The 106,365-nt window shown below is 28.4% G+C and overlaps 1 protein-coding gene, 1 long non-coding RNA gene and 1 pseudogene across 3 annotated transcripts in view; 2 read left to right on the top strand and 1 right to left on the bottom strand.

The window, feature by feature from the left end:
* Positions 1-1,050: 1,050 nt before the first annotated feature.
* On the top strand, positions 1,051-42,950 carry LOC122268315 (muscle calcium channel subunit alpha-1-like). Its single transcript, XM_087158595.1, has 5 exons — positions 1,051-1,201; positions 5,191-5,297; positions 33,978-34,127; positions 38,097-38,290; positions 42,843-42,950. The coding sequence occupies exons 1-5, from the start codon at positions 1,197-1,199 to the stop codon at positions 42,948-42,950; spliced, it is 564 nt and encodes a 187-aa protein (XP_087014721.1). The 5' UTR covers positions 1,051-1,196.
* Positions 42,951-45,501: 2,551 nt separating this feature from the next.
* On the top strand, positions 45,502-68,371 carry LOC147812708 (recombining binding protein suppressor of hairless-like; annotated as a pseudogene). The gene is made up of 7 exons (XR_015432304.1): positions 45,502-45,613; positions 47,216-47,263; positions 48,455-48,477; positions 50,924-51,094; positions 53,283-53,395; positions 55,316-55,428; positions 68,210-68,371. The product of XR_015432304.1 is annotated as a recombining binding protein suppressor of hairless-like (transcript).
* A 32,701-nt stretch (positions 68,372-101,072) lies between these two features.
* LOC147812707 (uncharacterized) overlaps positions 101,073-106,365 on the bottom strand; it is a 13,740-nt gene continuing 8,447 nt past the window's right edge. Inside the window, exon 3 of the long non-coding RNA XR_015432249.1 lies at positions 101,073-101,201. This is a non-coding gene — a long non-coding RNA (uncharacterized LOC147812707). The remainder of the gene's footprint in view (positions 101,202-106,365) is intronic.

Genomic DNA, 106,365 nt, shown 5'->3' with positions numbered 1-106,365 from the left:
GTAGCCCGACGACCTGCGCGCGAAGTCGAGCACTTTGCGGTAGCACAGTTTAACGAGGACCAATACCGCCCACCCTCGGTCCCTACGCAGACTGATCCAAGTGGGTCACCCACCCGCACACTGACCGCAGCCAGTGATGCTTGACTTCGGTGATCTGCTGGGAACCGTGTCTTAACGATCAGTACACTGCCGGACATCGTTTAATTTCTAAAACTATGGATGGGTGATCGTGTAAAGCTAAGGGTGGGGGCGCTAGTGGTAAAGTTGCTCTTTCAAGACTTCCGGGTTACTGCTTCCGATATATTTTTACGCCGCAGAATGAAAAATCGCGCCATCATATTATTGCATCATATCTTTTTCAGTATTTCACATGTACCGAGTTCCTTCTTTCAGCCTTTAAACTTCAGCATAATCATATTAATATTATAATTATTAGAATATTTTCTAATTAGGCTAACTTAAAAAGATATTTTTAAAGATATTTTTGGCGACATTTCATTGAAATGCAGCCAAATAAGCGATAAAATACAAAACATGGCAAACCTTAAGAATTATTCACAATGAGATATTAACTTTCCAAAATTTGTTTTGGCCTTACGACCTCTGAGAATCAATACATTTCTGAAAGCTCTTATGAATGGTTCAATTATGTTTAGATTTGAACCCAAATTACAATAACAAAACTGCATAGAATATTTGGCTTGTTCACACATCGCCTTGTAGACATAACATAAGCGGAGGGATACACCGGAAATTTTCTAAATTTCTTCCGGTTTAAGGACGCTTGTTATTGTTTACATTAGACCACCCATCCATATGGCACTGAAAACTACATTAAACATAGTTCTAAGGAAAAGCATCACAAAAATTTAAAAAAATAATTTTATTGAATGAAAAGTTCATTTATTAAATAAAATCGTAGTACATTCCTATACAATTGAAAAGAGGAGAAGAGGGAAGGGAAAAGGGCCAAACACATTAAACTAGTTTCCCCCCAGATGGCGTATTCGAGCATTGCGATCGCCACGCCAATATCGATATCTCCCCGATTTTGGCGGTAAAACCGAGTTGCAAGCTTCGTTTGGTGGTAAAGGAAAACAAATCTCGATATCCAACAAACCTGCACAGCTTCTCGCTAGAAAGTTTGCAACTGTTTACTACAAAGTTTATTGTGAGAGGCAATATTTTCGGAAATAATGTTGTTAGTATAAATAAATAATAAAATTTCTAAACTCAAGTCTGCTGCATTTCGTAAGATTTTAGTGATATTAAGTTATTTTGATGAGTTTGAAGAGAAAATTTGTTTTAGTCATTTATTGATATGTTAAAAAAGGCGATATGCCTACTGTATTTAGAAAGGACTTTCATTAAAACTATTGTTATTCTATTTAAAACTATTTGTTTTTGTTGCAAGCATACGCTAGTGTTAGTATTTAAAGTAGTGAGATGTATATTTTGTAGATAATCATTTAGATTTAGCATATCGTTGACAAGGTAATAAGTGGTTTATATAGATTTTTATTAGTTTTTTTGGTTAAAACTAATTTAAGTTTAAGTTTTTCTTACATTTTTAACCACATGTTTACTATCTTTCTACCAATTTATGTTCATTATTATATAACTGCAAATAATGTGTGTGATTCATATTATTAAGTCATTTGAAAACTGTTAATGAGTTTTGAGCGTTGTCCTTTACATCTAATAGGTAAGACATTTTTGATGTAATTGATATCTCTTAATTTTTACTTGAAGAAATTGACTAAGACTTGTCTATTAAAATGTTGTTGTGCTGAGAAACAAGAATAGATGTCATGCATATAAAACGCATGGGCAGGGAATAAATAACATTGCCTTATACAGTTTCTAAAATATGTTCTACGGGGTAAAGTGTGCTTTTTATTTTTACAAGTAGTAATTGTCATGCAAACACCAATATTTTGAATAGTTTATCACCAGAAAGGCAGTTATCAGAGTCAGTAGTTATCAGATTAAAAAAACCAAAATCTATTTTTCTACGTTCCAATGAAAGTCTTAGGTACTCGTGAAAATTTCAGGAACTTTGGCATTGAAAGATGTTTTAATAACTGTTTAATTTGACAAAATAATTCATACCTTTTGGTTTGTTATACCTTTATGTTTATTTAATTTCATTATTTTAATTAACTTCCATGGTTTTGAAAATTATTTATTTATTTGAAGTTATTATGGTTAGCATCAATGTGTTTTTTTTTTTTTTTTTTTTTTTGCATTGTTTAAAAATGGTTTTGAGTTTTTCAGGATGTTCAAAATGTGCATATTTTGAAAATTATTTATTTTATATTTGTGAAATTTGTTAGTTTTTTTTTTTAAAAACATTCTGGCATGTTATAGGGGCCTAAAACATTTTGGTGGGGACCCTGCATGCTGTTACAAAGGTACATAGCGTTTTGAGAAAGTGCTTAAAGGTGCTTATTTTTGATTAAAATTTTTTAAGAGCCCTTAGAGGTATTTTTAAAAAATTTTATTTGGAGTTCGTAAAAAGTGCTTTAATTTTCTATCTTTTTAAAAAGAGATTTTTTTCTTTGCCGTGTCAGAAACTGATTATGCGAAGTTTGGGAAAATGTTTTTGAATTTTATTGATTTTATGTTCACAAATTAAGGACTTTCAGCGATAGAAAAAATAATTTCTATTACTGAATTAATTAAGATTTCTTTTTTGAAGGTGATTAAAAATATTTTTTGAGTGCTTAAAAAGTACTTAAAAGTTTCTTAAAAAATCTAGCTATGCACCCTGTATTCTGGATGTCTCTATCTAAACAGGGTCCGTTGAGTGATTTAAATCAGCTTGTTTTAAAACTGATTAGAACAAGTTGATTCCCCCCCCCCCTTAAACCTGCATCTTTTATATAGTAGAATGTTCTCTTTTGGATATGTGGTGGATATTATCTTTTTTACATATTTTATTGCATTTCATCTCTTAGACATTTTTTGATAACTGTCTACTGTAGGTCGTAATTAGGGAATATTGTTTTTGGCCAGTGGCAAATAGTAAAATTTTTAATTGTGGACCCTTTTTTATAAAACAAACAATTAAAAATAAAACTATTAATAATGAAATGTAACACATTACTTTTGAAGTATCACTTAAAATATGGTAACTTAAAAATATATATTTGTCATTTCTAAAATGAAGAAAGTAAGAAACAAGGGTGAAATAAAGTAATTTTTATAATATTATAAATTACTTTTAATATTTCCACATTTATTAATAATACTATTTGACTAAATACATGTTTGCCTTAAAAAGTAGCAGGAAATTTATTGAAATGCTGTTTCTTAAATTATGTGTTCAGGATCGACCGTTTATTTTGCCCTCTGACGTTTATTTTGACCAGCGAGGCCAAGATTATTGGAAACACATGTTTTCAGTAAATTTTTAATGCTTTCAATTTTTTTACATTATTATCATTACTAAAATGGTTTGAAGAAATTAATGCAATACTTACTGAGAAAATAATTTTGTCCAGACAAGCTGTGTGAAATTAGTGCGGCATTCAACATGGTAATGTTAAAAGTAAGCTAGTAACATTTTTACGAAAATAAAATTTTTGTTGGTTCTGGAGTATCAATTACGAATTATCAAATACCGAGTCATTTTCTAGATTGCTTAAAGAAGGCAATCCAGTAATTCAGATGAAATCCCTTTGGCAGAATTTTTTCAGGCTTGCTGCGACAAAACTCTCTAGCACTCATATCCTTCTGCAAGATAGTTTCAATTATAACAAAGATGTATGTTACCAATTTAAGTTAACAGTCGATTTAATTAAGTCAAACACAATAATTGCCGAAAAAATTATAGAAGCCTTGCCTTAAAAAATAAATACTCGAATGCACGATTTGAATTTCCCATATCGTCTGAAATATATCGGGATAGTTAAAAACCACATGAAGATCAATAACTGCCCAAAATATAATCACGCTCAGGATTTGCGATACAATCGGCGTAAATTGAACACCACAATGAGTGATTATTTAAATGCGCAATTCAAATTTTACACATAAATTTCTGCAGAATTGAAAACCAAAATTTTTTTCTTCCCTGAAGAAAAATTTTTCTGCAAGAACTCTGTAATGTTCAGCGACAATGTCGCTGTGTTGCCGCAATTCTGCTACAGGGGATGAAATTAAAGCAATCTTTCTACAATTGACATAGTTTTTCTTTTGTTTTTTTTCCTGCAGATTTGTAACATACCCCTTTTAACATTGACCACTTCAAATATGTCTTATGAATTGTAAAGGTCTATTTTTATCTGTTGAATTTAAAGTAAAATTTTTGTTTTATTAAAATATGTAAGTTTTGTGCTAAGAAAAATTGTCACACAAAATAAGATTAATTTTTTTAGTGTCTAGTGTAAACATAATTTCTATGGAAAGAAACACATCATAATTTAAATTTTTGTCAATAAGTTGGCTATTTTTAAAATGAAATTTAGAAGATAAAATTTAGTTCTCAACTGTTTAGAAATTTAAAAACTGAATTTGTTAATTTTCGAAATTTCTTTTCTTGTAAATAAATGGCTGGGAGAAAAAAATGAAAGTTGGTATTTTTCATGTCTAGCAGATTTAATAAATATCTGAATGATTTGATATGAAATTATCTAAACCTGTTTTTTAATAATAAGTTTAAAATAGTTGAAGCCAAATAAATTTAAATTTATATGAATTTAATGTGTTTCAAGAGACTTTAATTTAGAGAGTCTTTTTGGTCTTTTTTTTTCCGTCTGCAGTTTAAGACATTTTAGCAAAAAATTGACATTCTTTGAAAAGTTGCGTATTCCCCCCCACCCCCGCAACTTAGAGCAAAAAAGGTTTTTTCTTCAAATTTAGAAAAACTAGTGTCCGGTTTGAGGAAATAGAAAATAATGTTTCACAGGGCAAAGATGACTGTCTGCGTCTGGTTTACGGATGTCTCCGTTTCACGGAGAATGTACCTAATGATTTGTTCATAGGGAATTGAATAAATTTCCGTATTGAGAGGCTTCCGTTTCGCTGGTGTGTTCATAGCAAGAGTTTCGCTGTATTTATATTATTCTTAATAAAGTTATAGAGTAAAGGGTATTCATTTAAGAAATATATTCTTCTTGACACGCATTTGATTACATTCTTTATATTTTATTCTCACAAACAAAAAAATATTTTTATTTTGAATAGTGTGATAAGTACTGCTTTTTCAAATCTCATGAAAGATGGCTTTGATGTTAAAACTCTTCGAGCATTCCGTGTTGTTTGTCCTCTGAGGCTTGTATCGGGGGTGCCAAGTAAGTTCATTCACAAATCTTAATTGGTTTTCCTTTTTACGTGCTTTAAATTTAAAGCAAGATTTACTTGAAAACAATAAATTAACCGCTTACCTTACCAATTTTTTAAAGGAAAAAGAAATGCAAAAAATCTACATATATTTTTATTTTATTAAGAAATACAAGGAACTAAAACAAAACATAACACACAAGTTTTAAGTTGAAATTTTAATTTTTTTAAGTGTAAAAATATTTAATTTACCATCAGTTTACTATCCTAAATTATCATGGGCAAAGGAAAAAAGTTATATATTAGTCTTTGTATGTGTTCACATCTGAAAAATCACCTGCATTACTTTTACTTTCGCTCCTGAACGCCAATTTTTTACTCTTTTTTTTTTATGTAAATTCATCAACCATCGTACATATAATTGTACGAAAATAATCTGCAGTCCCACAAATAGTCTTACAACTCCTAAATAAAAATTGGCAAACTTCGTATCACAGCAGATTATTCTATTTTGTTTTGCTGTCGGCAGAATAAAAACGTAATAAAATAATCCAGACAATAAATATTTGCAATATGTACATACGAGTTAACTCTGGATAAATGGAGAATTAATCTGCTGAGTTTAAATGGTGTTTATTTAGCCTAAAATGTATGCTTTCACATCTCTGTAACTCTCCTGTCACAAACTGTCACAATTTCATAAAATTCCCATCTCCCTTCCACGGCTTAGGGAGAACAGGGAAAACCTGAAATGGTCAGGGAATTTTATTTTAACTTCAAAAATCAAGGAATAGTTAAGGAAATTTGCAATTTTTTTACATTATCCTGAAATATATTCCTAAATCATGCTGGAAAATAATCAGTCTTAAAATTGTCAAAAAAAAAGTAATCAGTTATTGAGATTAGAAATAAATAATTTATACATCTATTACAATTATTTGTTATAACAATTTCACATTTTAGTCAAACTGAAATGTTCCCTTCCTCATTAAATTTTTTTTTTATAGAGAAAATTTAATATTTCACATTATAAATAAAAGAATCAAAGTTTTCTCATGACAATATGGTCTCAATATAAATTAAAATGTACCTGGTATACCTAGAAAAGTCAGGAATTTTTTTCTTTCTGAAATTGAGTAGGAACCCTGCAAATGTGACATCATTATGCCTTTGAATGCAGAATAACTAGTAAAAGAAAGGAGATAACAAAGTTATTGCCAACTGTTGTTACTTCGACCATTCTCTAAAAAAGAGTTTTTGTCCTTTTAGAACTCTGCAAAAAGTAAGGATTTTTGTTTGTAATACGGGCAAGACTGTGGCAGATATATTTCTTTTTACTGATATAATTTACTAAAGTGAAATTAATTCATTTTTTAAGTGAGAGCCAGTACTTCGAGTAGCTTAGAGATTTTGGTTTGATGACGAGTTATATTCATCTTGAGTCTAGTTATAGTTTATATTATATACTTGTTCATATATATGATAATATTTTATACTTGCATTTCAATTTAATTAATTATGACTAGTTATATTCATCTTGAATCCAGCTATATTTCATTTTATGTATTTGCTTATATTATATACTTGCATTTCAATTTAATCATTAGTCCAGCTATAGTTTATATTATATACTTGCATATATTATGCACTTGCATTTCAATTTATGTATGAAAAGTTATATTAATCATGAGACTTGCTTTTGTTTTACTAACATATACTTGCTTGTATTATACACTTGCATTTCAATTTAATTATGACGAGTTATATTCTTCTTGAATCCAGCTATAGTTCATTTTACGTACTTACTTATATTATACACTTGCATTTCAATTTAATCATTGGTCCAGCTATAGTTTATATTATATACTTGCATATATTATGCACTTGCATTTAAATTTAATTATGACAAATTATATTCATCTTTAGTTCAGCTATAGTTTATATATTATACTTGCATATACTTGCTTATATTATACACTTGCATTTCAATTTAATTATAACGAGTTACATTAATCTTTTTTCCAGCTATAGTTTTTATTATATACTTGCATGTACTTGCTTATATTATGCACTTGCATTTCAATTTAATTATGACAAGTTATATTCTTCGTGAGTCCAGCTATAGTTTATATTATATACTTGCAAATACCTGCTTTTATTATGCATTTGCATTTCAATTTAATTATGACAAATTATATTCATCTTTAGTTCAGCTATAGTTTATATATTATGCTTGCATATATTATACACTTGCATTTCAATTTAATTATAACGAGTTACATTAATCTTTTTTCCAGGTATAGTTTTTACTATATACTTGCATGTATTTGCTTATATTATGCACTTGCATTTCAATTTAATTATGACAAATTATGTTAATCTTCAGTTCAGCTATAGTTTATTTATTATACTTGCTTATATTATGCACTTGCATTTCAATTTAATTATGACAAGTTATATTCTTCATGAGTCCAGCAATATTTTATATTATATACTTGCTTATATTATACACTTGCTTTTCAATTAATCATTAGTCCAGCTATAGTTTATATTATATACTTGCATATATTATGCACTTGCATTTCAATTTTTCTAGCTATAGTTTGTATTATATGGTCGCATATACTTGCTCGTACTATAAACATGCATTTCTATTTAATCATTAGTCCAGTTATAGTTTATATTATATACTTACATATATTATGCACTTGCATTTCAATTTATATATTAAAAAGTTATATTAATCATGAGACTAGCTATTGTTTTACTATCATATACTTGCTTGTATTATACACTTGCATTTCAATTTAATTATGACGAGTTATATTCATCTTGAGTCTAGTTATAGTTTATATTATATACTTGTTCGTATATATAATAATATTTTATGCTTGCATTTCAATTTAATTATGACTAGTTATATTCATCTTGTATCCAGCTATAAGTCATTTTATGTACTTGCATATATTATACACTTGCATTTCAATTTAATCATTAGTCCAGCTACAGTTTATATTATATACTTGCATATATTATGCACTTGCATTTCAATTTAATTATGACAAATTATATTCATCTTTAGTTCACCTATAGTTTATATATTATACTTGCTTATATTATACACTTGACTTTTAAATTTAATTATAACGAGTTACATTAATCTTTTTTCCAGCTATAGTTTTTATTATATACTTGCATGTACTTGCTTTTGTTATGCACTTGCATTTCATTTAATTAAGACAAGTTCTGTTCATTATTATTCTAGCTATAGTTTATATTATATGCTTGCATATACTTGCTCATACTATAAACTTGCATTTCAATTTAATCATTAGTCCAGTTATAGTTTATATTATATACTTGCATATATTATGCACTTGCATTTCAATTTATGTATGAAAAGTTATATTAATCATGAGACTTGCTTTTGTTTTACTAACATATACTTGCTTGTATTATACACTTGCATTTCAATTTAATTATGACGAGTTATATTCTTGAATCCAGCTATAGTTCATTTTACGTACTTATATTATACACTTGCATTTCAATTTAATCATTGGTCCAGCTATAGTTTATATTATATACTTGCATATATTATGCACTTGCATTTCAATTTAATTATGACAAATTATATTAATCTTTAGTTCAGCTATAGTATATACATTATACTTGCTTATATTATACACTTGCATTTCACTTTAATTATAACGAGTTACATTAATCTTTATTCCAGCTATAGTTTTTATTATATACTTGCATGTACTTGCTTATATTATGCACTTGCATTTCAAATTAATTATGACTTGTTATATTCTTCGTGAGTCCAGCTATAGTTTATATTATATACTTGCAGATACCTGTTTATATTATGCACTTGCATTTCAATTTAATTATGACAAATTATATTCATCTTTAGTTCAGCTATAGTTTATATATTATACTTGCTTATATTATATACTTGCATTTCAATTTAATTATAATGAGTTATATTAATCTTTTTTCCAGCTATAGTTTTTATTATATACTTGCATGTACTTGCTTATAATATGCACTTGCATTTCAATTTAATTATGACAAGTTATATTCTTCATGAGTCCAGCAATATTTTATATTATATACTTGCTTATATTATACACTTGCTTATATTATACACTTGCTTTTCAATTTAATCATTAGTCCAGTTATAGTTTATATTATATACTTGCATATATTATGCACTTGCATTTCAATTTATATATGAAAAGTTATATTAATCATGAGACTAGCTATTGTTTTACTAACATATACTTGCTTGTATTATACTCTTGCATTTCAATTTAATTTTGACGAGTTATATTCATCTTGAGTCTAGTTATAGTTTATATTATATACTTGTTCATATATATGATAATATTTTATACTTGCATTTCAATTTAATTATGACTAGTTATATTCATCTTGAATCCAGCTACAGTTCATTTTATTTACTTGCTTATATTATACACTTGCATTTCAATTTAATCATTAGTCCATCTATAGTTTATATTATATACTTGCATATATTATGCACTTGCATTTCAATTTAATTATGACAAATTATATTCATCTTTAGTTCACCTATAGTTTATATATTATACTTGCTTATATTATACACTTGACTTTTAATTTAATTAACGAGTTACATTAATCTTTTTTCCAGCTATAGTTTTTATTATATACTTGCATGTACTTGCTTATATTATGCACTTGCATTTCAATTTAATTATGACAAGTTATATTCTTCGTGAGTCCAGCTATAGTTTATATTATATACTTGCAAATACCTGCTATATTATGCAATTGCATTTCATATTAATTATGACAAATTATATTCATCTTTAGTTCAGCTATAGTTTATATATTATACTTGCATATACTTGCTTATATTATACACTTGCATTTCAATTTAATTATAATGAGTTATATTAATCTTTTCTCCAGCTATAGTTTTTATTATATACTTGCATGTACTTGCTTATGTTATGCACTTGCATTTCAATTTAATTAAGACAAGTTCTGTTCATTATTATTCTAGCTATAGTTTATATTATATGCTTGCATATACTTGCTCATACTATAAACTTGCATTTCAATTTAATCATTAGTCCAGTTATAGTTTATATTATATACTTGCATATATTATGCACTTGCATTTCAATTTATGTATGAAAAGTTATATTAATCATGAGACTTGCTTTTGTTTTACTAACATATACTTGCTTGTATTATACACTTGCATTTCAATTTAATTATGACGAGTTATATTCTTCTTGAATCCAGCTATAGTTCATTTTACGTACTTACTTATATTTTACACTTGCATTTCAATTTAATCATTGGTCCGGCTATAGTTTATATTATATACTTGCATATATTATGCACTTGCATTTCAATTTAATTATGACAAGTTATATTAATCTTTAGTTCAGCTATAGTATATACATTATACTTGCATATATTATACACTTCCATTTCACTTTAATTATAACGAGTTACATTAATCTTTATTCCAGCTATAGTTTTTATTATATACTTGCATTTACTTGCTTATATTATGCACTTGCATTTCAAATTAATTATGACTTGTTATATTCTTCGTCAGTCCAGCTATAGTTTATATTATATACTTGCAAATACCTGTTTATATTATGCACTTGCATTTCAATTTAATTATGACAAATTATATTCATCTTTAGTTCAGCTATAGTTTATATATTATACTTGCTTATATTATATACTTGCATTTCAATTTAATTATAATGAGTTATATTAATCTTTTTTCCAGCTATAGTTTTTATTATATACTTGCATGTACTTGCTTATAATATGCACTTGCATTTCAATTTAATTATGACAAGTTATATTCTTCATGAGTCCAGCAATATTTTATATTATATACTTGTTTATATTATACACTTGCTTTTCAATTTAATCATTAGTCCAGCTATAGTTTATATTATATACTTGCATATATTATGCACTTGCATTTCAATTTAATTATGACAAGTTCTGTTCATTATTTTTCTAGCTATAGTTTATATTATATGCTTGCATATACTTGCTCATACTATAAACATGCATTTCAATTTAATCATTAGAATCATTAGTCCAGTTATAGTTTATATTATATACTTGCATATATTATGCACTTGCATTTCAATTTATATATGAAAAGTTATATTAATCATGAGACTAGCTATTGTTTTACTAACATATACTTGCTTGTATTATACTCTTGCATTTCAATTTAATTTTGACGAGTTATATTCATCTTGAGTCTAGTTATAGTTTATATTATATACTTGTTCATATATATGATAATATTTTATACTTGCATTTCAATTTAATTATGACTAGTTATATTCATCTTGAATCCAGCTACAGTTCATTTTATTTACTTGCTTATATTATACACTTGCATTTCAATTTAATCATTAGTCCATCTATAGTTTATATTATATACTTGCATATATTATGCACTTGCATTTCAATTTAATTATGACAAATTATATTCATCTTTAGTTCACCTATAGTTTATATATTATACTTGCTTATATTATACACTTGACTTTTAAATTTAATTATAACGAGTTACATTAATCTTTTTTCCAGCTATAGTTTTTATTATATACTTGCATGTACTTGCTTATATTATGCACTTGCATTTCAATTTAATTATGACAAGTTATATTCTTCGTGAGTCCAGCTATAGTTTATATTATATACTTGCAAATACCTGCTTTTATTATGCATTTGCATTTTAATTTAATTATGACAAATTATATTCATCTTTAGTTCAGCTATAGTTTATATATTATGCTTGCATATATTATACACTTGCATTTCAATTTAATTATAACGAGTTACATTAATCTTTTTTCCAGGTATAGTTTTTACTATATACTTGCATGTATTTGCTTATATTATGCACTTGCATTTCAATTTAATTATGACAAATTATATTAATCTTCAGTTCAGCTATAGTTTATTTATTATACTTGCATATACTTGCTTATATTATGCACTTGCATTTCAATTTAATTACACTGGTTATCATAAATTAAGGAAAATTCACAAAAATCGCGATAACTCAAGAAATTACACATGGAATTTTATGAAACTTACCCACAATATACAACACATAGTAAGGTATTAAACAACATAAAAAGAAATTATCAGACATTAATAGTAGTATAGAAATTAGCACATGTATAAAATAAACAAATTGGAAGTATCGGTTTGCAATAGAAAAAGTACCTTTAATATGGAATATGATTGCCTCTAGAAGCAATACAGCGCAAACAGCGATGTGTGATGCTTTCAATTATGCGGTCTATCAGTTCAATAGGAAGTGAGAGCCATTGCTCTTGTAAAGCAGTTGCAAGCGTGGCAAGGGTCTGAGGGGGCGGATTGATGGCAGATACACGCCTCCCTAGAGCATCCCAAACGTGCTCGATAGGATTCAAGTCCGGGGATCGAGCTGGCCACTCCATGCGAGTAATTGTTTCCTGTTGAAGATAATCATCAACAATGCGAGCTCTGTGTGGTCTTGCATTATCGTCCTGTAACAGGAAGCAATCACCAATTGCCCCGGCATATGGGCGCACATAAGCATCAAGGATGTTGTCTCGATAAACCTGAGCATTCACGGTTCCCCTTGGAAAGACATGGAGGTATGTGCGCCCTCCTAAGGATATGCCTCCCCAAACACAGACACTGCCTCTTCCGTATGCATCTCTTTCACGGATGTTTGATGGATGATAACGGGTCCCAGGTTCTCTCCATATCAAATAACGTCTACTGTCACTTTCTAGACTAAACCTGGACTCATCCGTAAAGAGAACAGGCCTCCATTGATCTGACGTCCAGTGGACATGTTGTCGGGCCCACTGCAAACGGTCTCTCCTATGGCGTGATGTGAGCGGCACGCAAATGGCTGGTCGTCTCGCATACAGACCACCTTCGTGGAGCCTTCTGCGCACAGTTGACGTTGACACCAACCTTCCGGTGGCTGCAGCAAGAGAGGATCTAAGATGTGTCGGAGTAGCGGTTCTATTCCTGCGTGCACTTAATGTCAAATATCGGTCATCGGCACTGGTCGTAACAGTTGGCCGTCCTTGACTGAACCTCCTAGATGCGGAATCTGTGGTTTGAAATTGCCTCCAAAGTCTATGAACCACAGATGGACTCACATTTAGCCATCTGGCCACTTCTGATTGACTCTGCCCTGCCTCTAGTCTCCCGATGGCTCTCCATCGTAGTTCTTCAGGCAAATGATGCCTAGAGGTCATTATTACGAATTGGCTATCTCAGATTTTCAATCTCGCAATCACAGTAAAATTTGTGTGCTTTCTCTCAAACTTGGACTTTTATGCTCCAGGCAGATGACGTAAGCCGAGTGCAGCGCCACTAATTTGCATATTGCAATTTTACTCAGCTACTCTTAGTGGACAACATATGCAAATTTTGCACGGTTTGGCTTACTTTTGAAAGAGTTATCGCTATTTTTGTGATTTTTCCTTAATTTATGATAACCAGTGTATGACAAGTTATATTCTTCATGAGTCCAGCAATATTTTATATTATATACTTGCTTATATTATACACTTGTTTTTCTATTTAATCATTAGTACAGTTATAGTTTATATTATATACTTACATATATTATGCACTTGCATTTCAATTTATATATAAAAAGTTATATTAATCATGAGACTAGCTATTGTTTTACTATCATATACTTGCTTGTATTATACACTTGCATTTCAATTTAATTATGACGAGTTATATTCATCTTGAGTCTAGTTATAGTTTATATTATATACTTGTTCGTATATATAATAATATTTTATGCTTGCATTTCAATTTAATTATGACTAGTTATATTCATCTTGTATCCAGCTATAAGTCATTTTATGTACTTGCATATATTATACACTTGCATTTCAATTTAATCATTAGTCCAGCTACAGTTTATATTATATACTTGCATATATTATGCACTTGCATTTCAATTTAATTATGACAAATTATATTCATCTTTAGTTCACCTATAGTTTATATATTATACTTGCTTATATTATACACGTGACTTTTAAATTTAATTATAACGAGTTACATTAATCTTTTTTCCAGCTATAGTTTTTATTATATACTTGCATGTACTTGCTTATAATATGCACTTGCATTTCAATTTAATTATGACAAGTTATATTCTTCATGAGTCCAGCAATATTTTATATTATATACTTGCTTATATTAAACACTTGCTTTTCAATTTAATCATTAGTCCAGTTATAGTTTATATTATATACTTGCATATATTATGCACTTGCATTTCAATTTATATATGAAAAGTTATATTAATCATGAGACTAGCTATTGTTTTACTAACATATACTTGCTTGTATTATACACTTGCATTTCAATTTAATTTTGACGAGTTATATTCATCTTGAGTCTAGTTATAGTTTATATTATATACTTGTTCATATATATGATAATATTTTATACTTGCATTTCAATTTAATTATGACTAGTTATATTCATCTTGAATCCAGCTACAGTTCATTTTATTTACTTGCTTATATTATACACTTGCATTTCAATTTAATCATTAGTCCAGCTATAGTTTATATTATATACTTGCATATATTATGCACTTGCATTTCAATTTAATTATGACAAATTATATTCATTTTTAGTTCAGCTATAGTTTATATATTATACTTGCATATCTTATACACTTGCATTTCAATTTAATTATAACGAGTTACATTAATCTTTTTTCCAGCTATAGTTTTTATTATATACTTGCATGTACTTGCTTATAATATGCACTTGATTTCAATTTAATTATTACAAGTTATATTCTTCGTGACTCCAGCAATATTTTATATTATTTACTTGCTTATATTATACACTTGCTTTTTAATTTAATCATTAGTCCAGCTATAGTTTATATTATATACTTGCATATATTATGCACTTGCATTTCAATTTAATTATGACAAGTTCTGTTCATTATTTTTCTAGCTATAGTTTGTATTATATGGTTGCATATACTTGCTCATACTATAAACATGCATTTCTATTTAATCATTAGTCCAGTTATAGTTTATATTATATACTTGCATATATTATGCACTTGCATTTCAATTTATATATGAAAAGTTATATTAATCATGAGACTAGCTATTGTTTTACTAACATATACTTGCTTGTATTATACACTTGCATTTCAATTTAATTTTGACGAGTTATATTCATCTTGAGTCTAGTTATAGTTTATATTATATACTTGTTCATATATATGATAATATTTTATACTTGCATTTCAATTTAATTATGACTAGTTATATTCATCTTGAATCCAGCTACAGTTCATTTTATTTACTTGCTTATATTATACAGTTGCATTTCAATTTAATCATTAGTCCAGCTATAGTTTATATTATATACTTGCATATATTATGCACTTGCATTTCAATTTAATTATGACAAATTATATTCATTTTTAGTTCAGCTATAGTTTATATATTATACTTGCATATCTTATACACTTGCATTTCAATTTAATTATAACGAGTTACATTAATCTTTTTTCCAGCTATAGTTTTTATTATATACTTGCATGTACTTGCTTATAATATGCACTTGCATTTCAATTTAATTATTACAAGTTATATTCTTCGTGACTCCAGCAATATTTTATATTATTTACTTGCTTATATTATACACTTGCTTTTTAATTTAATCATTAGTCCAGCTATAGTTTATATTATATACTTGCATATATTATGCACTTGCATTTCAATTTAATTATGACAAGTTCTGTTCATTATTTTTCTAGCTATAGTTTGTATTATATGGTTGCATATACTTGCTCATACTATAAACATGCATTTCTATTTAATCATTAGTCCAGTTATAGTTTATATTATATACTTGCATATATTATGCACTTGCATTTCAATTTATATATGAAAAGTTATATTAATCATGAGACTAGCTATTGTTTTACTAACATATACTTGCTTGTATTATACACTTGCATTTCAATTTAATTTTGACGAGTTATATTCATCTTGAGTCTAGTTATAGTTTATATTATATACTTGTTCATATATATGATAATATTTTATACTTGCATTTCAATTTAATTATGACTAGTTATATTCATCTTGAATCCAGCTACAGTTCATTTTATTTACTTGCTTATATTATACACTTGCATTTCAATTTAATCATTAGTCCAGCTATAGTTTATATTATATACTTGCATATATTATGCACTTGCATTTCAATTTAATTATGACAAATTATATTCATTTTTAGTTCAGCTATAGTTTATATATTATACTTGCATATCTTATACACTTGCATTTCAATTTAATTATAACGAGTTACATTAATCTTTTTTCCAGCTATAGTTTTTATTATATACTTGCATGTACTTGCTTATAATATGCACTTGCATTTCAATTTAATTATTACAAGTTATATTCTTCGTGACTCCAGCAATATTTTATATTATTTACTTGCTTATATTATACACTTGCTTTTTAATTTAATCATTAGTCCAGCTATAGTTTATATTATATACTTGCATATATTATGCACTTGCATTTCAATTTAATTATGACAAATTATATTAATCTTTAGTTCAGCTATAGTATATACATTATACTTGCTTATATTATACACTTGCATTTCACTTTAATTATAACGAGTTACATTAATCTTTATTCCAGCTATAGTTTTTATTATATACTTGCATGTACTTGCTTATATTATGCACTTGCATTTCAAATTAATTATGACTTGTTATATTCTTCGTGAGTCCAGCTATAGTTTATATTATATACTTGCAAATACCTGTTTATATTATGCACTTGCATTTCAATTTAATTATGACAAATTATATTCATCTTTAGTTCAGCTATAGTTTATATATTATACTTGCATATACTTGCTTATATTATACACTTGCATTTCAATTTAATTATAATGAGTTATATTAATCTTTTCTCCAGCTATAGTTTTTATTATATACTTGCATGTACTTGCTTATGTTATGCACTTGCATTTCAATTTAATTAAGACAAGTTCTGTTCATTATTATTCTAGCTATAGTTTATATTATATGCTTGCATATACTTGCTCATACTATAAACTTGCATTTCAATTTAATCATTAGTCCAGTTATAGTTTATATTATATACTTGCATATATTATGCACTTGCATTTCAATTTATGTATGAAAAGTTATATTAATCATGAGACTTGCTTTTGTTTTACTAACATATACTTGCTTGTATTATACACTTGCATTTCAATTTAATTATGACGAGTTATATTCTTGAATCCAGCTATAGTTCATTTTACGTACTTATATTATACACTTGCATTTCAATTTAATCATTGGTCCAGCTATAGTTTATATTATATACTTGCATATATTATGCACTTGCATTTCAATTTAATTATGACAAATTATATTAATCTTTAGTTCAGCTATAGTATATACATTATACTTGCTTATATTATACACTTGCATTTCACTTTAATTATAACGAGTTACATTAATCTTTATTCCAGCTATAGTTTTTATTATATACTTGCATGTACTTGCTTATATTATGCACTTGCATTTCAAATTAATTATGACTTGTTATATTCTTCGTGAGTCTAGCTATAGTTTATATTATATACTTGCAAATACCTGTTTATATTATGCACTTGCATTTCAATTTAATTTTGACAAATTATATTCATCTTTAGTTCAGCTATAGTTTATATATTATACTTGCTTATATTATATACTTGCATTTCAATTTAATTATAATGAGTTATATTAATCTTTTTTCCAGCTATAGTTTTTATTATATACTTGCATGTACTTGCTTATAATATGCACTTGCATTTCAATTTAATTATGACAAGTTATATTCTTCATGAGTCCAGCAATATTTTATATTATATACTTGCTTATATTATACACTTGCTTTTCAATTTAATCATTAGTCCAGCTATAGTTTATATTATATTCTTGCATATATTATGCACTTGCATTTCAATTTAATTATGACAAGTTCTGTTCATTATTTTTCTAGCTATAGTTTATATTATATGCTTGCATATACTTGCTCATACTATAAACATGCATTTCAATTTAATCATTAGTCCAGTTATAGTTTATATTATATACTTGCATATATTATGCACTTGCATTTCAATTTATATATGAAAAGTTATATTAATCATGAGACTAGCTATTGTTTTACTAACATATACTTGCTTGTATTATACACTTGCATTTCAATTTAATTTTGACGAGTTATATTCATCTTGAGTCTAGTTATAGTTTATATTATATACTTGTTCATATATATGATAATATTTTATACTTGCATTTCAATTTAATTATGACTAGTTATATTCATCTTGAATCCAGCTACAGTTCATTTTATTTACTTGCTTATATTATACACTTGCATTTCAATTTAATCATTAGTCCAGCTATAGTTTATATTATATACTTGCATATATTATGCACTTGCATTTCAATTTAATTATGACAAATTATATTCATTTTTAGTTCAGCTATAATTTATATATTATACTTGCATATCTTATACACTTGCATTTCAATTTAATTATAACGAGTTACATTAATCTTTTTTCCAGCTATAGTTTTTATTATATACTTGCATGTACTTGCTTATAATATGCACTTGATTTCAATTTAATTATTACAAGTTATATTCTTCGTGACTCCAGCAATATTTTATATTATTTACTTGCTTATATTATACACTTGCTTTTTAATTTAATCATTAGTCCAGCTATAGTTTATATTATATACTTGCATATATTATGCACTTGCATTTCAATTTAATTATGACAAGTTCTGTTCATTATTTTTCTAGCTATAGTTTGTATTATATGGTTGCATATACTTGCTCATACTATAAACATGCATTTCTATTTAATCATTAGTCCAGTTATAGTTTATATTATATACTTGCATATATTATGCACTTGCATTTCAATTTATATATGAAAAGTTATATTAATCATGAGACTAGCTATTGTTTTACTAACATATACTTGCTTGTATTATACACTTGCATTTCAATTTAATTTTGACGAGTTATATTCATCTTGAGTCTAGTTATAGTTTATATTATATACTTGTTCATATATATGATAATATTTTATACTTGCATTTCAATTTAATTATGACTAGTTATATTCATCTTGAATCCAGCTACAGTTCATTTTATTTACTTGCTTATATTATACACTTGCATTTCAATTTAATCATTAGTCCAGCTATAGTTTATATTATATACTTGCATATATTATGCACTTGCATTTCAATTTAATTATGACAAATTATATTCATTTTTAGTTCAGCTATAGTTTATATATTATACTTGCATATCTTATACACTTGCATTTCAATTTAATTATAACGAGTTACATTAATCTTTTTTCCAGCTATAGTTTTTATTATATACTTGCATGTACTTGCTTATAATATGCACTTGCATTTCAATTTAATTATTACAAGTTATATTCTTCGTGACTCCAGCAATATTTTATATTATTTACTTGCTTATATTATACACTTGCTTTTTAATTTAATCATTAGTCCAGCTATAGTTTATATTATATACTTGCATATATTATGCACTTGCATTTCAATTTAATTATGACAAATTATATTAATCTTTAGTTCAGCTATAGTATATACATTATACTTGCTTATATTATACACTTGCATTTCACTTTAATTATAACGAGTTACATTAATCTTTATTCCAGCTATAGTTTTTATTATATACTTGCATGTACTTGCTTATATTATGCACTTGCATTTCAAATTAATTATGACTTGTTATATTCTTCGTGAGTCCAGCTATAGTTTATATTATATACTTGCAAATACCTGTTTATATTATGCACTTGCATTTCAATTTAATTATGACAAATTATATTCATCTTTAGTTCAGCTATAGTTTATATATTATACTTGCTTATATTATATACTTGCATTTCAATTTAATTATAATGAGTTATATTAATCTTTTTTCCAGCTATAGTTTTTATTATATACTTGCATGTACTTGCTTATAATATGCACTTGCATTTCAATTTAATTATGACAAGTTATATTCTTCATGAGTCCAGCAATATTTTATATTATATACTTGCTTATATTATACACTTGCTTTTCAATTTAATCATTAGTCCAGTTATAGTTTTTATTATATACTTGCATATATTATGCACTTACATTTCAATTTAATTATGACAAATTATATTCATCTTTAGTTCAGCTATAGTTTATATATTATGCTTGCATATATTATACACTTGCATTTCAATTTAATTATAACGAGTTACATTAATCTTTTTTCCAGGTATAGTTTTTACTATATACTTGCATGTATTTGCTTATATTATGCACTTGCATTTCAATTTAATTATGACAAATTATATTAATCTTCAGTTCAGCTATAGTTTATTTATTATACTTGCATATACTTGCTTATATTATGCACTTGCATTTCAATTTAATTATGACAAGTTATATTCTTCATGAGTCCAGCAATATTTTATATTATATACTTGCTTATATTATACACTTGCTTTTCTATTTAATCATTAGTACAGTTATAGTTCATATTATATACTTACATATATTATGCACTTGCATTTCAATTTATATATAAAAAGTTATATTAATCATGAGACTAGCTTTTGTTTTACTATCATATACTTGCTTGTATTATACACTTGCATTTCAATTTAATTATGACGAGTTATATTCATCTTGAGTCTAGTTATAGTTTATATTATATACTTGTTCGTATATATAATAATATTTTATGCTTGCATTTTAATTTAATTATGACTAGTTATATTCATCTTGTATCCAGCTATAAGTCATTTTATGTACTTGCATATATTATACACTTGCATTTCAATTTAATCATTAGTCCAGCTACAGTTTATATTATATACTTGCATATATTATGCACTTGCATTTCAATTTAATTATGACAAATTATATTCATCTTTAGTTCACCTATAGTTTATATATTATACTTGCTTATATTATACACTTGACTTTTAAATTTAATTATAACGAGTTACATTAATCTTTTTTCCAGCTATAGTTTTTATTATATACTTGCATGTACTTGCTTATAATATGCACTTGCATTTCAATTTAATTATGACAAGTTATATTCTTCATGAGTCCAGCAATATTTTATATTATATACTTGCTTATATTAAACACTTGCTTTTCAATTTAATCATTAGTCCAGTTATAGTTTATATTATATACTTGCATATATTATGCACTTGCATTTCAATTTATATATGAAAAGTTATATTAATCATGAGACTAGCTATTGTTTTACTAACATATACTTGCTTGTATTATACACTTGCATTTCAATTTAATTTTGACGAGTTATATTCATCTTGAGTCTAGTTATAGTTTATATTATATACTTGTTCATATATATGATAATATTTTATACTTGCATTTCAATTTAATTATGACTAGTTATATTCATCTTGAATCCAGCTACAGTTCATTTTATTTACTTGCTTATATTATACACTTGCATTTCAATTTAATCATTAGTCCAGCTATAGTTTATATTATATACTTGCATATATTATGCACTTGCATTTCAATTTAATTATGACAAATTATATTCATTTTTAGTTCAGCTATAGTTTATATATTATACTTGCATATCTTATACACTTGCATTTCAATTTAATTATAACGAGTTACATTAATCTTTTTTCCAGCTATAGTTTTTATTATATACTTGCATGTACTTGCTTATAATATGCACTTGCATTTCAATTTAATTATTACAAGTTATATTCTTCGTGACTCCAGCAATATTTTATATTATTTACTTGCTTATATTATACACTTGCTTTTTAATTTAATCATTAGTCCAGCTATAGTTTATATTATATACTTGCATATATTATGCACTTGCATTTCAATTTAATTATGACAAGTTCTGTTCATTATTTTTCTAGCTATAGTTTGTATTATATGGTTGCATATACTTGCTCATACTATAAACATGCATTTCTATTTAATCATTAGTCCAGTTATAGTTTATATTATATACTTGCATATATTATGCACTTGCATTTCAATTTATATATAAAAAGTTATATTAATCATGAGACTAGCTATTGTTTTACTATCATATACTTGTTTGTATTATACACTTGCATTTCAATTTAATTATGACGAGTTATATTCTTGAATCCAGCTATAGTTCATTTTACGTACTTATATTATACACTTGCATTTCAATTTAATCATTGGTCCAGCTATAGTTTATATTATATACTTGCATATATTATGCACTTGCATTTCAATTTAATTATGACAAATTATATTAATCTTTAGTTCAGCTATAGTATATACATTATACTTGCTTATATTATACACTTGCATTTCACTTTAATTATAACGAGTTACATTAATCTTTATTCCAGCTATAGTTTTTATTATATACTTGCATGTACTTGCTTATATTATGCACTTGCATTTCAAATTAATTATGACTTGTTATATTCTTCGTGAGTCTAGCTATAGTTTATATTATATACTTGCAAATACCTGTTTATATTATGCACTTGCATTTCAATTTAATTTTGACAAATTATATTCATCTTTAGTTCAGCTATAGTTTATATATTATACTTGCTTATATTATATACTTGCATTTCAATTTAATTATAATGAGTTATATTAATCTTTTTTCCAGCTATAGTTTTTATTATATACTTGCATGTACTTGCTTATAATATGCACTTGCATTTCAATTTAATTATGACAAGTTATATTCTTCATGAGTCCAGCAATATTTTATATTATATACTTGCTTATATTATACACTTGCTTTTCAATTTAATCATTAGTCCAGCTATAGTTTATATTATATTCTTGCATATATTATGCACTTGCATTTCAATTTAATTATGACAAGTTCTGTTCATTATTTTTCTAGCTATAGTTTATATTATATGCTTGCATATACTTGCTCATACTATAAACATGCATTTCAATTTAATCATTAGTCCAGTTATAGTTTATATTATATACTTGCATATATTATGCACTTGCATTTCAATTTATATATGAAAAGTTATATTAATCATGAGACTAGCTATTGTTTTACTAACATATACTTGCTTGTATTATACACTTGCATTTCAATTTAATTTTGACGAGTTATATTCATCTTGAGTCTAGTTATAGTTTATATTATATACTTGTTCATATATATGATAATATTTTATACTTGCATTTCAATTTAATTATGACTAGTTATATTCATCTTGAATCCAGCTACAGTTCATTTTATTTACTTGCTTATATTATACACTTGCATTTCAATTTAATCATTAGTCCAGCTATAGTTTATATTATATACTTGCATATATTATGCACTTGCATTTCAATTTAATTATGACAAATTATATTCATTTTTAGTTCAGCTATAATTTATATATTATACTTGCATATCTTATACACTTGCATTTCAATTTAATTATAACGAGTTACATTAATCTTTTTTCCAGCTATAGTTTTTATTATATACTTGCATGTACTTGCTTATAATATGCACTTGATTTCAATTTAATTATTACAAGTTATATTCTTCGTGACTCCAGCAATATTTTATATTATTTACTTGCTTATATTATACACTTGCTTTTTAATTTAATCATTAGTCCAGCTATAGTTTATATTATATACTTGCATATATTATGCACTTGCATTTCAATTTAATTATGACAAGTTCTGTTCATTATTTTTCTAGCTATAGTTTGTATTATATGGTTGCATATACTTGCTCATACTATAAACATGCATTTCTATTTAATCATTAGTCCAGTTATAGTTTATATTATATACTTGCATATATTATGCACTTGCATTTCAATTTATATATGAAAAGTTATATTAATCATGAGACTAGCTATTGTTTTACTAACATATACTTGCTTGTATTATACACTTGCATTTCAATTTAATTTTGACGAGTTATATTCATCTTGAGTCTAGTTATAGTTTATATTATATACTTGTTCATATATATGATAATATTTTATACTTGCATTTCAATTTAATTATGACTAGTTATATTCATCTTGAATCCAGCTACAGTTCATTTTATTTACTTGCTTATATTATACACTTGCATTTCAATTTAATCATTAGTCCAGCTATAGTTTATATTATATACTTGCATATATTATGCACTTGCATTTCAATTTAATTATGACAAATTATATTCATTTTTAGTTCAGCTATAGTTTATATATTATACTTGCATATCTTATACACTTGCATTTCAATTTAATTATAACGAGTTACATTAATCTTTTTTCCAGCTATAGTTTTTATTATATACTTGCATGTACTTGCTTATAATATGCACTTGCATTTCAATTTAATTATTACAAGTTATATTCTTCGTGACTCCAGCAATATTTTATATTATTTACTTGCTTATATTATACACTTGCTTTTTAATTTAATCATTAGTCCAGCTATAGTTTATATTATATACTTGCATATATTATGCACTTGCATTTCAATTTAATTATGACAAATTATATTAATCTTTAGTTCAGCTATAGTATATACATTATACTTGCTTATATTATACACTTGCATTTCACTTTAATTATAACGAGTTACATTAATCTTTATTCCAGCTATAGTTTTTATTATATACTTGCATGTACTTGCTTATATTATGCACTTGCATTTCAAATTAATTATGACTTGTTATATTCTTCGTGAGTCCAGCTATAGTTTATATTATATACTTGCAAATACCTGTTTATATTATGCACTTGCATTTCAATTTAATTATGACAAATTATATTCATCTTTAGTTCAGCTATAGTTTATATATTATACTTGCTTATATTATATACTTGCATTTCAATTTAATTATAATGAGTTATATTAATCTTTTTTCCAGCTATAGTTTTTATTATATACTTGCATGTACTTGCTTATAATATGCACTTGCATTTCAATTTAATTATGACAAGTTATATTCTTCATGAGTCCAGCAATATTTTATATTATATACTTGCTTATATTATACACTTGCTTTTCAATTTAATCATTAGTCCAGTTATAGTTTTTATTATATACTTGCATATATTATGCACTTACATTTCAATTTAATTATGACAAATTATATTCATCTTTAGTTCAGCTATAGTTTATATATTATGCTTGCATATATTATACACTTGCATTTCAATTTAATTATAACGAGTTACATTAATCTTTTTTCCAGGTATAGTTTTTACTATATACTTGCATGTATTTGCTTATATTATGCACTTGCATTTCAATTTAATTATGACAAATTATATTAATCTTCAGTTCAGCTATAGTTTATTTATTATACTTGCATATACTTGCTTATATTATGCACTTGCATTTCAATTTAATTATGACAAGTTATATTCTTCATGAGTCCAGCAATATTTTATATTATATACTTGCTTATATTATACACTTGCTTTTCTATTTAATCATTAGTACAGTTATAGTTCATATTATATACTTACATATATTATGCACTTGCATTTCAATTTATATATAAAAAGTTATATTAATCATGAGACTAGCTTTTGTTTTACTATCATATACTTGCTTGTATTATACACTTGCATTTCAATTTAATTATGACGAGTTATATTCATCTTGAGTCTAGTTATAGTTTATATTATATACTTGTTCGTATATATAATAATATTTTATGCTTGCATTTTAATTTAATTATGACTAGTTATATTCATCTTGTATCCAGCTATAAGTCATTTTATGTACTTGCATATATTATACACTTGCATTTCAATTTAATCATTAGTCCAGCTACAGTTTATATTATATACTTGCATATATTATGCACTTGCATTTCAATTTAATTATGACAAATTATATTCATCTTTAGTTCACCTATAGTTTATATATTATACTTGCTTATATTATACACTTGACTTTTAAATTTAATTATAACGAGTTACATTAATCTTTTTTCCAGCTATAGTTTTTATTATATACTTGCATGTACTTGCTTATAATATGCACTTGCATTTCAATTTAATTATGACAAGTTATATTCTTCATGAGTCCAGCAATATTTTATATTATATACTTGCTTATATTAAACACTTGCTTTTCAATTTAATCATTAGTCCAGTTATAGTTTATATTATATACTTGCATATATTATGCACTTGCATTTCAATTTATATATGAAAAGTTATATTAATCATGAGACTAGCTATTGTTTTACTAACATATACTTGCTTGTATTATACACTTGCATTTCAATTTAATTTTGACGAGTTATATTCATCTTGAGTCTAGTTATAGTTTATATTATATACTTGTTCATATATATGATAATATTTTATACTTGCATTTCAATTTAATTATGACTAGTTATATTCATCTTGAATCCAGCTACAGTTCATTTTATTTACTTGCTTATATTATACACTTGCATTTCAATTTAATCATTAGTCCAGCTATAGTTTATATTATATACTTGCATATATTATGCACTTGCATTTCAATTTAATTATGACAAATTATATTCATTTTTAGTTCAGCTATAGTTTATATATTATACTTGCATATCTTATACACTTGCATTTCAATTTAATTATAACGAGTTACATTAATCTTTTTTCCAGCTATAGTTTTTATTATATACTTGCATGTACTTGCTTATAATATGCACTTGCATTTCAATTTAATTATTACAAGTTATATTCTTCGTGACTCCAGCAATATTTTATATTATTTACTTGCTTATATTATACACTTGCTTTTTAATTTAATCATTAGTCCAGCTATAGTTTATATTATATACTTGCATATATTATGCACTTGCATTTCAATTTAATTATGACAAGTTCTGTTCATTATTTTTCTAGCTATAGTTTGTATTATATGGTTGCATATACTTGCTCATACTATAAACATGCATTTCTATTTAATCATTAGTCCAGTTATAGTTTATATTATATACTTGCATATATTATGCACTTGCATTTCAATTTATATATAAAAAGTTATATTAATCATGAGACTAGCTATTGTTTTACTATCATATACTTGTTTGTATTATACACTTGCATTTCAATTTAATTATGACGAGTTATATTCATCTTGAGTCTATTTATATTTTATATTATATACTTGTTCATATATATAATAATATTTTATGCTTGCATTTCAATTTAATTATGACTAGTTATATTCATCTTGTATCCAGCTATAAGTCATTTTATGTACTTGCTTATATTATACACTTGCATTTCAATTTAATCATTAGTCCAGCTACAGTTTATATTATATACTTGCATATATTATGCACTTGCATTTCAATTTAATTATGACAAGTTCTGTTCATTATTTTTCTAGCTATAGTTTATATTATATGCTTGCATATACTTGCTCATACTATAAACATGCATTTCAATTTAATCATTAGTCCAGTTATAGTTTATATTATATACTTGCATATATTATGCACTTGCATTTCAATTTATATATGAAAAGTTATATTAATCATGAGACTAGCTATTGTTTTACTAACATATACTTGCTTGTATTATACACTTGCATTTCAATTTAATTTTGACGAGTTATATTCATCTTGAGTCTAGTTATAGTTTATATTATATACTTGTTCATATATATGATAATATTTTATACTTGCATTTCAATTTAATTATGACTAGTTATATTCATCTTGAATCCAGCTACAGTTCATTTTATTTACTTGCTTATATTATACACTTGCATTTCAATTTAATCATTAGTCCAGCTATAGTTTATATTATATACTTGCATATATTATGCACTTGCATTTCAATTTAATTATGACAAATTATATTCATTTTTAGTTCAGCTATAGTTTATATATTATACTTGCATATCTTATACACTTGCATTTCAATTTAATTATAACGAGTTACATTAATCTTTTTTCCAGCTATAGTTTTTATTATATACTTGCATGTACTTGCTTATAATATGCACTTGCATTTCAATTTAATTATTACAAGTTATATTCTTCGTGACTCCAGCAATATTTTATATTATTTACTTGCTTATATTATACACTTGCTTTTTAATTTAATCATTAGTCCAGCTATAGTTTATATTATATACTTGCATATATTATGCACTTGCATTTCAATTTAATTATGACAAGTTCTGTTCATTATTTTTCTAGCTATAGTTTGTATTATATGGTTGCATATACTTGCTCATACTATAAACATGCATTTCTATTTAATCATTAGTCCAGTTATAGTTTATATTATATACTTGCATATATTATGCACTTGCATTTCAATTTATATATAAAAAGTTATATTAATCATGAGACTAGCTATTGTTTTACTATCATATACTTGTTTGTATTATACACTTGCATTTCAATTTAATTATGACGAGTTATATTCATCTTGAGTCTATTTATAGTTTATATTATATACTTGTTCATATATATAATAATATTTTATGCTTGCATTTCAATTTAATTATGACTAGTTATATTCATCTTGAATCCAGCTACAGTTCATTTTATTTACTTGCTTATATTATACACTTGCATTTCAATTTAATCATTAGTCCAGCTATAGTTTATATTATATACTTGCATATATTATGCACTTGCATTTCAATTTAATTATGACAAATTATATTCATTTTTAGTTCAGCTATAGTTTATATATTATACTTGCATATCTTATACACTTGCATTTCAATTTAATTATAACGAGTTACATTAATCTTTTTTCCAGCTATAGTTTTTATTATATACTTGCATGTACTTGCTTATAATATGCACTTGCATTTCAATTTAATTATTACAAGTTATATTCTTCGTGACTCCAGCAATATTTTATATTATTTACTTGCTTATATTTTACACTTGCTTTTTAATTTAATCATTAGTCCAGCTATAGTTTATATTATATACTTGCATATATTATGCACTTGCATTTCAATTTAATTATGACAAGTTCTGTTCATTATTTTTCTAGCTATAGTTTGTATTATATGGTTGCATATACTTGCTCATACTATAAACATGCATTTCTATTTAATCATTAGTCCAGTTATAGTTTATATTATATACTTGCATATATTATGCACTTGCATTTCAATTTATATATAAAAAGTTATATTAATCATGAGACTAGCTATTGTTTTACTATCATATACTTGTTTGTATTATACACTTGCATTTCAATTTAATTATGACGAGTTATATTCATCTTGAGTCTATTTATAGTTTATATTATATACTTGTTCATATATATAATAATATTTTATGTTTGCATTTCAATTTAATTATGACTAGTTATATTCATCTTGTATCCAGCTATAAGTCATTTTATGTACTTGCTTATATTATACACTTGCATTTCAATTTAATCATTAGTCCAGCTACAGTTTATATTATATACTTGCATATATTATGCACTTGCATTTCAATTTAATTATGACAAGTTCTGTTCATTATTTTTCTAGCTATAGTTTATATTATATGCTTGCATATACTTGCTCATACTATAAACATGCATTTCAATTTAATCATTAGTCCAGTTATAGTTTATATTATATACTTGCATATATTATGCACTTGCATTTCAATTTATATATGAAAAGTTATATTAATCATGAGACTAGCTATTGTTTTACTAACATATACTTGCTTGTATTATACACTTGCATTTCAATTTAATTTTGACGAGTTATATTCATCTTGAGTCTAGTTATAGTTTATATTATATACTTGTTCATATATATGATAATATTTTATACTTGCATTTCAATTTAATTATGACTAGTTATATTCATCTTGAATCCAGCTACAGTTCATTTTATTTACTTGCTTATATTATACACTTGCATTTCAATTTAATCATTAGTCCAGCTATAGTTTATATTATATACTTGCATATATTATGCACTTGCATTTCAATTTAATTATGACAAATTATATTCATTTTTAGTTCAGCTATAGTTTATATATTATACTTGCATATCTTATACACTTGCATTTCAATTTAATTATAACGAGTTACATTAATCTTTTTTCCAGCTATAGTTTTTATTATATACTTGCATGTACTTGCTTATAATATGCACTTGCATTTCAATTTAATTATTACAAGTTATATTCTTCGTGACTCCAGCAATATTTTATATTATTTACTTGCTTATATTATACACTTGCTTTTTAATTTAATCATTAGTCCAGCTATAGTTTATATTATATACTTGCATATATTATGCACTTGCATTTCAATTTAATTATGACAAGTTCTGTTCATTATTTTTCTAGCTATAGTTTGTATTATATGGTTGCATATACTTGCTCATACTATAAACATGCATTTCTATTTAATCATTAGTCCAGTTATAGTTTATATTATATACTTGCATATATTATGCACTTGCATTTCAATTTATATATAAAAAGTTATATTAATCATGAGACTAGCTATTGTTTTACTATCATATACTTGTTTGTATTATACACTTGCATTTCAATTTAATTATGACGAGTTATATTCATCTTGAGTCTATTTATAGTTTATATTATATACTTGTTCATATATATAATAATATTTTATGCTTGCATTTCAATTTAATTATGACTAGTTATATTCATCTTGTATCCAGCTATAAGTCATTTTATGTACTTGCTTATATTATACACTTGCATTTCAATTTAATCATTAGTCCAGCTACAGTTTATATTATATACTTGCATATATTATGCACTTGCATTTCAATTTAATTATGACAAGTTCTGTTCATTATTTTTCTAGCTATAGTTTATATTATATGCTTGCATATACTTGCTCATACTATAAACATGCATTTCAATTTAATCATTAGTCCAGTTATAGTTTATATTATATACTTGCATATATTATGCACTTGCATTTCAATTTATATATGAAAAGTTATATTAATCATGAGACTAGCTATTGTTTTACTAACATATACTTGCTTGTATTATACACTTGCATTTCAATTTAATTTTGACGAGTTATATTCATCTTGAGTCTAGTTATAGTTTATATTATATACTTGTTCATATATATGATAATATTTTATACTTGCATTTCAATTTAATTATGACTAGTTATATTCATCTTGAATCCAGCTACAGTTCATTTTATTTACTTGCTTATATTATACACTTGCATTTCAATTTAATCATTAGTCCAGCTATAGTTTATATTATATACTTGCATATATTATGCACTTGCATTTCAATTTAATTATGACAAATTATATTCATTTTTAGTTCAGCTATAGTTTATATATTATACTTGCATATCTTATACACTTGCATTTCAATTTAATTATAACGAGTTACATTAATCTTTTTTCCAGCTATAGTTTTTATTATATACTTGCATGTACTTGCTTATAATATGCACTTGCATTTCAATTTAATTATGACAAGTTATATTCTTCATGAGTCTAGCAATATTTTATATTATATACTTGCTTATATTATACACTTGCTTTTCAATTTAATCATTAGTCCAGCTATAGTTTATATTATATACTTGCATATATTATGCACTTGCATTTCAATTTAATTATGACAAGTTCTGTTCATTATTTTTCTAGCTTTAGTTTATATTATATGCCTGCATATACTTGCTCATACTATAAACTGGCATTTCAATTTAATCATTAGTCCAGTTATAGTTTATATTATATACTTGCGTATATTATGCCCTTGCATTTCAATTTATATATGAAAAGTTATATTAATCATGAGACTAGCTATTGTTTTACTAACATATACTTGCTTGTATTATACACTTGCATTTTAATTTAATTATGACGAGTTATATTCATCTTGAGTCTAGTTATAGTTTATATTATATACTTGTTTATATATATGATAATATTTTATATTTGCATTTCAATTTAATTATGACTAGTTATATTCATCTTGAATCCAGCTCTAGTTCATTTTATGTACTTGCTTATATTATTCACTTGCATTTCAATTTAATCATTAGTCCAGCTATAGTTTATATTTTATACTTGCATATATTATGCACTTGCATTTCAATTTAATTATGACAAATTATATTCATCTTTAGTTCAGCTATAGTTTATATATTATACTTGCATATATTATACACTTGCATTTCAATTTAATTATAACGAGTTACATTAATCTTTTTTCCAGCTATAGTTTTTATTATATACTTGCATGTACTTGCTTATTTTTTTGCACTTGTATTTCTATTTAATTGTGACAAGTTATATTCTTCATGAGTCCAGCTATAGTTTATATTATATACTTGCAAATACCTGCTTATATTATGCACTTGCATTTCAATTTAATTATGACAAATTATATTCATCTTTAGTTCAGCTATAGTTTATATATTATACTTGCATATACTTGCTTATATTATACACTTTCATTTCAATTTAATTATGACAAGTTCTATTCTTCATGAGGCCAGCAATATTTTATATTACATACTTGCTTATATTATACACTTGCTTTTCAATTTAATCATTAGTCCAGCTATAGTTTATATTATATATTTGCTTATATTATGCACTTGCATTTCAATTTAATTATGACGAGTTATATTCATCTTGTCTAGTTATTGTTTATATTAAATACTTGCATTTACTTGCTTATATTTTATATTTGCATAGTTTATATTATATTCTTGCATACACTTGCTTATATTATACACTTGCATTTCAATTTAATTATGATGAGTCATATTCATCTATTGTCCAGCTATAGTTTTTATGATATACTTGCATATTCTTGCTCATATTAGAAACCTGCATTTCAATTTAATTATATTCTTACCAGAATTTACTCGTGATGATTAAGAAAATGGTTAACATATATTTTTCAGTATGAGAAAAATAGGAAGAAATTATCAAGGTGAAAGGAGCATTCTAAATTTTAGTTCATTGCAAGGGAAAGAATAATTTCTCAACATCTTAATGAGCAAAAACAAGAAAAAGAAATTTCTTCCTTATTTTTGTTGAGAGAAAATCATAATTTTTTAAAAAAATTTAATTTATTTTTTGATGTAATTTAAGAAATCTGAACATTTTTGAAAGTTGCATGTTCCGCACTTCCTAAAAGCTAAAACAATTCTTAGTTGAGCTGCAATTGTTTTATTATCATTATTCAGTTTATATCAATGTTAAGCGTTTTTGAAAAATATTCTGAAACTTCTTAGTAGTTTTATAATTTAAGATAAACTCTCTCCTTAAACTGATCGGATACTCGAGTAGTATAGGGTTTTGTGGTTCAAATTAATGTTTTTGTTAATCAGATAAGAAGATGCTCTGAATAAATGTATTTTTTTATTGATGAATTCAATTTGCCATCTCAGATGATCATATTTATAATTAGATTTTTTCGAACGATAAAGATTGTGTCTCAGCTATTCTTGTGTGTGCACTTCTAATCACATAATGTTGCACCAAAAATAAGTGATATCTTATTTTGTGATTCTTATTTTAGGTCTTCAAGTGGTGCTCAATTCCATTCTAAAAGCCATAATTCCCCTCCTCCACATCACCCTCCTCGTCATTTTAGTCATCATCTATGCAATCATTGGTCTGGAGCTTTTCTCTGGAAAAATGCACAAAACTTGTTTTGATAATGTTACTGGTATTAATTTTTTTTCTTCTAATGTGTTAAACGTTATTCTTCTCTATAGCTAGCTTTTGTATCATCGCTCATGTTTATAAAATTTTATATTTTCTATAAAAGAAAATATTGGGAAGAGTTCTTTGCAAGGCTAGTGGGAGTGGTGCAGAAAGATGGGGACAATATTTCAAAATTAGTGGTACCCCCTTGGCAGAATGATGGCGACATTGTCACGGAGCGTTAAAGTGTTCTCGCAGAAGGATTTTTCCTTTAGGAAGTTAAAAAAAATTTGATATATTATATTATTTTATTTTAATAAGTTAAAGCAAATTATAAAAAAAAGTATCAAATATTTATTGATATATGCAATTATTATGTGTAGGGCTGCAAGTTTGTCGCAGGAAAAAAGACCCAAATTTGCGGAAAAATCGTGGGAAATTTTGAAAATTTCCCAAATTTTAAACATAAAAAAATTTATTATATAAATGATGCAAAAGACAGATATTGCGCAAATAATAAAAGAAAGCTTAAAAATACACAAAAAAAGTATTTCTTTGAATTTTAAGCAAAAATATTAATCTTTTTATTTAAATGAACAGAATTCTGGTACAAAGTATTGTACATTGTCAGATTATTCTCATTTATGCTTCGTCTTTCATCACTTATCACATTTTTATACTTAGAAAACGATCTTTCTGCTTCACCGCTGTTTTTAGGCACCGACAAACTTCGAATTGCCAATTTTGGAGCGTTCGGTCTTTGATTTCCAAAACTCGATCAACTTTCCTTTACCAACGCAAAATTCCTTGACCGTTGCTTTGTAAGAAGTAATTGCTCTGAGAACTCAAGCATTCTACATTCAAACTATTAGTTACAAGTCCCTACTAACTACTAGTCCCCCCCTTCATCTAAGAAACAGATCCATATTTAAGAAATCACAAGAAGCCGCCTAGGAAAAATTAACTGGATACGTAGAAAGGCAGTAGAAATTTGATTGCTCAGCGCAATAGCATCTATAACAATTTTTCTGTCAAAGATTTGATTTATAACTTTTTCCTTTTGTGATTCCAATTTCTTTTGTACTCTTACTGACTTCAGGAAGGTAATTACCCTCCTTAATTGTAGAAAGACCACCTTACTTTACAAGATTGTGGTTATCTCTTATCTCTGAACTATTTTCATGTCATTTTGCTATTGATTCACTCCCCTAAATGTCTAATCAATTTTGCATGTTGAATTTAAGGTTCAGGAAAATAAAAAATTCTGTTTAATTAAAATAATAAATAAAGAATGAAAAAAAGAAATCAAATTTTAAACAATTTTCGCACAAGTCAAGGCATATTGAGAAATTCACGGATTTTAAGAAAAAAGATGACAATTTCGCGGAAATTCGCGCCGCGACAGACCTGCAGCCCTAATTATGTATACAATGGTCACACATATAGAATTTTTACCTTTTACCAATGTTCAAGGTTTTGCACACTTTAAGGTAGTTTTAGTCAGTTTAAGACAGTAAAACCTACATGTCCTGTCCAAAACCAGTTTAGGATTTCTAAATCCCCAACCCCAAAAAGATGCATAAGGAATGTTCTTAAAAGTTAAAAGAATGTTCTTATGTGTAAGAAATGCTTTAGGGTTTAGAATGTATAATTATATACATAATATCCTGACCAATGTATAATTCTAAAAACAATATATTGACTAAATTATGAAAAAGATACTGCATTAGTTTTCCAATCAAACTTTTTGATTCAAAAGAAAATAACTAAATTCATTAACAAGTCATTCCTTTCAACAATTATAAACAGTTCTGCTTTGTCTTCATTTCAACAAAAATTATTATTAAGCTTGTTTTGTTCATTTTTAGATGCGGTGCTACTGCATATGTAAAAAAAAAAATTAATTCAGAATTAGAATTCTGCAAATTCAATTCTGATGTAAACTTTAATTTTAATACTATTTATTTTCGAAATAGTTTCTGTTAAAAATAGCTAATGAGCTTTATTTTTGAAGGCTTCTCTAAAAGAAAGATTATTAGTTAGGCTTCTATTGTAAAAGAAAGTAATGCCAGGTTAAGTTGAAATTCCATACAAAAGTGTTATGTTTTTTATAAGTAAGATTCTTTTTTAAAATTCTTTTAAAATAAAAAATGATATATTTTTAATGTAAAACTAGCGTATAGTTCGTCAGGGTAGCTTCTCTTCATGCTAGGGCTTACACAATAGACCAGAGAAAGAAATTCCCTTTCTCTCGCCAACCAGACCGAGCCAAAACCTGTCCTAAACAATGACCCCTCACCCCTACTTGAAATAGTTCTACCTCGTTAAGATAGTGACCCCCAGTGGTCCAGACCAATGGCTAGAGGAGTTCTTACTTTAGACAAACTATATTTGTATTCTAATGAAAACAATATATTAACAAATTGTAAATGTGAAGCTATTGTTTATAAATATTTATGTATTGTGTGTAAACTGCTATTTTATTTTAAAAAGCTTTTAAACTATGGAAAATAAACATTTTGTATTTCGAGAAAATTCCATTAAAAGAAAATGTGTCTCAGAACGTTTGCTCAGTCTGTCCTTACTGCCAACCAAAATCTTAGAGTTTTAAGTTTCAAACATAATCTTCAAAGCGATATTTTAAGTTCACAAATATATTTCAGAATCTTGTACTTTCGAGTTTATACAATAGTAAAAAACAACATACTTTAAAATGGGTAAAAAAAAGACTTGATTACTTTGGATAACTGTTGTTCTATGCTAATATATAATCTTGTAATATTGCCAAGTTGGCAACCAGGATGAGTGATGTTTTATTTATGACAATCGGAGGGTTTGACGTTGCATATCATTCTGGAATGAGTGATTGTCTTAGTAATGAACGTAGGGAATACTTTTTTAGAGCTTATTATTTCTGCCCTTCATGTTGGTTTAAAAGTACATTGTTTATTTACTCTTTTACACATACATGCTTGCAAAGTGGTTACTAATAGTAAGACAAGTCTGAAGTTTCTTTACAATATTTTCTTATTGTTGAGCAAAATGGCAATATTGTTGGCACCTCAAAATAAAATTTTTTCAAAATATATAACGCATGTATATGCACCCCGCCAGAACTGTAATAACATGGTGACATTGTTGTTGCAGAGCGTTACAGAGTTATTGCAAAAAGAATTTTCCTTTAGAAAGAAAAAAAATCTTAATTTCCTTTTTTGAAATTTTTTTTGCTGAAATTATATTTAGAAAATGCCTTTTTCGCGTATCGGAGGGGAAAGAAATGCTCGTAATTTTTTTATTCTTATTTGATAAGAATGACAAATAAAGAATATTGAAGTAAAACATATCTTTTCTGCAGAAATGTTTGATAGATTTTTTTTTCTCCATAATTATATTCAAAAGATTCCTTTTTCACGCATCAGAGGGATAAGAAATGATCTTGATTTTTTTTAATTCTTATTTGAAACAAATAAAACTGAAAAAAGTTTGGTTTTATTTTCTTTTATAAATTTCACAATTTTTAAATTTTTTTTTCATTTGATTCTGATTTACGAATTGCAAAAAGGAAATTATTCGTGTGTTTTCCTCCTACAAAATGTGAGAATATTGCCGTGATATGAAAATAAAAAAATATTACATCTTCATTTAAAAAAAATACGCAAAATTTTATTTTAACCAAAAAGGTTTTTTTTTGTTTTGTTGCAAATACGTTTCTGTTGCTTTAAATTCAATGAATAACGTGCATATTAGTTATTATTAAAAGTATCTTGCAGAAAGATATTAGTGCAAGAGAGGTTTTTTGCAGAAAGCCCAAAAAATTCTGCCACAGGGTATATGTATTATTCAGTATATGTATATCTGTTTGTTTACAAATATTTTGCTTTCTTATTTGAATATTTCTGTTTGTATATTAATATGTATGTGAATATTTTGCTATATGTATATTCAATATATGTATTAACTCTAAAGAAGTAACTAAACTATTTTATTGTAGGTGAGATATCGATCAAAGGAGAACCTCATCCGTGTGGTGATTCTGGCTTCCAGTGTGAAGGTGTGGGAGAAGTCTGCCACCTCTATTGGGACGGTCCAAATTCCAGAATCATAAATTCTGACAATTTTGGTCTGGCCATGCTCACTGATTTCCAATGTGTTACCAATGAAGGATGGACCAGTGTTCTATACAATGTTAGTATTCATTCTTTGAACTCACATTACAAAGATAAAAATTGTTTCATATTGTATTAAAATTGCTGCAGCATTCAGGGTTGTCACAGGGAAAACCTGGAAAATACGGGGAATTTAAAAATTACATAAAATAGCAGAGAAAATACAGGAAATTTTGATTTTTTTTTTCTTACAAACTGGGAAAATACAGGTAATTTTGTTTCTTATTTTCCTCTTTTAAATAATGACCACTCAAAGCGTAATGTATGGGATATCTAAGCAGGATATTTCAGCTATACTAAACTATTTCATTTACTATTGCATTATTTAAGTATGTTCAGTTGTTCCTTTTTTTTTCTCAAGTTTTTCCAGCAATTGAAATTAATAAATATAATAGACCCTACATAGCTTGCACAAGAGCACAGTAATTGTGTTTCCTCTTAATATATTGTGTAAAATATGTACAGGGAATACACAGGGAATTTTTTCCCCCAGATTTGAGCGGCAACCCTGAGCATGGATAGCGGAAATACAAAGCAGCAGCATATTTTTTTTTCCGATTTAAATATTTTATTTCATAATCATCAACTGCATATTCATTCTATTTAGAAGTGTTTTTATTTTTTATTTATTTATTTTTTTTGATTTCTTTATTGTGTTTAATAAACTTCTCCTGGGTAAAGCTATTATCTGTTCTTTTAAAAGTTTCTCAACTGAATTATGATGTTGAATTGACTGAATACTACATTGGAGGAAAAGTAAATAAATTTTTACTTACTGGCTTTTACATTACAGGGATTAGAAGTATCGTTTTATGAAACAGAATTTAAATAATAGTTTTTGCATAATTTTTTTAAATACCTGTGTAAGTTTTGTTGCATAACTTTTACGATAAGCTGACTAAACTAATTTGGTTTTAATGAAAATGATGATTCAGATTGACACCTCGTGATAGTGATTTCGAATAACTGACTATCAAATTGGCTAAAATCTAAATATTTGGTAAGAAAAGTAAATACCTGTGACAATTAACTTGAACCAGAGATCTTTGTGCTCCGAAAAATCCGGATTTTTCGCTGGCCGCGATCCGGAAATTTCTGGAAATCCAAGGTTCAGAAATTTCAAGAAATCATTGATCACATTTATGTGTAAAAATTCTTGTATATTTTACTTAAAAATCTGATAACTAGGACTGGGCTATAAATCGATGTATCGCGACATATCGATTTAACGCCTATATCGGCAAGTTGATACAGCGACTTTCGTTCCAGGGGATGCATCAGAAATCTGATTGAAGTCTTCGAGGAAAGACGATATAGCGATATAAGACACGCAAGGATCTTCCCTTACGTTCCGATGCCGACTCGGGGTGTTCGTTTCGTTATGTTGAAATTGCTTTGATAGCGGTCGAATCAGAACCAGAGTTTTGAGAATACTATATCGTGATCTCGCATGTTCGTTTTCGCACCTCTTAGTTTTTCTTTGTCGCGACTTGATATCATTTCTTATAGTTTATTTTCCGTGGGACTAACTTTGTGATCGCTGCCGTTGCCTTGTTCTGAACGCTATCTATTATTGAAAAGAATTTATAAAGAGTTTCGTCATTAATTAGGTAATTTTTTTTCAACAAAACTTTTCCTTATTTTTAAATGTGAAAATTATCGGAAATCTAATTTAAGGCGCCCATAAAGAATTAAGTTACAAAGTAATTAAATTTGTTAAGTTTTTTTCTTTTCTTTTAATTTATTAAAACCTTTTTGGATAAAACTTCTAATAATTTAATGGGTTTTCATTACTGATTTTAAATTTATGAATCTTGAGTTGCTTTTATTTTTAGAAATAAAGTTAAAACAAAACTTATTTTTTGTTAATTGGACATGAGTCAATCAACTTCGTTTATTCAAAAAAAATTTGAAAGGTTTGCGAATTTTATTCATTTTTTTTCGTTTTATTAGAGAGTACAATCAGTTTTTTAAAAATTTTCTTTTAATATTATTAGTTAATTAGCTAAATATATTATCGAATATCACAATTCTTTTGTTTTTATTTTTAAGAAATTAAACCTTACTTTGTTTTTCGTTCATAATTCGGTCTTTATTCAATTTAATGTAATTATTTATGTGAAATAATAATAATAAAAAATAGTGATTTAAAAGCGTTTCATAATTTATTTATTTTTTTTGAAATTTATTTAGCACTTTGTTTTGAACATACAAATAATTTTTAACGAGCTTTTTTTTTAAATTTTCTTTCTATATTGTTAGGTAAATATATTGATAAATTTCTATTTTATTTATTTTTTTATTATTTATTTTTAAATTAAGAAATCTTTCGTTATTTGCGTGATCATTTTTAGAAAATATAACAAAACTTGCGTTTACTTTTTCATTTAGAATTTGAACATTACAATCGAACTTAATAATTATGTAATTATCAAAGTTATTTTTATATGGCTCATTTAGTAAAATTATTTTTTATGGCTTTAAACTCTTTTTTTTTTTAAATTTCATTCAGTTAAACTAATTGATTTTCAAATGATTCCTAAACCTATCGTTTTAAACTTTCTTTTACTTCTAGTTAAAAGCTTAGTAAAGTTACCTAATAATTACCTATATTAGTTAATAATTAATTAATAATTTAATTAATTAATAATTTAGGTAATTAGGTACTTAATTAGACTGCTTATACCTTATTAACCATAAAGAGGTGCAAATATCTCATACTGTATCTACACATTTTTTCAATAAATATTTTAAGTAAGTTTTGTGCATAGTAGTCAATTTATTTAATATCTTTCTTAAGCAAAACATATATATCTTCAAACTTATAAATTGATTTAAATCAATTTGAGTATGGAGTTTCGATAGAAATCTGACTTTCTGTGCCTTACAAGTAAAAGAAATTCAAAAATACTATATCGCAATGCAAAACTGACGATGCATCACGATATATAATTTCTGATATCACCCAGTCCTACTTATTAGAATTTATACTTGACATCTCTTTCATTTGTGAATATTTTTTCTGGTAGAAAATAAATGTAATTAGTGATGAAAGTATACTTATACATAATTATTAATTTAAATTATGCTGCTTAGAATTTATTTAGACTTTCATGTTTTGAAAATATCAATGATTTTAAAATTATAAAGATAATAAATTTTTGAAATGCGTCATTTATGATTTTAATCAAGAAATTTTCAGGAGTTTTGAGTTGGGCTCACAATTACCCCTGCTTGAACCAAATACCAATTGGGTGTTTGGTACAAGCGGTCAATTACTAAATAATTGAATAATTGATCCATGTTAAACAAGGTGCGTAGCGATTTTAAAAAATGCTTGAAGGTGCTTCTTTTTGATTTTCATTTTTTTAAATCCCTTTTAAGGTACCACATATTATGCAAAAGCGTGCTTTTCACATTGTTCTATTCACCGTTTTCACAATTCATTCAACCACAATATATTTCAGAGTACCGCCAGTTCACATTGTATGAAAGCATCAATCATTTTACATGTTTGATAAGATACTTGTGAGTCCGCATGCTCGTCTACAGAGCTGGGTTCGGTGAGATTATTGCATTGTCATTTGCTACTCTGCTGCAATTTGCAAGCTATTCTCAATTTCAGGCTTCATTTTCCATTCTGAGATCTCAAGCCGAAAAATCTTTCGATCATTTTATAATGGCTAATATAATCAAGAAAAGAGTTCTTTGTCAGAAACTTATTTTATCATGATCATGTAAAGTCTTTGAAAATTATTTTGCATTTCCTTAATGTTTGAGTGTTTAAAAGGTGCTTATTTTTTGTTGAAAGATTTGGCTGCGCACCGTGATTAACTGTGGTCATTTGCTGCCTTTTAGAATTTTGAATTTAAATTGTTAAGAATTCTGAATTTTGAGGAAATTAGAAAACTAGAAGATTGTTCTGTTGACCAGTATTGATAAAATTATTCTGTCAATAGTGCAACTAACCAAGTTAAATTTACTGTTGTTGCCCAAGTAGTAAAAGCCATGTTAGCCTTGTCACCTTAGAGTGTTGCCATTGAACGAGAATTTCCCACGCCTGGCAATATTTCGAGAAACGGATAAAATTACCAAGACAGAAAAACTTTTAAGAGGACGATGCCATACCGCAAAAGAAAATTTTCCTCTCAAATTCTCTTTCTCCTTCATTACTTATTTAAAGTGTAGAAAAAATGAGTTCAGACAAAGCCGTGATGTTTCAAATAATGAAAAGAAAATTTTAAAATATGCAAATGAAAATAAATTACAAGATGATAACTTAGGATTACGCAACGAAGAAGTTCTCTTCAAATAATTTGTTTACATTTTAATATTTTGAAGTATTTTTTTCAGCCGTTGAAACTTTGACTTACTCCAGGTTTTCCTGAACTTACTTTTTCTTTCTTTTAAATAAGTAATGCAGGAGAAAGAGAATTTAGGACAAAATATTTATTCCGCGATATGGCTTTCTCCTAAATCAGGACAAAGTATGAATTTAAATTCCTCTTTGTGTGGTTGTTAGACAACAATTTTCTTGACTGTAATGTAAAGATCTTTGTTGTTGATTTCAGGTGAATGATGCTTGTGGTAACAATTGGCCCTGGATTTATTTTCTCAGCCTTATCATTCTGGGATCTTTCTTTGTTCTCAATCTAGTACTTGGTGTTTTGAGTGGGTGAGTCAGTAATTTTTTGTTTTAAGTTTCCCATGCTACCTAATTTATTTAATAGTCATTTAAAGTTTTTAAATATTTCAACCCTAAAGTAAGAAAAAAGATTTTTCAGTTTTTAATTTCTGGATGATTCCCCAAATTCAGTGTCTGTCTGATATATTTTATTTTTGTTTTGAATTGCATTAGGTGGTAATTTATTTTCATTATAACATCTAATAATTTTGGCACACTAATTGCACTGTTTTGTTAAATTCATTTTTATAATTAAAGTAATATTCAATAAACATGTTAGTAGTTAGTATTTTAATTATATTATTGTCTGCAATGCGTTAAGACACAGTTTCCAGTAGAACCCCGAAGTGAAGCATCACTGGCTGGGGTCAGTAAGCGGGCGGGTGATCACTTTGATCAGTTTTTGTAGGGACCAAGGGTGTGCTCTACTTTGCACGCTTTTGTGCTCTACTTTGCACGCTATACTTTACTACGCACGAAGAGGAGCCATCCTCTCTTTCGAGGATTGAGATTCCGATAGCACGTCTTCGGATCATCCTCGGGGGATGTTCCCTAGACCGCCGACAATAGCGCATCGTGCAGCTCTAGTGCGACGTTAATAAAGTTCCTACCTACCTAATTATATTTTTATTATATCATCATTTTTATTACAGTTTCAATTCAATTATATATTTTACAATTTTTTTTAATAAGAAATAGAAAACTTCTCACAAAAACATGGCTACACTACTTAACTTGATCTTTTTGTAAGAAAAATTGCAATCAGGGTTGAATTAAATTAAATTTGTATTTTCCTGCGTGAGCTGATAATTAAGTTATTATTTTTAATGTTTATTTTTAAAATAAAACAGGGTTTGTTGATTTAAATAACAATTTAAATCATGTTTGATGATGATTTTTTTTTAAAAAATCATTTAAATCAACAAATTTTTTCTATATATATGTATTGATTTGAAAAGTTAAAAAACAGTGTTTTAAAATTATTAATGCTTTTATTTCTTTTCTTAGTTTTAAAATGTATTTTAAATAAATTGCTGCATTAGTTTTAAAATTTATTATTGCTGAATTAATTCATTTTAGCTAATAAAATTTCTTTCTTGGTATGTGTTAAATTTCAACACATTTGAAATTACATTTTTATAAATCCTTTGATTCTTGGAGATTGAAAGTACAGATTAAAGTATTTTTTTCTCATATGTTTACAGTATCTTTGACATTTTCAGATTTTCTATAAGGAAATTTTGCGGAAAAAAAATTTCAATGAGTACATAGATTTAAAAAAAAATTTTTTAGCTTAATTTATCTATTTTGATATAAGATTAAAAATGAATATTTTAATATAAAAATGTATAGATTAAATATTTATTTATCTTTTGATGAATGACTACATTCATAAACACAATCTGTTACATTTTGTCATTTTAAAAATCAAAAGAAAAAAAAATCACTATTTTAAATTAAAATTATGGTTTGTTAATTGAAACTTTTGAATAGTTAAAATATTCTTTAAATTCTCTATTTCATCTAGTCTTTGAATTTCAATCATGCATTTGTTTCATAATGGTTTTGATGCATTCAAAGCTATGTATTATAAGGAAAAATTGTTTTAGGTAGTTAGAGCTTCTAAAATATTCTTGTAATATAGTTTTAATATTAATTTAATTTGGATTAAACATTTATAAAGTCTTTTTAGTTATGAATCAAAGTTCTTACAATATATTTGAATAAAAATCAAAAAATCCGATTTTTTTAAATTTAAAAAAATAAATAGATAAAAATAAATCACGAGCCCTGAAATAAAACTTTCAAATTAAACTTAAAACTGCTGCAACTTTAGTATAATTGCTTTTGCTTATTATGAAGGAGTAGAATTGGTGGATGGAAATTTCTTTCAAACTAAATTTTCAAGTTTTAAATCAATAATGCCTCAGCAAAATTACTGTATTTTGTACACCAAACTTGTTAGTCATGTGCAAATGCTCAGTTCATAAGTTTCTTTTCTTACAATATTGTCAATAATAAATTTTTTAAAAAAATTTAGTCTAAAAAAAAAAAACTTAATTTGTGTGGGTTTTCATAATATTCAAACACTTTTCGTTTCAGTGAGTTTTCAAAAGAAAGAGAAAAAGCAAAAGCGAGGGGTGACTTTCACAAACTTAGAGAGAAACAACAAATTGAAGAAGATCTCTGAGGCTATTTGGATTGGATAACACAAGCCGGTATTTGAAACTTAATGACTGTATGAACTATATGACTCTTGGTTATCTAACGTTGAATTCAACTTACTTATTTATCTCAATACCATCCTTACTAAATTTAAATGTACAATGCACAAAATAAAATAATGAAATTTTTTAACTAATTAATGAAACGGTTCCTATACAGTCAAATTTTCTTCTTATAATTGAGTGCGAGGGAATGCTTGTTTTTTATAATAACTGCTCATAAAAGTTTATACACTATCCGGACACCCGGTTTTTATGGTGATGGTGGTGGGTGTTTCTCGTGGTTTGGCCTGTGTATATTAGTTCCTGTGGTTGGGAAACATGAACTTTGAGATGGATGTGGACAATGCTGCAATCCCAACATTACGGCAATATTTCGGCCCATTTCTCTTCCAGCAGGCTCCATTCACACATCGGGGTGTACACAGACGTGGTTTGACGAAATGAGTATTCAAAAACTTAACTGGTCTTCTCAGAGGCCCTATCTAATTCTCTTTGTGAGGAATTAGAACACAGATTACATAGCAAGTTAAATCGACCCTCCTCACTGCAAGCACTCACTTCAGCTATGATGGAAGTCAATTCCTATCAAAAACTGATGGAAAGTCTTCCCAGACATGTGTATCATATTTAATATGTGCCTCAGGACACTTTAAATCTATACAATTGGGTGTCTGGATACTTTTGTCCAGATAGTGTTACCTACTTACTAAATTATAAATATAGTATTTAGTTTTTCTTTCTGTGTAAAAAAAAGTAAGCCTTTCAACTGTTGTAATTTCTCTTCCTTGTGTTGTTGTTTATTGGATGAGACTCGTAGTCTGAAAAATATTGTCGTTTGCATTACTGCTTTTGGAAAAAGTTCGCACCCACAATTGCTGGATTTATGACTCATTTCTGTTGTCTTTGGAATCTTAAATGGATTTTTCTAAGAAAGGATTTGCTGAACTGAAGATGTAGAAATTTTAGGAATCGCTTGCTAAAATCGCGGTTTGCTTGTTATAAGCAAGCACATTTTTCAGACTGGCAAATTCCTGCTTTATCATTCCACCATTAAAAAAAATTAAGCTAATTCGTTTTGAAAAGATAAACGGAAGCTCCTTGTCTTGGAACTCCTTGTTGTAATGTAATTTTGGAAGTATCAGCAATTTTAAAAAATATGATAAATAAAAAATTAAAGCAAAGCTTTTATTGTTAATTTACATTTTTAAGTGTTAGATTATGTGTAAAACTAAAATAGATAGTTTGAATTTTCAAATAGTAGGGTCTGTTAAGGAGAAATTTCAAAATATGTTTTCATAAAAACAGACCCTTCACAAATTTGTTTATCTTCATTATTGTTTTGTTAATCGAATAAACCCTTCCAGGGGGGGGGGAGAAGACAGATGTAAACTTAAACGAACTAAGTTTTGTCTTCCGCAGACGCTTCTTTCTTTATTTGTCCAAAATGAATATTTTACGTTCAGCAGTATAGGCTAAATACCAAATATTTGTATGTTGCATCTCTGGTTTAGTAGCAGCAATTGCTGTTTATATTTTAAAATTTAATTTTTTTAATTATAATTTTACAGTGTTGAGCATAATCTTGTATCTATTTACAATTTAAAAACTCCTCGAAAAAGTTTTTTGCAATAACAGGACCCTATTTGCACAAAATCAGAAAAGCTGGACCCTGGTTGAAAGAATGTGAATTAACCTTTTTTTTTTTTTTTTACATTCAATATTTATGAGTAATTTTTTCACAATTTTACAAAAACATGACCTTTCACAAAATGTCTAGACAGACTCCTGAGTACTCATTGCTGCTTTTGAATTTGTAGCTTTCTTTATTTAGTTCTTGAAGATGCTAATTTTTTAGAGCCATTTGTGTGTCTGTTTAAGTTTATTATGTTTATAATAGAAACTCTTGCTTTGTGACCACACTGTCTTACTAATTTTCTCTCACTTTTAATTTTTTAATGAGTGCCCTAGATAAGTACCATGTTTTTATTTTTGTGTTAATTGTTATTCAAACTGAATGATATATTTGTTTCAGAGGATATTGATCCAGATGAAGGTGGTAATCAAGATGAAGATAGACTAGGTCAATATTTTAGAATCATTTTTTAACTATATAACTTTATATATATGTACTTTATAACTTTATGTACTTTATAACTTTATATATAAATACTTTATTTTTAAACTTTATAATTACTTTATAAGTACTTTATTTTTAAACAGAATACTTTCATTTTTACTCACAAAAATGATTTTTATTGGTTATTTGTGTTAAAACAAGGTGCATAGCCTTTTTAAAAAATGCTTAAGGGTACTTATTTTTTAATTTACGTTTTTTCAAGGCCTTTACTTTAAATGTGCTTTTCTTCATTAGGATTTTGTAAAAAGTGCTCAATTTTCTATCTTCCAAAATGGCGTTCTTTTCTTTGATGTGTTGATTGTCCTCATAAATTTTTTTTTTAAAATTACTTTATAAAATCTTTTGCTAAAAGTGGCAGGGGTGAGTGTATTCTGGGTTTGTTGTATTATCCTTCCAGACCTTAAAAATTAGGAGTAGGCATATGATTTTTCTGGGGATGTCGTGGAATTCCGCGTTTCTCGTGACCATCTATTCTCAAACTTTCGCTAATCCAAAATTATAATCTGAGGAAATTTTCATGAATATCCTCAATCTAATATCAAACTTTGAAACCTTCGCTTATTCCAGCTAACGAGACACTTACATACGCGTGATTCTTCCGCTGATTGATTCTTTTGCGGATTTTCACATTTTTGAATATTTGAAACTGTGCCGGAATCTGCTAATATTGCAATCCCTACTCACGTGGTTTGAAAAATCAAACATCGATTTTCGTATTTACCTAATTTAAAAGTTGCATGTTAAGATTCATATTCGTGTGATTTAAAAATCGTACATTGCGATTGGTATTCACGCAATTTAAAAACCCAATGTTGCGATTCATATTAATGCGATTTTAAAATCCAATGTCAAGATTCATGTTAGAGAGATTTTAAAAATCCTACTAAAAAATTAATTACTATGAAGGTGTGATTCTTCAGTGGTAGATAATTTAATTATAAATATTATTTTAAAAAAATTATGTTAAATACAAAACATGTTTGATAAGTAACAAGTAATGCATTTACAATTAAAGAAATAGTTTATAACATTCCTACTGGGAGTCAATACTAGATGGCCTTTTGGCCTTGTTTACTATTGATCTAAGTATTTTGCTAATATTAGTTAGCAGTCCTTAATTAACTTTTTATGTAGGTAAATCAAATTACATGCTTAAGGTAATCTCAGATCCTGTTTCAGGATATTTTTCAAAAGTCCTTTTATTGTATGAAATTACGTTTGCAAATAATATGATATTTTTTTTAATTGTTGGTTTGCAAAAGCTATTCACAACTTTTAAGTTTTGTTCATCTCAGTTATTGTGGCACAAAATTTCTTACTGAAAAAAATCCACAGTTTTTTTAATTTGAAAAATGTTTGAGATCTAAATTTTGTAGTATCTTAAAATTTGCTCCATCACTGCTTTTGTTTTGGCTTATAAAACAGCAAAAATTTAAATTATTCTTTTATAATAATTTTAATTTAGGTGGGAAAAAAACCTGTAGCAGAATTTTTTTCGGACTTTCAGCGACATGCCTCTCTTGTACTAATATCTTTCTGCAAGATTCTTTTAAATATAAAAAATATACTTGTTAGTAACCGAAACGTCAACTTAAGTAAATGTTTTTTTTAAAAATGTAATATTATGGCAGACATTCTCACATTTTGTCGGTGAAAAATACACTAATAATTTCCTTTTAAGCAATTTTGTTAATCATCATCACATTAAAAGAAAATAATAAAAAAAGTTGTGAAATCCGTAGCAGTAACTATCGGAAAAAAAGATTGAAGGCGAAATCAAGTGAATCGGTTTCTTCGAAAAAGGGTTACTAAATGCATGTTTTCATTTCGAGATTCAGTTGCTATAATAAATAATATCAAATTAATAATATAGGATTTTAAAAACTGTGTGAAATCAAAATTAATAACTAAATAAAAAAAGTTAATAGAATGAAAATTTCTGCTGAGAAGAAAACCAAAATTATTTACTTCCTAACGGAAAAATCTTTTTGCAAGAATTCGGTTAATGTTCTGTGACAATGTAGCCACGATTCTGCCGCAGGGGGGAAAATATCACCCATTAGTATATTTTTAAAATAAGTAACTGAAAATACAATCTAGTTAATTCTTACCCGAAAGATTATGTATCTTATGAAACTGAAGCTTTACTCTGAGTTTAAATCACTTAAGCTAGTGTATTTTATTTTTCTTGGCGGAAGAGCTTTTAAAAATCAAAATCAGTTTTAAAATGCACATAATTAAAGATAGGTTACTTTCATATTTCTTATATGGTTTTCATCCTATGTAATTATTTAGAATTAAAACTTACTACTTATTCCACTTGACATTTTTTTTTCTATTTATAATATGATATAAAACTTATTTAGCATTATTTTTGTTTCCAGGGAATGTATTAAAAATTATCTGAGAGAAAGGAGGATATGGTTCTTGTTATCCTGTATGCTAAAGTTGCTCAAAATCATATGGCAATAAAAAAAGGTAAAAATGTTTTTTCTTCTTTTATAAATTATCAGTATATAGAATTGAAAGACTGTGTGCGTGTTTGTTTTTAATATCGTTTAACATTTATTTAACTTAGTATTATTAACAAACATTGATGTTGATCAGGTTCATTCGTGGATCTTCTAGTTCAATGAAATAAATATTTAAGAATTGTATTTATTGAAATATTTAATGAACAGGAAATTTTTTCCTGTGACCAGATAGCTGATAAACTGAAGTGAATAATCCATTCACAGTTAAAGGGAAGTTTAGTGTATAGTAAAATAATTATTATGGGGTAAATTTTGAATGAAGATATTGAATAGGAAAGAGCAAAAAACACACTTTACTATCACTATTGTGTAAAAATTGTACACATGATTCAAAAAGACAAATTGTTTTAACAGAATCGATATCATTATTTTTTTCATTCCATTTAATTTTGAAGAAATGTTTAAGTTAAAAGAAAAATAGTATTGATTTCTATTTCATTTATGCACTGATTTGCTCTAGATGTTGGAAAATTCTGTTGATTTCATAGTATTTTGTGTAATTAAATTTTTTTACTTATTTATTATGAACCATGATCTTATTTTTCATTTTGCATTTAATAAAATTGTTATTTTGTTAATTGAACACTGTTCTATTCAAAAGTATCAAGGGGTATTTGTAGCTTTGTTAACTGTTTTAATAAATTACACAAAATATTAAATTTGTCTTAGACAATTGGAAGCAGGTTTCTAGAAATTCAAGAATTTAAAAAAAAATGTTTTGGATGCTTCAAAATAATTTAATTTTTAAAATCATCCTTCACTCTTGTTTTGCATTAAGGGACTTTTGTTTAATAATTTAATTATTTTCTTTAATAAATTGTATTATTATTATTTTTTTGATGATTGCTAGGGAAAAAAAATATTTTTAATGGTATTTTTTGCTTTATTTCTATGATAAAACTACTAAATTTCATTGTATTTAATACAATAGTTAATGAGCATTAAAACTCCTAACACTTGTTATAGTTATTGTTCTAATATTTTTAATATTCTAAAATTTGATTATAATTATTTAATATTTAATTATAATTCATTATTTGTCATTTTCAAAGTAAACACTTTATTTTAGAGCTGTTGTGCAGCCAAAACTTTGTACATAAGTGATTCTGACAAAAGAAAACATTTCATGCTTTCTGTAAAAATGTTTTATGGCAATGGTGTATTGGTGTATTTCATAGTAAAAGAATCAAAGTTATTTCTGAACCTTCAAAGAAAAAACAATCTATAAAAAATGCTGATTGTAAGTAGGATTAAATTTTGTTTTAACTTTAAGCAATTACTTTTCAATTAGTTGTTATTAATTCCCATGTACAATTTGTCTTTCTTACAAATAATCTATTTATTATGTTGCTATCTTCCTTACAAATCTATTTGTTATGTAAAAATCATTATTTATTTTAATATTGAAATCAATTAATAGCTTAATGAATGATTAACAATATAAATTGCATCAATTTTTTTTTTTTTTTTTTTTTTTTGTAATCTGTTTAATTGTTTTTATGTGATTGCTGCTTCTATTCCTCCTTAGATTTTTTAGAGCAGATAATTTTTCATAAAATTCTGCCTGTTCCTATTTTGCCCCAATTCACCCTGATCATTTCAAATTGCATCCAAGTATGGTTTTTTTTAATTTATTTTTTTTGAAATTTAAAAGACGTGAAATCTGCTTTAAAAAAATATGTTTTCATCAAAAAAATCATTGCTTTCTTCAAAAATGTATTGTTGTCTCTAATGTAGGAAATTTATAATTGCAGTTAAGTTTGTATTGCTATTAAATTGTTTTGGCTGCTATAAAGAAAGCTCTAAATTTTTATCATGATTTTTAATCTAAAACAATGTTACTCCAAATTATTATTCTGAAAGGATGAATCTCTCAGGTTAAATTGTTCTAAAATGATGACAATTTTTTCTCCAAATTGCTTGAAACTATCATTCTTAGTGGTTTCTAAAATTATTTAATACCAATGTAATTTTCAATCAATAATTCCTTTATTGTATGATTATTTCTTATATCTTTTTGCAAGTAAATATATCTTTTTATTTGTCTTAATTATCAACTGTGAATAAGTGATCAGTATATACCAAATAATTATTTCTTCTGCTCTCTAAATTGATTTATTCTTGTGTAGTAACAAATTCTTATCTCTGAAAGCTGTCAATTTGGATACATATTATCAAAATTGTCTCATGGGAAAAAATATTTTGTATTTGCAGGCTTGTAAATAAGGATATGATTCACCTATTTATTTTTTATAAACTTATAAGCTCACTAAATGGAGATTTCTATAATCAGTTTTGCTGACTAATCTAAGTCTTTCCTATTTATGTTTATTTTGATGCTGTAATATTACTTAGTTTAATTATAATTTTCATTATCATTCAATTATTCTAAGATAATTTTAACATTTTTCAAAAGCTACATTTTCTGACCTGACAGTCAATAGTTTATAATATATCAATTAAAAATAAAAGTTGAAATTTAAAAAAAAAATTGTTTTTACATTTTGTTACATTAAATTTGATACTTTTCAATTTCATAAAGAAGCATTTCTGATGCCACAATTGGCATTACATATATTTCCTAGCTTTGGCTATGTTATTTTTCAATAAATCACCATCCATGGATCTCTTCTCATGATTCTTAAGGTCTGTTGAGAACAATTCAATTACTTTTAAATTTGGCTTTTGATTTGGCAGGTTGTGGGGCATTTGTTTCCCATGGCCTGTCCTTATTAATATTATTATGCAAAATTTATTTAACTAGAAGTCCTATGGATTAATTTTTGTATCTTGAGTACCAAATACTACCAAATAAAAGTTTTATTATAGTTTATGATCCAGTTTCCATCTTCTACTGTTATTTTCATCATCCTGTTTTCATTACAATCTTCAATTAGTCAAGTATACCATGCATCTTCCAACTTCACTGATTTTCGTCTCAATAGCATTATAACAAAAATATCATAAATTAATTTGCTAAACACAAAATAGTCTTCTTAATTATATTGAAGCACATTCTTTTTATTTTATGTTCTTTCCATTTTCAGAAACTTGTACATTAGAGGCTGTTATGAATTATTCTTTTTAGTGGTTGTAAACTAAATTAGAATTTTTAAAACAAAGTAAAAGTTTTTTAGAACTAAAAGTTTTAAATTTTTTTTATTAAAGCGTTAGCAGTCATCTATCTGACAGAATAATATTTGTTTAAATTATTATATTTTGTTTTGTAATTCTTTTAATTCTAATTCATGAAATATTAATACATTACCCTCCCTTGCTTGGAAATTTCTTAGTAGTCAATGTGTCTGCCTTTATTTTTTTGCTATCTTATGCCTCTATCTTATTTTGCCTCCGTATCTTTCTTAGTTATTCTTATTTTTATTATGAGTATGTTATTTAAAGAGTAATGTATTTTATGTTCATTGCAGTGTTCATAGCTTCAAGATCTAGAGTAGCTTTGTTTAACAGGCTTCGCTCCCAGACTGTCGATATCTTCATGTTCAGAGCTCTACTCAATGGGGTGCTTTCACCATTCATCTCTGTAAGTCTTAATTTTATTTTTGGAGAACAAGATATTTTACTTTCAAAAAAGGTTATACTAAATGGTTAAATATTTAGTATTGAGTAGTTATTATTATTTACTGTAATTTTTTATTCCAATTACATATCTTAAGAGTATTCTTTGCAGCAGGAGAAATTCTTCATTGCAAATTCTCTTTCATCTACATAGTAGGGATGAGATTTTTCCGCTTTTTAGCGGATTTCCGTTTTTTTTTCGCTTTTGTTTGTAGAATTTTAACCTTTTTTTTTTTAAATCAAAAACTCCGATTCTCTAAAAGTTTAAGATATTTTTAATAAATATTTAGCTTTTACTGGAATTTAAGTTGTTGAAATAAAATAATTATATTTATTTCCGATTTTCAAAGATAAACAGAAAATTCGATCTACGTAGCTGCCAACCCTTCCGTATTTGTATCGTTGGTAACCATTTACGTGTTTGATTAAATACTTTCCGGTCCGCACGTGCATATGCTGAACTGGGTTCGGTGAAATTCTTGCACTCTCATATGCAACTCTGCTTCAGTTTGCAAGAAATTTTCAATTTCAAGCTTCATTTTCCACCCTCTGATATCGAATCAAAAAACCTCTTGATCTTTTTATAGTGGCTAATATAATCAAGAAAAGAGTTCTTTGTCAGAAACTAGTTACTTAATCATGATCATGTAAAGTCCTTGAAAATTATTTTGCATTTTGTTAATGTATGTAGTGCTAAAAAATATTTTTAGTGCTTAAAAATATTTGGCTGTGCACCCTGTTTATGCTTATTTAGATAATTTATTTTGATAAATACAAAAACTTAATAAAAGTATTTCATGCTTCTAAATAATATCCTATAACATTCTTGTGTTCCAATCTAAGCAGATTTAAACAGAACGAACAAGCATTTGTCATGGTTATCATCATTTGGTAGCCAAATATTGAGCACTTTTGTCATGCTTAATTGACATAAAGTAGAATTAATAATGTTCAAGTGCATTTGTGTTAAAAACGTATTGTGGAATTGCAGTTTCAATTCTATGAATAGACTTGGTTATAAGTTTTTTTATTATATTTTTACTATCTGTTCTTTACAAATATGTTACAATGCTTTTTTTTTGTAGTTTTCCCCTCTCAAGTTACGTTATTTGGTAAAAAAATTAAAGAATTGCAACAAAAATTTCATAACATTTATTATCCATAACTCCTCTTTATCAGTTCTTGTTATTATTATTATTTAATTTTCACTTTAAGATAGACTTTTATTACAGGGCTGCACCCTTTATGTACTTTTTGTTAAAATTTCTTCCAGTGGTAGCTAAGTTTATGTTTTAATCAGTGATTTTTTCCACAGTAAATTTGACTTTAAGTTGTTTTTCGCGCCACTACAATGTGAAAAATTCAAAAGTTCATATAAATTACTTTTTATTTCAGTTCTTTTGTTAAATTCTTAAAAAGTTGGCAAAATTAACCAAAAATTTTGAAGGCTTTAGTTTTTAATTATCTGTTAAATGATAATTGTCTGTTTTAATTATCTGTTAAATGATTTTGATTGTCTACCACTCAATGAAATATTTCGCAAAAAGCTTAGTAGTTGGCAGCCCCATATGTTGTTCTAAGATACTAAAGGTAAAATCGAAGGTAAATAAATAATTATATATCATTACCACATGTCCTGTTTTGCCAGTCAGTGTCAATGCACATAACTACTTTTTTAAAAGTTAGTTTTTAACTTATTAAAAAGAAAGTAACCTTAAAATTTAAAAAAAAAAAAAAAAAAAAAAAAAAGATGGTTTGAAAAAATACTCCTACTCAAAATTATGATGAATGTTAGCTGCACAATTTTTTCAACAGATGTAAAGCTGTTTTCATCTGAAACATATTTGTTAAAATTTTTTTTCTCACTGCTGAATTTGTTTTTTAGTGGATGATACTGAATCAGAGTCTGAGGAATTTACTGTTCATGATGGTTGCATTCATTATCGTTATACTGTTAAGTTAGTCTGTTCAGTTACAGGAATGGCATTACCTAGACTGGTAATTTTTCAACTTTATTGTGATTTCTATTAATTTAACAACTTAGGTTTAATATGCAATAGTGTTTTTGTATATCTTTCTGAATGTTGTCTTTATTGTTTTCTTATTATTAGGCTTCATTGACTTTTTTGTAGTGCAAACGAAATTAAATGACAACCAACAGTGTTTTCATTACAGAAAAAAAATGGGAGAGAATTTCTCACTCTTTCTCAAAAACAGGGTGAGATTTCAAAAAATTAAGTGAGATTTCTAAAAATTAAAAAAACACTAATAGACTTGGAAAAAAATTATTTCTTCAATTATAATACATTTTTAACATCTTCTAATTGAATATTTTTGCTGCATCATCATATGGAAAATGTTCTATATCTACTTTTTCATCAGCTATTATATTTATTTGGCTGAAAAATATCCGTATTTGTTTCGTTTTGACCGTTTCTACCGATATTTGTTTCATTTTCATTTGTCCGCTACAGAGTAGAAGATGTCGCCTTAACAAGGTATTTGTCCATCTTAGATTCATGCACAAAAAATGTAAACGTCTTACATGAAGAAATCTTACCTACGGTGAACCAGTGGTTGCAGAGAAATGTGTTCTGAAAGGGGTTCCGTGGTTCGGGAGGGGGGTGGTGTTCTGCTGTTCGCACCCGTTCTGAATAATACTGGTAAATAGGGAAGCTAGATAACAAGGACCGATGTTCAAAATAATGAAAGATCAAGGAAGAACAGTGAAACGGATTTCATTAAAAATGGCAAAAGACGAAATTTTTTCCAAAACTCGCGCATTTTGAAATTGATTAATAGAGTGCGCGAACTTCTCGCATTTATAATTTTTTATTGAGAGAAAAAAAAATATGCGAGATTCTCGCGTTCTCGCGTTGCAGTGAAAACACTGACCAAATATGGTTTTATTTTTAAACTATATATTAATATTTTTTTTGAAAAGCAGAAAAGAAAAATTACTTTTGGTTGCAATAAACTCTATTTTGAAACTAAGAAAAATGTTGATTGTGTGTCATGTTAATTAATGCATTATATATAGTCTGATGTTTTAATTTTGTTCTTAATGTGAATTATTTTCGTGCTATTTATTAAAAAATATTAGGTTCCTTTTTTAGGTCTAAATAAAAAGCTTTTTAAACTTTAAAATATCTTAATTTGTTTTACATTTGCTGTAAAGCTGAATTTTTATGAATTCTTTATTTCAAAAGTTTTATTGAAAGTTATATGGATTCTATGTGAAAGTGACAATCTTTCTTGCAAAAATATATTTTTTTTACAGTGTTTCAATCTACCCCAAAACTTAGGCTTTCTGCAAAATTATTTCACAGCTGTTTCAAAATAAACTTAAAACAAGAAATGTTTGCCACAGTTGTTCCAAGGCAGGCTTTTTTTCATTAATTTTAATAAACTTTTTCCAAAGTTTATATTCAATATCGTAAAATATTATTGCTTTAATAATTTTGCAGGACTTAAAAAAAAGCAATAAATATTTATAATGAGCAATAAATAATGTAATTTTAAATAACATATTGAATTTGTTTTATATGATATAAATGTGCATGCATGTCCATGCAAACCTGACCAAACAAAACCTGGAATATTCTCACGTCATACCTGAAAAATAACTAGTATTTGAATTATCAGTAACTGTAATCAGTTATTGAGATTAGATTGAAATAATTTCAACATCTATTAGAATTATTTGTTATAAAAATTCCACATTTTAGTGAAGCTTTTCTATGTTAGTATTTTTATTCTGTGATATTTTTTTGCCCACTAAATCTAATATAATTTACACATAATTTAATATTTGACATTACAAATTTCAATGTTTTTTGATGAAAAATTGCATGGCATATGTAAAATATGGTCTGGATTTACATTGAAATATCTGAAAAGTGCAGGAAATTTTCTAAAATTAGTAGGCAATCCTGTTATATTATACATAGTTGATTATGTTAGAAGTAAAACACTAAAAATTATCCTTCTGAATTTATAGAATTTATTATTTTCAGTCATTTTTGGAGCTTTAAAATGCAACATTTCCTTTTATATTCAGTAAAAATATAATAAATGAATAAATACAATTAAAATACAAGATATATAATTACTATATTATTATCACTTATCTTTGAATTGATAATTATTTTTTGTTTGCTTGCTAGTTAACAGTTTATGTGCAGCCTCTATGTGTCTTTGTTTAATTTTATTTCTTCTTTGTTTTATTTTTTACTTTAAATAAAATTTAATTAAAAAATTAGAAAATTTAATTTTATTGAATAAATGCAGTTCTTTTATTACATGGTAATTTTTGTCTTAAATATTGTAGAAAATAAAATAGATTTTTGGTGAAAATGTCCCTGTAAAGCAGTGTTTCTTAACCTTTTTGATATAATGGACCCCTTTTAAAATTTTTTAAGAAGTCACGAACCACCCCCTGTGAAAAAAATAATTGTAAAAAACATCAATTATTAGAAAACATTTAATTTTATTATTTTAATAGTATACAAAATTTTTAAAATAAAATTTTTTAATGTGAAGGTTGCTGTTGCTTTTCCTTAATTAATAAATTGAATTGGGGAATGGTTTTCGACAAAGCAACTTGCATATAATGTTCAACATTCAATCGATTTGGATGTTATGTTTTTATTGTCACAAGTGTGGAAAATCCCTCTTTGCAAAGTACACTGTAGTAAACGGAATTATAACTGCCATAGCTCGCTTTACAAGCAATGGGTAGGATTCCAAACGTTTTAAAAATTAGGAGTAGTCAGCGGACCCCCAAAATATAACTTATGGACCCCTTAGGGGTTCATGAACCACAGGTTAAGAAACCCTGCTGTAAAGGCATTAAACGTAAAACACTATTGTGGACCTAGTAAAAATTTTAAAAACTGTTGACAGCTATTCTCAATTAACAAGGGTTCAAATAGCGAAAAATTTAAATCTCCCCCCGTTGCTACGTTAAATTGCACGAAAGACATTTTAAACTCTTCTTGTTCTGGTGCATCCCCAGAAAGAAAAAAAAAATAGTGAAAAGAGGAAAATACGAAGATTTTGAAGAAAAACTGATGATATAGTTCACGCAAGCAAGATCCTCGAACATTCCTGTCAACGGAATTCGACTTAGAGGGAACGCCTTAGAGATTGCGAAGAAATTGAACGTTGACTTCACCCCTTCTAATGGATGGATTGATCGGATGAAAGAACGAGCTGGATTAGCATATAAAACAATTAAAGGAGATTGCAACAGCGTTGATTAACAAGAAGCTGAAGAATGGAAAGCTAAATTTCCTGAACTTAGTGTATTTCTAACCTTCAACCGTTTAAGAAGTTTTCCAATTTAATAAGTTATTTCTTTCCCTTGAAAAACTTTTTTAACTGGTTCCACTGTAGTTAATTTTGCTCTTATTATTATTGGTATAGAAAGTAATATAGAAATAATTCAGGGTTTCCACTCCTCAGGGAAAACCTGGAAAGTACAGGAAATCTTTAGCTTTTCTTTACAAACTGGCCCCCAGGGGCACACTCTTGTGTGACTGGCACGGCGCACCCGGGGCTCCGAGCTGGACCTGAGCATTTTTCTGTTTCTCTCCTGCGACGGTCCTGTTTTGAGTTTCTGTCTTTCATTATTTATTACATTGATCTAGTGAGCAAATATTTATGAGTTTTTGTACTTTTGATTATGCATTATTTTTGTTGCGTTAATATATATATATCTGTATATTTATTAATTATGTTTCACTTCATTTATATTATATTTATTCATTAAATTTTCCCTCTTGTCGTGGTTGCCAAATTGACTGGTAAAGGGCTTTTCGTCTTTGTTTCGGTTTTATATCGAACTCTGATGGGAAGAAAACCACCCGCATGATTGCCGTGCGTGGAGACCCGTGTCCCTGGAATAGGGGATCCTGGTAGTTGAGGGGCATCTTGGTACCCCAACACACTGCTTTGGCCCCTGCTTCAAAAAAACAGGAGGTGCATAGTGATCCGTATGCATCAATCGGCTTGTCACAAACGCCATCTGATGGCTAGGGTCAAGCTGGGTCACTTACTGGGCACCTCGTTAAGGGTGGAGGCTGCTTCAGGGGTGACTTACGGGCGTATAGCTATTGGCCAGCATCGGTGTTAAGTAGCGGATTTCTTACTGTTACTTACATCCCCTAAGTTGGACTCTGTGGTGGGTGGTGCAGTTGATAGTGGAAGTTGATTATTTTTTTCTATGGCTGAAAATGAACCGATGGTGTTCAGTTCCGCACACCAAAACAAAAGCGGAATAATTTCCTCACCTAGTTTCAATCTTGCTAAATGCACAAATTGCGACCCCACTACAGCAAAATTTCTGATCTTAAGCTCTACAGAAAAGAAACTCTCGTCTATGTCACCATTTTTAGTTCAAAAAGCACTTGAAGCAAATATTGGTAATCCAAAAAATGTCAAACAGATGCCATCAGGAGACTTGTTAATCGAAACAAATTCCAACAAACAAGCAGCTTCACTTTTAAAATTATCTGAACTCTGAAATGTTAAAATCTCAGTAACCCCTCACAATACTCTAAATATATCTAAAGGCGTGATCTCTGATAAGGAGTTATAGATGCGCGGCACATAACCATTAAAAAAAGTCCAGAAATAGTTACCACTCAACACATAATCTTAACATTCAACACTTCTATACTACCTGATGATATTAAAGCAGAGTACCGAAACTGTAAAGTTCGCCCATACATTCCCAATCCTCTCCGATGCTTCAAATGTCAAAAATTCGGCCATTCTACGAACAACTGCAGAGGAAAAGAGACTTGTTCTCGCTGCAGTGAAACCGGTCACACTTTCAAAACCTGTAATCCAGAAAAATGTACTAACTGTCCCGAATCTCACTCTGCAAATTCTCGTCAATGCCCTAGATGGAAACAGGAAAAACAAATACTAAATATAAAAGTAATGCAAAATGTGTCATATTTTGAGGCCAAAAGCAAATTTTTAAGCTCACAACCTAGACTTAATGTTTCATATGCTTCAGTGGTTAAAACTCCAAAAGCAACTAAATCCATAGGTATACAGACTGACAATAGTGAATCTGAACTTCGCAATACAAAACGCACAGTATCACCCAAATGTCCAAAAGCTCTGACAACAACTCCTTCTCAGACATCCAATGCGTTAAAATCAAAATCTGCACAACTTTCTCTGCAATCCAAAATCTCAATCCCATCAAATTCTGATCAGTTATTATCTCAAAACACTAGTAAAAACAGTCAATACCTGAAAATAACCCCACAAATGGTCAATGTTCTTCACAAAAAATTAACTCAATCCCCATTGGTAAGTAAACCGAAATATATATCTAAAAGCAGACAAAATCGTTTTGATAAAAACCGGAAAAAATTATCAAACAACCAACAGGATCAGCTTTTATCGGGTACAATGATTACAGACGACGAGAATTGCTCAGATGCTTCTCAAAACTCTCAGATGCAAATAGAAAAAGGGTTGGAAACTCCAGAAAACCTTAAACCAAAAAACATTAAAAATAAAAATGGCCGATAGACTTATATCGTGGAATTGTTGTGGGCTTTATGTTAATTTACCAGATATCAAAAATATCATCAAAAAACATAATCCCGTTTGTTTCGCACCTAAGAAACGACTTTTTTCATTGAAATAAGCCATGCAGAGGTGTATCTCTCTTGATTTCAAAAAGTTATCCATTTTTGCCTGTTCCCTTGACAACTACCTTGCAAGCAGTAGCAGCACAAGTTGCATTTCAATCAAAACTCATCGCAATATGCAGTCTGTACCTTCCACCAAAACAATCAATATCGCAATCAGATCTTAACAACCTAATAGCAGAATTACCAGAACCGTTTATAATCACAGGTGATCTAAATGGGCATAGCACAACTTGGGGCAGTGATACTACAAATTCTCGTGGGAATCAAATTGATACGTTAATAGACGATCACCAACTCTGTTTACTAAGTACGGATTAAAAAACACGTTCTCACTTTCCATCTCGTACATTCCATTGATTTGACACTGTGTTCACCACGGATTTATACCCTGTTGCAATTTTTTGTTTGGAATGACCTTTAAATAGCAACCATTTTCCTCTACTCATCAATACAGTACAGAACCCGTTATCCAGAAATCAGAAAACCGGAAAACCAAAAAACCGGAACGAAATTTAATAAATTTTCCCGCCATTTTTAAAAAAAAAAAAAAAATTTCCCTCATAAGATTTTAGGATTTTTCTTTCTTTTTTGAAAGATGTTTACCATACCATCATTTTAGAAATAATCATTACAGTATTACTTCATCGTTTTTTCTTCTTTTTAAGATTATTTCCTAATTTTTTAATTTTTTTTAGTTGGGTTTAACAATTAAAAAAAACGGCTTTTTGTAGCAATTCAGAAAGCCGGAAAAATCAGTTATCCGGAATAGCGATGGTCCCGATCGCTCCGGATAATCGGTTCCCTACTGTATTTTAAAACCTGGGAATACTAGTACAGTGCATTTCCCTAGACTGCTAACACATTTAGCAAATTGGTCACTTTTTCAAGAGTCACTAACATTCAATGAAGAAATTGTTGATAATGGTAATATTGAAGAAGCTGCGCAACATATTGCATGCTCTCTCATAAACGCATCTAAAAATTCCATTCCACGTACTTCAACTAATTTACCTAAATACCCAAAACCATGGTGATAGCTGCCAAGTGTGCAGATTTTATCGGAGCGGTTCCGATTTTTATGCCTTGTTCCGTTAATACGATTTTGGGTCAAAATGTTCCGATTTTTCATCATAGCGTAATTTTTTCTTTTACTCTATGAAGCGATCCATGTCCGATTGGCGAAATCCAATCAAGTCGCGTTATCACTTAGCTCCGCCTCTAGCTACATTCATATATTTGATGACGTATGTACAGGTCGCTTCACAGACACCAAGAGGAAATTTTAGCTTCCTGACTCATTGTCTTTTACTTGCAACCGTACCGGTGTTGAATGTTTACTCGGAACGCATCTTTTTGGTTCGAGTTTAGCTTTGAATGTTTTTCCACGTGGTAATCTGAAAAAATTTTAAAAATTCGGCGAAGTCAGTGTTTTTGCGACAATTATAGTGAAGAATTTGATTTCATCAAAAAATCAAGAAAGGGGACATCGTACCCGTTATGTATTGCTTGAAATACAGACATTAGTATAGCACATGGCGGAAAGTGTTTCATTTCACACGGGAAAACAGCCAAGCATGCTACCGAATATACAAATATGAAAAAGTCGGCAAAAATTTCCGATTTTGTGTCGTCCACTATTGATCTACTCTACAATCAATTAGAAGCAAAATATTGTTTTAGGGATTTCTCCTTGAACACAATATTCCGTTAGCTGCATCAAAGTTGTTTTGTGCGATGTTTTCAAAAAATAAAACTGAGTTTAGGGGTAGCATGAATGCATGATTCAGCCTTGTTATAGACAAGTGTTTGATGAAAAGTTTTTAAAATCAGCCAGATCTGCTACAACTGTAGCACTTAACAAGAAGAATTGATTATTTTGTTATATGTGTTTATTGTTACATATGTTTGAGTAATAATAAAATATTTTGTTTTTAAATATGTTTTAAATTACTAAAATCAGCTATCATTTCTATTTAATTAGTTTGTTGAATAATAATCAGAAATCTTGTCAGTTGATATGTATTATAATCAATAATAATTGTTACATTAAATCTTATACAGTTACAATTATGCAAACATTTAATGTAAAGAAGTAAACTTTAATGTCGCGACCGCGTGACGTGTTCCTATTTTTTTCCCTGGCAGGTATGCCATGGTGGAACGAAGAATGCTGACAAACTCATAAAGCACAAAGACAAGCCCGGAGAATATTCCGTAGATACCCAACTGTTGAAAATTTCATTCTGTTTAAAAAATTCCGTGCACTCGCTAGGAAAACTAGAAGACAAAGCCAAAGAGAATCTTGGATTAAATATATAAGTACCATAAATAACAATACAAAAGCAAAAGAAATTTGGGCTAAAATAAAAAAAATATCTGGTCATTACAACCCTTTACCTATTACCCATCTTGAAGTAAATGGAAATAAAATAACAGAAATTAAAAAAATAGCAAATACCTTAGCCGAAAACTTTTCCTGAGCCTCTAGTACAGAAAATTATTCTCAAACTTTCCAAAAAAAACTCAAACTGAAAAAAAAGTACTTAGACCCTCTGTTGAACCTCATAATGATTACAATTCTCCTCTGACAATAACTGAATTAAAATCTGCTATTAATAAATTTAAAGAAACATCTCCATGGCCTGACAAAATTCACAATAGTATGTTTAAGCACCTCTCTGATACCCATTTGGAAATAATTTTAAAACTGTTTAATAGAGTTTGGCTGAATAGACAATCCATCAATATGGAGAAAATCATATATAGTTGCCATTCCTAAACCAGGTAAAGACCTTATACATCCTACTAATTACCGACCAATCGCTCTTACAAGTTGTCTTTGCTAACTCCTAGAGAGAATAATAAACGCAAGGGTAATATATATTTATTGGAATCTCGTTGTATTTTATCTAAGAGACAAAGCGGATTTCGCAAATGTAATACAACTATTGACAATCTAATGCTCTTAGAAACTGGTATACGTGAAGCGTTTTTAAAAAGGCAACATCTTGTGACGATATTTTTTGATATTGAGTAAGCGTATGATCGAACGTGGAGATAGGCATTTTAAGGAACCTTTTAAATTATGACAGTAATGGAAATATGTTTTATTTTATTAGAAACTTTTTAACAGACAGGACATTTCAAGTTAGAATGAATAACACTTTATCTGACACTTTTAATCAAGAGGAAGGTGTTCCTCAAGGTAGTGTCATTAGTGTAACCTTATTTCTTATAAAAATAAACGATATTTTAACCACATTACCATCTACAGTGGACGGCAGGTTATTGGTTGATGATCTGCGGATCTCCTGTAAAGCATCTCATATGCACACTATCGAAAGACAATTGCAGCTCGCTATTAATAAATTATCCCAATGGACTGAGTTAAATGGTTTTAATTTTTCTACAACTAAGACAACGAGTATACACTTCTGTCGATGACGAGGGCTCCACCCCGATCCTGAACTGTATCTCAAAAACTTCCGCATTCCCGTTTTAAGCGAAACGAAAATTCTTGGTTTGATCTTAGACTCTAAACTCACTTTTGCATCTCATATTAAGCACTTAAGAAAAACCTGTGGACTGAAATTAAATTTACATAAAGTTTTGACAAACACCTCTTGGGCTGCAGATACAGATGCCATGCTCAAAATTTATAGGTGTATCATTCGATCTAAATGTTGCGTTGCGTTGTCTACGGAAAACTATGGTTGCGTTGTCTACGGATCAGCTAGAAAATCTGTTCTTAAATATCTTGACACCATCCATAATTCCGGCATACGTATAGCAACAGGAGCATTTCGCACATCACCCATAAAAAGTTTAAACGTTTTATATCATGAACCAACTCTTGCTGAACGACGCAATAAGTTAACATTGAGATACTATTTTCATGTCAAAAGCCATCATGTACATTCCATGTTTTCAAATGTTACAACTCCATTTTATGAAAGATTATTTAGTAACAGACCCTCTGCAATACCGACTTTTGGTTTGAGAGTAAGAAAGATTTTATCTGACCTAAACCTAGAAGACTTTAATATTTTACCTACGAGCGAATTAAGACCTTCTTGGGACGTCATTTCTCTCCAAACTATTGATATTTTTAACAATCTGACAAAACTGCTGCTGACATTTACTTACAGCTTTTTAATTCACACCAAGAACAATATAGTGATTTTAATTCCATTTTTACAGATGGCTTTAAAGGCCTTGACCATATTGCAAGCACTGTTGTTACCCCTATCTCCACAATATCTGAAAAATTACATTCAAAATGCTCCGTATTTACATCTGAATGCCATGCGGTTTATCTGGCTCTTCAATTTATTTCTTCTCAAAGGTTGAAAAAAATGGATAATATATTCAGATTCAAAAAGTGTCATAGTTGCCTTACAAAATAAAGAACTGAATACACATTCTATTATAAATAATATTTTAAACCTATACAGCAATTTACTCCTAAAAGAATATGCCATAATTTTCTGTTGGGTGCCTGGCCATGCTGGCATTTCGGGTAATGAAGCAGCAGATAAAGTGGCTAAGTCAACAAACAATATAACAAACAACCCCCTTACCTACACAGATATCAAAAATGCAATTGACAATGAACAGTATTTACACTGGCAAAATGATTGGGAAAATGAAATAAATAATAAATTGCATGACGTTAAACGTTCTATTAAATCTTATAAAAGTCTAAACATAAGTCGAAAGCAGGAAGTAATATTAAATCGCTTGCGCATTGGTCACTCTCGAGTAACCCATAAACATCTTCTATTAAACGAAACTGCACCTGAATGTTCTCATTGTAGAGAACAGCTCACTATTAAATATATTTTAACCAAGTGTAACGAATTTAAAACAGAGACAACGCCACTTTGGTTGCTTTAATCCAACATTGGCTTTATTAATTGGAGATAAACCGCACAATAACATTTTTAATTATCTAAGGGACATTGGATTTTACAAATCAATTTAGCTTTAATTTATAGCAGAATGTTTCTTATAAAACAAGTTGTAGGTGCGGTATGGCCAAAAATGGCTTTTGCGCCAATAATACTTAATTAACTAACTTTACAAACTGAGAAAATACAGGAAATTTTGTTTCTTATTTTCATTTTTTAAAAAATGGTGACCACTCAGAGCTCAATCTATGGCATATTTAAGGATGATATTTCAGCTATACTAAACTATTTCATTTCAGGGATGAGATTTTTCCGCTTTTTAGCGGATTTCCGCATTTTTCTCTTTTGTCCCTTAAATTTCAGCTTTTTTATCAAAAATTCAGATTTTCTAAAAATTTCATTTTTTTTAATAAGTATTCCGCTTTTTCAGAAAATTCACCGATTTTCAAAGAGAAACGGAAAATTCAAACTACAGAGCTACCAATCCTTTCTCATTTTTACTTATTTTAGCTATTTTCTCCCCTTTTACTCTCAGCAGATAAGATTTTCAGAATTTTTTACCCGCCCTCCAGATAGATCCGATTTTTGTAGTTCAAACGACGCTGCTTCTGACAAGCCTTTTAGAGGTCCCAAGCCTGGAATCTGCTAATATCTCGATTCTTATTCACGCGATTTTAATATCAAACATAGCTTTTCATATTTACGTGTTGCGATTCTTATTCACACGATTTGAATATTGTACGTTGTGATTCTTATTTACGAGATTTAAAAATCCGATATTGTGATTCGTATTTACGCCTTTTTAAAAACCTATGTAGCAATTCGTATTCACTCAAGTTTAAAATTCAATGTCTTGATTTGCTCATGCGGTTTATAATATCAAACATTGATTTTCATATTTATACGTGATTTTAAAATAAGGCATTGGGATTCACATTCGCGCATTCTAAAAATTATGCATCATAATTCTTATTTATGCAATCTAAAAATTATGCATGATGATTCGTATTTACGCGATCTAAAAATTATGAATCGTGATTTGTATTTACGCATTTTAAAAATTCTATAACCCAGTTTGTATTTTCTCATTTTCAAAATCATATATCTGGTTTAATATTCATGTGATTTCAAAATCAATAATTGTTATTCATATTCACGCAATTTTAAGATCAACTATCGCGATTCTTGTAAGAAGAAATTTTTTTTTTTAATTAGCTACTATAAAAGTGACTGTTTTTCTAACAACGATTATTAATATATGTAAGTGTTACAACATCAGAGAAACCGGAAATATATTCAAAACTTACATTCTGTGCTTGCAAAGAAGAAAAAATAGGATTTGTCACAAGATGTTTGAAGATGGACTAACGACTAAATATAGCAAACAAAAGCAATCACTTAAAAAGGGATTTAATAATTTTTTTTTTTTTGGAAAAAGAGTTAATTAACTCATCATCAAAATTTTATTTATAATTGCTGTTATTTGTGCTATAAAATGCAATATTCTTATCAAATAAAAAACAGTTTTCGTCGTTAAATATACTTTAAGATGTTTTGTGTAGATATTTTTGTTTTGATTATCCTTACTAAAAATTTCGACCTGAAAAAGTATTGAATTTGAAAGCAAACATTTAGTTACAAGCTTTTACCATACAGAAATTCGCGCAAATGTTTCACATACGGTCTTTTCATTTTAATTTTCTATCTGTAAAATGCAGGGCTGCCAACTTTTTACACCTTTTGTAAAAAATTATTCTAGTGATAGCTATGTTTAATGCATTATTTTTATTCTTTTAAACTTATTTTCCACACAATTACATATGAATGATTTAACAGCTCATAAGCAACGCCACTTAATTCCAACTCTTTCGTGGTAAGGCTTTTAAAATGTTGGCAAAATTACTGTAAATTCTGGAAGCTTTGCTTTTTTGTCTCTATAAAATATTTTGCAAAAAGCATTTAAATATAAGCTTTAACCGTTTAAAAATTACCAGTACCTTTACACTTCTTTATTTTGTATTTTCTTATTAAGAATTCTGACCAGTATGAAATTTTAACTGAAGAATGTAATTGCAAACCTTTACCACGTAAATAAATTTTATGAATATTTCATGAAACCTGTTTTTATTTTAATGTTTCTCCACGCATTGTTAATTCTGAAAACTAATAATCAGATTTTTTTCTCTCCAGCTGGTTCAGGTTTTCTAAGGTCATGGGAATCTCTCTTAGTTGGAGGTGTTGGTGCTGTGCTTTTGAACATAGTTCCTCCTTACATGGACAAATACATAATTGACAATCCTGTTGGTGCCGTAGCTGTGCATGCCATGGGTGGTCTATGGGGAAAGATTGCAGTTGGATTATTCATTGATGATGACTTACTCAATCTTACGCACAGTCGAAGTGGACTACTGAAGGGCGGTGGCCTGTATCTGCTGGGAGTGCAACTATTGGCATGTATTGCTGTCAGTCTCTCTAGCATGATCACTACATATCTTATATTTAAAGTAAGTTGAGCAACATGAAAAATTCAATGAAATTACATATTAGTAGCCAGAGCCGTGATAGCTCAGATGGTAGAGAGTTCGCGTTCGAATGAGGTGACCCGGGTTCGAATTCCAGTGATGCTGGTCGATACGAATTCCGTATCCGGCTTGCACCGACTACAGTGCTGACGTAAAATATCCTCAGTGGTAGACGAATTTTGGGTTAGAGTCCCCTTGCCTTCTGGCTAACCATGAGAGGTTTTGGTGGTTTTCTTATCCATGTAGCGCAAATGCGGGTTAGTTCTATCAAAAAGTCCTCCACGAAGACAAATTTCTCTCACTTCTTGATTGAGGAGTTCCCTTGTCTTTTGGATGGGGTGTAAAATTACAATGCTACGGAGTTGAACATTATTAGGTGTAAACTCACAAAATTGGGTCGGCTGTTCAACGACGGTTATAAAAAGGAAAAAACATTAAAGATTATAAAATATAATAAATGCAGTAATGTACCAAAATATAATAAAGTAATTGCATTTCCTTTCATTAATATTTAATTTCTCATAATAATTTCATTATTAATTATGGTGAGCTTTAGCATAATATAAAAATATTTTTGTTAATTGCGATTTGATTGTCCCTTTACTACCACTTTGGAAATTATCCTTGCAGAGAAAAAAAATTGGCAGTTATATTGTTATTCTTTTTTTTTTTTTTTTGCTTTGATTTGTTACAATTTTTTATTAATGATATTTGTTTTTAGGGAATCGATTATTTTGCACCAATTCGTCTGGCACCACCCGAAGAAATCCTTGGAGCAGATTTTGTTGAGCACGACGTCCGCCACAAAGGTTATAAGTACGAAGTGATGATGACAGAATTGGCAAACCTGGGATTGAAACTCCGACATCCTCGAATCCACAATCCACCCAGGAGTCAGTGGGATGATCATCTAATCTAATCCTACAGTACATTGAAAAAATTCTCAACAAAAGTGACACCTCAACAGTGGACCACCCTTTGCCTGACATAACAATCGATCTTCCTATCTCGACTGGAGAACATTTCCTCATAAGGAGCGATTGAAGGACAGATGGATGCTATTTATCTTAATTTATTATCTATTTGCCATAAAAGAAAATACTTGAATTTTACGAGAAAGGATAACAGACCTTTTCAATGATATTAGAAATATGTGAGTTCTTGAAAAGATTCAGAGATGAGCCTCGGAAAAGTGGCAAATATGTAGTGGATATAGTAGTTTTTTTTCAACCGGTCAAGTGTGTTTAACGAGAATACACGTCGTATAGACGTCGTTTAAAATAAAAAAAATTACCATGGAGTAGTCTTGGCATTTCAATAAAACACAACTAAAAAATTATTGGGTGGTGTGTTTCCTTTTAATTACTCGTTTAACTGCTACGACGTGTATAAATGACGTGTTGGGGGGGGGATCGTGATCCGAAGTTAATAACATACGTGGTCAGAGCCGTTTTTGGACCCTCCCCTCCTTCCCCCACTCCTCCCCTCTTTTCAAAATATATGCTGAATATATAAATGAATCTGAGATTAAACTAAAAGCGCAAAATTTGGTGAAAATTTACTCATCCGATTTAGAGGAAAACTTTGTAAATGAATTTTTACTGTTTTCAAATTTGTATGAACATAAATCTGCACAAGAAATGTTAAAGGTTCAAATTAAAGATAAACTTGTGAATACTTTTCCTAACGTTCACATTGCATTAAGAATATATTTGTCGATTCTTGGATCAGATGCAGAAAGAGAAAGATCTTTCTCCAGATTAAAATTGATAAAAAATTATTTGCGTTCAACAATGAATCAAGATCGTTTGGCATCGCTCGCACTTATGTCTATTGAATACGACATTTTGCCTAGTTTGGAATTCGACAGAATAATACAAGATTTCGTTGAATCCAAAAATCGCAAAAAAGTAATATACTAGATCATAAGATTCTGCAAAATAATTTATTGCCGAAAAATATTATATTTTTATTTGTATCTTCATAATTTTGAGCAAAATACACTTGTTGTTTTTAAAGCTAAATTATTTTTGTCAACAAATTTTTTTCTCCCAAGTTTTTTGTAGGCAAGTGCCTAGTGTGCCTGTAGGTTAATCCGGCCCTGTACGTGGTAAATACTAGCTATTTTCTCTAGGAGACCGAGTCCTAGACACACTCTGGTTATAAAAATCCCAAGCTTTCGATCTCAAAAGTTCAGAGATGAAAGATCGTCCGAAAAAGGAGTTGTAGCATAACCATTTAATTCGCGAGTTGTGAAAGAATTTTTAATTATTATCTCTAAATATCCTTGAGACTTGGTTAGAGTGCTCAGATGTCTCCGTGTGTGTGTGTGGTTCCGTGAATGACCGAAATCTAGAGGAATGTCGACTTTCACCGGGTGAATGTCAGCAATCTCATAGTCTCCTTGGTGAATGTCCGAAATATTTGTTACATCCGATTTTATATTTATATTTTCTTTGATATTATTATATTTATTCGATATTTAAATATCTGCTGAGGATAGATTGGGGGAAACATCAGCAGTACCGGTTAAATGCATACTAAGTAGTGACCTTAAAAAACATTGATGTAGGGCATACCGGGCAGTCGCACTTAACTAGATCTCGTATATATTTCGGACTTTACCAAAGCGACTATGTGATTGTCAACAACCACCAACTTTGATCATTGACAGTAATATATATATATGAGTTGCTGATTGATTTTATTCCGCAACCAGCAGAGGATATCCAATTTCGAGCTCAGCTGATTAACTTACATTTCAATTTAGTCCTTTTAGAAGGTTGCCTTACACACGTCACATATTTTTTTAGACAATTATTTTGATCCATTTACATGGCAAGAAATTGATTACTATTGAACAGGGTTGCAATGTAACGGCATTGGAATGTTTTTAAGGTGTTAAAAACACAGATAAAAATATCTATGTCTTAAGTTATTCGTATCTAAATAAAGTTTACAATTAATATGGTTCATAATTGATCCATAACGAGTCCAAGATCTGTAGTTCAATGCATTTAGAGAATAAAATGTATAGATGCAAAGGCTTTCAGGAACGTGACGTGGATGTTACATAGCTTATTGTTAGATTTAGTAAAGATGTGTCAAACAAAAGTTAAAATATGTAATATTTGTTTTTTTTTTTATACACAAAAAATAAATTCTTCTTAAAACCATCGCATTATCAAGGCTGTAATGTTTTAAGTCAAGGCAATAGTATTTATTATATTAAGGAATATAATATTGATTAATAAGGATTAAAAAGCATATATCTAACCGTGGCTAGGAAAGTGACGCAAGTCAAATAACAGCAGTTTTGAGGATATGTCAATAAAAATATGTATGAAGTGTCCCATCAAGCTCAAAAGGTGTCTCATCTCTAGATTGTGTGTGCTCAATATTGTTCTCTTTTAGAATAAGTTTTATGGTAATCTTTAAGTTGATTTTTCTCAAATGCTGGTTTTTGATTTGTCTCAATTTTTTTTTGCCGGTTGCGACATGTTTATTAAACAGGAAAGAGATAGTAAAACTATGTTGTGTCTACTCGAATAATCTTTATCGAAATGATTTGCATAATATTTGCATAGTCTTCTTAAATTTTAAGAATATACAGTGCTTCTAGTGTTCAACCAAATACATGCAAGTCGTAATAAACCAATTGTGAGAATATCTTTTCACCGAAAGTATACAAGTTGTAATATATCAATTATCAAAATAAGTGAGAATATTTTTTTCGCCGAAAATATGCAACTCGTAATAAACCAAATATGAAAACAAATGGGAATATTTTTGGCTTTTAGTCTGAATAATTTTTACTTGACAAATGTGAAATTTCTAATGCATAGCGGTGTTTACATTTCCTCAATCCAGGCATTTACAGGACATATTTGTTGACCACTCTTTTAGGGGCACAATAGTACAGATAATGAAACAACATCCATGCCTTGCTCGGGATTCGAACCCAGAACCTTCCTGATGCAAAGCCATTTCCCTGACCCCTACACAGTCTGGTCTGCAATGTGAAATTTCTAAACATGGTAAATGCAGAACATGCTCAACTATCACCGAAGGGCTTGGATCAGACTTTGAGTCCTTGAATTAAGGATCCCTTTGAAAGAATGAAATGACCTCTATTTTTTGGAAATATCAATAAAGCCTTATTGATTTTGCTTAGCGACTTGATTTAGTTAATTTATCAGAAATTTTAAACATTCTTTGATTAGTTAAATGCTTTATACTTAATTTTAAAGCACTTAATTTTTAATCAATATAGTTTATTTTAGAATTTATTCAAAAAAAATTAAAACTTTGTTTCGTTAGTACTTAATTCAGCCCCCCCCCCAGCGTTTTCATCTTGTCGGCAAATTCAAGTTGAGTCGACATTTTATTATTTTTTTAGTATTAGTTGTTCAAGACGAACAGATGACGATTGTTATATTACGTTTTGAGAAGGAGATAAAAACAGCTTAAGGTGTATTTATATTCGTAGGTCCAATCATAGTCTGAAACCTAAATGATCGACTGAACCCAGAGTCCGAAACTTATTGAATAAATTTAATTAGCAATTGTGAACTTGTTAACGGACAGAAGATTATTAATTATTTTGATAATATGTAACAAACCTAATTTCATTAATTATTTTGTGAATATAGCGAAAAATGAAATTTCTTCATATAGTTTTATCAATGTTAGTCAGAGCCTTTCTTATGGATGGGCCCAAACCCAGGGTCCCCGGAAAGTCAAAAGTCTCAATAACATTTTCTTATCCAAACTAATTTGTTTAAAAAAAAAAATGGGTTAGCAAGTGAGAGAGTTTGAGATGATATAATGAAAGAAAAAATTAGTTCAGCCATACGTCTCACCCACCATAACATTCTTGATATGTTCTTGTAGATCAAGAACAGAAAAGGTGATAAAAACAGAAAGAACTGATTGTGCTATACTAAAGTGTCCACACTTTTATTGAGACAAATGGGATGAAATGAGAATTACAATTTAGTCAAACTTTCAACACGCACAATATCTATATAAAAATAGGAATAAATGTCTGCAAAAATATTTTCAACATCAACTGGAAGTAAGTCAGATGCTGTTTGAATAGTATAGGTATAGAATGTGCGCTGCACAACCTACTCCAATATTTTTTTTGCTTCAAATGTTCGTTAAGTTTCGTGAAAACGTTGTTGATGCCTCTTCTAGCTTTTCCACCAAAATTTACGTTAGTGTTATCAGCACAATGGGCAATAATTTTATTGTTTAAATTATTCTCTTTTTAAAATAGTACTTATTAAATCAAAAATTATTTGTGAAGTTTCATCAGGCAATGAAACAAAATCTAATATTCTAATTTTAATTCCTGTTTCTGGATCAAAAAATCTCTAACACCTGTGGAAAATAATTTTAAATCTTTGTGGTTGGAAGCATCAGAATATATGGATATAAATGCGCATTTTTCTAATTCTTTCTGCAATTGTGAAAACGAATATGATGAAAAAACATAACAAATAATTGCTTCGGTTTTTGTCCTTGCACATGCATATTTTTTGTCGTATAATGTTAGCGACGTACAATCCATTGATCTGAAACTTTGATTGTGGTTTATGGTGCGGAAAGCAAATAGCCCTTCCGCTAATGCTAGCTGTTTTTCCGTGTTGCTAAAGCTAGCACTGCGAAAAAACTGTTCCATTTTAGATGAGAAAGCGGCTTTATTAAAAACTCTTTTGTGCCTCTTTGTCGCTAGATGTTTAGTAATATCGTTTTTCCACCATTTGAGATCGAAAATTCAGCATTGCTTTTATCACACCGTACCATATAGTCTATTTTGGTTCTCTTCATTAAATTTGCATCCTCTTTTTTACTCATCTTTTATTTTGTGGGTAAATACTAGAAATAAATTTTAAAAAAATTATTACAAAGGCTAAAAAAGAGTATTAAATTTTACCTTATTGACCGTTACTTTGTGGCGAGTATTGCCACAACCACTAGTAGGTGTTGGTATTGCTCAACTTTTGTCAATCAAATAATGAGTCAAACCGAACTGTCTAACGGCAGTCCGCACTTATTTAAATTAAGCCGAGACGTAAAGACAATGATCGCACACCACCGAGTAAATCTAACTTGGTACATTGCCTAATTTAGTTTACTCTGCACGTATTTTATGTATTTTTTATTTCTTTATATTCACATAATACTTAATAAATAATAGGAATATATTTTTACAGTACATTTAAAATAAGAAATGCAGATATTTTCTAAAAAGCGGGACATTTTTAAAAATCGGCGGGACGGTCCCGCCAAAATCGGGACGTATGGTCACTTTATGCTATACAGTTTAGGAAAAGGGGAGTTTTGAATGCCAGTCAACAACAATGGAGCAATGTTTTAAGTGTGTTCCTATTTTATGCTGCTTAATTCGCGTGAGAATAAAAACGTATCACCTATATCAGTTTTATTTCAATTTCACGTTATAAGTTATTGTGAGTATAAATTTATTTCGCATATTTTTTTATTATTGTTGACCTGACGAACTCAAATGGCATAAATACGATAGACTGATTTAAAAGTTCAACTACTGCAATACGTTTTTCTTTCTAGAGTAATAATTTTAATTAGAAGGCTTCACCTCTCAAAACGCGTAAAATGTATGGCTACCTTAAACTTATTATGCAAATAATTCATTAAAACTTGTAGTGGCGCACGTTCATTCTCCAGAATAAAATTAATAAAAAACGAAATGGTATGACTTAAAAAAGTATGAGTCATTTTGTCAATCACGAGCATTGAATCTTGCAGGAAATTGATTTTAATAATGGCTTCGACTCTCAAAAAGCGTGTAAAGTATGGCTGCCTTAAACTGTCGGTGTAAATAATCAGGGGCACCGGGATGGGAACTATTCTTCAAATATTGTCTGACCATTCAGCAAACTTACAAGATTTCATATTCTTACTTTTATTTTTTTCAAGAAACATAAATGAAATTATAACACGTGACTTTTATTTTAAAAAAATAGCTTTGGAAAAAAAAAAGTAGGCTTAAGTACATTTTAAGGTAGCCATTTCAGAATTTTGTCATTGTCAATCACTCGTTGTGGTGGTCTTATTTCAGAATGTAAGCAAGCCAGTTTCATCCGAAACTAGCGTACAGTAATAGTTTTTTGTTGTTGTTCATTTACGTCGCACTAGGGACACAATGGGCTATTGGCGACGGTCTGGGAAACATCCCTGAGGATCCCTCATCACAATTTGATCCTCTGCAGAGGGGATGGCACCCCCGCTTCAGTAGCCCGACGACCTGCACGCGAAATAGAGCACTTCACGGTAGAACAGTTTAACGAGGACCAATACCGCGCACTCTCGGTCCTTACGCAGGCTGACCGTAGATAGTGATTCTTGACTTCGGTGATCTGCTGGGAACCGTGTCTTAACGATCAGTCCACTGCGGGACAATAGTTTTTTGTATCATCCATAAAGTAAATATGAAAGCACAGTATTTTTCAAACTATGAACACACTATAGTTGAAAAGCTGTTAGTTTAATTCGTTCCGAGAGAAAAATTCCAAAGCAGAAAATATTCAGTACCTAAAATGAACTACTACACAATTTCCTCCTGCTATTGAATTTCTTTATTCTAATACATGCGCGGCCCTCGCGATTTCCTGAATTAATGTTGTGGTCCTCGGATTGCAAAAGATATTTCGATTAATATATTTATTTGTAGATTTTATACTACTCTACTCATACTTAATTCAGGGCCGGATTTAAGCTTGGCGGGGCCCTAAGCTACTGAAAATGATGGGGCCCTTTTAAGTTCAATTCTATTTCTATACACCTAAAGTAAACTGTCGTATTTTTTATTGCTGAATTATATAATTAAAAATTTGATAATATTGCTTGATTGTTAACTATATAAGTTGTGATGGGACTATAATGTAGAGCCTTTCTATGATTGCACATATTTTTTGAACGAGGAAATAAACAGAAACTTATTTTAAGAACATCATAAGCACATACTAAGCACCGAGTAAAGATTTGGCATGTTAGAAGAACCATTACATGTTTAACAGAGTTTTTTTTTTCTTGAAATTCTGAATACATGTTATTTGGAATTTTAAATTATTTTTTTTTTTGCAAATTTTTTTTTTCTAAACTTTTTTTTTTTTTTTTTTTTAACGTTACATTTCGCTTTGCTGCTCTGTGACTTAGAAACATGAAATTATGAAGGTGTGTCAAAAATAAGCAAGGAGTTAGAAAGAACATAAGAAAATACAGTTTGATTATTAGTTTAATTTTTTTTATAACCACCGTTGAACAACCGACTTAATTTTGAGTTTACGACTACAAATGTTTAACTCCGTATAATATTGAATAATAATCTTATAATTTTGAACTCAATCCAGAAGACAAAAGAACTGGATCAGTACCCAGAGGAATTGATTTGTTGTGAGGACTTTGTGACCACGCCAGATTTAACATGCCCCAGTCACCATTTTATACATGGGTATTCTTCGGCCGGCTGGATTCGAAATCCCATTCTCACAAACACGAGTTCAACACCCTACCAACCAGGCTATCCCGGCCAAATTATTAGTTTATTTTATAATAGTCATTGAACTGCCAACCCAATTTCGAGTTTACGACTACTAATGTTCAACTTATTAGACTTCTAATTTTAAACTCAATTCAGAACACAAGGGAACTCCAGGATCAAGCATTGGAAGAAATTTTTGTCTTGGAGGGGAACGTTTTGATGGAACTGACCAGCATTTAAGTTAGATTATGAGAAAAAACACAAAAGCTTTCCACTGTCAGTCTGACAACTAACTTTGACTCTAACCTATGATCCGTCTACCACTGAGGATATTTTACTTCGGCACAGTGGCTGGTGTAAGCTGGGTGTAGAATTCGTATCGACCAGTCAACACTGGGATTCGAACTCAGTACCCTTGAGTCCATCTTCACTGGGTGATAACTCTGCAGGAGGTACCAATTTTATTGATTTGCCAAATTTTAGTCATCTTCAAAATGTAAATAGAAATTCAATCGTAATTTTGGTAGAATAAAAATATGGAAATAAACCGTTTTTCCTCTCAATCTGCAATGATTAATCAAAAGCAACCATGAGGGTTAGTGTGCAAAATGAACAGGGGGTGTAGCTTTCTAGTTTTTTAAATACTTGTTAAATTATTAGTTTTTAACATGCATACTTTAAAAAAAAATAAGAAATACATTTTTCAGTATTAAGAAATAATAATTAAGAACTGTCATCACCTGGAATAGAACCCGCAATCTCACTGTTTTGTGTTAGATTTCATAATCATCAGCCCCAAATATACACACCTGCCTTGCGGATATTTTTTTATTATTATTATTTTTTTTTAAAATTTAATAAATGAAGTGATTTGGATACTTGACATTCTTGAACTGGATACTTTAAATTCGTTATTACAGAATGAATAGCTTTGAAAGACAAATATTAGTTAATGTTTAATATTTAATTAAAGAAAAAACATAACCCGTATTGAAATCTAACGAATTGTCCCTCATAAATTTTGTAGCAGTAAAAAAAATTGAAGCCTGATACATGTCCGGATTTTTGAAACACTTTCTAGTTTTACTATTTAATCAAATTGGTTTCGATGTCCTTCATCCCGCCTGCCTCATTAGTGATTCAGCATATTTCGATATCATTTTTGATTCGTTCTTACTTAATATTAATTTGTTTGCGACAATTAATTTGGAAACTTTTTTACTACATTTTTGGGAGGAGCTTAGAAATATAATATCGAGGGCATTAACTGAAGTTAAATTGGCTTTTTTTGTATGCGTCTTTTACTTACATCATCCACACACCCACACGCGACTGACTGCTTCTTAGAAACAGATATTAAATAGTCTCTTGATCAAATGATGGGACAAAATTTGCCTTTCAAAAAAATCAAAAAACTTTTCTACCTTTTAAAATTGTTTATTTTTAAATAATTTATTAATACTCAAAATGTTTAAAAGATATGTTCCTTTTCATTGACAACACAGTTTTATATTTTATCTAGTCATTTATTTATATTTTTTAAACTTATTTTTTATTTGTTTTTATTTTATTAAATTAAATGCACAGATTTAAAATAATCTGCCAAAATTTTCTAAATAGTTTCAATTTGCAATTTTAAGAAGTTACTTCGACTTTGCTTTAAAAATTTGAAATCCTTATAAATTAAAAAATTTAGATGCCTTATTAACTTTAAACACATAATAACAACAAAAATCAGGGAGTTAAAAATAGAAAGAAGTATGATCAATAAACAATAAAATCATAAGCTAACTAAATAAATGAATTTTGTGTACGAAATATCATATTTTACAAATTAAGCATAATTCATATTTCGGGGATACATGGAAAATTTGGTCAGACAGGAGGGTTGATTAATATTCTTTACATATATATTTAAACATTTGTTTAGCTGATGATCACTTGATTTCAATGCTCTATCAAGCAATATCACATGTTGTTTCTGTTTATTAGCAGTAAGTAAAATTAAAGTAAAACCACATCTGTTATCTCAATTTAATCCAAAATAGACCAAATGAAGAATTTTGACAGATAGGCCTGTCAAAGAGGGAATTGAATAGTGGCCCACCATTTAAATAAAGAAAGAAAGGAGTTCACGGATTCATGTACGATTAATTTGGAAAATAACAAATTAAAATCAATTACAATAATTAAGTAAATTAATTAATTAAGCTAGTTAAGACATTTAGGATAATTAAAAGGAAAAAAAGCTTTTAAGCTTTTATAATAAATTGGAAAAAATATATTTTGCAAAAAAGAAAAGTTAAAATTAAACGAGAAGCTCTTTAACGACAATGAGACACAACGGAAATCTCGAAACAGAGTGACCCTAAACAAGATTCTCTCACAGCCCTAGAAATTTTTTGCCCAGAAATCAGACAAAAAGGTGTTTCTGTGAAGAAGGACAAAAGAGCCCACAACAATTTAAAGAAGCTGAAAACATTTCCCACAGTGAAAAATTGAGGCAGCTATTTGACTACTCCATGGAGTCTAGAGTACCGCTTTTTAGGATCCATGGACTACTCCCATCACTGGTAGCTACGAAAGCTACAGGATATTTTCATCAGTCAAAAGGCCTTTTTATTGGTCTGTTGGTTACAAAAGTGAAGAGTAACAATTATTTTATATTTGTAAACACTTCTATTAGATTTTGAAAAGCGTTCGCCAATGTAAAAAAGAAAAAAAAATGTATTTTAGTCTTCAGAGGGCTCCAATTCTGGGGGCCCTTGCCATCTCGGGGCCCCAAGCTACAGCTTATACGTAAATCCGGCCCTGACTTAATTTCGTAACTCTTATCATAAATTTCTTTAGCACGATATTGATTGTCAGATAGTTTATACAGATGGTTAAATTGATAAGGTATAAGGGCGAGCAAAAAATTTTAAATCAAATATATTAAACACTGAATAAAATATCAAAGTATAAATGTTGCTAACACTTAAGATATAAAAGTTAAATCTTCCAGGGGAAATAGGAGAAGTTGACAACTATGTTACTTATAACTTATAGCTTCATCACCAATAAGACGCCTTTGATGTCCCCCTATTATAAATATGTAAGAATAATTGCTGTCGCTAATTTATGATTCGGTTAAAATAGTAAATTTATTTGGCAAAATGGAAATTTTTTTCCCCTGCAAATAATGTATTATTTATAGAAATGTATCATTGTTTTACATTCTTAAAATAAAAAAAATTATTCAAAAGTAAAACTTTTTTCTTAAAAGTCAGTAAAATGTTATTTGGTGTAGGTGTCAACTTTCAAAACCATAAAATACATTTTTAACTTGGAAGGGAAATAATTGGTAAAGTTAGACACATCCTATAGCGTAGAAAAATTTTAATTTTGAGGAATCTTGGTCAAGTTGAAACCCATGGTAAAAACTGCTAAACAGAAGTGTCCGCTGAGGAGTAAATCACGCAGAATCTGGAATTTACTGCTGTAACCAAATTGGTACGATTATTAGTGTAATAATTGATAGTAGGATCGATTCAAATGATAGTAAAAACAATTGCCGATGGGGATATTGGTTCCGAGTACTGATGGATAGTAGAAGGATCGATTATTGATAGCGAGCTCAAGTACGGAATAAAAGGATAGTGATATGGAGTTTAACTAAGTTGGAAAACGGAATCAGAATTAGGTTCAAATGATAGTAGGCTTAAATGTTGATCAAATGATACTAGCGAGTACTATTGGAAAAATAAGGTTATCGCGATAGTGGTCGCGTACCGAGAAAACTTTAGTGTGTTCACTCGATGACTAATCAACGATTGTAAGTTCGATCACCAATAAAAAAAAAGCAGTATGTGAGAACTGACGTGGAAATAGTAGATTCAATTTTAGATCAAGTGATAATAGGTTCAAGCACTCAACAACTGAGAGTCAGATCGAGAATCTATGATAATACAGCGAAGTTTGAGTATTCCAAAACTAAGTGAATTTTAGTACTAATAATAGCCATTAATAATAGAGGGTTTGGACACCAATATTAAAATAATGTAGGTTGGAGTCAGGGTTATAGAAAGATAGATTCACTCTTTGGAGGAAACTCTCGCTGCTCCAAACCTCCTATTATCTCCTGTGACGGCACGGCGGTGCATTGATTGCACTTTTACTTCAAGAGCGGAACTTTTGGACTAACAAAGAGAGCATTCCTTTTTGTGACGTAATTCGAGACAATCTCTGTTTTCTATAGTTATTATCACCAGTTCTTATGAAGTGAATTACTAAAAATGTGAAATTATTAACGAAATGCTAGTTTGCGCGATTGCAACTTGCAAAAATTCTGATAGAAACAAAAAAAGGAAAAAATATAATTATACCCGTATTCCCTAAAGTAAATGAGCAACTATGTAAAGAACGAATTCAACGTAGCAAACGGAATGACCTAGTTTTAATATAAATCTGCAATACGTTTAAGAATTAAATCTAAATAGAAACCGACTCGTTACTTCAAAAAGAATGGCAGGCAAAGAGAAATGGATTCAAGTCCAAGAAAATTAAAGGAATAGTATAAATAATAGTTGAAATTCTCCTAATTTCGTAACAAATTTTTTAATGTTCTTATTCTAAATATTTAAGATTCCTATTCTTAATTCTCTTATATTCTATATTCTCTAATTCTTAATAAATTTCTATATTCCCTAAAATTTAAATATTTATCAACAATTGTAAAATTTCTAATACTATTATGAACCTAAATTATTATTTTGTTTCAGTAATTAGCGCTTAAAGGCTGATGTTTCCTAATGATTAAACATGAACAAATTGCCTTTATCAGCATATTTTAAAATCAGGATTCCCAACTTATTGTTTTCAAACAATATGTAGCTAAAAAAGTGCCGATATTTGCTTCACTATTTTTTAATAATAAAAGTTTTAACTGAACTGTTTCAAATATTTATAATGTCCTTCATAACAGCTAGTAATATATTTTTATTAGTCTAAAATGGTATATATTTTTAATATTATGGACAAGAAAAAATTTTTGAACGAAAATAATGCGTTAATTGTGTAGTTTGAAAGCAAGAACAATTCGAACTTATTTTTACAGAGAGAATGATGCGAAGTTTTCATAATATCTTTGCTTACATTCTCCGAAATTTATGTATGGCATGGCGACACGAGGAAGCTTCTGCTCAAAGAGAGGAATGAAGCCAGTCCTATGTACGAGTACCGATTAAATGATAGCGGATTTGATTCCCAATAAAAAGATAATGAGTTCAAGTACTGTACGTTAGAAAAGTATTTAAAATATAGCTTCCGATTTTGATGAAATCATAGCGGATTTGCGATCAAATAGGTTCGAGCATCTAACATAGAGTTGCCTAAAAAAGTGTTCAAATGTTGGCAAAATCGATAAATTATTAAATGATAATGATGGCAAGTTCGAATATCGATGATGATATGAGAGTTCGATACAGGGTTCAAGTTTTTAATCAATCAATTGTGGTTTTGAGAACCAATGAAAATTAGCTTAGAGGGAAAAACTACTCAAGTCTCAATAAGAGAACGTTTTGAAAAGTGGCTTAGGTTATTGATCAAATGATGCGTTTCGGGTACTGACAGTAGATTCGAGCGATGATCAAAGATTGTAAGAACATGTACAGATCAGCCGATAATAATAGAAACAATCGATATAGTCTATTCGTTTACTGATTAAAATTCATTTGGCTAGAGAATTGAGCGTATGATAAGGTGTTGACTTATTAATAAAATGAAGTATTGATGCATTAAAAATTTTTGTTTATCGCTTTTTCCGCGTTTACTAAATCTAAACATTTTTTATATTTTTCAAGTTAATTTATTATTTACGCGGTGCTTTTGTTTAATCATTGCTTATAATAGTTTACTTAATATTTTTACACATTTTTATCTTTATAGTTTGTACTTTAACAGTGACTTTACTTTTACTAGTGAAACTAGATATTTATATTAGTTATTACACACATTTACTATTATTTCTACGTAGCTTTTAAGCAGTAGTAATATACGAATATTCTACATGTTTGTTATATTTTTACGTGTTACTTATACTTTTCATATAAGTTTCATACGCGTTTATTTTTCTTATGCTTATCGTAGCATTAATGCGTAGCTAATAATTATTTATAATAATTACTCGATTGATGTATATTCATCCATAACTTTTTGAACTTTTGACGTCATTATGTTTCCTTTACACGTTTATTTTACATATGCATTACCTTTACGAGTTTTTTTATTAATAGTGACTTTATAATTGAGGCTGAAATTTTGAGTGAAAAATTTATGCCGGCGTTTTAAACTAAGCTTTTAAATCTTCTCATAAAAACTATAAGTTGAAAAAGGTGTACTTTTGTCACTAATAACCAATTTAAAAATCTAAACTTTAGCAATTTTAGTTTCAAGAATAAAATATTTGCGGTCATATGCATAATTTATGTGTTAGGGATAAAGGAAGAAACACACACACAATGCATTTTAATTACATTCGCGAGGATAACCTGTAAAATAATAACTTTTTGTTAAAATAGATAACTAATATAAAATAATAGAAAGATAACATTTGTCAGCCTTTACAGTTTTGTTCTTAATGTACATGGAAGATGATCTTGCTTATTTCATCAGTCACTCAGTCCTTACTCAGATCACGTGGGTGACATGACTCTTTCAGTTACTTGAATGTCATCATGTTGATCTAACATATACAGGAGCAACGCAGACGGAACTATTACGACGAGGATGGTAACAGTAAAATGCCTAACAAACAGTTTTGCGACTTGTTGGTAACGAGCTCTAATCTATTTGTCTTTAGATCCTGCAATAAAAAGTGAACTGTTATTTCTACCTAGTTATAACATATTCTCACAACTCTAAGTGAAACCCTCACAAGAACGCCATAGTGTGTGGGCCATCGTCTAATTTTTTCCCTCTATCATAATTGAAAAAGATCTAAACTTTATTAACGAGTGTGTCAGAATAATTCATATGAAATTTACGAAAAATAAAAGATATTAGATTTGCTTTACATTAAAAACTTTTTATTTTACGCTTTGCTTATTTTACTTTTCTGTCTACTTAACATTATAAGCTATATTTTTATTTTACGCTTTCATTTACTTTATACTTCACTTATTATTAAATTATAATTTATGTTTTTTTACGAAGTTTTAATTTATTTTATATGTTTCTGTTATATGTTTTGCGCTTTTATTAATACACTTTTTAAATTTTTTTTTGATACTTTAACATTTTTATTATTATATTATACTTTATATTAAGTATTACATAAACCTTCTTAATATTTTATGCTTTACACATTTCTGTATATTTTCCTCTTTACTTAACTTTTTACGCTTTACTTATAAATTATATTTTATGGTGCATATTAATTTTCATGTTTACTTTTACCTTCCAATTTACTTTCCGATTTATTTTTTCTTTACTTTTCTCTTTATACTTTAAATTGTACATTAAGCTTAGTTTAAATGTTTACTTTATACATAAATGTAGATTATCTCTACATTATGTTTCACTTCCCTTTCAATTTAACACACATATATTATTTTACGCCTTTCTTTACACTTTTACTGGACTTTACATTCTACTATGCACTGTTTACTTAAATTTCATTTTATTCGCTTTTTTTCTTCACTATGCATTTACACGTTAATTTATTCTTTGCTTTCTATACTAAGCACACCGGACAAAAAATTAGTCACCCCTAGAGAAATCATGAAAAATCTCATTTAATAACATGTAACACCACCTCTGGATTCGATAACCGCCTGGATTCAGTTAGAAAGTGAGTCTACAAGGTTTTGCTGGTACGTCGAATCCAGTTTAAGCTACTCGCTGAGGATTTGATCGCGCAAATCAACCAAATTACGAGAATGATGATTTCAGCGTTTTACCCGTTAATTCAACTTGTCACACAAATTTTCAATTGGGTTGAAGTCAGGTAATTTTGCAGGCCAGTCGAGATGTAATTGAGTGTCTGAGCTTTCATAAAACCAGTCACATACTCTTCCAGCCCACAGAACTTTGCTGTTGTCATCCTGAAAAATAGGGCCGACAACACACTTTTCATGAAGATGTTAACTGATATGCAACATATAAACATCCAGAATGTTCAAATAAACATGTTTGTGACCACCTCAGCGAGGGTTACCTAATCTATAATAAGCAAAACGCCCTCAAAACAGGACAGACCCTCCTTCGGCTTGAACCTGACCTTGCACACAGTCAGGATGAAATGCTTCACCTGCTCTTCGTTGCACTCGATGACGTGTGTCTTTGGAAGAAAAAAAACCAAAAACGTGATTCGTCAGACCATATTATATACCGGCAGCCAGCAACAGTCCACGTTCGTTGATTTGTGGCTCACTGAAGTCGCACAACTTTATGTGCCTGTGTGGAGCAATGGCCTCTTACGAGGTTTTCGACTCCAATTTATTGCATGCAGCTCCCGTCTCAATGTTCTTTCACTAACATGTTGGGATGGACCTTCATTTACTAATTGAAGCAATTCCTGTCGGTTTTGGAAGCGATTTTGACTGACAAGTCGTGAAACACGTCTCCGGTCCCTCTCATACAGGATCTTTTACTGACCACAATTCTGACCTCGCCTTTCGTGACCACGTGCATTACACCACTGCTTGTAGACACGTTGAACAATCCGCTTTGAAACGCCAACAAATCTAGTAACTTCATTCACCGTATGACCATGGGCACGGTCTAAAACAATTGCTCCTTTTTGCCACTCAATCACATCCTTACACTTATCCATATTTACACACAATTTCAGCTTCAAACAAAAATATCTCACCGATTGCTACTTGCCTGTGATCACGTTGAAGCAGCACGCTCGCATTTGGGCACGTCACTTGACCACTGTCCCATCTGACGAAACCTAACGATTTCATCGGCACTTGCGCACTAGGGTGACTAATTTTTTGTCCGGTGAGCTTACTTCAAACTTTGCTTTATGCTTACTTACTTGACGCATTTAACTTATACTTCATTATTCTGCTATATTGTATTCGCTTAACTACTTTTTACTATCTTTTACATCTGATCATACTTAGCACCATACTTCTGACTTTAAGCTTTATTCTGTGCTTTCTGCTTTACGTAGTAAATTTTTTACTTGGAACTTAAATCGTTTTATACTTGATGCTTCACTTCTTATTTTACACTTTGCTTTACTTTTTCTTCTCAAACATTATAATTTACATTTTACTTCGTATGCTACGTTTTATATTACTCTATACAATACTTTGCTTTTCACTTAGTATTTTCCGCATTACTTTATAGTTCACGTTTTACTTTATATTTTACGCTTTACTATACTTTGCTTTTAACTTTACATCATATCTTACTGTGTACTTTATACGTAACAGGTTTAAAGATTTACTGCGTTCTTTATATTTTACGTTATGCTTCACGTTTCACTTAACCTTATACTTTAATAAAATTCTTAAAAGTATACGCGTCTTATCTTCTTACCAGCATTTTATCCCTTCAGTGGGTCGATAAATGGGTACCAAGCATGCTTGGGTACTAAACACTGACCACCTAACCGGAACATCTGCTCCTGCATTCCGGATCCCAAGGTCAAGAAAATTGAGACGGGCACAGTAGGCCTTGGCCCTCTATGGGCTGTCGCGCCAATGAGTTTAGTTTATATGCGTTTTACAATACTTTTTATCTTACGCTTAAAATTTTAATCGATATTTTGCACTTTTCATTCTGTTTTACGTCATAATTTATACTTTACATACAACATTCAGCTGTATTTTTATTAACTGTGTACTTTACATACTTTTTTTACTTTGCGACCATGTTTTACGCATCGCTTTACATTACACTCGTTTTAATTTAAACTTTAACCCATACATTATTTTATACTTAACGCTTTAGTTTACTTCACACTTTACCACAGATTTTATTTATTTGATTTTACTTGATATGTTACTTTAATCTTTGTTTTATACTCTAAGGTAAATTTTTAAACGCTTCACTTGATAATTCAGACTTTGAGTTGTACCTTGTGCTTCACTTTATATTTAAAACTTTGTATTATACTTTGAGCTTCAATTTATATTTTACTTTTTAAAAAAATATGATTAACGTTTTCTTTTACACTTTAAATATTAAGTTTTATTTAATACTTTAGGCTACACTTTATGTTTTTCGCTTTGGTTTACATTAGTAGCTTTAGTTTATTCTTCGCTATAATTATTCTATTTTACTTATCTTTACTTAGTTATCTCATTTTGCTTCTTTCTCCACATTTTTTTACTTAATATTTTACTTTATACTTTAGATTTTATGCGTTACTATGATTACACTTAACGCTTTATTTTACATTTTATGATTTAATTTATGATTCACATTCCGCTTTACTTCACACTTAACTTTATTATTAGTTCACTCAATGCTTTCACTTTATACTCTATTTTATACTATGCTTTACTTTCAATTACATTTCAGAGCCTTCGCTTTACTTAGTCTTTTAAATATATTTTACATTTTATTATACATTCTATTTTACGCATTACTTTTTACTCCATGCTTTATTTTATGCTTTGCATAGTATATTCTTTTATACAGATATATTTTAAGTTTTATTTATGCGTTACATACTTTTTACTCTATGCTTCGCTTATTTTACGCTTTTCTTTACTTTTTACTTGAAAAATGCCTCAACGCTTTTGTATGTTACGCTTATATTTTATACCTTACTTTATTTTATATCTTATGCTTTACATTATTCTATGCTTAACTTTATATGCAACGCTTTACTTTTCTGCATACTTCACGTTTTACTTTATTTTACGCTCTATACTTTCTACTACCCATCATTCTTTATACATATGACTTTTTACTTTACGCGTGACTTTACTTTCTATTTTGCTTTGAGAGCGTTTTACTTTAAATATTTAGTAGCTGATGTTTTACTTTTTACTACACTTTATTCTCTGCTATAATTTCTACTTTTTATTTTATGTTGTTCCTTTTTAAATTACACACATTTTTTACTTAACTAAATATTTTACTTTTTAAATCTTATAAGTTTGACAATACATATTTTTTTTATACATTTCATTTAACTTTATATTTAATGCATTACTTCAATTTTTATTTTACTCTTTACTTTATTTTATGATTTACTTTACTTTATTTACTATTAATTTGGATGAAGCTTTACGTTTACGCGTTATAATATTTTACGTCATACTTCTCTTTAAGCGTTACTTTCGATTCTTATGCATTACATTTACGCCTTAATTTTCGAACTACTTTAACGAATTACTTTATGATTTAATTTTCGTTAATCTTACGTGTAATTAATTATATTACAAGCTTTTTTTTCCCCTTTCTACGTAAATTTGCGTGTTTAATTTCGTATGCATTTGCTTTTACTTTACGTACTACTCATCTCTATGCTTTAATTTAAATACTTTAACAGGTTACACACTATTTTTAAGCGTTTTTCTCTATTCCTTTGCATTACATTAATTTTCCTTATGCGTTACTTTACTTACGTATTACTTTTACTCATTAATTTTCGATCACGTCAATCTTACGTGTTACATGCGTTACTTTTCTACGTAAATTTGCAAATTTTATTTCGTATACGCTGCATTTATGTTACGAGTTATTATATATATATACATATATTGGACTTTTCTTAAAACGCATTTTGCTACACTTTTTATACTTTAATTTCACGCTTTACTGTAACTTTACACATTACTTTATATTTTACTGTCAACACTTTTATATTTTACTCTTTATATTTTACCATTTACTTAACATTTTCCGCTTTATTTTAATTTTATACTTATCGCTTTACATTATTGTTTTTCGTTTCACATTTTATCTGACGCTGCAATTTATATTTCATGTTCTACTTACTTTTTGCTTTATTTTCCTTTACTTTAATTCTTTACTTGACAATTTATATTTTACTTATTTTTTTAAGCTTAGTTTACGAATTTACTCCACATTCAAATTTGTTCTTTAATATGTTTCACTTAATACTTTCAACTTTATAAGCATATTACTTTATTTTATGTTTTTCGTCTTTTTTACGCTTTTACTTTATATTTTACCATGCTCTTTAGTTTACATTTTTTTCGCTATGTTTTATTTTATGCGCTTTTTCCGCACTTTTTTTTAGGCTTAGTTTTCTTGACGATTTCACTTTATAGTTTACTGATATATTTAGATATCACTTTTCCCTTTACTACATTTTACATTTGACTGTACTTTCTGCTATATTTTCGACTTTCTGCTTTACCTATTTCTTTTTTTTATATTTTAGCATTTTACCATATTTTTACTTTATGCTTCACTTCGTATTTTATGCTTTACTTTTCTTTTTTACTACACTAATTTCTTATTTTACGTTTTACTTGATATGTTATGCTTTAAATTATTCTATAAAATACTTTGCTTTATATTTCATATTTTACTTTTTACTATACAATGCTTTTAACTTTATATATTACTCTTTACTTTATACTTAACAATAATTTTGGTGATATACTGCTTAATTTATATTTTACTTCATATTTCACTTTATACTTCACGTTTCACTTTACCTTATACAATAATTAACGTTTCAGTTCACACAATATTTTATATTTTTTCTTCAAATTTGTCTTCATATCAAACGCTTTTATTTCCGTTATAATATATCCTTTATTTTAATGATAATTTTCAGCTATATTTAGATTAATTGTTTTTTTTTCCTTACACTTTTGTCTTTACACACAATTTTACTTTGTGTTTCACGCTTTGATGCTATAGTTTACTTTACTTCATTTTTAAATTTACTTAATATCTTACTCTTTACGTAACACTTTATATTTATGCTTATATTACTTTACGCTTTTACTTTAACTGATACTTAAGTTTGAGCAACTCTTATTCTTTAATATAATTTCTACTTTTTATCTTGCGTTTTTTATTTAGCTTACAAACTTCCTACTTTACTAAATATTTAACTTTTTACTTTATATATTTTGCGCTTTACACTACATAGTTTTTTTAAGTTTTCGCTTTGCTTAGCATTATATTTACTGCATTACTAAATAAAATTTTAATTTTAGCTTTATTTTATGCTTATCTCCGAAATAAAAATCTTTTAAAAAAGAACCTTTGACCGAAATAAAAACCTTTCAAAAAAGAGGTTTTAACGTAATTAGAAGGTGTCTAACCGTTCTGAACGAAAACGATTGCTTTATTGTTTGAGTTTGTGACAAATATAATGTTGAGGCTAATTTCTGAATGCATTTTCATTTAAGTGATGCATGCTAATTAATATAGTGAACACGAAGATTATTAAATCCTTTGAGTGTTTATAACACTTACCTTTAAAAAACTATGATGTCACTTGGTTAGACTTATGTTTCCTAAAGATTTCGAAAGCTGAAAAAGAAAATACCACAGATTGATTAAAATTACATAAATATCTTTGCAACAAGATAATAGGGTGCATCCAAACATTACTTAAGGATATGTGGGGAAAGGAGTTGTTATAGTCCATGTCAACTGTCATCTATGAAAAGGTACCCCGACAATATACTAGTGAATTGTAGTTAAATTTTGTAGTGGTAGATACGCTACAGTACTCCCCCACCAGAATTATAGCTGTGATAGAATTCGATATCACTAGTTGCTGTATTTGTGACAGACCGGTGCTTTACATACCTTACGTTAGTTTTTTAAGCGCTATTTTTTTTCTGCTTTAATTTACATACATTAATTTACTTCATTTCTTACACTTTAATTTTCTGGATGCGTTATTTTTACGCTTTATTTTATGTGTTCTTTAACTTACAGACATTATTTAAACAGGATTTAAGCTATTTTTGCACGTTATGATATTTTACCTGAAATATTTATTTTTGTGTTTCTTTAACTTATGGATAACTTTAACACGTTTACTTTTCTTTATATGTTACTTTTTTAACGATATTTTAACTTTAACGAGTTATTACAAGTTTTTTCAACTCTAAATCCCCCCCCCAAGGATATTAAATTTACGCTTTACTCCTATTACTTACATTAACGCGGCATACGCGTTCGCGTATTAGGCATACGTGTAGTAAATTACGATTTATATTTCATTATGCGTTACGTTTTTGTGTTTAGTTTTATTATTTGTTACTTTTAATATGCAATAGATTGAAGCATTTATTTGTCTAAGAGTTATTTCCTTTACTTGTTACATTCACGGATTAGTCCTATTTATCGTTACATTTACGCGTTATTATACAAACGGCTTACTTTTGTTATACGTTACTTTAAGGCGTACGCTTTTCTTTTGTGTTAATTTTTCTTGTTGCTTTTCTTGATGAATTTTAAAATTTATATTTTACTTTTTAATGTTTTTATTCTTTACTTTTACAAGTTTATTTTTCTTTTGCGATAATTTTAATTTAATGCATTACTATATTTAATCCATTTATTTTCTTATGCATTGCTTTTACAAGTTTTTTCGTACGGTTTTTTTTCTTCCATGTGATATTACATTTTACACATTTAAGAACAAAAATTTGTTTTATGAAGGAAAAAGTACTTTGTAATTGTATTTTATTCCTTTTTTAATGAATCACATTTGGAGGGCGCTCTTTTTACCTGTCATTGTACAATAAGAGTTATATTTTTTATGCGTTACATTTTCTCGATTAGTTTTCTAATTTGTTACTTTTGCCATGCAGCAATTTTAAGCATTTATTTTGCTTATATGCTCTTTATTTTTACTTATTACTTTCACGTATTAGCTCAATTTACTCGTTACTTTTTAAGCGTTAACATACATTGCGTTTTACTTTTTATTCTTTATTTTTCGCAATATGTTTTTTCGGATCGCATAATGATTTCTTATGTTTTGAATTACACAATTTTTACATTACTTTCCAGACTTAATTTTTTACCGCGTTACTTTTCGGTACTTTATTTTTTGCGAGTTACACTTTATGCGTTATTTTTACTTTTCTTCTGCGTTTTTCTTTTAACTATCACGAATTATATACATTAGTTTTGCGTATTTGTATGTATTTATGCGTTGCTTTCCTTTTTCTATTTTTTACACATTTTTTTGTACGCATTCTTTTTTTCTCTTACTTACTCTATGCGTTATTTTTTAGACTTGAACAATATTTTATGCTTTACTTTCACTTAATGGATTTTCTTAATTATTTTTCTTTCTTTACTGTTACTTTAAAGCGTTATTATACTTTATGCTTTACTTTTCTTAAAACGTTACCATTCATAATTCAATTTTCTCTTGTATTACTTTTCTTACGAGGGTTGCTATTTATATTTCTGGCCTTGGCAACAGTAAGTGTTGCTAGGCGACCGCAGACGATTTTAATCGAAAGTTTGATATTTTTAAACATAATTTCAGCAGATGATTTACCATTATAGCTTCATTTGTGTTGTTGACAGTAAATTGAAAAGTTCTTCTCTTTCAAAAAATGGAATTGAATCGTGAGCATTTTTGTGCCATTATTTTTCATAATTTTCGACGTGGATTGTCAAGACAAGAGTGCTTCGATGAGCTTAATTCTTCATTCAGCGATAAAGCGTCATCCTACAGCACTGTAAAAAATTGGTATAACGAATTTAATCGTGGTCGATGTTCGATCCAAGACGAATCCCGTGCAGGTCGTCCTAAATCCGTTGTTGTGCCAGAAAAGATCGATTCGAAAAAAGCAGAAGAACAGGCGAATCATTCTTCATCATGACAATGCGAGCTCTCACACATCGACTAAAACGAAGGCATTTCTGACGGAGCGAAAGATCGAACTGATGGGTCATCCGCCGCACAGCCCTGATTTGGCACCCAATGACTTCTTCTTATTCCCACACATCAAAAAAAAATTACGTGGACAACGATTTTCGACCCCCGAAGAAGTGGTGGATGCATTCAAAACGCATGTTTTGGAGTTACCTCAATCGGACTGGAAAAAGTGCTTTGAAAATTGGTTTAAACGCATGCAAAAGTGTATTGATCATCATGGAGAATATTTTGAAAAACAATAAAACCAATTTCGATCCTACATATTTGCTTTTTCATTATTAGGCCAGAAATATAAATAGCAATCCTCGTATGCAGTAGTTTTAATTCTTTCCATCAAACTTCCCTTAAATTTGTAACGCGTATTTTTAATTTATGTATTATTTTTCTGTGTGTATTTTTCGAGTTATTTTTATGCAAATGTGTCTATGCCTCATTTTTAATATTAACTTCCTTTTCTTATTTAATTTATCTACATTTAACTTCAGATTTTATACGACACCTTACTTTATGCATTAGATTTACGGTTAATTATATTTTACGTGATACTTTTCTTCATGCAATAAAACGTTTACATTTCAAGTGCAATTTCAAATTTTAAGCCACAATTTTACGTATGCGTGTTACTCTTTCGATGCTTTATTTTATACACATCTTACTTTAAACATTTTACCTTTATAGAGCCCTTACCATTTTAAACATCTTCAATTTTTGTATAAACGTTATTTTTGCTTTTCTTTCGAGTTTTTTACTTCATAATTTACTTTTCTGGATTATATTTGTTTTAATGTTCATTTTACATTACTTTTCTTATGAATTACTCTTCTGTGTTTTATACGCGTTTTTTTGCAGCCATTATTATAACACATTATATTTTAGGCGCTACTTTTGTTAAAGCGTTACCTTTAACAATTTACAATAGACGCTTCTTTTGTTGTGAAATACTTTTACGACTTTTTTTTATATTTTAACGCAGTGTTTCTATTACTTTTGTGTACCCTTTCTAAATTTTTCGTAACGCTGTGTACCACTAATAAAAAATGAATGTATTTTTTACTATAAAAAATTGCACAAAAATAAAAAATCGCAACTGGCTGTTGACACCATTAATTATTAACTGTTAACTCTGCAAAAAATAGCCAATAGGAAAATACGTAATCGCAAATTTTTATGGCTAGCTTTGTTTATGAAATTTTCGTTTGTTGAAAGATAAAAACGCGCATATAAACGCGTACCCCCGCTAAACTGTTCCAGTACCTCTTGGGGTACGCGTACCACACTTTGGGAAACACAGTTTTAACGTCTTTCTTTCCTTTATGCGTTTTTGCAAGTTTACATTTACTCGTTATTTCTACACGTTTAATTTTTATTTTTATTACTTTATCTACTTTTCCTTACGCTTTATTTTTCTGTGTTTTTATTCTTATGCTTTAAATTCATCTCTTTTATGCATTACTTTTTCGTATTTATTTATCTTAAGCGAAATTATTTATTTATCTTAAGCTTTTACACATTAAACAATTCCCTTTACTTAATTAGGCGTTTCTTTGACGTTTTATTTTCGATTCATTTGTTTCAATTTACATAATTTTTTTTGAAATATGGGCTGCGTTTGCGCGTTTAATCTTTTTTGCCTAACATTTACCAGTTAAATTTACTTTAGGTGTTATGTTTTTCGCAATACTTTTCTCATGCGTTTCATTTACTAAATATAATCGTATTTCACGAGTTATTTTTTTCTACGCGTAATTCTTGTTAAAACGTTACTTATACCTTTGTTATGTGTTAGCATTACGCGTTGCTCTACTTTCTTTACTCCATACTTCACTCGTTTCTTTTACTTTTTGCATTAGTTATATTATGCTTTAATTTACTCACTTTTTCTTATCTTTTACTTTTTTATCTGTAATTTTTTTCTACACATTTGCTTTTTTACGCGTTACTTCTACTTACATTTACTCGTAATGCTCTTTCTACATTACGCCTTACTTTTCTCAATGCTTTAATTTACACTTTTATTTTACTTAATTTTATATTTAATACTTTGTTTTTCTTTATGCGTTACTTTTCCAAAGCGCTACTGTCACACTTTTTTTTTATTTCTTACTTTTTCGTAATATTGTTATGCTTTAATTAACACATTTTTTATGGTACTTTGTTTCACATTTTACATTTTTTATACTTTTGTTAATGGATTATGTTTTACACTGTACTTTATATTTCCCTCCTTACTTTATTTTTATGCTCCATAATTTTCTTTTTATTTGCCGTGCTTCACTTTATCCTACAGTTTACTTTACTTTATGCGTTATTCTTATATTACTCGATCTATATTACGTTTTAAATTCTGTTTAAGCTTTGAATTACATGATTTTTATTTTCCGCTTTTCTTTGCTTTCTACTTTACATGCTATTTACTTTTTCTTTCTACTAAACATTATAAGCTATATTTTTATATTTCGCGCTTTAGTTTTCTTTATACTTCACACTTCAAATGACATTAAAATTTGACATTTAATTTAGGCTTTATTTTAAACTTTACTTTAATCTTAAATTTATTCATTTTTATATGCATCTCTTATAGCTTAACTTGTTATTTTACTGCATAATTCACTCTCTTTTTCTTATTTTAGGCTTTAATTATCATACTTTTTACCTTATTTTATGCATATTTGACTTTACTCTGGATATTCACGTTTACTATAACTTTACACATTACTTTACATTTTACTCTCTACACTATTATATTTTACCATTTACTTTTCATTTTCCGCTTTATTTTAAATTTTATACTTCTTGTTTTACATTTTTGCACGTTGCACATTTTATCTTACGCTGCAATTAAATTATCATAAGTTTTACTTTAACTACTTACTTTCTGCATTATTTTCTTTACTTTATGTTTTATACTTTACTTGGCACTTTATATTTTACACATTTCTTTAAAGCTTAGTTCACGAATTTACTTCACATTAAAAATTGTTCTCTAATATGTTTCACTTTATACTTTCAACTTTATATGCATATTACTTTATATTTTGCGCCTTTTTTACGCTTTTACTTCATATTTTACTATACTCTTTAGTTTCTTAGTTTACATTTCTTACGTTACGTTTTATTTTAGGTGCTTTTTGTTTAATTAACACTTTACCTTTTAGTTTATACTTAATATTCTACTTTACTTCGAACAACTGATATATTTAGATATTTTTTTACTACACACTTTTCTTTTTTACTATATTTTACATTTGATTATACTCTCGACTTTACTTAATACTTTTTTATATTTTGCATTTTAACACTTTTCACTATATGCTTCACTTCGTATTTTATGCTTTACATTTCTTATTTACTTCTCTAATTTCTTATTTTACGTTTTACTTGATATGTTACGCTTTAAATTATTCTATAAAATACTTTGATTTTTATTTTATATTTTACTTTTTACTCTACTTTGATTTTGACTTTATACTTAACAATAAGTTAGATGATTTACTGCGTAATTTATATTTTACTTCATATTTCACTTTATACTTCACGTTTCACTTAACCTTATACAATAATTAACTTTTTTATTTACACAATATTTTACTCTTTAAACTTGTTTTCATACTAAACGCTTTTCTTTCTGTTATAATATATCCCTTATTTTAATGAAAATTTTCTGCTATATTTATGTTATTTTTTTTTCTCCTTGCACTTTTGTCTTTACGCACTATTTTAATTTGTTTTAAGCTTTACTTTATATTTGACGCCGAAACTTACCTCAATTTCTAATTAACTTTTTACTTTACCTTTTTTGAATATCTTACTCTTTACGTAACAATTTATATTTATGCTTATATTACTTTACGCTTTTACTTTAACTGATACTTAAGTTTCAGCAACTCTTATTCTCTAATATAATTTCTACTTTTTATCTTACGTTTCTTATTTAACTTACAAACTTCCTACTTTACTAAATATTTAACTTTTTACTTTATATATTTTGCGCTTTACACTATATAATTTTTTTAAGTTTTCGCTTTGCTTAGCATTATATTTACTGCATTACTAAATAAAATTTTAATTTTAGCTTTATTTTATGCTTAACTCCGAAATAAAAATCTTTCAAAAAGGAACCTTTGACCGAAATAAAAACCTTTCAAAAAAGAGGTTTTAACGTAATTAGAAGGTGTCTAACCTTTCGGAACGAAAACGATTGCTTTATTGTTTGAGTTTGTGACAAATATAATGTTAAGGCTAATTTTTGAAGGCATTTTCATTTAAGTGATGCATGCTAATTAATATAGTGAACACGAAGATTATTAAATCCTTTGAGTGTTTATATTTACTTACCTTTAAAAAACTATGTCTCTTAGATTGTCTAAAGATTTCGAAAGCTGAAAAAAAAGCACATATTGATTAAAATTGCATTAATATATATTTGAAGTACGATAATACAGGCCTTTCAAATATTACTTAAGGACATAACGGGGATGAAGTCACATAATAATTTCAAGTGGTTTTTTTTAAGGGAAAAAAATAATAATTTGTAAAAATTACACTTGAATAATTTGCAAAAATTACACTTTTTTAAAGAAAAAGAAATTATAATTTGGAAGAATTACACCTGAAACACTTACAAACTATAAATAAAATTTCGAAGAATGAAACAATTTGGACAAAAATTGTTTTTATGTGCTTCAGAGTTCAAGAATTTTAGGCATTTCCGAAAAACTGCAAAGATTTCTTAACAATATTCTTCTCAAAATTTCATAAAATGTATTGAAATATCTATAATACTATTCGTTTAAAGAGTTACATTATTTATTAAAATGAAATTCTAAAATTAGATTACTTCAGGAAAAGTGAAAATTAACGCAAGTTTGCGTTCAAGTTCGTTACTTTCTTACGTTAACAGAGGATGTGATTTGCTTATTGCACGATCACATAATTAATATTTTAAGCTGTTCAGTATTTTTTGGAACCACGTTACCTTGAAAAATAAATCAGAAGTTCCACGTTCTAACTACTTTATTTAAAAAATATTAAACTAAAATTTATTGCTCACTTTCTCAACATAAAAAAACAGCGAAAAAAAACACATCTATATTTGTAAGCTTTTTTGGAATTTAGTAGGGTAAACTAATCAGTGAAGGAACACTTAAGCTTAGCTTGCCTTTAAAAAAATCATAAAAATTTCAAAATTTGTAATTTTAGCTAAATGACGGTGTCGACATATTTGATATTAAATGCAAATTATGTAAAACTTACATAATATAGTTTTAATCTTTTGGTGGCTCAAATAATAAGTAGTAAGATAACCAAGTGAAGGAACAGTTCTTACCAGTGAATAAACACTAAATTATCCAGTGAATGAACAATTAATTTTGAGAATGCTTGATGCTCGTTAGGAATCCATAGGCCACACAAATGTCTAAAAACAAGATTTTTCTTGGAATTACAACATATAACCACAGTTAACGTGGGAAATTTTACTTTTTTTTCAGTCATGGAATGAAAAGTAGAATATGGTTGAATACTGAATTTTAAGAAAATTGTTTCTTTTTTTTTCTTCTCCCAATTTAATAGTCCGTTCTTAATCATTAATGTTTATCATTGTGTTATCCGATGATGTTTTTATTATTACTATAGTCAGATATTGTTTACACTTTCCCTCTATATATTTTGAAGTTTTTTTTTTAATTTTATAATTATTTTTTTTCTCTTCGTCATACTTTCTGCTTTAACTTTTTTTCCAGCTTTTTCAGTCTCTTTAAATTTTCGTTCTTTTTCTGAAGTTAATGCAAAAAAGTAATTTTTTTCTTTTGATTTGACCGTACTCTTTTTTCCAAATTATTGGCCAATGCAAATGTATCTCTGAAATTTTTTTTTATTTTCCAGTACCATTTCTAGAATTCTTCACTGGATAATAAATAAGAAAAAGGAGTTTCGAAGTTAGAGTATAATCCATCTCTCATTGACTTATATCTAGTGGGTCTTCAGCAGTACTTACAATTTACTTATGGAACTAATTGTTTTTGCAAAATGCCTCAAGAGGACTTATCTCAAAATCAGTTTTCAAGATTCTTTCATTATCAATGTTAGTTGTATCAGCTTCAGTGCCAAAATTTGACTTAACCAAATGTTCTTTTTGAAATAAATTCTTCCATATTGAGAAAAGCACTGGCTATTGGATATTTAGGAGATTAAACTCTTCTGTCAATGTTCCTTTAAAAATTTGCAACATAGCTTGTGAGATTTCCTTCTCAAGCTTCTAAAGAAATATTGCATCGTTATTCTCAAAGCATGTGTTTTGTTAATAAGCTGTCTTGGTCATTAACTCTTGGTGTCTGTTTTGCATGCATTTGTTGAAGTCAGCGTTTTCTACATCGAATGGAAAAAATACCACATTTCATTAAAACACTTTAATTTCATCAGTTGACGCCTCAAAAGCTTATTTAAAAATGGATGTAAAATTCTCTCAATATATTGTTTCACAATTCTTTTGTTTTCAAGATCTAACGAGAGATTTCCATGAATTAGGTAGAAAACTAAACCAGAGAATTTGTTTTGATGAACAAAACTTGCTCAGTTTCAAATTGATATGAGATTTATACCTATTCAGCAAAATAGGGAATTTGATAGCATTTTCAATTAGCGATAAATAGAAACATTTGTAAAATGTTGCTGTGGTCATCGTTTCACTTCATGAATAGCTTTTTCCTATGCAATATATAGCAGGAACTGATTCTGTATTACCTCAAAGAATTCTTCAGTAAGGAAAAATTACCAATGAAGGTACTTCTTTCTTTTCCTTGCCTAAGAACAATTGATTATAAATCCTTATAATATTTTGGGCCAAAGATATTTCCCGTTTAAGGGCAGTATTCAACTCCCGTTTCGTTCGCATTGTAAATGCAATCACTTTCTAAAAGGATGCCAGGGCTACTTCCCTCCTAAAGAGATTCATTTAAAGTTCTTCAAACCAGTCTTCCGAATATTATTCTCTGTAAGGGAAATTTTGCCTTTCGAAATTATCTTCGCATTGCACTGAGTTATCGGAGGATGTCGTCTTAAAAAAAACTTCACCCATTTTTCACCCGGATGATTGTCTTTAAATATACAGTTTCCGTCATGACGTTAAAAACCGTAATAGGATAATAATTTAGATAACTATTGACACAAAAGTAAGCAAAGAAATTTTCTATTCAAGCTTTTATTATTATATTTAGTAATTTATCGACCTGTAAAAATAGTTTATAAAAGTGTCTAACGTATGATGTAACTAATCACAACATTTATAAAGATAAATAATAAATAAATTATTATTATAATTCTTTAAATAAATTTAGCTATTAAATTAGCATTATGAAATGAAATTGTTATAGAAACTATTCATACAACATTTAACTGAATTCTCAGAAATACTAATTATCCATGTAAAATCATATTTCACACATACTGTTCATTCACTGGTTAGAAGTTGTTTCTTGTATTTTTAACATAATTTTGATGTATAATATGACTAAAGGTACAAGAAAATTAAAAAATTTTCTTTTATTTTCTTTAACTTGAAAAAATCCCAGTAAAGGAACACTTTCATTCATTGATTTTTCATCGTTTGGTAATCCAGTTAATAAACTCCCTCTTATCTCAGTATTTGGTTATGCTATGATGCTTAAAATAAATAAAACGTAACTTCAATAACCATATTTTGAATTCTCTTTTTCACAGTGAGAAAACAGCATTATTATATGCAATTAATTGTACTTTAAACGGATCACTATAATAACTGACCTTATAATTTTGTCAAAGAAACAGGGCGTTGAACAGATACCAGAGAAGACAATATGACCAGATAACCCAATTCATTGTTAGATGACTTAATATTGTTAGGTAGTAAGCTACTGTTACCAATCAATCAAAATTAAAACGTTTAAAATCTTATTTTTAAAAAGTATCTTTGAAATGGTTGGTTTACCCTATTTATCTTTGAAACCGATTAAGATTTTTCCTTCCTTTGAAGGGCTAACTTTTCAACACTTTTTGTTAAAAATTAATTGTATATATACCCAATGCATTGTTAGATTTATGTATATCTGCATATATGGATATATATCTCGTATATATATCTGCAGTTATCAAAAAATGAGAAGAAACAAAATATACTTTACTTACAGCAAAATCTTCAAATCTCCGAAATTGTTTCATAGAACGGCATCCAAATAAGTTCGGCAGTTCTACGTTAAATAAACCATGTTTGATCCAATCGGGCAAATATCTATCGTAGTACTATGCAAAATAATCCTAAAAAACAAAAACATGCTGTATTAAAACAATAGCATAGATTGTTAAATAATATTCGTCAAAGAATTTATTTTCACTCGTTTCTTTTTATAATTTTACTTTTTTCTTTTCCTATAAGTTTCCTTTGCGTTTTTAGTTTTATGCATCACTCATTTATGTTTTAATGTACTTACATTTTACTTTATGTTTATTTATCCGTTGTGTTTACGCGTTTAATCTTTTATGCGTAACTTTAACTTGTTTATAATTTTTTATGCATTACTTTAGTATTAGGCATTATATGTATTTTACTTATGTACTTTTTCACGCTTGCTTTTCTTGTGATTTACTTGTAATCGTTACACGCATTACATTTTCCCATCACTCTTATTTATGAGTTACTTTTAAAAGTTTACTTTTCTTATATTTTACTTCTATTTTTATTGTACTGCTCTGCTCTATTCTTTAGTTTCTTTTACTTTATATTATATCCGTTAATTTTCTAAAAGGTGTTTTTTTTATGTGTTTCTTTTACACGTTATATTTTAAGCGGTATTTTTCTTGATGTGTAACATTTAAGCAACGCGTATTTTAACGCTTAAATAAATTTTGCGTATTACTTTTATTTTTGTTTAGCGTTGCCTTCACGCGCTTGCTTTTAGGTTTTATATTTTATGTGGTACATTTTTTTCTTGCGTTTTAATTGCGTGTAATTATTAGTCATTTACGTGTTATAAGTATAATTCTGTTTTACGAGTTACTTTTCTTTATGCATTGTTTTTGTTATGCGTTACTTTTACTTTTGATCTACTTCCTTTATTCCATACTATATAAATTTTACACGTTAATTTCCATATGCGTTACTTTTTTGAGGGTTAGTTTTTTATGCATTCATTTACACGCTTTATGTATATATTTTACTTTAGTTTTCGATAACAGGTTTCTTTACTCATTTGCTTTCATATGCATTTATCGTTTCTAACGTGTTGTTGCTTACTGTCCGACTCAAAATATCTTATACTCACACTTTACCTTATACCACAGCCTTATATTTCACACTTTACTTTTTGATGCTTTAGTTTATGCCCTATGTTTTATACTTTTCCGAACATTTTACGCCTCTATTTAGTTCATACTGCATGGTTAACTTTATTTTGAGCTTGTATATATCTTTTTTGTTTTGTTTAATTTCACTTTTAATTATAGTTCATTTTACACTCTACCTTTTGTCTTACTTTTAAGTTCATATTACGCTTTACATTACGAACCTTTTATTTTATCCTTTGTTTCACATGCCTTTTTTACTTCTCTATCTACTAAACATTATAAGTTATATTTTTAATTTATGTTTTACGCTTTCGTTTACTTTACACTTAACTTAATATTAAATTATAATTCATGCCTTTTACGTACTTTTAATTTCGTTTATATACTTTACTTTAGACTTAACTTTACTCATTATTTTATACTTATTTTACTTTATACTTCACAATTTTTTTCAAGCTTGAGTTAATACACTTTTTACCTTATTTTACGCAAATTTTTCTTTTCTTGAAACACTTTAACTTTACTTTTTTATACTTTAATTTATATTTGACGCTTTACTTAATAATTTACTTTACGCATTTTTGTAGATTTTACTCTCTAAGCCAGTGTTTCCCAACGTGGGGCCCACGCCCCACTGGGGGGCAATTTGATTGTTAAGGGGGGCAATTCGAAAATGGACTCGACAAGAGTTTTACCTATTTGCTCCGGGCCATTTAAATACAATGCTAGATTTCGGTGCCAACATTGTTAGAAAAAAAGCAAATTCTTAAATAATTGCGGTCAATGAATATTATAAATTAGTTTGAGGAGACTAAAATATCAACTGGGTTTTTGGCGTCGTCAAGTTAGTTAACCTCCCTGCGGCATATGGCAGGCTCCACCCCTCGACGCTTTAAAATTTCGCTAAACAATGCAGTCGTTCGCATCTGAACGGCCCGTCGCAACTTCTGTAGTGTGTCGCAACATTCAGTGATAGAAATCAATACCATAGTATGTCTTTTATGCCTGCAATGCCACAGTAAAGTCTTTATTTACTGCTCACACTTCAACCCATGATTGTATTCTTGAGGCTAGTTATGAAATTTCTTTATTCCTCGCTAAATTTGGAAGAAATCATACTATAGGAGAGAATTAAATAAAACCGTCAATATCAGCATTTCTTAAAACGGTTCTTGAAAAAGATGTAAAAGCTATGCCACTCAATAACAATACTGTTAGCAGAAGAATAGACGAAATGATTGAAGATATTGAAAAACAACTTGTTGACAAGCTAAAAACAAGAAAATTCTCAGTGAAAATGGATGAATCAACTTTGATAGACAGTGTGGCAGTATTGATAACTTACGTAAAATATATTGATAAAGGGCATTTTGCTGAAGAAATGCTGATATGTAAAAGATTAGAAAGCACCACTACCTCCAAAGATATTATATAATAAGCTAAAAAAACTACTTAGATGTCAATAATATACTAATGAAAAATATAACATCTTGTGCTGCAGATGGTGCTCCTAATATGACGGGCAAGAAAAATTGCTACTTAAAATTGATGAAAGATGAGAATCCAGAAATGATTCTTGTGCATTGTGTTATTGCATAGGGAATAAAGTTGTGCATAGGAAAAACTTGGTAGCTAAAAACATCTCGCCTGCTCTAAATGAAGTACATACATTCAGTAATAAAGTGTATCGATGCTATTAAAGCTAATGCCAAATGTGAGCTCCTCTTCAAGCTGTTTTGTGAAGAACAAAATGCAGACCATGTGAGACTTTTACTTCACTCTGTGTTAGACTTTTACTACACTTTATGTGTTATGTTTTATATTATTCTAGACAATATTTTGCTTTTTACTCCTTACTATACCTATCTTATTATAACTAAATTTTGCATTATAGTTTACTCTTTACTTCATGCATAACAATAGGTATAACGCAGGGCTCGAAAAACTGCCCGTCCGCCCGTCCTCGGCGGTCAAAAATTCCCCGCTGACAACAAATTTCTCGAATCCGACGTCCGCGCGGACGGCCATTTCCCCGTTAATGTTCGTGATACATTTTCAATTTTTGCTGTCTTACAAGAGTACAAAGCCTCACTTCTAAAATGACCCTCTAATCTAGAAATACAGCAACATACTGAGTATGGTGGAATTGATGTTTTCTCTATATGGGAGTACTGCAACTGTTGAAAGGGGCTTTTCAGCATTGAACTTACAAAAAAACCCATTACGTACTTAAACAAGAAGCGTTAAACGCAATTATGAACATCTACCTAAATGGAAAACCCCTTTCAGATTTCCGTGCAGAAACCTCTGTAAATCATTGGCTTGATTGTGGAACTGACAAACTTCATATTTGAATCATTTGAAAAACTCAGTTCCCTTGGATAGACTGACATTCCAGATAACTTGACCTTCGTCATTTAAATTATTTCATAAAGGAAATAAATTATTTTATAAAAAAATACTAGGTTTTACTATTAGTAACCAGTAACCTAGTACTTCTTTTATTACTGTATAATGTAATCCTAGTAACTACTTATTCATTGTGCAATTTATATAAATGTTAGTATTAAATAAGAGAAAATTATATTTTTATTTATATAGAAGCTACGGGTTAGTTTCAGAGGAGGACAGGTACATTAAAGGACCTCGTCAATGCAGAAAGCCGTCCTCGGGGACGGGTAAAATTTCTGAGTTTTTTCGAGCCCTGGTATAACGATTAACTGCATACTTTCTATTTTACTCTTTAAATTTTTATTATATTTTGCGCTTTTTATTCTGTTTTACGTTATAATTTGTTCTTTGCATTACATATAACTTTCTGCATTATTTTTATTAACTGCACTTTATTCTTAACATACTTTTTTGCTTTACGACAATGTTTTACGCTTCGCTTTACATTTTACACTCTTTTTAACTTAACCTTATATATTATTTTATGCTTCACAGTTTAACACATTATTTGATATTTTACTTTCATCTTTGTTTTATACTCTAAGGTAAATTTTTAAAGCCTTCACTTGATGCTTCAAACTTTGAGTTACGCATTGCGCTTCCCTTTATGCTTTACATTTTACTTTTTATATGCTTCAACTAATATTTAAGACTTTGTGTTACACTTTGTACTTCAATTTATGCTTTTCTTTTCTTATTTATAATTTAACATTTTTATACATAATTTCTATTAATAAACCTTACTTTTTTCGTTTTTATATATTACAATTTGCATTTTTCACTCATTTCTTTTACGTGTTATCATATATTAAACATTATTTTTCTTCCTTCTTTACTTTTCTTATCCGTAACTTTAACGTGTTCAGAATTTTTATGCCTTTTTTTTACTCCACAAATTTCTTTATTCCTCACTAAGCGAATACTTATCTTCATGCGTTACTTTTACGCATTATTCGACATTACGCATTTAGGGATTATGCGTTTATTTTGCTCTATATTTCTTATGCATTTTATTTTTCTTATTAATTACTTCGTCTTTTACTCGTTAATTTTACGCTTATTAAATTTTAAGTGGCAGGTTTATTTATGGATTACTTCTACGCGTCAACGTATGTTATTCGTTATATTTCTTTATGATTAACTTTTCTTAATCATTTCTTTAATGCACACTTTTTTATGAGTTACTTTGAGTCATTTATTTTTTTATGCGTTACTTTATCGCTATCTTTTGTACGTTTACTTTTCTTATGAGTTTCAACTGTTCCAGGGTGCGTAGCCAAATCTTTCAAAAAATAAAAATAAATAAAATAATCACTCAAAAAATATTTTTAAGCTCTATATACGAACAGAAGGCAAAATTTTTTTCAAAGACTTTACATGATCATAATAAAAATAAACAATTTCTGACAAAGAACTCTTTTCTTGATTATAGTATTAGCCATTATAAAAAAGTCAAGAGGTTTTTTCGGTTCAATATTAGACGGTGGAAAACAAAGCCTAAAATGTAGAAGAGAGTGCAAGAATCTCACCGAACCTAGCTCAGTAGACTCACATATGAACTCGCAAGTATTTCACCAAACATGTAAAATTATTGGCGCATTCTTTCGACGGGACGCCAAAATAGATTATGGTTGAATGAATTGTGAAAACGGTGAATATGAAAAGCACGCGTTCGCATACTATGCGG

The sequence above is a fragment of the Parasteatoda tepidariorum genome, chromosome 3 (genome assembly GCF_982258835.1).
Source record: "Parasteatoda tepidariorum strain Cologne lab strain chromosome 3, Ptep-v5.0, whole genome shotgun sequence".
Lineage (NCBI taxonomy): Eukaryota > Metazoa > Arthropoda > Arachnida > Araneae > Theridiidae > Parasteatoda > Parasteatoda tepidariorum.
Note: the sequence above shows the minus strand (reverse complement) of the source record. Positions and strands in the feature narration are given on the sequence as shown.

Coding starts and splice junctions, on each gene's coding strand:
- LOC122268315 (XM_087158595.1), top strand. Junction 5,298..33,977: donor GCTTGTATCGGGGGTGCCAA/GTAAGTTCATTC, acceptor TTCTTATTTTAG/GTCTTCAAGTGGTGCTCAAT. Junction 34,128..38,096: donor TTGTTTTGATAATGTTACTG/GTATTAATTTTT, acceptor ATTTTATTGTAG/GTGAGATATCGATCAAAGGA.